The 144,179-nt window shown below is 38.4% G+C and overlaps 1 protein-coding gene across 1 annotated transcript; it reads right to left on the bottom strand.

The window, feature by feature from the left end:
* Positions 1–34,911: 34,911 nt before the first annotated feature.
* Positions 34,912–139,820, bottom strand: LNPEP (leucyl and cystinyl aminopeptidase). The gene is made up of 18 exons (XM_007197483.2): positions 139,708–139,820; positions 97,773–98,613; positions 93,181–93,319; positions 91,718–91,849; positions 81,928–82,048; positions 81,085–81,239; positions 79,319–79,432; positions 77,574–77,708; positions 65,953–66,084; positions 63,558–63,718; positions 63,234–63,322; positions 54,698–54,881; positions 53,082–53,235; positions 47,794–47,978; positions 46,131–46,292; positions 44,210–44,350; positions 43,462–43,543; positions 34,912–42,843 (listed from the first exon to the last, which is right to left on the bottom strand). The coding sequence occupies exons 1-18, from the start codon at positions 139,724–139,726 to the stop codon at positions 42,712–42,714; spliced, it is 3,078 nt and encodes a 1,025-aa protein (XP_007197545.1). The 5' UTR covers positions 139,727–139,820; the 3' UTR covers positions 34,912–42,711.
* Positions 139,821–144,179: the final 4,359 nt, after the last annotated feature.

The following is a 144,179-nucleotide window of genomic DNA, read 5'->3' as shown; positions in this document are numbered from 1 at the left end:
TACATGTAGCTGTCCAGTATTCCCAGCACCACTTATTGAAGAGACTGTCTTTTCTCCATTGTATATCTTTGCCTCCTTTGTCATAGATTAGTTGACCATAGGTGCGTGGGTTTATCTCTGGGCTTTCTATCTTGTTCCATTGATCTCTATTTCTGTTTTTGTGCCAGTACCATATCGTCTTGATAACTGTAGCTTTGTAGTATAGTCTGAAGTCAGGGAGTCTGATTCCTCCAGCTCTGCTTTTTTCCCTCAAGACTGCTTTGGCTATTCGGAGTCTTTTGTGTTTCCATACAAATTTTAAGATTTTTTGTTCTAGTTCTGTAAAAAATCCCATTGGTAATTTGCTAGGGATTGCATTGAATCTGTAGATGGTTTTGGGTAGTATAGTCATTTTCACAATATTGATTCTTCCAATCCAAGAACATGGTATATCTCTCCATCTGTTGGTATCATCTTTAATTTCTTTTGTCAGTGTCTTATAGTTTTCTGCATGCAGGTCTTTTGTCTCCCTAGGTAGGTTTATTCCTAGGTGTTTTATTCTTTTTGTTGCAATGGTAAATGGGAGTGTTTCCTTAATTTCTCTTTCAGATTTTTCATCATTAGTGTATAGGAATGCAAGAGATTTCTGTGCATTAATTTTGTATCCTGCAACTTTACCAAATTCATTGATTAGTTCTAGTAGTTTTCTGGTGACATCTTTAGGATTCTCTATGTATAGTATCATGTCATCTGCAAACAGTGACAGTTTTACTTCTTCTTTTCCAATTTGTATTCCTTTTATTTCTTTTTCTTCTCTGATTGCCATGGCTAGGACTTCCAAAACTATGCTGAATAATAGTGGTGAGAGTGGACATACTTGTCTTGTTCCTGATCTTGGAGGAAATGCTTCCAGTTTTTCACCATTGAGAATGATGTTTGCTGTGAGTTGGTCGTATATGGCCTTTATTATGTTGTGGTAGGTTCCCTCTATGCCCACTTTCTGGAGACTTTTTTATCATAAATGGGTGTTGAATTTTGTCAAAAGTTTTTCTGCATCTATTGAGATGATCATATGGTTATTCTTCTTCAATTTGTTAATATGGTGTATCACATTGATTGATTTGAATATATTGAAGAATCCTTGCATCAATCCCACTTGATCAATCCCACTTGATCATGGTGTATGATCCTTTTAATGTGTTGCTGGATTCTGTTTGCTAGTATTTTGTTGAGGATTTTTGCATCTATATTCATCAGTGATATTGGTCTGTAATTTTCTTTTTTTGTAGTATCTTTGTCTGGTTTTGGTATCAGGGTGATGGTGGCCTCATAGAATGAGTTTGGGAGGGTTCCTTCCTCTGCAATTTTTTGGAAGAGTTTGAGAAGGATGGGTGTTAGCTCATCTCTAAATGTTTGATAGAATTCACCTGTGAAGCCATCTGGTCCTGGACTTTTGTTTGTTGGAAGATTTTTAATCACAGTTTCAATTTCATTACTTGTGATTGATCTGTTCATATTTTCTATTTCTTCCTGGTTCAGTCTTGGAAGGTTATACCTTTCTAAGAATTTGTCTGTTTCTTCCAGGTTATCCATTTTATTGGCATAGAGTTGTTTGTAGTAGTCTCAGGATGCTTTGTATTTCTGCGGTGTCTGTTATAACTTCTCCTTTTTCATTTTTAATTTTACTGATTTGAGTCCTCTCCCTCTTTCTCTTGAGTCTGGCTAATGGTTTATCAATTTCGTTTATCTTCTCAAAGAACCAGCTTTTAGTTTTATTGATCTTTGCTATTGTTTTCTTTGTTTCTATTTCATTTATTTCTGCTCTGATCTTTATGATTTCTTTCCTTCTGCTAACTTTGGGTTTTCTTTGTTCTTCTTTCTCTAATTGCTTTAGGTGTAAGGTTAGGTTGTTTATTTGAGATGTTTCTTGTTTCTTGAGGTAGGATTGTATTGCTATAATCTTCCCTCTTAGAACTGCTTTTGCTGTATCCCATAGGTTTTTGGGTTGTCGTGTTTTCATTGTCATTTTTTCTAGATATTTTTTGATTTCCTCTTTGATTTCTTCAGTGATCTCTTGGTTATTTAGTAACATATTGTTTAGCCTCCATGTGTTTGTGTTTTTTACGTTTGTTTCCCTGTTGTTCATTTCTAATCTCATAACGCTGTGGTCAGAAAAGATGCTTGATATAATTTCAATTTTCTTAAATTTACTGAGGCTTGATTTGTGACCCAAGATGTGATCTATCCTGGAGAATGTTCTGTACGCACTTGAGAAGAAAGTGTAATCTGCTGTTTTGGGATGGAATGTCCTATAAATATCAATTAAATCTATATGGTCTATTGTGTCATTTAAAACTTCTGTTTCCTTATTTATTTTCATTTTGGATGATCTGTGCATTGGTGTAAGTGAGGTGTTAAAGTCCCCCACTGTTATTGTGTTACTGTCGGTTTCCTCTTTTAGAGCTGTTAGCAGTTGCCTTATGTATTGAGGTGCTCCTATGTTGGGTGCATATATATTTATAATTGTTATATCTTTTTCTTGGATTGATCCCTTGATCATTATGTAGTGTCCTTCCTTGTCTCTTGTAACATTCTTTGTTTTAAAGTCTATTTTATTTGATATGAGTATTGCTACACCAGGTTTCTTTTGATTTCCATTTGCATGGAATATCTTTTTCCATCCCCTCACTTTCAGTCTGTATGTGTCCCTAGGTCTGAAATCAGTCTCTTGTAGACTGCATATATATGGGTCTTGTTTTTGTATCCATTCAACAAGCCTGTGTCTTTTGGTTGGAGCATTTAATGCATTCACGTTTAAGGTAATTATCGATATGTATATTCCTATGACCATTTTCTTAATTGTTTTGGGTTTGTTTTTGTAGGTCCTTTTCTTCTCTTGTGTTTCCTACCTAGAGAAGTTCCTTTAGCATTTGTTGTAGCGCTGGTTTGGTGGTGCTGAATTCTCTTAGCTTTTGCTTGTCTGTAAAGCTTTTGACTTCTCCATTGAATCTGAATGAGATCCTTACCGGGTAGAGTAATCTTGGTTGTAGCTTCTTCCCTTTTGTCACTTTAAGTATACCATGCCACTCCCTTCTGGCTTGTAGAGTTTCTGCTGAGTAATCAGCTGTTAACCTTATGGGAGTTCCCTTGTATGTTATTTGTCATTTTTCCCTTGTTGCTTTCAATAATTTTTCTTTGTCTTTAATTTTTGCCAATTTGATTATTTTGTGTCTCAGCGTGTTTCTCCTTGGGTTTATCCTGTATGGGACTCTCTGCACTTCCTGGACTTGGGTGGCTGTTTCGTTTCCCATGTTAGGGAAGTTTTCAACTCTAATCTCTTCAAATATTTTCTCGGGTCCTTTCTCTCTCTCTTCTCCTTCTGGGACCCCTATAATGCGAATGTTATTGCGTTTAATGTTGTCCCAGAGGTCTCTTAGGCTGTCTTCATTTCTTTTCATTCTTTTTCCTTTATTCTGTTCCACAGCAGTGAATTCCACCATTCTGTCTTCGAGGTCACTTATCCGTTCTTCTGCTTCAGTTATTCTGCTATTGATTCCTTCTAGTGTAGTTTTCATTTCAGTTATTGTATTGTTCATCTCTGTTTGTTTGTTCTTTAATTCTTCTAGGTCTTTGTTAAACATTTCTTGCATCTTCTTGATCTTTGCCTCCGTTCTTTTTTCCAAGTCCTGGATCATCTTCACTATCATTATTCTGAATCCTTTTTCTGGAAGGTTGCCTACCTCCACTTCATTTAGTTGTTTTTCTGGGGTTTTATCTTGTTCCTTCATCTGGTACATAGCCCTCTGCCTTTTCATCTTGTCTGTCTTTCTATGAATGTGGTTTTTGTTCCACAGCCTGAAGGACTGTAGTTCTTCTTGCTTCTGCTGTCTGCCCTCTGGTGGATGAGGCTATCTAAGAGTCTTGTGCAAGTTTCCTGATGCGAGAGACTGGTGGTAGGTAGAGCTGGCTGTTGCTCTGGTGGGCAGAGCTCAGTAAAACCTTAATCTACTTGACTGCTGATGGGTGGGGCTGGGTTCCCTCCCTGTTGGTTGTTTGGCCTGAGGCAACCCAACACTGCAACCTACCCTGGGCTCTTTGGTGGGGCTAATGGCGGACTCTGGGAGGGCTCATGCCAAGGAGTGCTTCCCAGAACTTCTGCTGCCAGTGTCCTTGTCCTCACGGTGAGACACAGCCCCTCCCCGCCTCTGCAGGAAATCCTCCAACAGTAGCAGGTAGGTCTGGTTCAGTCTCCCCTGGGGTCACTGCTCCTTCCCCTGGGTCCTGATGCACACACTACTTTGTGTGTGCCCTCCAAGAGTGGAGTCTCTGTTTCCCCCAGTCCTGTCAGAGTCCTGCAATCAAATCCCGCTAACCTTCAAAGTCTGATTCTCTAGGAATTCCTCCTCCTGTTGCCGGACCCCCAGGTTGGGAAGCCTGACGTGGGGCTCAGAACCTTCTCTCCAGTGGGTGGACTTCTGTGGTATAAGTGTTCTCCCGTTTGTGAGTCACCCACCCAGCAGTTATGGGATTTGATTTTATTGTGATTGCACCCCTCCTACCATCTCATTGTGGCTTCTCCATTGTCTTTGGATGTGGGGTATCTTTTTTGGTGAGTTCTAGTGTCTTCCTGTCGATAATTGTTCAGCAGTTAGTTGTGATTCTGGTGTTCTCACAAGAGGGAAGGAGAGCATGTCCTTCTACTCTGCCATCTTGGTTCTAGATAGTACATTTTGTAAAATGAGGACATTAGAGGTGTGTGTGCATGTGTATTTGGTGTGTGTGTGTGTGTGTCTGTGTTTTAAGCCAGAAGAGCTGACAAGACTAACCACATGCTTCACAGGAAGGAACAAAATAACTGAACTGTTAGGTTCTCTGAATGGGGCATGTGAACTAAACTGGCAATAGACAGATTAACAGGAGAAAAGGCATACAAATTTTGTTGATTTTTTTTTTTTTTAAACCTGCACAGAGTCCTTTACAAAAAAGAAATGAAAACTACAAAGAATCAGACTCAGTTACATATATACCATTGTATCAAAGGACTATACATTGTGGAGGAGGGACTAGACAAAGGAAAGGGAATTTGGGGCTTCTAGGCCAATAAATTGTGGGAAAGTGACTAGGAAACACATAGGGGGAACTAACGAAATGTGAAAGGTTTTTTAGTAAGGTTTATCTATACACACTCCTGTGCTCGCTCTATGTCACCAGTGATAAGGGCCACTCTCATCCTGGTACAGGGGGTGGGTGGAATTTATGCTCTGCTTTTAGGCAGAAAGGGGGAGAGCAGAGAACTCTTCTTGCATCTCTTGTTTCTAAATTGCCTTCACCTCAAAATAATCAATATGCCAAATTGGCACATTTTGGGGTGGTATATCCTGATCCCTTTCAACAGCCCAGAAACTTCCAAAACGTTTGCACTGGATAGATCACACACATACACACAAAATCCCTGAGAATTTGCAATAATAAAGTGGCCCTCATTCAGGTTTACATAACAAACTCATATTATCACTGAGAATTAATTTTAGAGTGGCCTCTGGCAAATGCCTTGAAGAAGAATTCACTAATCCTTTCTGGGAATGAACTTTCAGCTGATCCTTCCTTCCCAAGCACATATGGAACATTCACAGAAATTGAATACACACTCAGCTCTAGATAAAACTCGACACATGTCAGAGAACTGATATCACACAGATTACATTCTCTGACCAACATGCAATTAAATGAGAAATTAGTAACAAAATAACTAAAAATATCCCATACTTTTAGAAATTAAAAAAAACACATACTTCAAATAAGTCATGGATCACAGAAGAAATCATAATGTAAATCAGAACATATTACTAAACAGTAACAAGAAATTTTATATCAACACTCAGGGGATACACAGCCCCTTGTTTAAATTTCATCAATTATGTCAAATCAACAGATTGAGGGTGTGTGTTTTTTTTCTGACAGTTTGATTCTTTTGCTTGAAACATAGTTACCATTCTTTTTAGGGACATTTCATCAAAAATTGATCACTTTTCAGTGACTACTTTGTATTCAGAGTCAATTATTGTTTCCTGGAAAAAATTTAAATGTATTATAAGACTTTCATAGAGCAGCAACCACCAGTTAGTTTAGAGGACAGAACCATGAATATGAGAGCAAAAGGTATAATATCTTAGTTTTGTGGTTATTTTCGATGGTCAGACCATAATCTGACTCCCGCTTGGATCCTGACACTCTGTCCCATTTCTGACTGGAAACCCCTAGAATTGTGCTTCTGTGTTGTCTCTTTGCGCAATGCCTCAGTTTCCCAGCTTCCTCCTCGAATGTGCCCCTGCAGAATTATCCTCCGCCCCTGCCACCCCAAGAGTATGCAGTGTCAAGCCACAACCTAGTTCCATCCTCTCCCTTCTCTATTTGCTATTCTTGGAAACAATCTGTAATGCCCTGATGGAGGGAATCCACAATATGGTTTCTATGCTGCATGAACATCCACAGAGGGAAAGCACTGGGCATCTCCATTACCTCTTTTACTGGCTGTGAAGTGATGCTCTTGTATTTCATGGTTCTCCCGACTAAGGACTGTTCCAAAGTGCCTAGAACACATCCTACACGTCTTTGATATTTCTGTAGCCATATGCTTTATATTCCTTTCTTCTAGATTTTCCCAGTGTAGCCTGTGTGTCTCCATGGTTGACCTGTCATGTGTAGACTGAGAAAAAGTAAATACTTAACACAGGAATTATAAGAGCTATTTGAGAGATCTGCTGGTTTTCATTTGGCTTCTCACTAAATGCTCCCATTCATGGGCACAGCGAATTCTCATTCTATGGTTCTCAAAACATGGCAAAGTCCATTAATTTTTCTGACACAGATGGAAAACTGCTGTAGATTAATAAAGCAATGAACCATGAGAACCACAGTGCTGAAAAAAGTATTTTTTAAAAAGCACTAGGTTTTGTTTTATAAAATCAGAAGAATAAGATCCCAGTTCTTTTTCTGACATTTACTTTTGCAGGCCTTGGGCAAATCATTCAACCTAATTGGGTCTTTGATCCCTCAGTTGTAAAATGGGGGAGGAGGAAGGAGGGAAGTATATTAGTCTACCTCTAAGGTCACAGTGAAAGTAAAAAATTCTAGGGTTGTGAGAATTCTATCCTTACATAAGCACTTTGGAATAATAATTACAATAATAGTGGCTGCCCTGGGTATAACGCTTGTGTCCAGGGAATTCTGCTGAGTGTCCTTCACAGCAGCCCAGCAAGATGGGCCCTTTAGAGCCAAGAAGACTGAGACACACATCTTTAACCACTGCATCCCACCTGTGGCCTATGGCCATGAATTTTAACTTTTAGTTTTCTGTTAATATATCTCCATAAGAGAATTAAAAAACAAAACCAACAAACAAAAAGCATGTGTATTTTAGGAAAAGGGGGAGGTTCCCGACTTTCACTCGCTGTACCTTATTGTGATCTTGGAGCTTCTCCCTCAGGACTTCTTGGCCACATTTTTCACAGTGAACTTTTCCAAGATGCTTCTGTTGAAAGTGATACTTCAGAGCCGTGCAGCTGACAAAATCACTCCCGCAGCACTCACAGTTGTAGGATTTAAGACCCCACATCCTTTTCCAATGAAATATTGGGCTTAGATTCTGTTGATGACAAAAAAAAAAAAAAAAAAGATAAGCCCTTTGAAGAAAATCCAGTCCCTCACAGTTAACTAGAATAAAGATAATATTATTTCTAGTGTGCTAATTTGTGCTCTATCACATGAATGTTTTCCAAGAAATTTATTCCTCACTGAAATCAAATATGATATCATGAAAATATCCACTTAAATCAGCTGCTTGTAACTTGAGTTTATAAACATGAAGGAGGCTGTAAAACCAATACAAACAAATGCAAAATTGTGTGTGTGTAGGTATGTATGTACATTTTTCTAAAAAGAGTTTCAAATGAATCTGTGACCTAAGAGATGTTAACTGCTGATTTAGGTATTATCTTTACTCAGGGACTCTCTGAGGGGCATTGTTTCTTCAATTTTTACCACCCAATGAATTCCCATATTTGGGAAAATTATCATGAGTGATGATTTCTACATATCTTTCAAATTAACTCTCTGTTTTTGTTTTTGTTTTTTTTAAGTAAAGTAGTTTTAAAAAAAGGCAGAAGTTTGTACCAAGAGACGCAGTCTGGAAGATGTTGGCGATTCTACTCTTTGGCTGGCTGCTTCTGAAACTGTTTATTTCCTGTTGCTAAGAACTCTACTTGCATTTGCACTCACTTGTCTGAAGCTTAGAGCTCCTTCCTCAGAGGTAAGCATTATGGGATTTGTAGTTACCAGGTTCTTAGCAAGTGGTTAGATCAACTTTTTCTAAGTGTACTCACAGATTATTTTGCATCTGCTACTGTAGCAAATTACCACAAACTTGAATGGCTTAAACATATAAAATTACTGTCTTATAGTTCCATAGGTCAGAAGTCTGACATGGGTCACACCAGGCTAAAATCAGTGTTGACCAGGCTGCATTCCTTTCTGGAGGCTCTGGTTAAGATCCACTTCCTGCTTTTTCCAGCTTCTAGAGTTTACCCACATTCCTTGGCTGGTGGCCCCCTTCCTCCATCTTCAAAGCCAGCAAAAGCCAGTGGGATCCTGCTCACAACCAACCATTCTGATCTCCTCTTCTCTCTCCCTCCTCCACCCTTAAGGACCCTTGTGACTCCATTGGGCTCAACTAGATAATCCAGGATAATCTCCCCATTTTAAGGTCAGCTATTAACAACCTTAATGCTATCTGAAAACTTAATTCCCCTTTGCCATGTAACATAACAAATTCAAATCCTCCAGAGATTAAGATGTGGACATCTTTGGGGGACCATTTTTTACCTACCACATTGTAGTTCTAAACTTCAGTCAGAAGTAGAAATGAATCCAAAATGTATCTGTATAAGATGGAAGAAAAGCAAACTGTTTTCACTCCTTACAAAAACTTCCTTGCTTAATTGGTTTTGGAGCCTTTGTCAAACAAATTTAGAGCTGCTGGATGATCAGCTACTGAGCACATGCACTTTTCACTGAGGGGTGGTACAGTACTCCAACTATAGGTCCTGTCACATTAGCAAGATATGAAAGCAATTTAGTGGGTCGTGACCAGCACTTTAAAATATCAAATGGAATAAAACTAGAGAATATTGAACATAGTGAAGGTAAATAATGATTTGCAAAACATTTTTGCAGCTAAACATATACATATATGTACTGGGTTGCAAAGTAAAATGCATTTAAAAAAAAACTCAATTACACTAACTAGTTTATTTCATATCTTCTCTAAAACAAATGAAAGATTTTATTTTCCTTTTATCTGCATCCTCCATTTCCATTCCCCTCCTTCTCCTCCATAGGCAACCATTATAACGTGTTTAATGTATTACCTTTTTTATTATATGTATGTTCTTACAAAATCTACGTTACTTTGGGTGCTTGTTTTTTATAATTTATATAAAATTAAACAAATTAAAAAGACACTATCTATACTCTGGTTCATTCCTTTTAACTGCTACAGAATAATCTGTGGTGGTATCTACTACATTTACTCTATGTCTTTCTCTGGGTACAAGTCAAAAACATTTGAAAGCCACTGGTCTAGTGTGTACATCCAGGATTCATTGGAGAACTCTTGAAACAGCACGGGTAGTTTTCTTCATCCAAAGCGCATGTCTAAACTGTCTGCTGAATTTTCCTCTTCCTAGCCATTAAGATCGTGGATGTCACTGTTCTCAACCTTGCATTCATCTACAAGTTTTTGTATAAACATGTTTTGAATTCTTGGATAGCTGAGGGTGAAATTGCTGAGTCCTATGATAGCTCTATGTTTAACTCTTTGAGGAACAACTAAACTGTTCTCCATATTTTACATTCCCATCAGCCAATATATGAGGGTTCCAATTTCTCCACATCCTCACCAACACTCATTATTTTCCATTTTTTAAATTACAACCATGACGTGGTATCTAATTGAGTTGTTTTTAAATTAATTAATTAATTAATTAATTAATGGCTGTGCTGGGTCTTCATTTCTCTGCAAGGGCTTTCTCTGGTTGTGGCAAGTGGGGGCCACTCTTCATCGCGGTGCACGGGCCTCTCACTATCGCGGCCTCTCTTGTTGCGGAGCACAGGCTCCAGATGCGCAAGCTCAGTAATTGTGGCTCACGGGCCCAGCTGCTCCGCGGCATGTGGGATCTTCCCAGACCAGGGCTCGAACCCATGTCCCCTGCATTGGCAGGCAGATTCTCAACCACTGCACCACCAGGGAAGCCCTCTAATTGAGTTTTGATTTGCATTTCCTAATGACTAATGTTGTTGAATATCTTTTCATGTACTTATTGACTATTTGTATATCTTCTTTGGAGAAATGTCTCTTTGGATGCTTTGCTCGTTTTTAAACTGGATTATTTGTCTTTTTATTGTTGAATTGTATGCATTCTTTATATATTCTGGATATCAAACTCTTATTAGATATATAACTTGAAAAATTTTTGTGCCATTCTGCAGTGTGTCGCTTCATTTCTTGAGAGTGCCCTTTGATGCAGAAAAGTTTTTAATTCTGATGAACTCAAATTTATCTATTTTTCTTATGTTGCTTGTACTTGTGGTGTCAAATGGTAAAAAACCATTGCCTAATCCAAGTGAAACCATGGGTAACCAGTCAAATCTATTTCACCTGCCTTCACTAATCAAGGTTCTCTACAAAAGTCTTGCATGTCCTCCGAGCAGCATGTAGCCTAAACAATAAGATGTTTGCCCCAGTTATTTTCCAGGGACTTGGAATCAGACGTGTCTAGTTGGAGCTGAGCTGGTTAAGAATGAACAGGACCATCTGTGCTCAGTGACCTTTTGATGAGCCTCAGATCCTGTTAAACACCTCCACGTTTGAACCGTGCCGAGGCCTGTAGCCTAATTACACCTGCGCAGAACTACAGTTACCGCATCTTTTTCCAATCACCCTTCTACAAGCTGTGCATGCCCCGGCGCCTCAGACCACGCCTCAGACTGCCTTTATCCCATAAATACCACAGCTTCTTGCCTTTAGGGAGCGTGATTTTGAGGTTTGTTCTTCAGTCCTCTTACTTGGCTGCCTTGCGAATAAATCCTCCCTTCGCTGCAAACTTTGGCGTCTCAGAGTTTTGCCTTGCTGTGTGTTGAATAGAACAAAATAGAACCTGGTTCAGTAACAAATTTGGTGAGCCAGCCAGAAGGTTAAGCCCAGACAGATATTTCGTCTGTGGTTTCTTGGCCCCTTGCGGGTATTGAGAGTTCTGAGACACATCCAAGCAGCTACTTGGTCTGTTTGTTCCACGAACCGTCCCCCTGATTTCCCCAGCGAGGTGCCACCTACCTTCAGAGTTAAGTTCTGTTTTGCAGCAAAGAAACGGTTTTCGGGTTTTGGGTTTGGAAGACGTCTTTTGGGTGAGTAACCTTGTTAAAGAAACACACCTGAACACACCTGATAACATAAGAGTATTTGTCTTTCTCTGACTTATTTCACTAAGCATAATACTCTGTAGGCTCATCTTGTTGGAAATGCCTGAATTGTCTGGCAGTCCTGTCCAGCTGGTGGGTTGGAGGCCCACCTTGCTGGATTTTGACAGACAGTATAAAAGTTTACAGCTGCTGAGGCACTTCATCCATATCCAGGTTAAACGCCCGGGGCTCTGATTTTCTTTCTTTCTTTGCCTATGTCTGATTGTCTAAAGTGTTAAGAATTGACTATTGGGGATTGAGCTTCTTGGTGACCCTTAGAAAGATTTTATTGCTGCAACCATCTAGAAATAAAGCCCTTTCAAAATGAGAAATGCTAATTCAATTTCCCCTTGCAGCCTTCTAGGCAATACGTTATCCAAAATTGGGCGACTTTAAGTTTGAATCCATGGAAAAGAAAAAGATGGTACTTTTTTGTAACCCTGCATAGCCAAAACATCCTTTAGACTCAGAGAAAAATGGACTGAAAATGGGTCTTTCAATTACAGTACAACTTTGCCCTAGATTTATTTTGTAAACAGGAAGAAAAAGGGGAGGAAATACCCTATGTACAGTCTTTTATCAGAAGAAACCTGTGCAAAGAAGATGGAAAGTTATGGCCCAACAGAATGGGAAGGTGAAGAAACTTGTTCTCCTTGATTTTAACGAAAGGAGATAATGGCACTGCTGCACTTTCATTGCCACCGCCTGACCCCTCCCACCACCCCTTGCCCCTTCTTTGACGGTTGAGAGATAGGAATGCTATCTCCCTCTACCAGGAGGGAGTTCGCTCGGGCTTTGTTTTTCAGATTCCACATATAAGTGATAACATAGAGTATTTGTCTTTCTCTGACTTATTTCACTAAGCATAATACTCTGTAGGTTCATCTCGTTGGAAATGGCAGAATTTCCATTCCTTTTTATGGCTGAGTAATATTCCATCGTATGTATATACATCACATCTTTATCCATTCATCTTAAGTTGCTTCCGTATCTTGGCTATTGCTGACTTGAACATTGGGGTTGCGTGCATCTTCTCGAAGTAGTGTTTTGGATTTTGGGACATATACCCAGGAGTGGAATTGCTGGGTCATATGGTAGTTCTGTTTTTAGTTTTTTGAGGAACCTCCATACCGTTTTCCACAGTGGCTGCACCAATTATAATCCTGCCAATGGTATACAAGGGTTTACTTCTCTCCACATTTGTTATTTGTAGACTTTCTGATGCTGGCTCTTCTGACAGGTGTGAGGTGATATGTCATTGTGGTTTTGATTTGCATTTCTCTGATTAATGATGAATATTTCTTGTGCCTGTTGGCCATCTGTATGTCTTTTTTGGAAAAATGTCTATTCAGGTCTTCTGCCCATTTTTTAATCAGGTTCTTTTTTTTTTGATACTGAGTTGTATGAGCTGTTGGGATATTTTAGAAATTAACTTCTTATCAGTCATATCATTTGCAAATATTGTCTACCATTCAGTAGGTTGGCCTTTAATTTTGTTGATGGTTTCCTTTGCTGTGCAAAAGCTTTTAAATTTAATTGGGTTTCTTTTGTGTAGTTTTCCTTTAATTTCTTTGCCTTAGGAGACAGATCCAAAAAAATATTGCTGTGATTTATGTCAAAGAGTGTTCTGCCTATGTCCTTTTCTAGGAGTTTTATGGTTTCAGGTAAGTGCCTCCATTTTTGAATCTGCAGAGTCCTGTAGCTTAGGTAGGCCTGCTTGGAACAACCATTACCACACATTTTTCCAATCACCTTTCCTCACACTCCCTGTGCTTCAGACAGCCCTGCTGCTTTATTCTTTTTTAAAAAACTATTTATTTTTTATTGAGGTATAGTTGATTTACAATGTTTTATTCTTTGTCCCATAAATACCCCAGGCCCTTGCCTTCAGGGAGGTGGCTCTGAGACTAGTTCTCCAGTTTCCTTGCTTGGCTGCCTTGTGAATAAACCCTCTTTGCTGCAAACCTTGGTTCTCATGCACTTTGGGCAAAATGAACCTGGTTAAGTAACACGAGGTCATGAATATTTACACCTGTGTTTATTCTGAGTTTAATAGTTGTAGCCCTTACATTTAGGCCTTAAATATATATATATTTTTTCCTTCTGCATTTATTTATTTATTTGTTTATTTATTTATTTTATTTTTGGCTGCATTGGGTCTTTGTTGCTGTGCATGGGCTTTCTCCAATTGCTGTGATCGGGGGCTACTCTTCGTTGTGGTTCGCGGGCTTCTCATTGCAGTGGCTTCTCTTGTTGCAGAGCACAGGCTCTAGGTGCATGGGCTTCAGTAGTTGCAGTACGTGGGCTCAGCAGTTGCAGCACGCGGGCCCTACAGCACACGGGCTTCAGTAGTTGTGGCTCGTGGGCTCTAGATCGCAGGCTCAGTTCCTGTGGTGCACAAGCTTAGCTGCTCTGTGGCATATGGGATCTTCCCAGACTAGGGCTCGAACCCATGTCCGCTGCATTGGCAGGTGGATTCTTAACCACTGCGCTACCAGGGAAGTCCTGTCACTGATTTTAGAAGTGACTCCAGAGCCGGTTTACAAGTCTGAGTCTCATTACTTTACAATGACTTATCGTCATGGACCCAAAATTACATTACCCAGCAAGTATTACCTGCTTGCAAGTGATTTACTTTTTGTTATCTCTGAGGATATTCGAAAAAAAAAATAAAACCAGCTACACCACTTACTAAATGCGTCCTGCATGCCGGTTACTGGGATAAGCACTTCACACACATGGCTCTGAGGCCATAACTACCTTTCTCAAGATCACACAGCCAATTACTAGACAAGCTGACATTGGAAACCAGGTTTTCCCTTCCCAGCTTTGCTCTGTGGCCTCCAGATACAGTCTCAGTTCAGAAATTTCCAACAGAGGTGCTCCAGATTATTTAAAACATGTAACAACTGCCATGCCCATGCCTAGACCAATTGGAAAGGGCACTGGTAGTAAATGACAGGTAAGGGGGTCCATGTGCCTTCCGGCTGAAATCAGCTCTGAGTGTAAGCTCAGGGGTACAAGAGGTACAGCCTCAACTGAGATGACAGGGGATGCTACCCTACACCAGACGTGGAACCAAAAGCTGTACCAGAAATTTTATGCCCCACCATTTTGTAGAACAATGCCTTCAAAGTGTTACTACGAGGACATTACACAAACCTTGACACTGTCAAAACTATGCTCAATTAAACTAATAGAGGTTGTTCCATTTCAAAACATTAGGCCTTAAATATATTTTGATAATTTTTATATATGGTGTGAGTCAGTGGTCAAAATTCATTCTTTTACATATGGTATCCAGTTGTTCCAGTACAATGTGCTGAATAGAGACTATCTTTAACCCGTTGAATTGTCTTGGCATCCTTGTCAAATCAACTGACCGTAAATGTATGGGTTTATTTCTAGACTCAATTTTATTCTTGATCTATATGTCTGTCCTTATGCCTGTACCACGTTGTCTTGACTACTATATCTTTGTAGTAGGCTTTGAAATTGTACATGTTTGCTCTCCAAATTTGTTCTTTCAAGATTGTTTTTGACTATTCTGGGTTCCTTGAGCTTCTGTGGAATTTTAGGATCAGCTTATCAATTTCAATAAAGAAGCCAGCTGGGATTCTGATAGAACTTGTGTTCAATCTCTAGATCAATTTGGGGAGTATTGACATCTTAATATTGTTCTAATCTTAATTTCCTTCAGCAATGTTTTATAGTTTTCAGTGTACAAATCTTGAACTTTTTTGGTTAAATTTATTTTGAAGTATTTTAAGCTTTTGATGCTATTGTATATGGAATTGATGTAATTTCATCTTTGGATTGTTCATTGTGTTTAGAAACAACTGACTTCTGTAAATCTTCAACCTTTTAAATTCATTTACTAGCTCTAATTTTTTTTTGATATTTTGTATGTCATCTGAAAATAGAGATAGTTTGACTTCTAATCTGGATGCTTTTCATTATTTTTTATTAATCATTGACTTGTTTAATCTTGTTAAGTAGCCCTGGGTACACCTTCAAGTACAACATTGCATAGCAGTAGTGAGAGTAGACATCTTTGTTTTCCTGATCTTAGGAGAAAATCTTTTAAGTGTGATATTTATCAGTTTCATAGAAACCCTTTAGCAGGTTTAGGAAGTTCTCCTATAGTCTCAGTTTGTTCTGTGTTGTTATCATGAAAGCGTGTTGGTTTTTGTCAAGGTTTTGTCAAGTGTTTTTTCCACCATCTGATAAGATCATCATGTTTTTATTTTTTTCTGTGATATGTTATTAATATGGGTTAAATTAATTGCAGAATGTTAAACCAACCTTGGAATCCTGGAATAAATCCCACTCGGTCATGATTATAATCCTTCATGTATGTTGTTAGATTCAGTTTGCTAATATTTAGTTCAAGATTTTTGCATCTCTATTTATAAAGGATATTGGATTGTAGTTTTCTTTTCTTGTGATAGCTTCTGCCTCTACTATTTTGCTTCTGCCTCTACTATTTTGCTAGGGCCAGAAATTATATCAACAGTAGGTAAGGGGATAAGAGTGATACACAAGAATTAAAGGAACTAAGCAACCCCATACACTTGAGCCACTTAGAAGCCGTGATCCACCTGTTTCTCTCCATCCAATCACCAGTCAATGGCTGGCCTGCATGAAGCAAAGGAGACGCTCCGCTGCCCCCAGGGATGCTTCTTCTCTCTTAAGAAGAGGGTCTGTGCAAGTAGACTGTTAGTATGTATGGAGCATCAGTGAGCTCAGTATTCTAAATCATGAAGCACCTGTTTCAAAAACAGCACCTTGAACAAACACCTGTGGAGACTGAAGCTGCAAAAATCATAAAGGGAAAGTTTGTCAGACTGCATTCTCACAGAAGTCTAGTGCCCAGTATCTCCAAATACCCACCCCACTTACTAGTGTTGCCTGAATGCACGTCCTATGTTTTTCTGCCTGTTTGCAGAACTGGCCTGGTAAGGAATGAAAGGACATTTCCATGGAACAGCTATAGGCCCAGGAGGCTGAGAGGCAGTTCTCTTATGTACACTCAGGTGATGTCACTTGGAACCACATTCCATGACAAACCAAGAGTCAGTACTACAGGCTCATGGGCTCACTTGGGACAGCCATCTGCAACCATTTCCCAGTCAGTGACACAAAGGAACACTTTTGAGGACCAGCACTCTTCTTGCCTCCCCCACGAGGGCCCTTGTCTCACAGATACCAGGGAAGATTCCTTGCCTGCAGAAACCTGGCAGCACTTTTCCACCTCTGGGATGAGGTGGCCTCCACCCATGCTAATGCCCTGCCTCATCCTTGGGAGATTCTGGTTGCCCTGGGAAAGCACCACCTTCCAGAACTCCTGGAGTGAGTCCTGCTCAGGACAGCTCAACTTCTTTCTTGGTCGTCAGATTTCTGGGCTGCCTAAATCGGACCACAGCTCTGCCTGGCCACTTTACAGGATGGTATGGGATATCCTTTAGAGCTAGATAACCCTCCATTTCAAAATACAGAGGTGTAAATACTTCGATTTTGGGCCACTCTACCTGAAACTAGTTTTCTTCGGTGTCCTCTGCCAAGGAGCACACTTCCCGGGATTCCTTCAATTTCATCCAAAATTTCCCTAGTCTCTGTGTAAATCTGGGTCTCATCTCATGAGAGTTGTATGGACTCTAAGCCATCTCGGGACAAACACATCTACCCAGCTGTTCCTGGTCATGCCTGGTGAGCACTGGGCAAGGACAGAAGCCACCAGAGTTCTCCCACTGGCCAGCTGAAGCTGCATCCCAAGCACATTCTAAAAGGCTACTGCAGACTGCTTCTAACTTAAGGTGAGAGCCTTCGAGAGGTCAAAGATCAGAACTCCTACTCTGAATTATTGAGGCTAGAGGGTAGTAATTAGAATAACTGAGGCGAGTGCCTGTCATCTAGAAGCCAAGCAGGCCGGGCCTTTCCTGTGTAGCAGATTTAATTAATCATACTGTGGGACTTCATCTATGGGTTCTCAACTATAGGGAGCTACAGACCCTCCCTGTTCTATTGAACTTACATGTAAGTCAAGACTCCTTGCTTTATAAGTCTATCTTGAAACACTCTCCTTATTCTTGCTTAGCTACACTGAGAAACTCCAACAAGAAAGCACCCTTACAACTCACGCTGAGGTGAGCCAAGCTCATTTATTGCTATTTAGAATTTAGGGGAAACCTGGCGTGAAACTGAAACAGGCAATTAATTTCCCACCTCTAGTCGTTCGCTTGGAACACCCCTAGGAATGAATACCTGTGTGGTTACTCAGCACAGATCAAAGGAGTCTTTGGTTCCCATCATGTGACACAAAGCATTAAATGTGGGCACTTAAGCAGCATCTGGAGAGAGGCCTCCACTTCTCACGTTGCACTGCACACGCAGATGAGCAGCGGAAGAATTCTGGCTGGGGAATGAGTGTCCCCCAGCCCCGCCCCCCTCAGGACGGCTGCCGTTACACTAGTACTGCAGTCACGTCCAGCCTCATAGCTGAAAACCTCCCACTGCGACACTCTTTGCTTCTGTTCCTCATGAACCCAAATGCCCTCAACTATTTACCAGCCACCCCACAGGCAGTGTTTATAAGACCCAGGTGGCATCCTCCCAGCTGGAGCCAGCTGCTCACGTTACACAGCCAAGCCTCATGTACCCACCTAACATGGCGGGCTGGGGCATAATAGATGATTACAAATATTTATTGAAATGATCGATGAGAAACGTTTTAAAAGTATGCCCTGTCTTCCTCTCTCTACTGGTGCGATTTGTGGCTACTTTCTCTCACGCAAAGTCAGGATGTACTCAAATATTATAAGCCAATTTTCATATTAGCCTAGAAAAAACTAGGAAGAAATCAGCTTCCTGTCCAAAGAAGTAGCTAAAGTTTCCTTTTAGGAGAGCAACGTGTTCGTTTTAAATTGTTGATCAGCTGCTGGGAGGAAGGGGTGAGACTCCCAGGAGTATGTCCAAATAGCACAAGGCCACAGACCAGCCCTTTAAGTCATGGTGCCAGCTGCTGATGACAGACCATTAGTCTCCTTGAGTGCTTGATGCACTTGGCCGTGTGCATTGGGTGTAGATGCTGAGGCCCAGTGCCAGAGAGGAGAGACATTTCAAGTTCAAGGGGATGTCTAGGAGCAAGAGTGAGCAGTCATCAAGGCCTGTGTGTATATGCACCCATGTGTGCATATGTGCTTTGGATGAGTACGATAAGTGAAAAGCTCCCCCCAGAAATGACAAGGTAAGGGAGGGGCTCTGAAGGGAGATAGCAAGTGAGGATGAAGCTGTCTGTTGTGGCGTGTGAGACTAACTTCCCCCTCAGACTCTCTCCTATGGAATCTTGGAAAAGCTGCATTGCTCAGGAATGCTTTGGCTGCAGTGAGTTCTGTGGGAAGTCATCCTGAAGATGTGCTGAGCTCTGAGTCCAGGTTTGCTCAAGGCAGAAAGAGACTACAGGCATGGATGCAGGGAAGAAAAGGGACAACTGACATCCAGATTATATCCCCCTAAACAAAGACCAAATGTGTGAAACAGAGGATTTTCAAACTTTCTTTTAATATTGTCTCTTTTTCCCGTGACTGTACACTTCTCGAAGATTCTATCCTTCTGGCAACGCGAGGAGGTCTGTCGAAATGTAGGAAAGGGGAGCAGCCTGCACCCACGGTCTAGGAGCCTATGGCACCCACCCCCACCCTGAGACAGAAGACCCACCCCAGGCTGACCTCACCCTACTTCAAGAAAATGGTTCATTTTCACCTTCTACCTGTAGTTGGCAAAGCTAATACTTATGTTCCCTCCATCCAGGTCATCAACCATTTCAGTACTTGGCCTCTCGCTGTGGTTAGCCGTCCCTCCATTCTCCCTGGTATCTCCTTTGGCGGTGAGAGAAGTTGCTCTGACCCCCTCTCCCCAACGTTGGTATCTTCCCCCTGAGAGAGACTGCTGCCATACAACAACGTCATTGAAACGTACAAAAATGGGCTATTCCTTTGAGATGGCAATGTTTGGATTGTTCACAGCATCAAGTTGAAAAGTTAGAATACTAGGACAGCTTAATTTAGCTTCACATCATAATAATGAAAAGCTTCCTTTCAATAGTGAATTCTAATATGCTTGTCTCCAAGGAGACAGTATCCTGCAGGCAATTGTACATTTTGCCTTAGAGGTGACACAAACTGTTTCTAATATAAACACATAAACAAACTTAGCATATAATGTTACATTACGGGGGTCTTAGCTAAGGCATAACCTCTGGTGCCATTACTTTGTCTGTAAAAAGGAGTTAGATTAGGTCATATGGAAGGTTCCTTCAAGTACTAACAGATCCTAAAAGATTTGGCCCATTTCTCTTTCATGCCATAAATTGTACGCAATGTTTTCTAGTTAAAATTGAGACTTGGGCGTGCTTGTTTCCTTTGCATATTTAAGACAAATAAATTGAGAGAAAAGGCAGAAAGGAATGTTAATTGAGCACCTGTGAAGCACCAGGTCTATTTTTCCATATACCTGTGCCTCGTGTTATTACTGCAAACTAGATACTATTACCCTCATTGCAGATTAGTCAACAGTCAGGATTTTATTGCATACTTATTTATAATTGACCACATTCAGTGACTGTGAATGATATTTAAGTTGTGAAACCTATATAACTTTCATGCTTTTTTTTTTATTGAAGTGTGGTTGATTTACAATGTTATATTTATGTTTTTAAGATTCCACATACAAGTGATAACATTCAGTATTTTTCTTTCTCTGACTTATTTCACTAAGCATAATACTCTTCAGGTCCATCAACATTACTGCAGATGGCAGAACTTCATTCTTTTTCATGGCTGAGTAATACTGCATTATATATATATATGCCACATCTTTGTCTTTTTCCTGCTGATGGACACTTCCATATCTTAGCCATTGTAAATAATGTTGCAATGAACATTGGGATGCATGTATCTTTTCAAATTAGTGTTTTTCACTAATACTGCAGTGGAATTGCTGAATTATATGATACTTCTATTTTTAACTTTTTGAGGAACCTCCATACTATTTCCCATAATGGCTGTACCAATTTACATTCCCACCAACCATGTAGGAAGTTTCCCTTAAAAAAAATTTTTTTTTTACAGTACATACTTTGATATATATGTACATATTTGTGTAAGAGAATGTCTTTATTCTTAGAAGAGGCATGCTGAAGTCTTTAAGAATAAAATGGTGGTTTTTTTTTTTTTGAAGTATAGTTTATTTACAATGTTGTATTAGTTTCAGGTGTACAGCAAAGTGATTGTTATATGTACATATATATCTATTTTTTTTCAGATTCTTTTCCCTTATAGGTTACTACAAAATATTGAGTATAGATACCTGTGCTATACAGTAGGTCCTTGTTGGTTATCTATTTATTTATTGGCCATACCACGCAGCATACAGGATCTTAGCTCCCCAACCAGGGATCGAGCCCAGGCCATTGGCAGTGAGAGCACGGAGTCCTAACCACTGGACTGCCAGGGAATTCCCAGTTACCTATTTTATGTATAGCAGTGTGTGTATATTAATCCAAAACTCCTAATTTATCCCTCCCCCACCCCACCTTTCCCCTTTAGTAACCATGTTTGTTTTCTATGTCTGTGGGTCTGTTTATTTCTGTTTTGTATATAAGTTCATGTGTATCTTTTTTTAAGATTCCACATATAAGCGATATCTGATATTTGTCTGGCTTACTTCACTTAGTATGATAATCTCTAGGCCCATCCATGTTGCTGCAAATGGCATTATTTCATTCTTTTTTATGGCTGATTAATATTCTATTGTATACGTGTACTGCATCTTCTTTATCCATTCCTCTGTTGATGGACATTTAGGTTGCTTCCATGTCTTGGCTATTGTAAATAGTGCTACAATGAACATTGCGGTGCATGTATCTTTTCGAATGATGATTTTCTCCAGCTATATGCCCAGGAGTGGAATTATTGGATCATGTGGTACTTCTATTTTTAGTTTTTTAAGGAACCTCCATATTGTTCTCCATAGTGGCTGTACCAATTTACATTCCCACCAACAGTGTAGGAGGGTTCCCTTTTCTCCACACCTTCTCCAGCATTTATTATTTGTAGACTTTTTGACTATGGCCATTCTGACTTGTGTGAGGTGATACATCATTGTAGTTTTGATGGGCATTTCTCTAATAATTAGTACTGTTGAGCATCTTTTCATACGACTTTTGGCCATCTGTATGTCTTTTTTGGAGAAATGTCTATCTAGGTCTTCTGCCCATTTTTTTTTTTAAATTAATTAATTAATTAATTTATTTATTTTTGGCTGTGTTGGTGGGTCTTTGTTTCTGTGCGAGGGCTTTCTCTAGTTGCGGCAAGCGGGGGCCTCTCTTCATCACGGTGTGCGGGCCTCTCACTGTCGTGGCCTCTCCCGTTGCGGAGCACGAGCTCCAGACGCGCAAGCTCAGTAGTTGTGGCTCACGGGCTTAGTTGCTCCGCGGTATGTGGGAATCCTCCCAGACCAGGGCCTGAACCCGTGTCCTCTGCATTGGCAGGCAGATTCTTAACCACTGCGCCACCAGGGAAGCCCTTCTGCCCATTTTTTGATTGGGTTGTTTGTTTTTTCGTTTTCAGCTGTATGAGCTGCTTGTATATTTCGGAGATTAATCCCTTGTTAGTTGCATCATTTGCACATATTTTCTCCCATTTTGTAGGTTGTCTTTTTATTTTGTTTATGGTTTCCTTTGTTGTGCAAAAGATTTTAAGTTTAATTAGGTCCACTTGTTTATTTTTGATACTGAGTTATATGAGCTATCCATAAATTCTTTTTTTTTTAATTTTAGAATTATATATAATATATATATATAAAATATATTATGTATCTATAATATTAATATTATATATAATTATATTAGATTTTTGGTTTGCGGTTACTGAGGGGTTTTATTTTATTTTTTTCTTTTCCTTTAATTTTTATTTATTTTAATTTTTTTGGCTGCATTGGGTCTTCATTGCTGTGTGGGGGCTTTCGCTAGCTGTGAGAACGGGGGCTACTCTGCGGTGCACAGGCTTCTCATTGCAGTGGCTACTCTTGTTGCGGAGCATGGGCTCTAGGTGCATGGGCTTCAGTAGTTGTGGCACATGGGCTCAGTAGTTGTGGCACACGGGTTTAGTTGCTCTGCAGCATGTGGGATCTTCCCAGACCAGGGATCAAACCCGTGTCCCCTACATTGGCAGGCGGATTTTTAACCACAGCACCACCAGGGAAGTCCCTACTGTGGGGTTTTGATTTAGCTGTCTATATATATACAAGATTGTTTTAAGTTGCTGGTCTCTTAATTTCCAATGCATTTCCAGTATCCTGCATTTATACTCTCCTCTTCTCGTGATTGCTGGTTTTGATATTATCTTCATGTGTGGATCATTTCCCTACCTTTACTGTGTGTTTGCCTTTACTGGTGAGCTTTTCCATTCATAATTTTCTCGTTTCTAGTTGTGGCCTTTTCTCTTCTGCCTAGAGAAGTTCCTTTAGCTTTTGTTGTAAAGCCGGTATGGTGTTGCTGAATTCTGTTAGCTTTTGCTTGTCTGTAAAGCTTTTGATTTCTCCATAAAATCTGAATGAGAGTGACTTCCCTGGTGGCGCTGTGGTTAAGAATCTGCCTGCCAATGCAGGGGACACTGGTTCGAGACCTGTTCCAGGAAGATCGCACATGCCGTGGAGCAACTAAGACCATGTGCCACAACTACTGAGCCTCTGCTCTAGAGCCCACGAGCCACAACTACTGAGCCTGTGTGCCACAACTACTGAAGCCTGTGCACCTAGAGCCTTGCTCTGCAACAAGAGAAGCCACTGCTATGAGAAGCCTGTGCACTGCAATGAAGAGTAACCCCTGCTCACCGCAACTAGAGAAAGCCCGTGTGCAACAATGAAGACCCAGCACAAAAAAAAAAAGAAAAAAAAAATCTGAATGAGAGCCTTGCTGGGTAGAGAATTCTTGACTGTAGGCTCTTCCCTTTCATCATTTTAAATATATTGTGCCACTCCCTTCTGGCCTGCAGAGTTTCTGCTGAAAAATCAGCTCATAACATTATGGAGGAATTCCCTTGTATGTTATTTGTTGCTTTTACCTTGTTGCTTTTAATATTTTCTCTTTGTCTTTAATTTTTGACAATTTGATTAATATGTGTCTTGGTGTGTTCCTCCTTGTGTTTATCCTGTATGGAACTCTCTGGGCTTCCTGGACTTGAGTGTTTCCTTTCCCATGTTAGGGAAGTTTTTGGCTATTATCTCTTCAAATATTTTCTCAGGCCCTTTCTTTCTCTCTTTTCCTTCTGGGACCCCTATAATGTGAATGTTGGTGCTTTTAATGTCCTAGAGGTTTCTTAAGACTGTCCTCATTTCTTTTCATTCTACTTTCTTTATTCTCTTCCACAGCTGTGTTTGCCACCAATCTGTCTTCCAGCTCACTTATCTGTTTTTCTGCCTCATTTATTCTGCTATTGACTCCTTCTAGTGTATTTTTCATTTAGTTATTGTATTGTTCATCTCAGTTTGTTTGTTCTTTAAAGCTTCTAGATCTTTATTAAACATTTCTTGTATTCTCTTGGTCTGTGCCTCCATTCTTTTTGAGATCTTGGATCTTCTTTCCTATCATTACTCTGAATTCTTTTTCAGGTAAGTTGCCTATCTCCACTTCACTTAGTTGTTGTTCTGGGGTTCTATCTTGTTCCTTTATCTGGAACATGTTTCTCTGCCATTTCATTTTGTCTAACTTTCTGTGTTGTGGTCTCCATTCCCCAGGCTGTAGGATTGTAATTCTTCTTGGTTCTGGTGTCTGCCTCCTGGTGGGCGAGGTTGGTCCAGGGGCTTGTGCAGGCTTCCTGGTGGGAGCTACTGGCACCTGCCCACTGGTGGGTGGAGCTGGGTCTTTTCCTTCTGGTGGGCAGGGCTGTGTCAAGGGGTATGTTTATACGTGGCTGTTGGCTCAGGATGACTTTAGGCAGCCTGTTTGCCCTGGGTAGGGCTGTGTTCCCACCCTGTTTGTTTTTTGCCTGAAGCATCCCAGCACTGGAGCCTGAAGGCTGTTGGTTGGGGCCAGGTCTCATTGCCAAAATGGTGACCTCTGGGACAGCTCATGCCAATCAATATTCCCTGGGGGGTCTGCCACCAGTGTCCTTTCCCCCACAGCGAGCCACAGCTGACTCCCACCTCCCCAGGAGATGCTCTAAGACCCACAGGAAAGTCTGGCCCAGGCTCCTATGGAGTCACTGCTTTGGTCTGGGTCCCAGTGTACATGAAACCTTGTGTGCGCCCTCCAAGAGTAGAGTCTCTGTTTCTCCCATTCCTGTGGATCCCCTGCACTCAAGCCCCACTGGCCTCCAAAGCCAAATGCTCTGAGGGCTCCTCCTCCCAATGCCAGACCCCCAGGCTGGGTAGTCTGATATGGGGCTCAGAACTGTCACTCCTCTGGGAGAACCTCTGTGATGTAATTATTTTCCAGTTTGTGGGTCACCCACTTGGTGGGTATGGGATTTGATTATATCATGAAAGTGCCCCTGCTACTGTCTTGTTGTGACTTTTTCTTTGCCTTTGGATATAGACTATCTTTTTTGGTAGGTTTGGGTCTTTTTTCAGTGGTTGTTCAGCAGTTAGTTGTGATTTTGGTGTTTTCATGAGAGGAGGTGAGCTCAAGTCCTTCTACTCCACCATCTTGTCTGGATGATTTCTTTTCAGTAAAGCCAGAACACCAGTACCTAGAAATGACCAACATCCCCGATTTTCCTTCTCCTTTCCTTCTGCTCTGCCTCTTCTGGCTGAGGCCATGCTCCAGTGGGAAAGACCCGGTCTACATCGATCTTTGTGTGGGGCCCCATCTGGACTCCGTCACCACTGAGTCAGCAGAGTTTCCAGCTGCAGCTCAGCCTCCCTCATTAATCTTTTCTATTTTTTTTTTTTTGTCTCTGTTTTATTTATTTCCTCTCTCATCTTTACTTCCTTCCTTTTGCTGACTTTGGGCTTTGTTTGTTCTTTTGAAGATTAGGTTGATTGAGATTTTTCTTGTTTTCTTGAGGTAGGCCTGCATTGCTATAAACTTCCCTCTTTATAACTACTTTTGCTGCATCCCATAAATTTTTGGAAAGTTATGGTTTTCATTTTCATTTGTCTAGAGGTATTTTCTGCTTTCCTCTTTGATTCCTTCATTGACCCACTGGGTTTCTTTTTTTTTTTTTTTTTTTTTAGTAGTGTGTTGTTTATTCTCCTAGTGTTTGTGTTTTTCCCATTTTTCTTTCTGTAATTGATTTCTAGTTTTATATCAGCATGCTTTTTCTAATATATAGTACCTCTTGAACAAAAATATATTTGCAAATTTAATGCTTAAATTTATAAAAAAGAGGATTAGACTAAAATTACTTTCCTAACTTCCTAACTGGCAAGTTAAATAACCTTATTCAATTAAAAAAAAACCTCATTTCCATCTGTAACTGACGATTTTAACATCCATATAAGTCAGAAAGCAGCTGGCAGTTTTAACAATAACAGGTGATATTTACTATGTCACTGTGATATTCATAGGTACTGTGCTAAGTACTTTATAGGTATTTTATTTAATGCTAACAAGCCTGAAAAGTAGATAGTGTGCCTGTTTTATTAATGGAGAAAATAGAGGCTAATTAAGTAACAAGTGGGAAATGATTGAACCAAGAATCAGTTCCAGTCCTGATTGATGCCAGTCTATGTTCCATAGCCTTTCAAGTGGTTTAAATTTCTAGAAATCATTACCTTTTGTTATTATTGTAATAATAGTAATATACAAATTTTTTTTTATTCAAATAATTTTGTTCAAATTAAAAATTTCGAAGGCCTGGGAGGCAAAGAAAATGAAGATAAAAACAACCACTAAACCCAGAAGCCAGCCAATGTGCAATCTTGCACAAAACATCCGAAGATCAGCTACATTCACGTAGAAGAGCAACAGCATCAAAAAACGTAGAACAGAAAGGCTTCCAGTTTCCCATACTTGGCTTGTATACAAATGGCATTGGAACAAGCAACATGTTGACACCACTCAGTAGCCTTTCCTAAGCTGATCTGGGCACTCTTGCCTCCTGGTGTTACCTGCTCATCAATGGTTCTACTTTGACAGCACCACCAACTTTGATAACTCTATTATTATGTTATTAATTATGTTTTCCCTTTAGAAAAATGAGTAGGAAACAAGAATGAAGGTTGTTATACATGTAAGCAAAAGTCCTGATTATAATTCACCTCAGCCAACAACAGAAATCACTGGGGTCCCCAAAGTACATTTATGTCAACTGGTCTTTGGCTGTACGATTGGATGTCCATCCATGATGAAAAATAATAAAAGTGAAGAATAAACATAAAGCTTTGGAAACGGATCACCAGTTGTCGGGTCTAGAGTGTGGGCTGTAATGTGTGTTTTTGTTCTCTGGTAATGACACCCCTGTATACTGTGTGAGTCAAATATTCACTTCGCACACAGGTTTCAGTAAGTGCTGGATGCGTTTGTGTGTGTTGTGGGAGCGTGTGTGGTAAGAATTGAAGAAGTAAAGCATAAAAGAAAATACGCCAAATCCAACTCTTCTGTGCCATTAATTCTAAAAAGTCTGAAAAATAGAACATGTAGACCAAAAAGTATTGCCTGCATTTCAGGAAACAACGAACTATGTCTACCGTCAAGCCATCGGCCACCGCAGCTGCCCCTGCTGGTGCACCCTGAGGGGAATTCAAACTGGAGAAAAACAGGATACTGGCCCTAGGTATTTTAAGATGCATATCAAAGAAATAATTTCAATAAGCCCAGAATCCTCCATCTTTCCATTCATAGAAAGGCACTAAAGTCATTAACTTGAAGATGTCTTTGTGGGTCTGTGTGTGTGATTAGCAGTAATCTTTTGATGTTTGACTACATTTTTTTTTTTCCAGCAAAAACTCCTATATATCCTGGCCCCTCCCTTACCTCTGAGGGAATAGTCCCTCGGAGCTATCTGAGAGGCTGCATTGCCAGGCTCCATTCCTCAGTAATGTCCTTGAATAAAATATAGTTCTAAAATTTTAGGTTGTGTGTTCTTGGTTTTTTTTTGTTTTTTCAGTCGACAGTTTTGGCAACCAGCAAAGGGATCTAGAGCAGACTTCTCTCCCTCACCTGAACTGTACAAGGAACTGGAGCTTTGGTATCAGCAGAAGCCCCCTTGTTCCTGTCTGCCCCTCCTCGCAAAGTCCAGATGAGTTTGGGTGAGTCTCTCCTAGGTCTCAGATATCCGTTTATTAGCTGATGATCCTAAGTTTTACTTGGTGGTGTTAAACTCCTCTCTGGAGGAGAAGGTTTTCTTTGAAGCTTACTTGCAAGATGTACCTGGGTTATCCTCAGTTGAAAGACACTGGGAAGATTTTATTATGTACATATAGAACTTATGCTTCCAGTACTTAACTGGTAGTTAAAGAAAATCTTGCCCTAAAGCTGGCCAAACTGGGGTTCTTTTGACATTACAAAATTAATTTTTTGTGTGTGTGCGCAGCTAGAGAAAATCCGGCTTGATAAAACATGTTTTCAGAATTCTGTCCTTAAAGGAACAAAAGCCCTTCTAGGAGGAACTTACATTTCTCTCCCTGTGTGTTTGAGATGTAAATATTCTACCTGATCTTAGGCATCTCCCCCCCAAACCCCGCACTCTATTTTGAAAGCTTGGTCTCTGTCATCCAGAAGGTACACATGCGGTGTACATTTGGCAGCCAGTTGAATAGACTGGCATGTTGAGTAGTCTTTTTGTCTATCTGTGCCAACTCTCAGGGAAATTTGTCATAAGGGGTCCCAGCCCATAAAGGGCCTTTGTCATCTTAACCTCTGCTGTGTCTGCCTATACAGTGATGGCCCCTTACATTCTTAGACTGTTTTGGGGAGTAACCTTTGTAGATACTGTGAAGGCTACATGCTTAGCACTCCCTTGTGGGGACACTTCTTGCATCTTATTGGTTTGAGTTGCTATTAAGATACTACTTGTCAAAAAAAAAAAAAAAAAAAAAAAGATACTACTTGTCAATGCCCAGATGATGGACCATTTAAACTGGAGAAGCTTTTAATTTGGTAAATATTTAGAGAGCTCTCATTTTAAACAGCTGTTTTATTGATACCTATGGGGAAAAAAAAAAAAATTAGAAGGTTTTAAATATATATAAAATGGCTAACCTAGAAACTCCCTGGGTTTAAAATAAACAAACAAAAGTCTGGGAAACCTTACTTGTGGTCTAGTCTTCCCCTCAATGGGTCTTAGATGCTAATATAACATTAGATTGTTAATTAGGTTGATTAACAGGGAAGTAAGAAGCTGACGGAAAGTCTACAGACTTCTTGCCAACAAAGTGGACATTTTAAAGGGACTTGTTCCAAAAGGATGAAAAAATCTTCAAGTGGTTATTAAGAAATGGGGTAAATAAAACAGATGTTAATAGGATTAAAACAAAGGTTTGATACAATACTACCTAATGTTGGGGACCAATAGGGGGTCCCTTTGTCCCATTTAACGTTGAAGGGCCCCAAACAAGTCTGCTGTATTTACCCCAGTTTAAAAAATACATATATATTCAAAAGGCTGGAAAAAAAAATTACACTGAGATACCTGACCAGTAATTGCTTGTGGCAACTAATCAAGTTAAAAGATTAACGAAAGGGCCTGAGTCCCTTGGCTCAACTCACTGGGGACCCCAAAGCCTTTATAGAAAAATAGATAAAATGGCTGGAGGATAAAAAGGAAAGCTTCTGGGACTCCTTATAAGACCAAGGCTTGTTGATAGGGTCCTACTGGAAACTAAAGTTAAAGGTATAAAAGTGGATAGAGTTTGAGTGAAAGTTTATAAAAATTGGTATACTTAAATGGACTTTATGTAACATGGTTACATCTTTTTTGCCTAATTATATTGTGGGATAGACATTATGTCTCACTGGGGAATGCTTCCCCTGACTGGTACTTTAAGATGGGGCATATAAATCTGCCCATCAGGCCATATTAATTAAACATACTAAAGGAAACCAATAGGGTTACCTAAGCCCACAAAATATTAAATGAAAACTGGGGGCTAATATTCAGGGGTTTATAAAAACAATAATAGGTTTTTTTTTTTTTTTTTTCCTCTGGGTTTAACTTCTACCCTCAGAAAGAGGGTCTTCGTTGAATGCCTGTGCAAACTTTTGAAGCCCTAATAAACTGAACCCTAAAGTTCTAGAACATAGAACTTTTGATTTTCAGTGTAGTTGGAAATATTCTTATTGATTAAAAAAAAAAAAAACTAAAGAAAATGTAGTTGGGCAAATCAATCTTTTAATATCATCTGTGTGGCAAACCAGTTCTTAGGAGAATTAAAAGCAACTGTCTTGCAAATCTCTACAAATCAGAAGTTTCAGTCCACAATGACCTGAGACTGACTGAGCCTAATTAGCTCAATCAGGTAGAATCTGAAACCAAAGGGAAAAAAGGGGGAGGGGGAGGAGGTCTTTTTAAACTCAAATCTCTGAAAAGTCTCCCTCACCAAAATCAAATTCACAGCTTCCTTAAGGATTTATCATAGACAAACACAAATCTTAAGTCTTTTCCACAAAGAGTAAAGCCTTAGTCATCTGAGCAAATAAACTTATTTCAATTGTTATAAACTAGTAAGTTTATATTGTAATACCTGATTCATAACCAAGGTTTTAAAGTAAAGCTCTGAGATCTCTAGCTATGTCTGTTTATGTCTGTGCAAATTATACATACGTCTCTACCTCCAGATAGTATTATCAAAATAAAATTATAAAAGAGATCTATTTAATTGACTTAAAAGTGCTTGCAAATTAAATATTTCTAAGTATAAAGAAAATTGGCCAGAAAGAATTTCAGGTTCATGTGATCTAGGAAATATTAATATCTGGTATTAAAGCTAGCTTAAGCTTGTTTGTTTAATCAACAGACATGCCTTATTTTTATTGTACCTAGGTTTTCTGAAGGTCAATAAATTATTTCTGTTGCAGAGTTTGTCAGCAAGAATTAACTTGGTATATTATTTTCATAAGTTATAAAATATAAAGGGACATTTTAGGAATAATGTTTTGAGTATGTCTATCTAAAATAGTTTCTCCAGATTTTTGGTAACTTGAAACTTTAGAGTTTTGCTAAGTTAAATGGTGGAATTCACTGAATATCCAGATTCTGTCAAATAAGATAAAATTCTGGAACATTAATTGCTAAACAGGTCTAAGTTTACCTACATTTGTCTTTATAAGAGGAAAACTAACGATATTTGGTTCTGTTAGACACACGTCTTATACCACATTGACGTAATACTATATGTGAAAGCGTATGTTTCTAGAGGTTATAGAATATGTTCATAAGTTTGCCAATCAAGAAATACTGGTGTGTTCGTAATTGCTTCTTAGTTTTCACTAGAAACTGTTTTTCAGAGTTGAGAATTCTAATTAAAATATGTAAGTAAAGCTACTAGAAATAAGGGAAATATTTTAGTATGCAAGGACAGTAGGATGTGTGTTTTCAGCAAAAGAAGGTATGAGGAATGGAAATGCATTGTGTTAAGGGGAAAGAAAGTGATTTTTGTCCTAAAGCTGATTAATTCTAAATGTGAAAGAAAAAAATAAGGGATAAACAAATATAGGTTCAGAAAGTTGTGGCGGGCTTGTGGGAAGGGAGGACTGAGAACAGTTTTGTGCATGATCAGGCTGAGATTGGATTAAATTTAATTAGGTAAATGAAGTTAGTTATTGAAGGTGAGCTGGTGCAGTATTGGAGTTTTATTTTCTGTTAAGAGGAAGAAGTTTTCTTGAAATGTTGAGCTACTTTTTTTTTTTTTTTTTAATTAATACTGACACATATTCTTTTTCTTTTTTAATAGCTACTTTTTAATTAATTAATTTATTTATTTATTTTTGGCTGTGTTGGGTCTCTTAGTTTTTGTGTGAGGGCTTTCTCTAGTTGCGGCAAGTGGGGGCCACTCTTCATCGCGGTGCCCGGGCCTTTCACTATCGCGGCCCCTCCCGTTGCGGGGCACAGGCTCCAGATGCACAGGCTCAGTAGTTGTGGCTCACGGGCCCAGTTGCTCCGCGGCATGTGGGATCTTCCCAGACCAGGGCTCGAACCCGTGTCCCCTGCATTGGCAGGCGGATTCTCAACCACTGCGCCACCAGGGAAGCCCTGTTGAGCTACTTTTGATACTAGATACGAGTTTGTCTTCTAAATGATCTGTATTTACCTTAAAAATCTTTCATCACTTTGGTTGAATAAGTATGGTTTCACAGTGACCTATGATCCTATTTGATAGAGTGTTTTAAAACTTCTTGATGTCTCTGACACACTTTCCTAAGTCAAATTCTAACCAAAGTTCTTCTGACCTGTAGCTAGCTTTGGGAGGCTTCAAAGGGCCCCTGAAATATCCCAAAGAGAGATACTAAATAGATTTATTTGGTATATTACATGGGAAACATGGTCAAATAAGTGGTGGTACAATTTTCTTATACTGTATGGGTAGATGTCATTAATATAGATGTTCCAAAATCTAAAAACCTGGTATGTCCTGGTATGTTATCAGTCATAATTCTAGTTATCTTAAAATGCTGGATGTCACAGAAATATCCAAGTTTCTTGTCAGCTGCATTGTAATCAGATTTTTAACCATGCCATTTTAAGTCTTTGGTCATTTATAGACAATCATTATTTTACTCAGATGCTTTTATAAAATGAAGATCTTCAAGAAGACTCATAAGAAGGACTTTTTGACAAACAAGTTTCTGATGACTTTTAGATCATACCACTAAAATGGGTAAGAAATTACAAAACTCTAATGGAAAACCTGGCTTCCTCCAGATCAACAGGAATTAATTATATGGGACTGAATGAACAATAAATGACTTATAATTTTGACTTTTCTGAAATACTGGCTTTTAATCTTTGTTTTCCAGAAAGCCTTTCCTCTTGTGCTAACTATGACCTACAACAAGTTGATAGATGTTTTTAATCTTCATTTACAAAAGGTATACTTTATTTTTTTCTCTCTACTTGATCCCTCCAGAATTTGCCTTCTCCATCTGGCTCCCTTGTAGACTTGATGGCTTATTGTGACCAAATTACATCTAGTTATACTAATCATCATTTTAATCTGTTCTCTTGTTTCTCAAATTATTTATGCCTTGCCTCTACCTGCTGTACTATGATTTTATTAATGATACTAGCTGAATTACTTATATCTTATATCCTGTCTACTTGATATCATAGTTGTCTCTTGCACTATCCAACGTGTAACCAGCCTCTGACAAAACTAATGATGGCTGAACGTCTTGAGGCCGTTGATCATATGTAACTCTACACAGAATAACTGTAATACTGAACTGTAGGAATGGGGAGAAGCAACAAGGGAAAACATTTCCTGGATCGTATTTCCTAGTGCTGTGGGAAAATTTGGCATGAAATGCCTCCCAAACCTTGGTTGAATTTATGACCACAAGGAGTTGCTGTGGACAAAAAAGTTGTCTGCCAGGACTTCCCTGGTGGTCCAGTGGTTAAGACTCCATGCTTCCAATGCAGGGGACGTGGGTTTGATCCCTGGTCGGGGAACTAAGATCCCACATGCTGTGCAGCCAAAAGATTTAAAACAAACAAACAAAAAAAGTTGCCTGCCATTTCAGTAATCAATGAATTTGGCCCACTGTCAAGCCCTCAGCCACTGCAGCTGCCCCCAGTGGTGTACTCTGAGGGTAATTCGGAATGGAGAACAGGATACTGGGCCTAGGTAAGATACATATCAAAGGAATAACTTCAATGAGCCCAGACTCTTGCCTCTTCTCATAAATAGAAAGGCACTAAAATCATTAACTTGATGTCTTTTTTTTTTTTTTTTTTTTTTTGGTGATTAGCAGTAATCTTTTGATATTGAACTACATTTTTTCAGCAAAAACTCCTGTATATCCTGGCCCCTCCCTTACCTCTTTGGAACAGCTTGTCAGTGCTGAGAGGTTGCCTTCCCGGACTATAGTCCTCAGTAATGTCTTCAAATAAAACAATTCTCAACTTACAGGTTGTGCACTTTTGTCAGTTAACATCCAAAAAGTCCACTGGAATCAGAATGTTTTTTCTACATTTATAATGGGTTTTAGTTCAATTTTTACTGTACATTATCTGTAAACAAAGTTATCAGAATTGAACTATCAGCTTTTGATCAAAATGTTTAATTCCTAAGAACCTTTCCCCAATATATTATTAATGGTAATATTTTAAAAGGGTATTGCTTCAAGGTGTTTTTGTATGCCCAGAAATAGTGTCTCTCTTACCTAAAACCCTATGTATTTGCCCTACAATGCCCAACTTTAAGTGCTAACAATTAATACATAAGAATACTGGTTCTAGTTCCCACATCTGAGAGCCTAAGACGTTCTCAATTCTCCCCCATGACCACTCATGCACATCAAACAAGGACGCTCTTATTTTAGACCTGACCAGAACTGTTAACTCTGGTAGTGCCCCTCAAAGAAAGCTGTGTACTCATACTCCACTTATGTGTGAATCAAGGCAAGGGGAATTCCCCGCTAGCACCCAATGTCTTTCACCTTCAAAATAAGAGTTCCTTGTTTTCACTGGCATAACAAGTTACATATCTCATACTGATTTAGGTACTGCACTGTTACTGTGTCACATGGCTACTCAAGTGATCTGCGTATTTACAAGAACCACTTCATTCTAAAAAATAATTGCCCTGTGTGGAGTACATGTAGCTGAGTGAGTCTCACGCATCCATGAAAACTTTTTTTTTTTTAATGTGATGATCCATTTATTTATTTATTTACTTATTCATTTTTTTATTTATGGCTGTGTTGGGTCTTCGTTTCTGTGCGAGGGCTTTCTCTAGTTACGGTAAGTGGGGGCCACTCTTCATCGCGGTGCGCCGGCCTCTCACTATCGCGGCCTCTCTTGTTGCGGAGCACAGGCTCCAGACACGCAGGCTCAGTAGTTGTGGCTCACGGGCCCAGTTGCTCCGCGGCATGTGGGATCTTCCCAGACCAGGGCTCGAACCCGTGTCCCCTGCATTGGCAGGCGGATTCTCAACCACTGCGCCACCAGGGAAGCCCCATGAAAACTTTTAATAGAAATGTCTGGAGACATTTTTGGTAGTCAGAGTGCGAGTAGGGGAGTTGCTATTTGCATTAGAGACCAGGGATGCTGTTAATAATCATACAATGCCCAGGACAGCCCAACATGGCGATAATGAGTTTGAGAACCCTTGAGTTACATGCAGTAAGGATACTGGAGCACTGGTGAGGTAGGAGGCAAGCTATGAAAGAAAGACAATGAATATGGTCGCTGTCCTGGTAGGGCTACGATGATAAACCACTTTATATGTAATTTTTTTAACCAAATAGTCTACACAATATTTATATTTAAATACTTTTATTTTCATTTCACAAAAAAAGCAACAGTGTTTGCAGGTACACATGCCTTTCAGTCAGTGCTGGTCATATGCAAAACAAGTTATCAGAAGTATAAAGAAAAATAAGCCTTTCCCTTCACCAGTGACAAAACACAATTTGCATATATAATATTATATATACATACTATTTTCAAAATCTTTCACAAAAGACAAGATTATGATACAAATTTAGAATTCTACCCACAAGCTCAGATTCAAGGAATTGGAGATCTCTATAAGAAGTGTTTAAATACAAAAATGTGATACCTTTTACAAGTTTTGAAGTAATTACTTTTCAAAGCATTGATAGACTATTCTTCATAGCAATATGGAACATTTGGCTTTAATCAAGATAGCTGTAAGATTGTTTGTCTTGATGTGAGTTTGTTGATTAATGCAAATATTCCAATTATGCTGTAATTCTCATTTTATACACATGAGTGTATTACTGTACTGATGCTTTATACAGTTCAAGTTCTGGAGCATTTCATTCAGCTAAGCCCTGACCTTTACTTCCTTTGAAGTATTTCAGATTAAGAACTGTTGAGAAATACCGCTAAAGAAAGATGACCATGACTAACTCCAAAAAGGTGCCCCCTTTTCTTTATGATCAAAGAAGTTAAATGTGGCATGAACAAACTTTTATTTTTCCTACAGCAGCAGGTATAAGTAACAGCAAAGTATAAGCAAATTTTTCATCACTGGAACCTGAGAGTTTGATATGGTAAATAACATCTCTTTGCAAACTTTCTAGGAGTCCTATCAATCACTCAGTGTTTCTAAAAATAACAATATGGTAAATCTTCAGCATTATATTCATTATAAATTGCAGGACAAACAAATAGTGCTCGGAAGCTTGGAGGGAGGGAGAGAGGGATGGATGGATTTTACACATGCATTTTCTTTGATACAGACAAATGTGAAGTCATAACATTTACCATGTGGTGGATGAAGAGTCAATGTGAAATAATGACTCAAGAATGCTGAAAGCTAACAGGTCTGGATGTATGAAATGCATGCAAAACCATAAGATAACATCTAACAGTGCAAGCACTGAAGACAAAAAGGAAGAATGAACAGGAATGGTTCAGCTAGTGAAGAAGTGAGGAGAGACAGATGCAGCCACGCAGAAAAGCTCTGGGTAGGAAAGGGCCAACTCGCCCTACCATGTGTAAGGTGCTGAAGACAGACAGGGTTTGCCACCCAAATTCTTCTTGGATTAGTTTTCGGGGCCCATGTTGTCATTTACTAGAATGATGGCAATAACTCAAAAGATTCATTCCAGAAACCAAAATAATTTCTACTGAGTACACAAGAATATGCTACTGATGAAACTGCAACAAACTGAGTCAGAATCCAGGCCTCAGAAAGAAGCTACTCTCAAGGGTCTTCAAGTGAGTTCTAGGCAGCATGTCAACTGGCTTACCACTAAGAGATGAATCAGCAAAAATATTTAAACAAACAAACACACTTGAAGTACTGTCTTTTTGACTTTTTGGAATTTCCAAAGTACATGTCCCTTCTCATCATTTCATTCAGTTTGAATCAACCTAAGAAATGCTGGATCTGATTAGCTTTCACAACTCAACCATATCCAAGTGTCTTCTCGCATCTTATCTGCTGCATGCCTATTGCCATTAGCTACGCCACCACAACGCTACACCTTTAGGTCAGATGGCAGGGATCTGGTGGGACATTTTTAGTTAGATACATTCAGAGCCCTGCAAGGGACTAAGTATTAAAGGAAAATAATGGGGGAAGAAAAGAAGCAAATCATATACGTGCATGTATATATTTACATCTTTAAAGGCATATATCCGAGGGACTAAAACAAAACCACAAAACAATAACTAACTATACTAGCTCCAGCTGAAGGAGCAAATATGTGGGAAAGGAAGAAGTAACTAACTTAATCTATGAAACTCAATTTTCATTAGTCCCTACATAGCCATGTAAAGGACTAAATACAAAATAAAATAACAAATGAAAACATTCATATGTATTAAGAACATTCCCCTGCCAAAAATATAAATCTCTATGAAACAAGTAAGCAAACGATGCACAACTCTTCTACTTGCTGTTACCCACACAGGCAACGAGGGGAAGGGGAGAAGGGGAGGCTGTCATACACTTCTCCTCAATTTGCATCTGGTACCTCGACATCTACCCAAAGGACTAGGTATAAAATCAATAACATGGAAACATTTATACACATTTTTTTAAAGTTCATACCCTGTCCTTTCCCACTGACTACTACTCAACCCAATAATTCCTCCCTCTTAAAAAAAAAAACCAAGAAAAACCAAAAAGAACCCCAAACTGTTAAACTATTGCCCATGTCGGCAGTGAGGGAAGGGAGTAGAGGAGATTTATCATACATCTGGACCTCCATGTTTCATTATGTACCTATAGATCCCAGCAAAGGACTGGGTACTAAGTGAAATAACACATAAAATGTAGCAAACATTTGTATATATTAAAAAAGTGTGTACTTTCACACACACACACACTCAGACCTCTCCCATCCCTGCCTCTCCAAAAACAGAAGCCAAACATCTATTCTTCTACCATTGCCCACCAGGCAATGAGGGAAGGGGAGCAGGGAGATTTTTCCATAGAATCAATCTCAACTTTCATTAAGTTCCTAAATAGTTATGCAAAAACCTGGATTCCAAATGAAACACCAAAAGAGGCAGCAACATTTATATACATTTAAAAATTTACATATCTTGCCCAACAAGCTCATTCCCCATTAAAAACCTCAAAACAAAGAACAGAAAACCAAATCCTCAAGTATTCATACTACTGCAGGTATACACAGGCTATAGGGGAAGGGGGAAAAGATTTATTACATCTCTGGATCTGGGCCTCTGCATTACATTTGATATTTACAAGTCCAAACAAAACACTAGGTTTGAAGTGAAAGAACAAAAAAACGCAGCAAACATTTATGTACACTAAAAAAAAAAAAAAGCAAACCCAGAAATCCCCCACTACCTTGCCAAAAAAAAAGAAACACAAAACTCCAAACAACTATGCTACTAGTCATTGCCTAGACAGGCAACAAGGGAAGGGGAGGAGATTTTTTTCATAGAATGAACCTTAATTTTCATCATGTGCCTAAGTATCCATGGAAAGGTTTAGGTACAAAATGAAGTAACAGAAAAAAGGAGCAAAAACCATTTATATACATTTTAAAAAGTACATATCCCTACGCTCCCAGGAGAGGGAGTGATAGAGGTAGAAATAATAATCTAGACTACTCTAAAACTATTGCCCACAGAGGCAACAAGGAAAGGGGAAGAGGGGAGATTTTCATACATCCGGACCTCCACGTCTCGTTAGGTACCTGCACGTCCAAGCAAGGGACAGGTACAAAATGGAATAACACAGTATGTAACTAGCACTGTATATATACAATTTTCAAAAGTATTTATCTTGCCCTTAGTCCCTTCCCGCCCCCCAAAACTTCAAAAAGCCCAAACTACTTTAAAATTATTGCCTACACAGATAAAAAGGGAAAGGGAGAAGACTGCTATAGATCCAGAACTCTGTGGTTCATTAGCAACCTACGGGTCCAAGTGAAGGACTGGGTACCCAATGAAATACTATAATAAGGAAGTAAAAACATGAATCTATATTTAAAAAGTATTTACCCCAATACCCACAAAAGAGCCTCTGAAACTAATCAACTACTAGCCACTGCCCACGTGAGCAACAAGGGAAGGGGACAAGAGGAGACTGTCAAACATGTGGACCTCCACGTCTCATTAGGTACTTTCATGTCCTGTGAGAAGGACGTAGTACGAAATGAATTAGTTATAATACAAAGTAGTAGATTTATTTATATACATTAAGTACATACCCCACTCTCTCCCACCCCACAAAACAAAAACTACTATTCTATCTATGGCCCAAGGAGGCAATAAGGAAAAGGGAAAAGAGATTTGTCATACTCTGAACCTCAGTTTTCATTAAGTATATACGCATTCATGCAAAGGAACACATATAAAAATGAAATATTAAAAAGTAGCATAGGGCTTCCCCGGTGGCACAGTGGTTAAGGATCTGCCTGCTGATGCCGGGGACACGGGTTCGAGCCCTGGTCCGGGAAGATCCCACATGCCGCGGAGCAGCTAAGCCCGTGCGCCACAACTCCTGAGCCTGTGCTGTAGAGCCTGTGAGCCACAACTACTGAGCCCACGTGCCACAACTACTGAGCCTGTGTGCTGCAACTACTGAAGCCCGCGCGCCTAGAGCCTGTGCTCAGCAACAAGAGAAGCCACCGCAATGAGAAGCCCGCGCACTGCAATGAAGAGTAGCCCCCGCTCGCCGCAGCTAGAGAAAGCCCGCGTGCAGCAATGAAGACCCAACGCAGCCAAAAATAAATAAATAAAATAAATTAAAAAAAAATAAAAATAAAAAGTAGCATAACATTTACGTACACTTGAAAGAAGAATATACAACCCTCCCCTCTCCCTGCCCTCAAGAACAGATTAGATCAAAACAACGGAAACTACAACTACTCTGTTAGTATGTCCACACAGGCAATAAGAGGGGAAAATGGGACATTTGTCATAGTTTTGGACCTTCACAGTTCATTAGATATCTACTTATCCATGAGAAGGATGAAGGAAATACAAGATCAAACAACACCCACAAAATAGCAGCAAACTCATTTGTACACATTTTAAAAAGAACATACTCTGCTCTTCTCCCACTATTACCATCTCCTTCCAAAAAGGGAAATCAGGTAACTACTCTGTAGCTGTTGTCCATACAGGAAAAATAGGACAGGTAGAAGAGATTTTCACAGGACAATATTTTACTTTCCAACAGGACAAACTATATTAAAATGAAAGAATATAAAAACATTTCAAAACACATACATACATTTAAAAAGTATATACCCCCAAAGAGCCACTCAAAGAAATCAATCAACTATTCTATAAGCTATTGCCCATGCAGGCCATAAGGGAAAGGGAGAAGAGGAGGTTTATCATACTTTTGGACTTCCACTTTTCATTTGGTACTTACTTGCCAATGTGGAGAATGAAGCACAAAATCAAAGAAAGTAAAACCCAGCAAAAAAAAAAAAAAAATATATATATATATATATATATATATATATATATTGACATAAGCTTTTTAAAGTACAAATGGGGGTGTGAGGGCAGAAGGAGGAAGAAAGCTCTTTAAAAAGAGAGTTAATTCCAATTAAAAAAAAAATAAAGGCAAAAGGGAGAAGAAGAGCTACATCATACCTACGAAATTCAGGTCTTGTTTTGCAAACTCAGCCCAGGAACTGCTGTTCCTGCTGATGACACATCTCCTGAGATGCATACACCTTCCCTGCAGCCCCATGAAATACATGGGGACTATGTGAACGTTCAGCAATCTGACTGCAGATTATTCCAGGTGCTTTAGATGGAGTAGACTCTTTTAAAATCCAACTCAATTAACAGGCTATCCGTAATCCAACGAACTCATCACTTAACTTTCATTTCTTTCTTTCCAATATTCAGAAAGGATTCTGTTCTGTACCCAGTAAGACTGATGCGGCTCAATATCCTCTATATACCCAGAACTCTTCTGACAGCTCTCTGTTCCTACAGTGGCTAAAGGACAGTAAAATGAAAACACGAAAGGCAAAGGACATTAGCGTTAAGTAGAACCAGTGATAGTAAGAAAGTTCATGAACACCCAAACAATGGCAAACAACACAATTTCACTTAAAGAGATTTATATAAAACAAGATGGAGGAAGGCACAAACTTATGGTGGCAGCTGACACTACTTCAGTTTAATTACGTCTAATCACTTGGTATTAACAAGTGATTAGATAGAAACAAACTGGACTCCTTAGATTTCTACTTTCACAGCCTTTCAGATCTCCAAAGCATACATTTTTTTCTTCTACAGTAAGAAGGCACATCATACGAGTAACCTAGTAACCTAGATTACTAGTATGATGTGCCTTTTTATTAACTCAAGTAGACCGTCTCTCTGCAATGAATATAACACTTGTCAAACAGTACTTAATTGTGTCATGGATCTATGTGCTCATGTAAAATAGAATCCTATCCTGCTGTGCTTCAATCTATTTGAGTTCTCAGAAATACAGTGGTAAGATAAAATTCTGGGGGAAAAAAACTTCAAAAGCTCCAATAATACTTATTATGCTACATGTTCTACCTATTATTTAACCTTATATTCCTTACTTAGAGTTAGTTTTTGGAAGCCCCATACAGATGGGATATCATAACATTAAGAAGTATGGAATTCCATGGGAAAATCTTAGGTGAAAAATGGGTAAATATCCTCTTTATATATGTAGATGTTTTCAAGCAAAATATAAAGTACAAGAATTATTACGAAGAAAGCTTTTCTCCTAAGAATCAAAGAAACACAACAATCTAGGTATAAGTCTGCATAGCTCAAAAAATTCAAGTACAGTATTCCTCCTTTAGAAGGAGTAAGATTGCCATACAGTTTTGGATACTTTCCTCTCTCTCTTTCTTCTTCCCTTCTTTCTTTCTTTCCATGGCCATTCCTTATAATCTGTTAGTTTGGCCATTACAAAAGAAAACTTTGATTTTTCAACTAAAGAAAAGTACTGTTTCTGACAGTAGAAAAAATTCAAAGCCCACCATATTAAACCTAAATCAAGTTAATCCTACCCACATTCTCTTTATTCCTTTAAGGTACTGTGGTGAACTTTAAATAAAAATGTTCAATTTCTCAAAGGCCCTATTTTAAAATATGCTTCTAATATGCAACTCTATCATATAAAATGAAAATCCACCCAACGGGTATGATTCAGAGAAAGTGTCTATGATCTATTATGCCAAAAAGCAACTTAAACAAACTGTATTCTTAGTAATAAAGTCATGATAAGAGACACCAGTATTAAAAAAATGCTTGCCATAAATGTAGAAATACTTATTTATAACATAAGGTGTATCTATGGCAGGGAGTGATAAAGGTGTACAGAGGTTTGGAGAACACTGGAATTCATAAGTAAAATAATTATAATTAACGTTAACTCGGTTTGAAATATTTTCCTGAAAGATGAAAAAGGAAGTGTTAAATATTTGGAAAATTTAATCTTTTGGCCTTGTTATTTAGCTTTACAATACAACAAAAAATTAAAAATTCTATAGCACCTGGCTATTCTTCAGAAAAAAATATAATAGTTATAAACTTCTTCCAGAAAATAAAGGATTATTCAAAACTGCCAGTCAAAGTAGATCTGCACACTTGAGGTCAGTTCTCTATGGTTGCATGCTTCGTCAACTTCATTACCATACGTTTTGAAGCTAACTTTGAACCACATTCAAATAACATCGTTCAACAAGAAGCAACAAGTGGCTAATAAACCAGCAGCCTGCAAAGATGGTGGCTCCCATGGTAGCTCTTTCCTTATTTCACGGTGTCAGCACTTTCCAGATACTGAGAGATAGAACAGAATTCCAAAACAGATATTTTTTCTCCATTTGAATATCTTCAGAGTAGAAAATTACCCATTGTTTTTGTAGATGGTTGGCATGTAGGTGAATATAATTTGGTAATAACTACACACTGCCCAAGGACATTTTAGAAAAGACAGATGAAAAATACAGACGGGCCCTGAGCAAACTAGAACTCCTAAGAGTGCACACAACTCAGCAGCGATCCTGGTTTCACCTTGGCTTTTGCAAAAGCAGCAGAGCCCAAGTTAACAAGCTGTCTGAATGGGTGACCGAATGAGGTGCAGGTATGCATGCTACAGCCAAAACGTCAGAGTTTCAAGGTTCTTTTCCACCCACTGGATGTTCAGCTGAATGACTTCCAAAGCCTCCTGGACACAGCGAAGTCGAAAGGTTGCCTCTGACTGATTTTCAAAGAAAGCCTGGACCTGTAAGTTGCACACAGAAGTATTTCAAAAGAAGAAAAGGATGGTATTTTCTCAGGTAACTCTGAATAGCCTTTTCAAATAAGCTTTAAGTTAGTGATGGCCGTGCTGATGTCTTAGGAGAAGTAGAGACGAGAAAGATTATATTTTAATATTTGAGGTATTTACATCGAGTTCCTGATCAAGTATGGTGAAATCTGAAGTAATTTTAAAAATGAATTCCCCTTACTCCCACAAGGATGAATTTTTCAATTCTCAAGTACGAAAAAAAAAAAAAAAAGGCCAAGTAACAGTAAATAAGGTAGAGTCGAAAGTTAAGCCTGGTGCCCAATTTTACCCTTGGAATGGAATTCTTCAAAAACAATTTAATCACCACTTAAAAAGAAAGTTGGCATATGTTGATTTTAATTCAAAAAAATCATTTGTATTAGGGAGACAAAGGAATATTGTTGAGAACGGAATCAGAATTTTTCCTCATTGCTGTATGAATCATTAGCATTGATGAAGGCAGACAGAGAGAAGGGACAGGATTTGGCATGAGAAGCCACCATCTGACTTAAACTGAGCAGCCTGAGGGCAAAGGGATACCCAACCTCCCCAGAAGCATTTTATACAACCAACCTCAGATAAATGTGCCTTTGTTGAAAACAGGTGAGTTGATCCAGCAACAATACTTTGTATGGTATAGGACCCCAGATGGAACCTGAAGCAACACAAACATAAGGGTGAAAAGCAAAAAAATGAGTCAGCTGCTGGTAAGCAAAGTTCCTGAGTGCACAGGAAACGCTTAGTGTAAGCTATACATGCCCAAGGCAGAGAGGAGTCCTGCTCCTGGGAACGGCAGCTCGCTACGTCAGGAGTCATCCCATACACACCTCTGCCAGTGGGAGGACAGAGTGGCAGAGGGAGTTCCAGAGAAATTCTTAGCCCATTTTCTCCTCAAAAATCACATCATACACCCAGAAGGTGTCATTATTGATTTAAAAGAAAAAATGAGCTACATGTGCTATTGAGCTGGGTGTGAGTGCCTAGCCAATCCCCTGGTAGCGAGGAGGTATTTTCAGCACATGTAACTGAACAGCTATTCTGAAATAGTCCGTGGCCAGGCCAAGCTGAGTGAGCCGGCGTGGAGCAGGGCTGGGCTTGATTAGCACTTCAGTGGGTCTTCCATGGAGCACCGTTACGTGACTCGTGCCATGGAATTACGGAATTATGTTTACGGATTTCCGGGCATTCAGTTAAACTAGAACTGAAGCATTTTTCCTCTCACAGCAACACGTAACTCTTGTGAACCAGTACAACCCTGGGAAATGTATTCAAATGCAGAGACTGCGAACACTAAAAATTAGGGATTCTTCGAGAAACTTACTTCTGTACAAGCTTACTCCAGTTCTCTTTGACAAAATCCCACGCCAGTAAGTGTCCAGGAAAATGCCGGCCCACTGTTCTAATGATAAACGACAGCTTTTGTGTTCGGATGGTATCTCCATTGAGGCTACTTTTCATTAACCTGAAGAGCAAAGCAGATTTAGCTTCCAAAATTATTCATGATGAAGTGATGACTGAATTTAAATTAATACTGGTCTCCTAATTAAAGCTCTGTGGCAATTCAAGGGATATAAGTTTGGGGTTAGTCTAAGATTCATTAATAGAGTGAAAACTTGTCATTTTTTTTTAAATGAAGGAAAAACTCACCAATGAGATAAGCAGTTTAATGTACTGTCACATAGTAATAAATAGTTCTTGATGTAATAAGGACATTTAGGAAATAAATTCTAGTAGAATTTATTATAATTCTGAAGACTAGTATTTTTTTCTGTTAAAAAACTATTTGATTTGAATAGGGAGGTATCTTATTACTCTTAAAAAACTGGGCTGTCATATGAAAATGAAGACACATTTCAGAATACACTCAACAAATTTACTGATACTTCATGTGTACTAGATAATGTTCTAAATTATTGAATAACAATGCTTGAAATAGGTCATTACTACCCATCCACATTTTACAGTTTAAGAAGCTGAGGTTACATAATTGCCCCAGTTACACAGCTAATAAATATTAAAGCTGGGCATTTGAACGTAAGCATTTACTACGTGATAATATCTGCTTATAGTTAGAAAACACATACCCCTAAAAGAATGCAGCAGTATTTTTAATAGGGGAAAAAACCCAAATGCTCATCGAGATGTGATGGATTAAATAAACTATGATAGAGCCATGTTATGGAATAATACATAGCTATAAAAAAATGAAGTAGGCTTTATGGTAGATCTCAAAGACTGATCATTCACTAAAGAGAACATCACAAAACACTGGGTATAGTATAAACCTATAAATACTCAGACCAGGACTGACACTGTTAACAGAGGAGAGGATAAGAACAGAAGTAAAGGATCAAACAAGAGATACTTTCACGTTTTACACCATTTTCTTAGGTACTGTTTAAATACTTTATTGTGGAAATTTATTAGTGTATTAATAGTCTAAAACAAAATTATTACTAATTTAAAAACAAAACCTTTTCTCTATGTGCTTGGGTCAGAGGCTGGCTACTACTTTAAAGAAAATGACCATTTACAGTGTATCCTTTGGAAAGTGGATCTGGGCAGGTGCTGAAGACATCTCTGGGACACTATTATGATTTATATGAGCAAAATTATACAAGAGAAGCAACGAGACCCAGGTGCCTCCCTCCACCCCTTCCTGGCACTGACTTTCTTTCGAGATACTTCCTATTTCTCTAGGCTACTCAGAGCTCCTCTCCCCTGCCACTGACTGTTCTTCCTGTCGGGAGGCCCTACTCACTGCCCTTCTTTCCCCATGTGAGGCTTCCATTTTCAGGTCTTCATCAGCTGAGTCATTAAAAAGGAAAAGTCTGACAAACTCGCATGAAGGTGTAACCTATAAGCTTTTACATGGTACCTTTTTCTGAAGTGTCTGCATTTTCAAAGTGACAGCTGCGACAGAACAATGCCTTGACCAAAAAGAACGAAGCGCTAACTGTGGAATTAAAGACAACATGCCAAGGGGATGAAGACGTTTTTAGGGAGAAAGCAGGGCTGTGGCTCTTGGCACCTCCAGCCTCTCTGGGCAAAGCACTGTCTCCTGTGGGCGCAGGTCCGATCCCTGAGACGGAGCCCTGTACACGCAGGCTCCTCACCATATAGTGTGCACGTCAGGTCCGGCCTGGGAGCAAAGGGAGGAAAAGTGGGATTCCCCACCCGAGGAGCGTTGTGCTTTTATGCTTTTGGTTTCTATAGATCATATTCCTTTGGTGGTTTCATACCAGTAAAGTTTCCGTGCATCCTCTGAGCTGGCAAGAGCTTCAAGTATTTTATTCTTCTCTGCTTCAGAGCCTATAGAGACATATTTGCTGAAGAGGAATGACCAGCCTTTCTCAGTTTTCGCTCCAACCTTGAACACAGTCGTCATGACATCAGCGGGTAGGCTGTAAGAGAGGTGGTCAAATATGAGAAGAACAAGAAAAAAAAACCCTGAATACAAAGGCAAGGAATTGACTAGTGGTAGTGTTCTGGGGTACAGAGCAGGTAATAATAAGAGTCTTTACTGTACAATTAATTGTCAAGAAAATGATTAATTCAGTGGCTGCTACTTTCCTAGTGGTGTGACTAAAAGAATATCAATTCAATTTAATACAATAATTATTCACTGTGTACCCACAAAGAACCAGGCAAGCAACTGGCTGGACACTGTGGAGGGGAAGAAGAATGAGACACGGTCTCTGCCCTCAGGAACTCACAGGCTATCACCAAGTACAGAACAGTAAATGTATACATCATAATACAGTGTGGTAAGTCCCACGGTCGAAATAGAGCAGCAAGTGTAGCAGGAGGGGTGAGAAGAGGGGTAGAAGCACAGTTTGCTGCCTTATTAAGATCTCAGAGCTGAAGAGGGCTTCAACGGGTTACCCAAATACCCCATCCGATGCTTGAATCTTTTCCCATAATGCCCAGTAAGGAACCTGGAGAGAACCAATCATCATCAAAAACATTTCTACTAACTGCTAACTCCACCTGCTGTGTTTTATTCCTAAATAAAAAAGAGACTTGTTTGACACCTCACACCCATTAGGACAGCTGCTATCAAAAGCCCAGAGAATAAGTGTCGGTGAGGATGTGGAGAAACTGGAACCCTTGTGCACTGTTGGTAGGAATGTAAAATAGTGCAGCCCCTATGGAACACATTATGGGGGTTCTTATAAAATTAAAAATGAAACTACCATATGATCCAGCAATACCACTTCTAGGTATATACAATATATGAAAGAACTGAAGCAGGGTCTCAAAGAGATATTTGTACACCTATGTTCATAGCAGCATTATTCACAAGAGCCAGAAGGTGGAAGCAACCCAAATGTCTATCAATGGATGAATGGATGAACAAAATGTGGTACATACATACAATGGATTATTCAGCCTTAAAAAGAAAGGAAATTCTGACATATGCTATAACATGGGTGAATCTTAAGGACATTATGTTAAGTGAAATAAACCAGTCACAAAAAGACACATACTGTATGATTTCACTTATATGAGGTATTCAGAGCAGTAAAACTCCTAAAACAGAAGGTAGAATGGTGGCTGTCAAGGGCCAGAGTTGGGGGAAAATGGGGAACTGCTGTTTGGGTAAAGAGTTTCAGTTTTGCAAGATGAAAGAATTCTGGAGATCTGTTGCACAACAGTGTGAATATACTTACACTACTGAACCGTACACTTAAAAATTGTTAAGATACTAAACTTTATGTTATACGTACTTTACCACACACACACAAAAAAAACAGTTGTGCTTGAGAATCAGGTACGTAGAGTTCACCTACGTCAACACTGTTGTATAACATTTATGACCCAGGACGTAGAGGTCCTGGTTTCAGTATACGATGTAGGGCACAGAAGAGAAAGCGAGGTCATTTGAGTGGACGCGCACATCACCTCTGAGTTCCATTGGATGCCACCCAGTCGTTAAACAGCTTCATGGCGGCGGTGCTGCAGTTCTCCAGGCGGTGGGTGCAAGCGAAGTCTAGCAAGGCTGAGCGCAGCTCCCGAACAGATGGGCTGCCCTCATCCGTCCACGTCTGCTGCTGGATTTGGCTTTGAAGCAATTTAAATACCTTGTTCTAGAGAGACAGAATGGATTGTAACAGAGTGATCATAATTAGGACAACCAGAAAAATCAGGACAACTAGGTCTCTTTTTTCCCCAACACTAACCCAAAGAGGAAAAAAAGGGGGACACAGGCATTACTCACTAAATATCAACTGACATACGAAGTCCACATACAGCTGGGATAGAACCCTTCAATAACTAAGGCCATAAATAAGGTTGCTATAGCCAAGGTGGACTTAATGACATAAGACAGAGAGAATTAATGACTTCTGTGCAGTAGGGAACCTTTCTTCTGTGTATACTCAGCTAGAAGTTATTTTCCTGCCAAAAAGTATCACCTATCACCACTGCTGGAAGGAAGCTGGAACTTCCTGACCTCGTGACTTTAGAATCCATAAATCCATTCAGCAGTGAGAGAAAAATATACTTCTTTTATGATGGGTAGATGCTTAAATGTTTCTGAATCCAGTGTTAAAGGAATATTTAAAATATCATCTAGTTTGATGCTATAACAAATTAATCTAATCAAATTAGCAAGAAAATGAGGCCTGCAGGGAAGAATAGTTGTTTATAGTTATTTTTCTCCTTCCCCAACTTTTTATTTAAAAAAGTTTTAAACCTACAGGAAAGCTACAGGAATAGTAAAATTAATACCCATATGTTAGATTCACTGTTTTTTATTTAACACTCTTACATTTGTGTATAGCAACACATACACACATATTTTTCTGGTTTTAGCTCAACTATATGAAAGTGAGTTATAGATATCATGATATTTCATTTATTAATACTTAAGCATGCAATTCCCCTATGTAACCATAATACTTTATCACACTTAAGAAAATTAACAGTTATTCAATAGAATCATCTACTATTAAGTCCATTGTTATAATTACTTCTGAATGAGATGTCATTCTTAAATATATACTTATGGTATTAAGAAACCAACAGATATCTTATTTCTTTTTCATCTCTTCTCAGAACAAAAGTGTGGAAGCTGTTCATAGTATATGGAACTATTTTCATATTCCAAGCTGTGGTGCAGGGGGGAGGAGTGAGGACACAGGGGATTTAAAAAAATCACCATATAAAATATGCATTTATGAATGTCACTAAAAGGAACAAAAATTCTAATATAAAAATGCTGATAGGTATTTTTTTAGAAAACCTTCATGGCTACAAATAAGGAGACTCAAAACGAAAACAATTTAGAGGCACCCCGGCCCACAGGGTTCTCGGCACAGGAGGGTCTCCTCCCACTGGTACTCTAACACCATCACTGCCACGTCTCATCTCAAGTAGTCAAGTGCCACAGATGACCACATACAACGCCTCTTAACCCCCCCCAAATTAGTTCAGGCTCCTCACAGAGCATAATATTCTTCTAGAGTGCCTCTGTCAATAGTTAAAATGAATCCTAGTTGGAGAGTTTTAAACTGCTGAGGCCATTTTCTCACCAGACCTTCTCTGAATAAGTCTCTTGTGGATCTGACTATGAGAATGGAAAAAAGAATCTGTACAAGAAGATGGACTCAAAGTTTGTGATAACATGTCAACTCCCTTTTGTTTGTTTGCTTCAAAAGCAATGAAATAGAGAACAGACACCTTGTGGAACGTGTGAATAACAAAGCTTGCCAGTCATTGGGAAGATGTGAAGTGGAAAAATACTTGCCATGCTGACTGATAGTGCAAGGAACATAAAAGCAATGCAGGAGATCCTGCTGGATACACATGACTGCACTGGCACATGTTGTCTTCCACTGTCCTGACTTTCTCAATGGCTTCATGATAGCATTATGATGCAGAAAAGAAATTTAAAAGCTACTCATAACTGTCAAAAAGAAACAAAGGAAGAATGAGAGAGAGAGAGAAAAAAGTTCCATACTTACAATACCATTAAAAAAAATTCAGTGGAGAAAAATGGCAATGATCCTTAAGAGTTTACTAAAACAAAGAAGCCAGTGGGGAAAAGTAGAACTTTAAAGTATTGGCAGTATGGGAAACCTGACACTTGAAGACGCTAAAGCTAATTCCTGAGCAGTTACTCCATTGGAATTATGGGGTATAACTTTACTACTTATACCCTGTACCAAAGAGTCAAGAGGAAGTCCCCAAACAGTTGATTTTAAATATATTTCAGGGGAATTCCCTGGTGGTCCAGTGGTTAGGACTTGGCGCTTTCACTGCCACGGCCCTGGTTCAATTCCTGGTCGGGGAACTAATGTCCTGCAAGCTGGATCATTTTTATCATTTGAAAAAAATATTTCAAATGATAACATAAAAGAGTAAAAGATTTTATTTAAAAAAAGAATAATTCTGTTTTTAGAAAATTTGGATTATAAAATCTTTTTGTAAGTAATTCAAGTTATATTTTTAATATTAATAAATCACAGCAAGTGCTTCAAATTATCTTTCCTTTTTAGAAATAAAATTAAACCTGTTTTTCCATGGTTCTGCATTAATTTTTTGAAATTTAACCTCATTAAACAATAGAATTCAATCCTCTGATTTCATAAAGTGAAGATGGTAGGGAGAGGGAATAAATTGATGAGTTATACAAGCTATGTACATGCAATAATATGCAACAACAATAACACAAAATGGTTTTAAAAATAAAACACAGGGCAAGATGCTGGCTCTTATGTTATATATTACATTTTGATTTACTGCTTTAATTTTACACTGATGTTCCCAGGGAGTTCTTTCTTGGGTCAACTGAGCTTCTTAAAAGTGAAGTGTCAGCTTTTATTGCAAAAGGTTTATCCCACCAAGCCCTCATATGTAAAAGAATGACAGAGTTATAAGTGATGAAACAGGAATATGGCTGAGATCAGATTTTAGCATCAGATGTGCACAATTTGAAACAACTCAAATGTGCTTCCAGACCCTACCCACCACACACCACAGCAGACATCACAAAATGTGATATATGGGTAATATATGTTATGTGGGTCTGTGCAGCCTAAATAACACAGTGACCAATAAATGTACACAATGCTCTGGTGACACTGACTTAAAAAATTAATTAGACATCAGTCTTAATTACAAATACTATTTGAAGATTGGATCTAAGGTCTCAGAAAGGTCTGCCATTCTAATCTCATCTATGGTGTGTCAGATTTCACATTTTGAGAATTTTAATGCTACTAGAATGCCCTAAGATTAGAATAAGAATTTTAAAGAGACAGTTTCTCCCTCTTGAATTAAAGCTAACATGACTTTTAACTAACAATCAAGTGCATGAAGACCTCCAGCAGTAAGGGTCTTACAAACACATACTAAGCCTCCTGCCCTTGCCCTCTAACCACTAATCCCATGGACTGGGGTTATGTATATTCTGCTATGTTCTGAATAAACACATACCTGCCCAGTAAACTGGAAACCATCATTTGGGATGAAGATGCAGAGTTAGCTGAGCGTCACAGTAGGAAAATATTCAAAAGATCTAACTCCTTGAACTGAGTTCAGCATCTGTGTTCTCAGCACAGGGACAGCCTCAGTATCAAGTGCTTCCTGACACCAGGCCCTCAATAGACTTAATGGAGAGAGGCAGGCAGAAGAGTGGCTTCTGCCATCATGAACTTTAACAAGGCTTCAAACTATTTTGATGTAAAATATCAGTTTAAAAAAGGGGAAAAAAAGATAGCAAGAAACGGCTTTGATTTTTCCAATAAAAGGGTATCCTCTGAAAGATGACATTGCTAAAACACAAATGAAAATACAGCCATATAACACAAAGAGCAGGGTCTGGAGTGAAAGTAATCTGGGTTTGAATCTCAGCTTTATCATTTACTAGGTAAGTGACTCTGGGGAAGTTATTTAGTTTCTCATCTATGTAATGGGGGTAGAAATATCTATTTGGCATTGTGTGAGGATTAAATGAGGTAATCTGCATTAAGCACTAAGCAGGGTGTGCAGAATATAATAAGCACTGAAATGTACTTGTTTCTGGTATGTTTCACTCACTTATTCATTCAACATTTATTGAGTGTCACTATGGGCCAGGTCATATTGCAGGTGCTGGTTTTTATTAAGGCTGGTAGTTGAAAGCCTTATGAAATAGAAGAATGATAAAAATCTTAGTAATTAGAAGATGCCTCAGAAATCATCTAACTGAAGCATCTCACTTACGGGTAGGGATGGGGGGTGGCTCCTTTGGGGTCAGATCAGAAACTTGTAGGAAAGGTGCTTTTCAAACTCCATATGGCCCCCTGTCCTGCACTCCCTCCCCGCACTGAGAATCACACACGTGATGAGAGAAGTCATCACAGGGGTTGTGCGGCGTAACAGAAAGAGCAGCAGAAAAGAGGATTAAAAAAAAAAAAAAAAAAAAAAGCAATCCAACACCTTCTTTTTAACAGTGAGGACACCAAAATCCTAAAAGACTTAATCTAATTCCTGGCCCATCACCTTCTTCTTTTTCCTGAAAGCTGCCTTTTGCCTGGTCCTTGGAAAACCCTGCTTTAGTTTATAAAGCAAACCTTGTTGTCAGAATGTGATTCAGAGAATTAGATAAGACAAAGAATTCATCACTCCTTCCCAAACTTTTAAAGACACTGTCAACAATTTAATACTGAAAGTGTCTAAAATAACAACTGTTAAGATGAGGCAATTGGTTTTAAAAAGGTGAAACAGTCTCCAACACCAAGGCTCCTTTAGTGCTTTGCAGAGAAACTTATGTTCACCAGCATCACCATCCATAAGACAGTTATCAGTGAGGACTCCTAAAACAGAATATTCTCAGCACAAACATAACTGTCATTTTATAATGACCAGAGGAAATTAATGGGGAGCACTACTTTGCAAAAGGGCCTATTTCAAGAATTTATTATATAAAAATAAACCAAGATTTGAATAGAGACGTTTTCTTTTCATGTGGCCCCATTTTGTCAGAAGTCTACATTTTGATATTCAGACAAGATCATGTCATGCTAACCCTTTATCAACTCCTCAAGGTAAGAAATGACATTTTGATTCAAAGTAAAGATTTCACAACTAAGTGAAGAAAATGGAATTCAACTGGTTGCTTTTTCAGTCTATTAGTGCTGAACAGAACATGCATAACACCAGCAAAGGCAAGCAACAAAGAGAACTTGGCAAAAAGGCAGATTTACCACCAGTCTTGAGGCCAGATCCATGTGCCCCAGTTCTTCAAGGTTATAGATGAGTTCCGTCTGGAACAGGGCTTCCGTGATGGGTGCAGTAGAGGTCTCATTTCTAAGATAATCAATCAAATCAAAAGCTCTCTGAAGAGGCACCTTGCCTAGGCTAAAGGGTAAAAGAACAAAAAAGTAAATATGCCAAGACAGGCAGATGAACTGTATGTATGCTGAGAGACAAATGGCTAGATGCGGGGGAGGGGGGGATCCTGAAGACCTAAATTTTAAGCTTTGGGTGGTATTCTGTAGAGTTAGACTAAATATTATTATCTTTGATTAGTTCGTGTGTGTGACTCAAGGTTAAAGACACATCGCAGGAGAAATAATAGCTCAGTTTTTGTTATATAAGTCACCTGTAAATTGCTACTGATTCAGGAAAAGTATTATAATATTTTAGGTGAGAAAAGATGAAGAGTGCTAATTTTATTTATGTATTAATTTTATTTATCAGGTGAGAGCAGGTGGCAGAAAGAGGATTTGAATCAGGAAGAACTTTTTTATTTGTTATTTGTATGGGAATTTGTCAAACTTGTTAATAAGGCAAGGTCTGCTGTGAATTTATGGTGAGCACATTTAAAAAGTTAACCACTTTATAGAAATCACAACAATGATGGCTGAGATGATGTAAGGTCACTTCATAAAATATGAACCAGAATAGGACGGTCAAGAGCAGTCAGAAGGAACACATTTGAATATTCCTTGTGTGTCTGACCCATTAACAACCTAAACCAGTAATCTTGCTCTTCAGAGGATATTCATACACGGGGTCACGGCCATTCTTGGCTTTGGGACTGTGTGGCTTGCGGGATGGCTGGGGAGGTAAGTGGTGCTCCAGCTCTCAGAGATGTCCCTCAAACTAGTGAGGGAGCACCAAGCTTTACGCTGAAACCACCTGCTGCTCGACAAGAATCCTCTCATGAAATAAAGCAAATGCGGAACTTCTACATCAATTTATTCAGCAGACATGTGTCCTGCTTGTTGGTATCTACAGTCTTGAAATATTATTTAAATCTTATTACACAACTGTTCAATATGTTTGTAGCTGATGTTTCTAGATAGACTATAAAGCCCCTGAAGGCAAGGAATATGTCTTATATCTTCCCAATCCTCCAAAATGAATTATACCTAACAGGCAATACATGCTAGTTCTTATTTTTTTTTTTTTTTTAAAGATTTTTTTTTATTGATTGATTGATTGATTGATTGATTGCTATGTTGGGTCTTCGTTTCTGTGCTAGGGCTTTCTCTAGTTGTGGCAAGCGGGGGCCACTCTTCATTGCGGTGCGCGGGCCTCTCACTGTCGCAGCCTCTCTTGTTGCGGAGCACAGGCTCCAGACGCGCAGGCTCAGTAGTTATGGCTCACGGGCCTAGTTGCTCCGCGGCATGTGGGATCTTCCCAGACCAGGGCTCGAACCCATGTCCCCTGCATTAGCAGGCAGATTCTCAACCACTGCGCCACCAGGGAAGCCCCCATGCTAGTTCTTTTGAATTGCTTTTCTATAATGTCCTTTTCCTCGAGAATACTTATTTAAAAACAAAACAAAATAAGACCCAAGACAAGCATACTCTACCCTGCAAGTTCAAAGATGTTGTTGATGAGGTTGGCTCGATCTTTGTCACTCAGGACATAAGGATTTATTTTCAACTGTTTGATCAGTGCTTCCCAGTTGTTGTCTGCATAATGTACAATATAATAGCCAGTCATGTCTGTATTGACCTTGATCCACTTCACTTCTTCTGTGAGATTGATGACAACTAATACAGACCAAAAAATGAGAGAGAGAGAAGGTAATAGGGAAAGAAAAATATTAAATAGATACTTTGTTTTGTTTCAAAGTTAATACGGTATTATTATGTAATATTCCACTAAGAAACTAAATGTCTGCCTCCCAGGGCAGTTATTTTCGTGTTAACAAAGATCACCACTCATTCACTTAACAATTATTTATTTAATGGTAAACAAGGTAGACATGTGCCTTCTCTTATAGATCTTACAATCTAATGTAACCAGGTGAGTAGAATATCATATAAATGTTGTCTATGGAAAAAGAAAACATGGCATTCTGTAGAAGCACAGAGTAGAAATGCTTCATCCCCTAGGGAAGGTTAGGAGAAATTTCTTGGAAGAAATGACATCAGTTGAGACTTCCGGATATATAGGTGTTGTTAGCCAAGTAAGAGGGACTCTGAGTGTTCAAGGCCCAGAGAGAAAGTGTACACGGAGTCCATACACTGAACCGGCTCCCAAGTTCACTGTGGCTAGAGGAGAGAGGCCGGGAGACGGGCAGTGTGTGCAGGGTGAGGCACAGGGGAAGACAGTGAGAGAACTATAGAAAATGTGTTCCATCTCAGCCTTTGTCTTTGTTTATGTTAGCAAAGGAAGCACAAACAAAGCCATTTAAAAAGTCACATAATTCAAAGACAGCAAAATAAACATTAGGGAAGGACTAAGGTCTCATTAAGCACAAATAAGAAATTACTGATTAAAATAATAGAAAATTGATAATGCATTTTTTTGGCCCCTACCATTAAATATAAATGCTGAGAGAATTGTTAGAAATTTATATGGAATGATTTCAATTAACGTACAATTAACAAGAAGCTAAAAATATGTGACTATAAAAAATATTACTACAAAAGCTGGACTACAAAATATATATAGGAATTTTAAAAACCTTTAAAATTACCAATCAAGAAATGTCCTTCAAAGTTGGCAGTGAGCACATGAATTTAAAACAATAGTTAAGGGTATGCTTCTAAGCATCTTAAGGTTTAATATTTATTAGACTATAAACCCCATGAGCTTTAGTTTGTGCACTGCTAATCCCTTAGCACTAGAACAATATTCCTAGCAAGTACTCAAAAAATACTCAGTGAATTAACGAATGAACAAAACGATTACGCCATGGTAAGTTGTTTCAAACAAATCTAAATAAAGTTTGTAGATGTTTATGATGTAAGTTTTCTTCCCCATTTTAAAGTAGAGAATACAATTTTTTAAATTGTAAGAGAAAGAGTAGAGATAAGAAAAGTAATCTAAACTCAGATGATAAAAGCATTACGGGGCATATTTCCTGCCAAGATTTTTCCTACAAACATTTTAACTGAATTAATATTTAATACACTGGATCTATATACATTTATTTTATACTGCCTTTTCACCTATCAGATTTCACCTCCTGCCATTTTCCCACTGTCTTCATATACAGTATTCAAGTATCTTCAGAATATTTTATTTCGAGACCTACCACAGCTTAACCAATCTCCTATTTGGAAATATTTAGGCTGTTTTAAAATATTCACCATCATAATAATTATATATAAAGGTTTTTACACATAAAATGCTTTGGAAACACATTTAAACCCTTTAGTACCTGAAGTCTTAGGGTTGATCAACTTCAAAAGCATGAATTATTTAAATTTATCAGATTTTCTTAATGCCTTAGTTACTCTAATTCTACTGAAACTGTAAAAGATTTTTAAGATGGAAAGACTTACTGATCATGTCTTACCATGACATATCAGATAATCAGTCTTTTTCATTAAAAAGAACTCCATACTAATTTGTTTTATTGCTGCTATAGCAACAGATGGGAAAGATTAATTACATTAATAGGGTTTATTCCTTTTCTAGAGCAGAATGCCGTTCTAAGGATTATTTGTGATGGCAACAGTAGCTGCTCCAAGTTGGAGATATTTTTAACAAACCTATGACTAATGAAATTAACTTTATCATTAGCTAACGCAAAAATATCAACACTCTCCGGGTCACCAAACACAATTTCCTACAGAGCTTTTATGAAGAAAGGACCTTGGGAAGAAGAACTAAAGAGCTTCAAATCTCCCTTTCCCAACAAAGGAGGCAAGGAATGATAAGTATGGCAATTTTCCCATTGGATAGATACAGGGAAATATTGAAATACAGAGCATCTTCGCTGATAAGCAACTTGCCATGTTGTAAACCTAGCCAAGTCCAGATGGTAGAGAGGAGGAACACAGCTGGGAGTGTGCTTGAAATTATTACTGTCATTTCGATGACAGAATATAAAGCAGTGCAGCGACAGCATAGAGAGGAAATTTATCATTTAAAGAATCAACATATTAGTCTCTTTCAGGTCTTCTGAGTGATCCAGAATGGAGGACCTTAAAACCACAGGTATCAAAAAATAATAGCTTTGCACACAAGGGAGGTAACTACATCCTGCAGCTCAAATGTGGATGAGGCTATCCTCATATGTTTTTAATTTATTATAATCATTAACAGATTAACAGTTCAATTTTCACAGTCCACTGAGTAGTAAAACAAGAGTGAGCAACTCCAATGTTAAACGGCAGAAGCCCAGATTAAGTAATCTAATAGTGATTTTAAAAAAACATTTGCCAATGAGCTATGAAAATCAACTACTGTTTTATAAAGAAACATTAAAGCACAGAAACAAAAAATATGTTTTCACTATAAAGCTGCAAAATTTCCTGTGTAGCTTGCTCCAGAGGGCTAGCATGATACATGCAGTTGAGCTGCATGCATCCCCTTCGGTTCAAAAGCATTCCTTTCTCCAGTACTCCTTTCTTCCCCTTTATTTTATTAGGGGGAAAAGGCAAGAGCAGAGAATGGCACATGATAAATATCCAATCCTAACTACATGCCCTTCCTCCTTCCTCTTTTTTTCAACTGCCTTTCATTTCAATGCCATGTCCTTTAGTTTCAGAGAAATATTTCTGGCACAGTGATATCCTTTTAGAAACATGAATGTTCCAAGTTAGAGTTAATATAAAAATTTCCTATAGTGAAAGAGATTAGGTTTGAATAAAATGTGGAAGAGAGAGAGAGGAAAGAGGAGGGGGGAAAGGAAGGAAGAGAAGGGAGAGGGAGACATTTTAGTGTAATTTCCTCAATAGGTAGTTTAGAAAAATGGTCCCATTCAGCACTTCTTATGCAAAAAAACTATTAACCATTCAAAATCCATGTACATGGGGAAAAGTGACAAAAGTATTGACCACATATAACTTGTATATTTGATTGAACTAATGGACTAACCCAGCAACCCTGACATTAGAACGCACGAAACTATACTATAGATTTAACAAACCACCAAGATAACACATTGTACTAAAGTCATATGGCATAAAATAAGCCTCTGTAGTCACTGTCTGTGCTATATTTCTTTTGAGAAAAGAAAAAATTAAAATTCAATTAAACCAAAATTGGTTCTCACAGGAGCATCAGGAACCAAGAAGACCCAACTGTCCTCAAACACTTTTTGTGAGGACAGACATTTTCAGTGTGGACTTTCAAAACCTGAACTGCCAGGAATTAAAACTGCAGCAGCAAGGTAAATAACACAGTTGAGAAGAGGAATTAGCAGACACTGCTTTCAGCACATATTGGCTCAGTTCCACCTCTAGATTAAACCAATCATATTATAGTGCATTTCATATATTCCCCTTTACTAAGAATATTTTCAAATGAAGAGAAACAGAAGGTATCATTTCATCAAGGTTGGAATGCTCTTTTCCTAGAACTTTTTACAGTGAGATTTGAAATTGAGTCACGTTGTTATAGACTAAATTTATTCAATAAATTTTTGTGTGCCTATAGGGTGCTAAGGTTGCAAAAGTGATTTGTGTAACCAAGATCTCCACCCTCAATGGGGGATACATCTAATGTGGGATAAATATAAACAAAACAGTACTTATAGTATATAAAAAGTAGAGAATATCATTAAAACACAAAAGTAGGGCATCTAACCTGTCTTGGGGTGAGGGAGGGCTCCTTAGAGCAAGCAATGGATGAGTTGAGATCTGAAGAGTGCATAGGAGTAAAACCAAGGAATCAGGAGGCAGGAGTGTTATTCCAGAAGAGAAAACAGCATATGTAAAGGCCCAGAGACAAGAGGCAGTGCGGCATGTTTGAGTTGCTGAAACAATTTTTGTGCAGTGGAAGCAGAGAGTGCCAGGTAAGGACTTAGAAGGAAACGGCAATAGCAGGAAAATATGAGCAAGACTTTGGGGTGTGAATCTCAGAAAAAGTTTAAGAAATTGGCATATGAACTGAGCTAAAAAGTAGAGGGCTAATAAAAGCAGATTTCTTATTGTCCAATTATTTCTAATACCACCAAAAATTTATATACTATTGGGAGGTTTGCAAGATTTCCTTATTGGTCCCTTTTAAAAATAGGGAGATGGGTAAAGCAATCTACAGATAGAATGCAATCCCTATCAAATTACCAATGACATTTTTTACAGAACTAGAACAAAAAATCTTAAAATTTGTATGGAGACACAAAAGACCCCAAATAGCCAAAGCAACCTTGAGGGAAAAAAACGGAGCTGGAGGAATCAGACTCCCTGACTTCAGACTACACTACAAAGCTACAGTAATCAAGACAATATGGTACTGGCATAAAAACAGAAATATAGATCAATGGAACAGGATAGAAAGCTCAGAGATAAACCCACGCACATATGGTCAACTAATCTATGACAAAGGAGGCAAGGATATACAATGGAGAAAAGACAGTCTCTTCAATAAGTGGTGCTGGGAAAACTGGACAGCTATATGTAAAAAAATGAAATTAGAACACTCCCTAACACCATACACAAAAATAAACTCAAAATGGATTAAAGACCTAAATGTAAGACCGGACACTATAAAATTCTTAGAGGAAAACACAGGAAGAACACTCTTTGACATAAATCACAGCAAGATTTTTTTGACCCACCTCTTAGAGTAATGGAAATAAAAACAAAAATAAACAAATGGGACCCAAGGAAACTTAAAAACTTTTGCAAAGCAAAGGAAACTATAAATAAGATGAAAAGACAAGCGGGAGAAAATATTTGCAAACGAATCAACAGACAAAGGATTAATCTCCAAAATATATAAACAGCACATGCAGCTCAATATTAAAAAAACAAACAACCCAATCAAAAAATGGGCAGAGGGGCTTCCCTGGTGGCGCAGTGGTTGAGAATCTGCCTGCCAATGCAGGGAACACGGGTTCGAGCCCTGGTCTGGGAAGATCCCACATGCTGCGGAGCAACTAGACCCGTGAGCCACAAGTACTGAGCCTGCGCGTCTGGAGCCTGTGCTCCGCAACAAGAGAGGCCGCGATAATGAGAGGCCCGCGCGTCGCAATGAAGAGTGGCCCCCACTTGCTGCAACTAGAGAAAGCCCTCGCATGAAACGAAGACCCAACACAGCCAAAAATAAATTAAAAAAAAAAAAATCCTTCCCTCTACTTTAAAAAAAAAAAAAAAAAAAAAAAGCAGAAAGGGGCTTCCCTGGTGGCGCAGTGGTTAAGAATCCACCTGCCAATGCAGGGGACACGGGTTCAAGCCCTGGTCCGGGAAGCTCCCACATTCTGTGGAGCAACTAGGCCCATGCGCCACAACTACTGAGCCTGCGCTCTAGAGCCCGTGAGCCACATCTACTGAGCCCAAGTGCCACAACTACTGAAGCCCACAAGCCTAGAGCCCATGCTCTGCAGCAAGAGAAGCCACCGCAATGAGAAGCCCGCGCACCGCAACGAAGAGTAGCCCCTGCTCACCACATCTAGAGGAAGCCCATGAGCAGCAACAAAGACCCAACACAGCCAAAAATAAATAAAAATAAATTAAAAAAAAAATGGGCAGAAGATCTAAACAGACATTTCTCCAAAGAAGATAGACAGATGGCCAAGAAGCACATGAAAAGCTGCTCAACATCACTAATTATTAGAGAAATGCAAATCAAAAGTACAGTGAGGTATCACCTCACACTGGTTAGAATGGGCATCATCAGAAAATCTACAAACAACAAATGCTGGAGACGGTGTGGAGAAAAGGGAACTCTCTTGCACCGTTGGCAGGAATGTAAACTGATATAGCCACTATGGAGAACAGTATGGAGGTTCCTTAAAAAACTAAAAATAGAACTACCATACGACCCAGCAATCCCACTACTGGGCATATACCCTGAGAAAACAATAATTCAAAAAGAGTCATGTACCACAATGTTCACTGCAGCTCTATTTACAATAGCCAGGACATGGAAGCAACCTAAGTGTCCATAGACAGATGAATGGATAAAGAAGATATGGCATATATATATACAATGGAATATTAGTCAGCCATAAAAAGGAACGAAACTGGGTCATTTGTAGAGACGTGGATGGACCTAGAGACTGTCATACAGAGTGAAGTAAGTCAGAAAGAGAAAAACAAATATCGTATATTAACGCATATATGTGGAACCTAGAAAAACGGTACAGATGAACCGGTTTGCAGGGCAGAAATAGAGACACAGAGGCAGAGAACAAATGTATGGACACCAAGGGGGGAAAGCCGTGGGGAGGTGGGGTGGTGGGATGAATTGGGAGATTGGGATTGACATGTATACACTAATATGTATAAAATAGATAACTAATAAGAACCTGCTGTATAAAAATAAAATAAAATAAAATAAATAGGGAGATGGGATTATTTGTTCTCTCTTAGGTCAGAGACTATCCTTCCAGGGCCCACTTAAAGTATGAAGTTTTGTTTTTATCAGGAAGGCAGCACTTCCTTGTACCTCCAGCTATGCTGTATTAATCAAAGGTATGATGACATCATCAATTGTACTTAGTGTTTTAAATAATGAAATTGTTGTTGTAACACTCCAGTTAGACTGAAATGCAACTGGTATGCTCATATATTTCAACTGGCCTTATAAGTTGTTACCACACAACAGAAGGGCAACTTGGAAATATGTATTAAACCACAAAAGGTAACACAGTCTTCATTTTTGAGATGCATTCCTATGAAATAGTGCATATAATGAGAAAGCATTTAAGAACTCAAATTTTATTGAGGCATTTTTTTTATAGATACAAATGGTAAATCAAGTGTCCAACAGTAAGAAAGATTAAGTCAATTAGTGCATACGTTAAGTTCAAAAAAAAGGTAAGATATAAAAATCACATGTACACAATATCAACCAAGTAAAAAAAATATTTTAAGAAAATGACTAGAAAGAAATAATCATGAGAGTAGTTACAATAGGGTAGTAAGATTTGTTCTCCATCTTCTGGATTTTATGTAATGTGGATATGTTATGCTTAAAAATTATTTTTTTCAGTAGTAACATTAATAATGATAACTAACACTTACATAGCACATAACATGTGCCAGGCATTATTCTAGGTGCTTCATATAAATGAGCTCAATTAATCCTCACATAACACTATAACGCAAGTATAATTACTCTCTCCATTCTATAGCTCAGGGAAAGAGGCTCAGAGAGGTCACATAACTCACCTAAAATCATATGACTGAACCAGGCAATGTGGCTCCTAAGTCAGACTGTTACTAAGCTACACTCCTTTCTCAAAGATATAGGATTGAACAACAGATCCAAATTCAAACAAGAAATTTTCCCTTTCCATGAATCTAAAGTATCACTAATGGTTCCTGCAGAACCCAAGAGCCTCATGTTTTCAGGATGTAAATTAAGAGGATACGTGGTGTAGCATTCAGTGGTATTTAACAGATGGTTAGAAACTACACTTCAATTTCTTTTTATAGACTCCTTGTGGGTCAGCATATACAATCTTTACATTTTATTATCCTCCCACAATCATAATTTCTTGCTCTATTTTCTCATTATCAAAAAATGTATACTATGTCTACAGGACATTTTGTAATAATTATTTACTACAAATCTGTCTCATGAATCAACCTTTGTCATGCATAAGAATCATCTAGGGTGCTTATTAAAATGCAGTCGCCTCAGCCCACCCCTAGAGGGTAGACAGCAGAGTATACTTTAAGAAACTGATCTACTACTTCTAACAAAATATTTATCTAGGATACAAAAACACAGCATTCACTATTTTCTACCACAACTGCTAGCATATTCAGTGCAATTTTTTATACCTTATTTCACATGACTAAGAAAGACCAGTTTTATGCATGATACATAGACTCAATCTCACCTTAGTCACATTTTGTATAGGTGTCTCATAGAACCAGCTCAGAGAGCTGTGTACATTGGAAAGTGTAATCTCCTTTCTGCTGCTTGGTTAGATTTTTAGAAAATATGCTGTTTCTAATTTCATTTCAGAAAAGTGTTAAATATAGCCAAACCTGATTTCTTGTCCAGTAATGATACTGATCGATACTTTGAATAATTTCCTTCATCAGTGACATAGGATAGTGGAATATGCCACAGAGAGCTGTAAAAAGAAAATACTGGAAGATTATCACTCTCTCCAATATTTCAGTCAGTTACACATAATTTGTTGGGTGTTTTTTTTTTTTTTTTTTGGCAGGAAGGTGACATTTTTCAAGCTATTCCCAGAAAGGGATAATCTTGTTAGGTTTCTTAAGAACTTATGATTACAAAACATTTAAAAATACTTTAACCTGAGGGTGCAAAAGAGATAGCGGGGAGAGAGCGTGGGCACTCACCTTGCATCTGAAGGCTGAATTTCAGGCTTCGTATTTAAAGAAAATCTTTCTTGTTGCACCAGAAGTTCCTTTCCTTTTCTTTGAACAGTCACTAAAGGAAATCCTTTCTGCAGGGTCCAGGTTTTCATCATTTTCCTTACGTCTAGGGTTTTGTTTGAGACCTATAGAAAAAAAAAAAATTATTTTTGCTTTAACAGTCTAAAAATTTTATAGTACCTTTCCCTCTTTCCCTACCACATTCTATGGAGACTACATTTAATGGTAATACAAAAAAGAAGCACAAATGCTGAGTTGAATTTACATTTTTACTCTAGGTAATTGAGCAACTGCTAAAAGGAAAGTAACCTGGAATACAGCTAAGTGATAACTAAAGAGGGTGAGAGAGGAACTACGTTGAAAAAGCAGCGCATATGCTATCAACCAACTGGGTGTTCATTAAAACCCCTAAGAAGATATAAGCACTCCTTCAGGTCACAATACTAACATTTAGAAGGTATGGATAATGATATACACTCTAGAATCAGAAGCACTGCTACTCACTCCTGTGAATCAGCTAGGTCCAGATTTCTCGGTCCAGATTTCTCTTTATTCCCCAGACCCTCTGCTTTCACAAATGTTAAAGTTCATCTTTTAAAGAGCTCATCCTGTGGGAGTGCCTGGGAGCAGGGGCCGCAGCAGCAGAGGAGTGAAATATAAACAGGTCGGCTGCCTGGACTTTAGGTCTCTCTAGAGAACAGCAGTGAATGTCTTTCATGGTCACATACCCCTTTTTCCTATAAAATACATGCATTTATCTACAAAATCTAGAATCCACTCTCAGAGGTTCACAGACCCTCCAAAGCTCACTGTCCCTAAGACATCTGGTGTCAACGATTAAGAAGCAACTTTTGAACTATCTCTTTGAAGCAGGTGAGCTAAATTTACGATTCAAATTATTTTTCTAGATGACCTATGGATCTGCAAGCAACTCAAATCATCAAGTAGTTAAAATGTTTTGTCATATCACGCCACTATGGCAGGCCTGACACCTCAGTCGACATACGCCTATTTATTTAGAGCCGAAAAGGATGGAGAAAATCTTCCCAAATGCGTTGTGATATTAACCTTATGTTTCTCATGGCTCTGACCTGTTTATTTCTGGACAAGAGGTTGGGAAGAAAACAAGCTTGCCCCAAAGCAAGGCACGTTTGGGTCTCTGAAACAGAACTGAAAGGAAGAGTCCGGTGCATAATTTGATGTGACTGCTGAAAAACCTGAGGATAATGTTAAGGGGTTACGTCTGGATGGGAAAACACTGTGATGCAAAAGTTGAAGTCAGTGAGGAAGGCAGAAATATATTCTAAACGTCAGGAGATGATACAATGAGTATAAAGCAAATAATGTGGCTTTCATTTGAAATGCTACTACCTGGTAAGAGGAAAAACAATGATTTAGAAGCAACTCTTAGGTAATAAGGACTGATCCTTCTTCTCAAAAAGAACTCAAGAGAGTAGGGAAGATATATCTTCTGGGAAAAGGGTTAACAATTAGAAGATACCAAATTTCAGATAAGGCAAGGGAGCAGAGACAGCACATGGAAAAGATCCAGAGCAGGGGTTCTTAACCCAGGATCCATAAAACTTTGAATCTGTGTGTGATATTTTGCATATCTGTGGTTTTTTGGGGGCATATGTCCAGAACTGTCATCAAATTTTCAAATATGTCTGTGATCTTCCAAAACATTAAAAACCATTGATCTAGATCAGGGTAACAAATTCAAACGCTTATAAGGGCTATGCCGTCAGCATATGTGCACGATGCAGGCTGGGTTCACACACTGTTAGGAAGCATAACTTGTAACTGATTACACTGCTTGCTAGAATTCTAGGCACAACAAAATCCAAGCAGCAAAATGATCCAAGGGCAGTATGAAGCCATGGCAGCCAGACTGTGATACATCATCTAATTTAGAGGAACACGGCCACAAAAGATGGGAGGGTTCATAGGGCAGAGTACAGAGCAAAACACCATGAACGTAAGGTAGAAAGACTGCAAAAACATAAGGAAAGGAAAAGAGATTTTTGAAAAAAAAATCAAATAATGAAAACATAATAATATACACTAATTCAGAAAAGAGAACTTTCTTACAAAGTAGGCATGGAGATTAAGATATAGACTAAAGATGCTTACACAAGGCCTCATGCAATTTTTTCAACAATTAAGACCAGGACTTCCATTTCATGACTTTTAATTCTGTGCTCTTATTCATAAATATTTATATACTAAGCTCCATTCCCCTCTCTCTTAAATAACTATCCTTGGTACCACAGCTTATTTACATACTTGATAAAAACATAAATAGAAGAACTCCTCTCTTCTTGGTTTAAGAGCTAAATAAAATATCCAGGTCACTTACCTCATTAAAACTATCCCACAGATCATCACTGTGAATGGATGCATAGCTATGATTATGCAGGTAAAGGACAATAGCATGTTGAAATACATCTTCACTAAGGTAAGTTTTCAGCATCAACAACAGAGAAGCTCCCTATTCAAAAAAAAAAAAGCAAAAAAGGGAAGAAAATAATAGAATACAATAGATTTATAGAGATAAGAATCTAAGATTCAAAATATAATCACTGTAAGCAAATACTTTCATAACCCAGTGATAATACACTGTTATTTAGTCTCATATAACCAGTTGTGTACTATGTTGAAATTGTCTTAAAAATTATTTTAAGAGGTTTGAAAAAGAATTAATGGAGTAAATTCCTATTTGCACTAATTCTTCTATGAGCCATTTTGTGTGGTCTCTCAGTTACTCACTATTTCAGTGTTAGTGTTAAAAAGTTAAGTGTTTTGGGTTTCCCTGGTGGCGCAGTGGTTAAGAACCCACCTGCCAATGCAGGGGACATGGGTTCGAGCCCTGGTCCGGGAAGATCCCACATGCTGTGGAGCAACTAAGCCTGCGAGCCACGACTACTGAGCCTGCGTGGCACACCTACCGAAGCCCGTGTGCCTAGAGCCCGTGCTCCGCAATGAGAAGCCACCACAATGAGAAGCCCGCGCACTGAAATGAAGAGTAGCCCCCGCTCACCGCAACTAGAGAAAGCCCACGCGCAGCAATGAAGACCCAATGAAGCCAAAGATAAATAAAATAAATTAATTAATTTAAAAAAAAAGTTAAGTGTTTTTATATACATATATGTTTTTAAATTGGGGTATAGTTGCTTTACAATGTTGTATTAGTTTCTGCTGTACAATGAAGTGAATCAGCTGTATGTATACATATATCCCCTCCCTCTTGGACCTCCCTCCCACCCCTCCCCATCCCACCCATCTAGGTCACCACAGAGCACCGAGATGAATGGATAAAGAAGATGTGGTACATATATAAAATGGAATATTACTCAGCCTTAAAAAGGAACGAAATTGGGTCATTTGTAGAGACATGAATGGACCTAGAGACTGCCATACAGAGTGAAGTAAGTCAGAAAGAGAAAAATAAATATTGTATATTAACGCATATATATGGACTCTGGAAAAATGGTACAGATGAACCTATCTGTAGGACAAGTATAAATATATTTTTAATTTAAAACATGCCAAATTTTCTGTGGCATTCCCCACCCCTATCTCCAATGCTTAAAGCACACTGCTGTAGACAATAAAGTAGCTGAACTCTCAAAGGTCTCTTTGCTAGGGAGTACACTAATTTCAAATTTTAGTATGTCATGCTGCTGAAGTTGTTTTCAAGACCTCTCTTCTTCCTGCAGACTCACTTCAAATATGTTTGGAATATATGAATGTACATATAGGGTAGAAAGCATACACTAAAAATTCAGAGTCAGACATGCAACTGTTAAGGACACACTATACTCACTGATGCACGTCATATTCTCCAGTCTTAAAATAACCGCCTCCTCTGTGAAGCCTTCCTTGATTTGAGACACAAATCGTATTTCTCCATATTCAAAAGCAATTTATACCACACTTCCAGCATCTGCTATAGATATATTTTTATTTCCTCTTCTAGACTGTAAGTTAATTTAGGGAAAAACTGAAAAGCTCAATTCCTATGACTAAAATAATGCCTGGTACATAGGAGGCACTCAAATACTTTTTGAATGAATTTCACTTCTGATAAAAATGTAGCAATGTTAAGTCATCAAGATTATCAGATACACATAACTGAACTTAATACCTACTACTTAATACCTATTACTCTCTTATTTCTGTATCACACTTCAGTGCTACTATAAATTTAGATGCTCATTCTTTTTTTTTTTGTTTTTTGTTTTAAATCTTTATTGGAGTATAACTGCTTTACAATGTTGTGTTAGTTTCTGCTATATAACAAAGTGAACCAGCTATACGTATACATATATCCCCATATCCCCTCCCTTTTGTGTCTCCCTCCCACCCTCCCTATCCCACCCCTCTAGGTGGTCACACAGCACCAAGCTGATCTCCCTGTGCTAAGCAGCTGCTTCCCACTAGCTATCTATTTTACATTTGGTAGTGTATATATGTCAATGCTACTCTCTCACTTCGTCCCAGCTTACCCTTCCCGCTCCGCGTGTCCTCAAGTTCATTCTCTACGTCTGCGTCTTTATTCCTGTCCTGTCCCAGGTTCCTCAGAACCATTTTTTTTCTCTAAGATTCCATATATATGTGTTAGCATACGGTATTTGTTTTTCTCTTTCTGACTTACTTCACTCTGTATGACAGACTCTAGGTCAATCCACCTCACTACAAATAACTCAATTTCGTTTCTTTTTATGGCTGAGTAATATTCCATTGTATATAGGTGCCACATCTTCTTTATCCATTCATCTGTTGATGGACACTTAGTTTGCTTCCATATCCTGGCTACTGTAAATAGCACTGCAATGAACATTGTGGTACATGACTCCTTTTGAATTACGGTTTTCTCAGGGTATATGCCCAGTAGTGGGATTGCTGGGTCATATGGTAGTTCTATTTTTATTTTTTTAAGGAACCTCCATATTGTTCTCCATAGTGTCTGTATCAATTTACATTCCCACCAACAGTGAAAGAGGGTTCCCTTTTCTCCACACCCTCTCCAGCATATACTGTTTGTAGATTTTTGGATGATGGCCATTCTGACCGGTGTGAGGTGATACCTCATTGTAGTTTTGATTTGCATTTCTCTAATGATTAGTGATGTTGAGCATCCTTTCATGTGTTTGTTGGCAATCTGTATATCTTCTTTGGAGAAATGTCTATTTAGGTCTTCTGCCCATTTTTGGATTGGGTTGTTTTTTTTTTTTCATATTGAGCTGCATGAGCTGCTTGTATAATTTGGAGATTAATCCTTTGTCAGTTGCTTCATTTGCAAATATTTTCTCCCATTCTGAGGGTTGTCTTTTCATCTTGTTTATGGTTTCCTTTGCTGTGCAAAAGCTTTTAAGTTTCATTAGGTCCCATTTGTTTATTTTTATTTCCATTTCTCTAGGAGGTGTGTCAAAAAGGATCTTGAAGTGATTTATGTCATAGAGTGTTCTGCCTATGTTTTCCTCTACGAGTTTTATAGTGTCTGGCCTTACATTTAGGTCTTTAATCCAGTTTGAGTTTATTTTTTATAGGTGTTAGGCAGTGTTCTAATTTCATTCTTTTACATGTAGCTGTCTAGTTTTCCCAGCACCACTTATTGAAGAGGCTGTCTTTTCTCCATTGTATATTCTTGACTCCTTTATCAAAGATAAGGTGACCATATGTGTGTGTGTTTAACTCTGGGTTTTCTATACTGTTCCACTGATCTGTATTTCTATTTTTGTGCCAGTACCATACTGTCTTGATTACTGTAGCTTTGTAGTATAGTCTGAAGTCAGAGAGCCTGATTCTTCCAGCTCCGTTTTTCTTTCTCAAGATTGCTTTGGCTATTTGGGGTCTTCTGTTTCCATACAAATTGTGAAACTGTTTGCTCTAGTTCTGTGAAAAATGCCATTGGTAGTTTGATAGGCATTGCACTGAATCTGTAGATTGCTTTGGGTAGTAGAGTCATTTTCACAATGTTGATTCTTCCAATCCAAGAACATGGTATATCTCTCCATCTGTTTGTATCATCTTTAACTTCTTTCATCAGTGTCTTATAGTTTTCTGCATACAGGTCTTTTGTCTCCTTAGGTAGGTTTATTCCTAGGTATTTTATTTTTTGGTTGCAATGGTAAATGGGAGTGTTTCCTTAATTTCTCTTTCAGATACTTCATCATTAGTGTATAGGAATGCAAGAGATTTCTGTGCATTAATTTTGTATCCTGCAACTTTACCAGATTCATTGATTAGCTCTAGTAGTTTTCTGGTAGCATCTTTAGGATTCTCTATGTATAGTATCATGTCATCTGCAAACAGTGACAGCTTTACTTCTTCTTTTCTGATTTGGATTCCTTTTCTTTCTTTGTCTTCTCTGACTGCTGTGGCTAAAACTTGCAAAACTATGTTGAATAATAATGGTGAGAGTGGGCAACCTTGTCTTGTTCCTGATCTTAGTGGAAATGGTTTCAGTTTTTCACCACTGAGAACAATGTTGGCTGTGGGTCTGTCATATATGGCCTTTATTATGTTGTGGTAAGTTCCCTCTATGCCTACTTCTAGAAGGTTTTTATCATAAATGTGTGTTCAATATTGTCAAAAGCTTTTTCTGCATCTATTGAGATGATCATATGGTTTCTCCTTCAGTTTGTTAATATGGTTTATCACATTGATTGATTTGCATATACTGAAGAATCCTTGCATTCCTGGGATAAACCCTACCTGATCATGGTGTATGATCCTTTTAATGTGCTGTGGGATTCTGTTTGCTAGTATTTTGTTGAGGATTTTTGCATCTATGTTCGTCAGTGATATTGGCCTGTAGTTTTCTTTGTGACATCTTTGTCTGGTTTTGGTATCAGGGTGATGGTGGCCTCGTAGAATGAGTTTGGGAGTGTTCCTCTGCTCTATTTTGGAAGAGTTTGAGAAGGATAGGTGTTAACTCTTCTCTAAATGTTTGATAGAATTCACCTGTGAAGCCATCTGGTCCTGGCCTTTCATTTGTTGGAAGATTTTAAATCACAGTTTCAATTTCAGTGCTTGTGATTGGTCTGTTAATATTTTCTATTTCTTCCTGGTTCAGTCTCGGAAGGTTGTGCTTTTCTAAGAATTTGTCCATTTCTTTCAGGTTGTCCATTTTATTGGCATAGAGTTGCTTGTAGTAAATTCTCATGATCCTTTGTATTTCTGCAGTGTCAGCTGTTACTTCTCCTTTTCCATTTCTAATTCTGTTGATTTCAGTCTTCTCCCTTTTTTTCTTGATGAGCCTGGCTAATGGTTTATCAATTTTGTTTATCTTCTCAGAGAACCAGCTTTTAGTTTTATTGATCTTTGCAATTGTTTCCTTCACTTCTTTTTCATGTATTTCTGATCTGATCTTTATGATTTCTTTCCTTCTGCTAACTTTGGGTTTTCTTTGTTCTTCTTTCTCTAATTGCTTTAGGTGTAAGGTTAGGTTGTTTATTTGAGATGTTTCTTGTTTCTTGAGGTAGGATTGTATTGCTATAGTCTTCCCTCTTAGAACTGCTTTTGCTGTATCCCATAGGTTTTGGGTTGTCGTGTTTTCATTGTCATTTGTTTCTGGGTATTTTTTGATTTCCTCTTTGATTTCTTCAGTGATCTCTTGGTTATTAAGTAGTATATTGTTTAGCCTCCATGTGTTTATATTTTTTACAGAGTTTTTCCTGTAATTGATATGTAGTCTCACAGCATTGTGGTCGGAAAAGATACTTGATACGATTTCAATTTTCTTAAATTTACCAAGACTTGATTTGTGACCCAAGATATGAACTATCCTGGAGAATGTTCCATGAGCACTTGAGAAGAAAGTGTATTCTGTTGTTTTTGGATGGAATGCCCTTAAATATCAATTAAGTCCATCTTGTTTAATGTATCATTTAAATCTTGTGTTTCCTTATTTATTTTCATTTTGGATGATCTGTCCATTGGTGAAACTGGGATATTAAAGCACCCTACTATGATTGTGTTACTGTCGATTTCCCCTTTTATGGCTGTTAGCATTTGCCTTATGTATTGAGGTGCTCCTATGCTGGGTGCATAAGTATTTACAATTGTTATATCTTATTCTTGGATTGATCCCTTGATCACTATGTAGTGTCCTTCTTTTTCTCTTGTAATAGTCTTTAAAGTCTGTTTTGTCTGATATGAGAATGGCTACTCCAGCTTTCTTTTGATTTCCATTTGCATGGAATATCTTTTTCCATCCCCTCACTTTCAGTCTGTATGTGTCCCTGGGTCTGAAGTGGGTCTCTTGTAGACAGCATATATACGGGTCTTGTTTTTGTATCCATTCAGCCAGTCTATGTCTTTTGGTGGGAGCATTTAATCCATTTACATTAAAGGTAATTATCGATATGTATGTTCCTATTACCATTTTCTTAATTGTTTTGGGTTTGTTTTTGTAGGTCTTTTCCTTCTGTTGTGTTTCCAGCCTAGAGAAGTTCCTTTAGCATTTGTTGTAAAGCTGGTTTGGTGGTGCTGAATTTTCTTAACTTTTGCTTGTCTGTAAAGGTTTTAATTTCTCCGTCGAATCTGAATGAGATCCTTGCTGGGTAATCTTGGTTGCAGGTTTTTCCCTTTCATCACTTTAAATATGTCCTGCCACTCCCTTCTGGCTTGCAGAGTTTCTGCTGAAAGATCAGCTATTAACCTTATGGGCATTCCCTTGTATGTAATTTGTTGCTTTTCCCTTGCTGCTTTTAATATTTTTTCTTTGTATTTAGTTTTGGATAGATTGAGTAATATGTTTCTTGGCGTGTTTCTCCTTGGATTTATCTTGTATGGGACTCTCTGCCCTTCCTGGACTTGATTGACTATTTCCTTTCCCATGTTAGGGAAGTTTTCAACTATAATCTCTTCAAATATTTTCTCAGACTCTTTCTTTTTCTGTTCTTCTTCCAGGACCCCTATAAGTCGAACGTTAGTGCATTTAATGTTGTCCCAGAGGTCTCTGAGACTGTCCTCAATTCTTTTCATTCTTTTTTCTTTATTCTGCTCTGCAGTAGTTATTTCCCCTATTTTATCTTCCAGGTCACTTATCTGTTATTCTGCCTCAATTATTCTGCTCTTGATTCCTTCTAGAGAATTTTAAATTTTATTTATTGTGTTGCTCATCATCGTTTGTTTTCTCTTTTGTTCTTCTAGGTCCTTGCTAAACATTTCTTGTATTTTCTCCATTCTATTTCCAAGATTTTGGCTCATCTTTAACTATCATTACTCTGAATTCTTTTTCAGGTAGACTACCTATTTCCTCTTCATTTGTTTGGTCTGGTGGGTTTTTACCTTGCTCCTTCATCTGCTGCATATTTCTCTGTGTTCTCATTTTGTTTAACTTACTGTGTTTGGGGTCTCGTTTTTGCAGGCTGCAGGTTTGTAGTTCCTGTTGTTTTTAGTGTCTGCCGCCAGTTGGTGAGGTTGTTTCAGTGGCTTGTGTAAGCTTCCTGGTGGTGGGGACTGGTGCCTGTGTTCTGGTGGGTGAGGCTGGATCTTGTCTTTCTGGTGGGCAGGACCACGTCCGGTGGTGTGTTTTGGGGTGTCTGTGAACTTAGTATGATTTTAGGCAGCCTTTCTGTTAATGGGTGGGGTTGTGTTCCTATCTTGCTAGTTGTTTGGCATGGGGTGTCCAGCACCGGAGTCCGCTGACAGTTGGGTGGAGTTGGGTCTTAGCGTTGAGACAGAGATCTCTGGGAGAACTCTCGCCTATTGATATTACATGGGGCTGGGAGGTCTCTGGTGGTCCAATGTCCTGAACTCCCTTGTCCCACCTCAGAGACTCAGGCCTGACACCACGCCAGAGCACCAAGATCCTGTCAGCCACACGGCATGTGAGGACACAGCAAGAAGACAGCTGTCTACAATCCAGGAAGAGAGCTCTCACTAAGAACCAAATTGGCCAGCACCTTGATTTTGGACTTTCACCGTCCAGAACTCCAAACACTGGAACTCCACACTCCAGAGGCCCTCCTCTGGATGTGCTGTCTCTCCCTTTCTGGGCATGTCCTCTAAATGCTCATTCTTGTTCCCAATAGATCCCCTTCTCTCCTGCATCATTAACTTTCCCTCTCTACTGTAACATTCCATTAGCAAAAACTATGTATCAGTCCTCATTTTAAACAAATAAGATGCCCTTCCTTTCCTTAACACTGTGCCTCTTCCAATTATCACCCTGTTTCTTGTTCCTCCTTTGAAGTAAACTCCTTAAAAGAGTTGTCTGCATTTGCCACCTCCATTTACTCTGTTTCCATTTTCTCTTGAGCCATCTTCCAACCATCACTCCACTGAAAGTGGTTTTATCAAGGTCACTGGTGAATCTCATGGTGTCAAACCAATGTCAATTCTCAGGCTCACCTTTATCAACCTACTAGTAGCATTTGATATGACTGATCACCCACTCCGCCTTGAAAGTCTTTCTGCACTTGGCCTTGGCACACCACTCTTGATTCCTCCCCTATTCACTAGCCATCCCTTTCTGTCTCTTCTGTAGGATCCTCCTTATTTTCTCAAGGACTAAATTTTGGTGCCCCTGGCATTTAATCTTCAGACTTCTTTTCTTCTCTAAATTTACCTCCTAGATGATCTTCTCAACCCCAGGGGTTTTAAATGACCTGCAAATTTATATATCTAACCAGACTTCCCCTCAATTCCAGACTCATATCCAACTACACGCCTATTATCTCCACTTATGCACCTCAGACTTACTCAAAAATTGAACTTTTTTTCCTTCTTGCCCCAAATCTACTCTTCCAATAATCTTCTCATTTCAGCAAATAACAACTCCATTTTTCCAACTGTTCAGGCAAAAATCTTAAAGTCGTCCTTGACTCCTCTCTTAATTCCACATCTAATCCATTAGCAAATTCTACTGGATTAACGTTTACCATATATTCCAAAACCAACCATTGCTCATCACTTTCAGTACTATCACCCTTGTCCATGCCACCAATATCTTGCCACTGGTCTATTACAACAACCTCCTAACTAGTCATCTTGATTCCATATGATGTTGAAGGCTGATTAAAAAAAAAAATCATACTATGGTACTTCCCTCATCAAATGGCTTTTCATCCCACTTTGCAAAAAATCAAGGTCCTTACTATGTCTAATAAGATGATCTACAATGATCTGGCCCCTTATAATCCTTCTCACTTCATCTACTACTTTCCCCTGTGTTTATTCCACTCCAGACACGTTGGCTCCTTGCTGGTGCTTGAACCTGCCAACCAATCTTCATCTCAAGCTGTGTGGGTCCCCAAGACAAGTCCCAGGTATGATGACGTGTTAGGAAGACTCACAGGACTCAGTAGTCATATTCACCACTATGATTTATTACTGTGAAAGGACATGAAGCTAAATCAGCTAAGGGAAAAAGTTCATGGGGTGAACAAGTACAAGCTTCCAGGAGTCCTCTGCAGTGGAGTCAGACAGGATGCACTTAATTCTCCCAGGAACGAGTTGTGACAACATGTATGAAATGTTGTCTATCAGGGAAGTTCATCAGAGACTCAGTACCCGGGATTTTTATTGGGGGCTAGTCATGGAAGTGTCCTCTGCCTAGCAAGTACCAAAACTCCAGACTCCAAGAAGGAAAACAGATGTTTAGCATAAACCACATTGTCTGTACAAACAGTGTGGGCACAGTGAGTCATTCTTATCAGGGCATGGTGGAAACTCTCCCCAAATCCAAGTTGCCAGATACCAGCCAAGAGCCAGCCTTACAATTATGCCTTTCTAAGGATAGCAGTCTCAGGCCTACTACGTTAACTCATTTCTGCACACAAGCCCTATGCACTGGTTATTTCCTCTGCCTGGAACATTTTTCCCCCAGAAGTCCACATGCCTTGTTCCCTCACATCCTCCAGATGGTATTCAAATATCACCTTATCAGTGGTCTTCCCCAGCCATCTTATATAAAACAGCATTTCCTTTGTCATTCTCATTTCCCTTACCATGCTTTATTTTCATATTAGCACTAATCACCAAACAAAATATCTATTTATTTATTCATTTGTATTGTGTCTGTACCTATCTCTGACCCCTGAAATAGAAGCTTCATGGTACAAGTGACATAGGCCGCCTATTTCCTGATGTATCCCCCAGCACCTAGGACAATGTTAGGTACATGGTTGGTACCTGTACGATTTGCTAAATGACTGAATTCTCACAAGGCAACTCGCATCAGAATTAGGCTTGCAGATCATGAAGATCAAATAGAACATGTCTGTCAAACACATTTCCCTAGTGACACTTACTACTTCTTACACACAATAATGGTAAATTATCCAGTGTCCTATTTTCCTCTGTTATGTGGGATATTTGCCAGATTCCCAATTCTGAAATAAGTAGTTCCCATGCTGACAGGGATAAGGTATGCTGTGGAGACAACATGCTCAGAAGACACTGAATTCTGGGTTTGGAAGGTGGGGGTCAGAGGAAGAAAGAGCTCTGTAGCAAAAGATCCTGAAATAACTGTTCTGTATAAGAAAAGAATTGCAAGTTGTAAAATTTTCTTTATTGGCAGGTCCTGTATGGGCTTTAAAAATCACAACACATAGCAGTAGCTCTAATTGGATTACATTTAATATAGCTAATTGAACTCTTGATTTCCTTATTTATTAACAGTACTGCCATTCTCCCTGCCAGTCAGGCTTGAACCTGGAACACATTTCTGCCTCCTTCTTTACCCGCTTTTCCCTGTCGCTAAGTCCTTCAAGTACTTCCCTACACTTAGGGTTTTTTCACACCCATCATTTCCCTTCTACTCTCACTACCACTCCTAATTTTAAACTTTTACCATTTCATGCTTGTACTTCAGCAGCAATTTCCTGATTTTAGGTCTCTCTCCACTTAAATCTACTTTATAAACTGAAACAAATTAATTTTCCTAAATAGTCACTTGATCAAGCCATTCCTCTACTGAAAAATCTTTTAAAGCTTCCCACTGATTACAGAAAAAGTCCAGATTCCTGATGGCATTCAGGACCTTCTACAACTGAGCCCCAACCTACCTTTCTCATCTTTCCCCTACTCTACATGTGGCTTCCACTGCAAACATTTGCTACCTAAACAAAATTTCCCTGCCCATTAGTATTCCTGACTTTTTCTTTGCAGACCTCATCATCCCACTCTTGCCCTATTGTTCCCATTCCTCTTTACCTATATTCTTCCTATTATTTAATTCATCTCAATTTCCATTTTCCTCCAAAAAATTTCTCTCCATAATCCCAGGCAAAAATACTCTGTACCATTCAATTAGCACGTACTATCTCTTACTGCTTCACAAGTACTTACCACCTAAACCTTGAGTTTCTTGATGACATGAACTCATATGTTCTGTATATCTTCCTCTCTGTCCAGGACAAGAATTCAATTTATTGATCTTAATCTGATAGCCAGACTAAGGAGGTCAACAAGCTGTAACATTCAGCCCTCCCTCCCTACACAAATGTGAGTGGCACTGATATCCCTATCCTGTTCTCTTACGATGATCCTAATCAGGTTTCTATGTTTCTGTTTTTGCTTCACCCCAAACCTGGAGTCTATGTTTCTAATTCTACAACAAAATCTTCAATTCTTAAAAATCTCCTTTTGCTTACTTGTTTTGGCAATTCTGACTTTGGAACACACCTCAATCCTGAATAACACAGCCAAGGGCTTAGAACCTTCCCTGGACGTATTCTACCTGCAAATCTGGACAGTGATCCAACTTCAAAAAATACATTATTATAAGATCTGGTTAACTACCCAGAATACTAGTTAGAGAACTTAAAACAAGAGACAGAGAAAGAAAGAAAAACCCATATAAAGTTAAGACCAAGATTTAAATAGAAGCAAACATCTTAAAGTTTAACAGGATACCTGAAAATTTCACCTATTTAATCTTTAAAATAATCTAAATCAAGCAGCTTGCTCACATATGAAATTAATTTGTAACCTACTCCAGGTACTTTTTGTGCATAGCAATACCTTAAAATAGGAAAGAGAATCAAACATTTCTTCAATCTGTTCTGAAGACTGAACAGATAATGATGATATTGGATGAGATGAATTCAAGGAATCTTTCTTCAGGGTTTTAAATCGAGCATCTAAGAAATCTTCATACTAGCAAAAAATGAAACAGATTAAGAAACCATGAACAGTATTAAAGACAGAGGCAAGTATAGTAATTATTTATATGAATTAGACTAATTACTGTTTAAGGTCATTATAAAAAATTAACTAGCTTCACTAAACTTCAGAAATAAGCTTTTGAAAATGTAGGAAGAATGTGACATTTATGCATATTCCTTACATTTGAAAGTAGAATTATAACCTCCTGGCCCCATGAAAAACAGGGTTTCCTAAACAACAGTATAAGCTGAGAATTTATTACGAAAGCAACCAAATGCTAAATCCAGATATTCAAAATGAATATTTAAAAATGGCTAGTGTATATCTGTAAAATAAAATCTGAAATAAAAAAAATAGGAACTGTTCCTTAAGCTGATTTCTCATACATAATCCAGCTTTTCTGTTAAGATAATATACATTTCCCTTAACTAAGGTTCATTCGAAGTAAAATATAACTCTTAAACAGCAAGAAGTCTGAGAGCTCAGTAGATGAGCTCCTCTAGAATGTATATTAGAAGTTTTTAAACATTCTGGGCACCACCAAGTGGTGAAACTGCATATCTCTTTGCTTAATTAAGTAGCATACACAGATATAGAATACCTTGCTTATTAATATTCTAGCTTAAAATGAGTTCATTTTACCACCTGAAATTTTTGAACAGGCCCGACATAAAAATTTCAAATTGAAAGCTCTAACAGTATTCTTTTTTTAAAAAAAATTTTATTGGACTATAGTTGATTTACAATGCTGTATTAGTTTCAGGTATATAGTAAAGTGAATCAGTTACACATATACATATAGCCACTCTTTTTTAAAAAAATTCTTTTCCCACATAGGCCATTACAGAGAGTATTCCTTTTTTGAAGCAATCTTGGATCATATATTCGGGAAGTTTAATAGAAAGTCACAGAACTTTAGAGTTGAAAGGGATCTTCATACTTTTCCACCTAGTGCTTGAATTATTTGGCAATATCTGTCATATATGACCTAGTGTGTCCAAATATCTCTAATGATAAGAAACATCTCCAGAGAGTTTAAGAACATAGTAACAATATTATCATGCTCCCTGGAACAGAATGGTGTTCCATGTCTTTGAAAAGGGCACAATATATGGTTTGTACCTAAAAAGGAGCAAATTATTTGTCTGTATCAACTTATGTATCACTGTCGTAAGAATGATCACAGTGATAACAGAGTGACAGCATTGCTACAAAATGTCTTAATTTTTTTCTCTTTATACATAGGATAAAAAGTTTTGTTTTGCAAAAAAAGGCTTTTCAACTCTATCTAAATTCCTTCAAGCAGAAGGGCCACATCTATTAAAATAAAATGTAGCAAAGCAATTTAAAATGTTCATCTTAATGACAAAGTGTAAAATAATTTCACAAAATTTCAGCTTTCTGAAATACATCAGTAAATAAAAGCACAATTTTCACTGTCAAATCTCAAGAGGTATAGAGATCAATAACAAGGGTCAATTTTATCGTATCTTTCTAGAAACATTTTCATTACTCCAAATGAATGGAAAATACATGTTGAATATGATTTGGCTATTTTTCCCCCTGGCATTCATAGTAGGCCTAACAAATAGTGTACTTACACTGGAGAGCTCTCCGAATATTTTTTCCAAAGAGAAATACTCCATGAAAGTAGCAAAACCTTCATTTAGCCATACATCGTTCCACCACTGCATTGTTACCAGATTACCAAACCACTGTGGGAAAAAACAAACTACTAACCAACTTTACACTCTCAAGAATTTTCTAATAATTGAATTGTCAGATTAATCACCTATAACCAGATTACAATTACTGAAAAATATACTTTATTATAGTTAAAACAAACTATATTCAAATTGAAGACTTGCAAATAAATTATATTTGTAATATAAATTTACTTTAAAAGTAAAATTGCATAAATTGTATAAATTCACTTTAAAAGTAAAATAAAAAATGTAACATTTTACCTTAAATGAAACAGGTAAGAAAGACAATTAGCATATTTATCAATTTAACACATGTTATATACTAGGTAAACAAAAACGAGTCACCTCATTAAAAGTAAGATTTCCTAGATAATGAAATTCTACTTTCTAATGTCAAGTTAGTAATATTATTTTCCATTGTATTTACAATCATCATGACAACTAAAAAATAAATTTCTATGTGAGGGATGTTCCTATAGTCAGAGAGCCTGGACTGCAGGTTTCTCCTCAGTCACCCAAGTTGAGGGCAGTATTTACATGATTCAAAACAGAATTCAAATAACATTCCGTAAGAAATTTAGCATGCATACAAATAAATGAAATCAGAAAGATCTTTAAATGGCTTCTTCCATGAGGTGGTAAGAAGAAGGATAAAAACGATACGAGACTCCCTTAAAAAAAATGCATCTCAAAATCCCTGAAATAAAGAGTGGTAAATAAAGAGTGAAATAAAGGGTGTGCAATTTAGTCAGTGTGGCCAAGGGCTTGTCTCAAACCATCAGCAAAATGACAGGGTTACTAGGTACTGAAACAAAACAGCTTTGAGAATTACAAAAGCATATTTTTCAAAGATATTATCTTAAAACCTGTTTCAGAGGAAGATGACTTGCAAGTCCTAAAGAAGAAGTAAATGAGAAACACTCCCCCAGGGGTGATGGCCGGACCCAGAAATAACAGACCTAGAGCAGATCCCCCGAAAAACAACTTGTCTACATGCCTAAAACTGTAACAGTAAATAAGCATACGCTTCATATGCCAGCATGTCATGAAGCCCTCACGAGGGCTGTAGGGTGGGCTACAGACTGTGTCTGAGGTAGGGTGTCAACTGCCAGAGCATGTCCCACTCTTCCTCCACATCCTCCCACCATCACAACACCCCCATACCATACCCTACCCTCATAAACACCTCATCGAGGGCACAAGAGAGACAAGGTGTTGGGGAAGAAAGAGGGAGGTTCATGTACTCATATAATTTTCTTTCTTTTTCTCTACGTCATACAGAGTACCTTCCCTCTCCCAAATTAACTAAGAACCCAGTTTTAGCAGGAGACAAAACAATAAATCTAGCCCTGACAACTACAGTCCAAGAGGCATAAGAAGAAGAGCACAACTCAGGGAAAAGGTTTCTTCCCCACCAAGTTATGAAAAGTAAGAGAGATAATGGATGTGAAAATGCTTTATAAACTGTAAAACCCTATATAAAACATTAAATAGCATTTTTATCTGAAAATTAAGTTTGTTTAAAAAGCATCATATTATTATGAAAGAAGACAATACTATAATAAAAAGCTGAATTATTATTAGCATCTAAATGTATTCTAAAACTCTAGGATATGAAACAGACCACAGGTGTGAGATATAACAGCCTTGGTTGCTGATACCTGATGGGCCAGCTCATGAGCGATGACTTTAGTAACCAGTTTTTTATCCACCACTGAAGAAGTATTATTATCATACAGAAGTGTCTCTTCTCGGAAGGTGAGCAAACCCCAATTTTCCATTGCTCCTGCTTCAAAGTCAGGAATAGCCACCAAATCTGGACATAACAAGAAAGAAGTGATCAACTTTACCCCATCTAAGGCACTCCCTAATTAAATCAAAATATTTTACCCATTGGTCTACCACTGAATCAGAAGGCAGTGAATTCATTTATACTCCTAAGGAAAGGAAACTTCCTAGCCCTGTATGCTCCTCACCTACCTGTCAGCTGAGGAAGACCTGATCAACCCCCTGTAGAGTCACTGTTGCTCTGTCCCTGAGCAAGAGAAGATACCTAATTCCTTAACAGTGAGGAAGTTCCCAGAGCAAGGAGGACAAAATGCAGGGCCAACGTTCTTCTAGCTAAAACCAGCTCCATGTTGAACAGCACTGAAATGTTCTTGCTTTCCTGAGCTCTCATTACTCCTATTATTATTTGAATTAGGAATTTCTTAGGAAATTAGAATTAGTCAAACTCCAGACTAAGCCCTAAGCAAATCCCCACTTACACAGCACCTCTGAAATAGTCCCATAAACTTCTAAGTGTTTTAAGCTCCACTTTCAGATACATCCATGGAATCTAAATAATCTTTAACAAATAGAAACAATTTTGAAGGCAAACAATTAACAGTGTTTCTTGGTTTTCCTTTAAAATAACTTCGGCAAAAGTTCTTCCTAAAAAAAATTTGCAACATAAATCTAGGTTATAATGATAATGAAAATCAGAGGCACTGTTTGATTCTTACCCAATTTCTTTAGTGGGTATTGAATTTCAAAGTAGTTTTGATAAAACTCAAGAAGCTTCACAGTTGTTTCCAAGGCATGGTGAACTTGACCAATCTTTTCTGGGACAGCATATATAGAAACCTAAAAGGTAACAGGTATGATGTAAAGACAGGTACAATTAAAATGGCATGATATTCAGGTGAACACTGTCAAGATTAGCATACCTGAGAACTACATAGAGGTATACGAGATTTTTCAGGACAGCAACTCTCGCTTATAGTTCTTTTAACCCCTATAGGATTTAGCAAGTCATTTCCATACATACAACAATGTTAAAAAAAAAAAAGCAATCAGTAAGTTTTAAGTTAACATGATATCCAAAATAAACTATTTTATATCATATAGCAATTTATAAGCATCTGCCTGTTTAATTTTATGATACTCTTCTCTTCCTCTCCATTACCTACAGTGGCCCTTCCTTGTCTATGAGCTATCAAACTGTGAATTATTTGAAGGCCAAAACTAAGTTTTCATCTTTTTAGCACCTATCACAGTGCCTGGCATTGAGCAGGCATTCAATACAGAGAAGTCACAGCTTACAAGGGAGTTAGTTCTAACATAAACATCTAAGACAGAAATGTTGAAATTACCCTGGGAAAACCTATTAGAGACCAACACATTCTCTTTCAGTAAGTGTGGCACAGACAGTTTTTCTTCCAGCCTCGGAACTGCTTCCTTTTTTTTTTTTTGCAGTTGTTGGCTTGTTTTTAAGGACCATGTTGTATCAAAAATAACCATACCCAGCAGAGTGAAACACTCAGTGAGTGGCACACGGTAACTAAAACCAAGTAAGCGGATACTGGGATTCATGCCCACACTGCCCACTCACTTCAGGGCACATGCTCCAGGGAAGACGTAGTTGCCCACATTACTTAAATTGTTATTCTTTCTGTCTTTTTCTGATTAAGTGCATAGGTTAAACACATATGATGTAACTAACTATACGTGTCTTATCAGTAAGTATCAAAGGCAAAATTTAAGCAATTACATTAAAAGCAACAGGTTTTGAAAAGCAATATTTATTGTTTTTCTATTGACTGAAAGAAAAAATCCCTCTGTACTCAATTTGGGAAAGTAGGATATGGACAAGACACAGCAGAAGATAAAAACCTCAAAATAAAGATCCCAACAGGTGGGAAATGGAGACCTACTGAATAATTCATCATTTGAAAAAATACATTGGTGAATTCTAACCCCAAATTATTTTTGGTCTTTCATTAAAGCCCTGAAAAACAGTCAACAATTTCTCAGAGGTCATAATTTCAATTTTAATTGTCTTTATGTGGGGCCTTAGTCTACAGAACATATGCGTTAATCACAAAAACATGGAGGTAACATGGCATTAAAAATTAAATATAAAGAAAAAATTTTAAGTAAACAAACAACAAAATTAAAGGTGCAAGCTCTGTAGTTAGACTGCCAGGTTCAAATCTCTGCTAGTTGTGTGAACTTAGTTAACCTCAATCTCCTTATCTATAAAATGGTGATAAAAGTAGCTCCCTATCCTCACAGGGTTGCTGTCAGGATTAAATGAACTAATATGTATAGAACTTAGAATAGTGCCTGACACAAAATAAGTGTTCAATAAATAGTAGTTATTATCATTATTACAAATAGAATCCCATCAGAAATGGGGTAAAATATGTATGAGCAGAGCATTTGTGGCAACAGTGACAGGAAGAATGAAGTGTTAGGAGTTCAGTTAGCCCATTTAAAATATGTTACTTTCTAAAGTAACTATGGAAGAAATTTCATATCACGTCATGTGGCCAAGTGTACTTCACGAGCCCAGCACTCGAACATCTGCAGCCCTTGGTACAGGACTGTGACCACAGCTTACTGAATTCAGTCACCACCTGCCAAAGGACCATGCACACTTCCTGCATCATTCCCCCTGTGAAAGTGTTAGCACACAAGCACACACAACAAAGTCTGACATATTCTTCTTAAATCTAACTACCATTGTATATGACTGTACCAAGATCACTTGGAATTTGAGACCAGTCTTTATTATTTCTGCCTGTTCTTTCCACACATACATATTTTATGTTCCAGTCAATGTAACCATCTAGAAGATGCTGTCCTAATAGAAACACCACCCATATACTCCAGGTTCCTCCTCAAACATCCTTCTCCCAAACACACCACTCGGCCACTCCCATCACTATGTGCGAAAGCATCTTTCATTAGATGGAAAGTAAAGGGAGAAAAAAGAAGTTCACATGGAACTGAAATCTGACCAAAGGATCCACTGAGTCCCATTTCTGGAATACAATGACTAGGAAAAAGGGTAGTTTGGCATTTTCTCTTGCCTTCTACTTCTCTTCCTTTAAAAAATGTGCTGTAACGTGCTGATAATGATTCATGCTCATTATCATATTAATTATCATGTTTTAAGAGCAACAGAAGCAGTAAGAAATAAACAAAGAAAGCAATCTAGTTCAACAAAGAAGTTTGACCAGCACCCTGCACTTGGTAAGAGCGCTCTAAACACTGTTAAGTGCAAGTCAACTGGTGCTCAGGCCTTAGGGCTTACAACTTAAAACTTTTCCTACAACATCTCTTGCTAAGACCTGAGAAATTTATAAAAGACACAAAAAAGTCTCCTAGTCAGCTCTCATAGAAAAGAGTTAAGACTGAGGAATAGCAGGTTTGTTAGGTTTAACTTACTCTGCTCCTTAATTTAATAAGAAGCCAAAACTAGATAAAAGCAAAACCAGAACCAAACCTCATCCCCCCAAAAAGAACAACAATACATCCTGCAAGATTTACAAAGATAGAAAATATTGGAATCTTCCAATACTAAGTTTCCTGAAAAACACCAGCTTTCCTAAACAGACAGCTGAACATACAAAAAGCATACATTCCTTAAAAACAAAAAAAACAAAAAAAACTCACCAGAATGAAGTCTATCCAGAATAACTGATTACATGGGACTTGAGACTTCAGGAGAATGATATAAATTACGTATAATGTCCCTAGCTGGTGGAAGGATACTTAAGGAAATGTTGTTTGTGGAAATTTGGAGCTAAGTCATGTTCCTGACTAAATAAGAATAAATTAAAATTATAACTTCACATGGATAATAGTGTTGAAGGTTCTGTTTGGATGTTAAACAGACATGATGTCCACATCTGACTAACCACCAATGGATTCTGATTCTACAAATTAGACCTGTCTATGGTAAAAACAAAATCAGGCAATGGCAACAACAAAATAAAAACCTCAAGACAAACTGATAAAGTGTATTTCAAAACTAGCCTAGAATTTTCTAGGTAATTCTCGCATTCCTGAAGGCAGAGAGAGGTTTAAGGAACACTGAAGAATGGACAGAAATGATAAAACAAATGTTCCCTCTTTCTTTAGGTCTTTGACAACATAGTAATCTTTATCACTGAACAGGCCACGTTTAATAATCCAGTCAACTTTGACATTTTCAGTTGTTTACTATGACTGATATTAACAAGTAAAGCCCTACTGCCTTATTCCTGAATCTTGTGAAATAGGCCTAATGTCAAATATTACAAAATAGAACATATCCTAGAGATTACAACATTTTAGTAGAACAAAAATCCTTTATTAGACTCTAAGTCTGAATTTCTGATCACCATACCTACAGAAATTACGTCACTTGGTGTAAGAAGCAGTATATTGTGGTAGACAGTAAATTCTGACTATCATTTACTGGCTAAGTAATCTAGGTCAATTACTTAACCTCTCTGGTACACTGTTTCTTCATCAGCAATATGAGGCCAATGCCTTCCCCTCATTTGGTTTATAAAATAAAAAGATGTTTATACATGAGAGCTCAAGACAACTGCCTGCACAGAGTATAACTCCACACATGCTAAAGTCTTCCCCATTTCCTAATAAAAAGAGAAAGTTAATAAAACAGTTGTTTATTTGTAATTTTTTCAAAACACATTTACTACTGGGTAGCACTAAAAATGATAAAGGTTATTTATATTTATATTTATATATACAAGGGAGTTTACATACATACAAGGGAGTTTCTCTGCGTGTGTATTACTATCTGCCAGGTACCGAAGATTTTACAGGAATTTAAAAAACTTAATCCTTGAGAGAGCAGGCTAATATAGACAATATAGTATTAGAGTTGTGGAAGGTGAGGTTTAGAGAATTACAGAGCAGTCTGCCCAAGGGCACATAGGTAGAAAGCTGTATAGGAGAGATCTAAACCGAGGTAGATGCCAGAGTCCACGTTTAACCATGTTGCTTCCTAATACATGTAAATAAAAAGCAAAAAAAGCCACCTGAAACTCCTCTCTCTCTTTCAATCTCTCTCTCTTCCAGTTGATCCTTGAACAATGACGGGGTTAGGGGCAACAACCCTCGGAGCAGTTGAAAATCTGAGTATAACTTATAGTCAGTCTTCTGCATCTAAGGATTCAAACTATGGATCGTGTAGTACCGCAGTATTTACTATTGAAAAAAATCTGCAATAAGTGGACTTGTGCAGTTCAAACCCGTGTTCTTCAAGGGTCAACTGTTGTGGACAAAAAAAAAAAAAAATATATATATATATATATATATATATATGTCATATATATGTTGTATATATATATATATTATATATGAGGTATATATCTGGGCAGTGAATAATTCAGCCTGACTAGATGAAAGAATTCCATTGGAGCAATTGGAAATATAACCGAATTTATGAGGGCCTTGAATATCACAGAATGATGAGTTTGAATGTAATCCTACAGGCAGTAAGAAGCCAGCATAGCTGTTGAAAGAAAGAATGAGAGCGGGATGGAGGGAGGGACAGAGGGAGAAAGAAAGAAAGAGAGAGGGAGGGAGGGGGAGAGAAAGAGAGAGAGGGAAAAGAAAAAGCCAAGACTACATACATTTTGAGATACAATAAAAAGTGCTGGGGATTTTATATCAAAGAGTGTGATAAGAACTACAACAGAGATGTAACTAAAGTGGTATGAAATATCAGAGAGGGAATGATTAATCTCAGCTGGGGAAAGAATGAAAAGCTTCAAGGAGAGGGTGGTACTCAGCTGGCGCTTGAAGAAGCAACCTGACTTAGAATTGAAACTTTTAGGTTTTATCAAGGCTGCAACATCTGCATCAAGGGCTAAATTTGCGGTGCAAAACTTGAAGAGAGATTAATTGAATTTTTTTCAGGATTAAACCAGTCTTAATATCCTTTCGAAAGGATTCCGAAAAACTCTTTGGTTTAGACTTGCCAAAAACTCTTTTAAACCCAAAGGTGAGTAAATGATATTGAGCACTTATTCAATGTAGTCCACATTACCCTTGAACATGAACAGGTCTCCACCCTTTGAGCATAAAGTCATATGGCAGCGTTATTGCTGATGAAGAGCCAGATAATCCTCACCTCACCCCTTCTCTCTAAGAGTTAATGGAGCAGACATGATAATCTTCTCACAGAAGGAGTATGCCCCTCTTAATTAGCAAATAATAAGATCCAAATACACTGTGATTAAAATAAAGTTCTTTGGTCTGGAAAGGAAGCCCAAATCCAAGTGAATGTGTTCAAAGGGTAGAAAACATACCCTGGTGGGGATCAAAAATATGACCAAAAAAATTAAAGAATTCCATCATATTTCTATCATGAAAAATAATCATTTTTAGCTTTAAAAGACCCTTTTCTCCTATGTTGTTAGTATGTGAAGATATTAGCTTTTTAAGGTCTTTACAGTGAAATTAAGGCATAAAATCCAATCAAACAATCATTTACAGACAGATTCAAATGACGAAGAAAAGCAGAGGAGCCTAATTAGAACAAAGGGTCAATTTTGACAAATTACAGACATACCAGACATTTAAACAATCTTCTCTCTTTAAGATGAAGAAAATTCAATCAGGACTTGCTTTTTCAAAAGGTGCATTCAAATGACTTTTACAACTTGGAGTTTTTCTTCTAACTAAATTTTTATGCTATCTTCTAAGTCTGCACAATGTTCTAGATTTGCTGCTGTCCAATAAAATTTTCTGCATTGATGGAAATATTCAATATCTTTGATATCCAATAAGGTAGCCACTAGCCACAAGAATGCTAGAAATGTGGCTACTGAGACTAAAGAAGTGAATTTTAAATTTGATGAATTTTTGCAGCTTTAATGATATAATTAACATATAATATTATGTAAGTTTAAGGTATACAACATGTTCATTAGATACACTTATATATTGTGAAATGATTACCACAGTAGCACGAGTTAACACTTCCATCACTTCACATAACTACCATTTCTTTTGCATGGTGAGAACATTTAAGCAACTGTCTTTGCAACTTTCAAATATATAATACAGTGTTAACTATAATCACCATGCTGTACATTAGCTCCCCAGAACTTATTTATAACTGGAAGTTTGGACCCTTTGACCAACATCTCCCCATCTCCCCCAACCCTCAGGCCCTGGCAACCATGAGTCCACTGTTTCCATGAGTTCAGTTTTAGATTCCACACATAAGTGAGGTCATATATCTTTGTCTTTGTCTGTCTGACTTATTTCACTTAGCATAATGCCCTCAAGGTCCATATATGTTGTCCCAAATGGCAAGATTTCCTTCTTTCTTTCTCATGGCTGAATAACACTCCATTGTGTGTGTGTGTGTGTGTGTGTGTATGTATGTGTGTGTATGTGTGTATGTGTGTGTATATATATATATATATATATATATATATATATATATACATACACATACATACACACACACACATCTTCTTTATCCATTCATCTGCAGACACTTAGGTTGTTATTATTATGAATAATAATATTATTATTGTTAGTAATGCTGCAACAAACATGGAAGTGCAGATCTCTTTAAGATCCTGATTTGATATATATCCTGTGGATATATACCCAGAAGTGGGATTGCTGGATCATATGATGGTACTATTTTTAATTTTTTGAGGAACCCTCATATTGTTTTAAACAGTGGCTACACCAATTTACATTCCCACTAATAGTGCACAAAGGTTCCCTTTTCTCCACATTCTCACCAACACTTGTTACTTGTTATCTGCCTTTTTGATGGCAGTCATTCTAACAGGTGTGAGGTGGTATCTCACTGAGATTTTGATTTGCATTTTCCTTCTCATTAGTGATATTGAGCACCTTTTGATGTATCTGTTGGTCATCTGCATGTTTTCTTTGGAAAAATGTCTATTCAGTTCCTCTGCCCTTTTTTAACCAGATTGTTTGGTTTTTTGCCACTGAGTTGTATGAGTTCCTTATATATTTTGAATATTAATCTCTTATCAGATATTCGATATGTTCTTCCATTCCACAGGTTACCTTTTAATTTTGTTGACTGTTTCTTTTGCAGTGCAGAAATTTTTAGTTTGAGTTTCTCCTACTTGTTGATTTTGGCTTTTGTTGCATGTGCTTTGGTGTCATATACAAAAAATTGTTGCCAAGACCCATGTCAAAGAGCTTTTTCTCTATGTTTTCTTCTAGGAGTTTTATACTTTCAGATCTTACATTTAAGTCTTTAATCCATTTCCAGTTAATTTTTGTGAGTGGTGAAAGATAAGGGTCCAATTTCATTCTTCTGCATGTGATGATCCAGTTTTCCCAGCACCATTTATTGAAGAGACTACCCTTTCCCCACTGAGTATTCTTGGCTCCCTTGTCATATATTAGTTGACCATTTTTGCAGGAGTTTATTTTTGGGGTCTTGATTCTTTTCCATTGGTCTGTGTCTATTTTTATGCCAGTACCACACTCTTTGATTACTATGCATATGATTTTGATTACTTTATCTCTGTAGTGTAGTTTGAGATCAAGGAAGTGTGATACCTCCAACTTTGTTCTTTTTTCTCAAGATTGCTCTAGCTATTCGAGGTCTCTGTGGTTCCATATAAATTTTAGGATTATTTTTTTCTATTTCTGTGAAAAATGCCATTGGAATTCTGTTGCATTGAATCTATAGATTTTTTTTTTTTTAACGTTTGGTAGAATTCACCAGAGAAACTGATCTGATCCTGGGCTTTTCTTTGTTGGGATGTTTTTGATTATTAATTCAGTCTCTCTTTATATTACTGATCTGTTCAGATTTTTTTACGTCTTCATGATTTAGTCTTGGTAGATTGTATGTTCCTAGGAGTTTATACATTTCTTCTAGGTTATCCAATTTCTTGGCCTATAGTTATTCACAGTAGGCTCTTATGATCCTTTGTATTTCTGTGGTATCAGCTGTAATGTCTCCTTTCATTTCTGATTTTGAGTCTTCTTTTTTTACTAGTTAGTCTAGCTAAAGGTTTGTCAATTTCATTTACCTTTCTAAAAATCCAGCTCTTCATTTTGTTGATCTTTTCTACTCTCTTTCTGGTATCTATTTCATTTATCTGCTCTGATCTTTGCTTATTTCCCTCCTTCTGCTAACTTTGGGCTCAGTTTGTTATTCTTTTTCTAGTTCCTTGAGGTGTAAAGTTAGGTTGTTTATTTGAGAGCTTTCTTTTTTCTTAATGTAGGCATTTATCACTCTAAAGTTCCCTCCCAGAACTGCTTTTGATACATCCCATAGAATGCATATACCACTACATTATACTATTAGAACATTCTGAATTTTACTATATAAATACCTTTTCCAGTGTGATGTACATTTTCATGTTTTCATGTTACTAACTAGGGTCCTTTCAATTCAGCTGGAAGCACTCCTTTCAGCATTTCTTGTAAGGCAGGTCTAGGGGTAAGGGGCTCTCTCAGCTTTTTTTCTTGTATGGAAAAGTCTTTCTCACTCTTTCATTTCTGAAGGATAACTTTGCTGGGTAGAGTATTTTTGGTTGGCAGTTTTTTCCTTTCAGCACTCTGAATATATCATTTGATTCTCTCTTGTGTTCTAAGGCTTCTTCTCAGAAATCCACTGATAGATTTATGGTAGTTCCCTTATAAGTTATAAGCTTCTTTTCTTTTGCTGCTTTTAAGATTCTCTTTGACTTCTGACCATTTTATTATAACGTGTCTTGGAGAAGACCTCTTTAAGCTGAGTGTGTTTGGTAACCTATGAGCTTCATGAACTTGGATATCCAAATTTCTCCCCAGATTTGCTAAGTTCTCAGCAATTACTTTTTTAAGTAAGCTTTCTGCCCCCTGCTCCCTATGTTCTCCTTCTGAAACTCCAATAATTCACAAATTGTTTCTTCTGGTGGTGTCCCACAAATCATGTAGGCTTTCTTCACTTCTTTTTCATCCTTTTTTCCTTTGTTCTTCCCTGACCAGATAATATAAAATTTCCTGTCTTCTAACTCGCAAATTCTTTTTCTTGCTTGATCCACTCTGCTGCTGATGGTCTGTATTGCATTTTTCATTTCATTCACTGTATTTTTCAGACCCAGAATTTCTGTTTGGTTCTTTTTTTTTTTTTTTTTTTAATGATTTCTATGTCTCCGTTAAACATCTCATTTTGTTCATGTACTGTTTCTTGATTTAATTAAATTGCCTTTCTGTGTTTTCATATTATACAGCACAGTTCTAGAGGCTTCCTTATACATATATTGTCTCTCTGAAATTCTCTTATAAAAGTAAAATTTAAAGGAACTTAAAAATTGTTGATTTTTTAGGTATTCAAATAATAACAGTAAATAACAACTAAGTAAAAAGTAACACTGCTGGTATAAAACGTCAGAGTTGTGAACCAAAAGCTTGTTTTCCTTCATAAAGCAGTTACCAGATATCATGAAAGGATTCCTCTCAACCTCCTGTGAATACAGGTTTTCAGGACGATTACCACAACAACATACATACCAGGGTTCCATTTATGTCCTGACTCAGATTCTTCAACTCCCCCACAATGAAAGCAACCAGGTAAGTGCTCATCTTCACACTCTCAGAGAATTCATCCTGAACAAGTCCATCTTCCATAATGACTGATGACTTCTACAAGCAATGGGGAAAATGACAGTTCTGTAACTATGAGAATAAATGACAGTGACATATAAACTGGGAAACTGAAGATTCAAATAGGAAATAAGTAGTGAAGATGCTGGCATATTTTAATCTCTCAGCACAAGTTTCCAAACAACATGGCCCTCAGTCTCAGTCTGTTCTACCATCCTTCATCGTGAGGACATACTGAGTACGGTAAAAATCCTTAAGAAGTTCCTAGTCTCAAACAATGGCTTTAAATAAATGTAAGTTAGAAACAGTAAGTAGCAGTGGCTCTGTTTCTCCCCTTTAAAACACCATCAAAACCAAAAATCCTTTCTTATGACCTAGGAGTACTCCATTCTACTGCTACAAATACATTCACACAAGAAGGAGCTACAGCTGGTTAATCCCTCCAAATGATCTGAAATGGCTTCGTAAAGGACCGTGTTGATGACCACAAGAAGGCTTAGTGGGATTAAAGGTGATAAGTCACTAGAAAAGTCTGCAGCAGACACAAGATGAGGGAAGGCGGGCAACCTTGCAGGATTTTCCAACCATGAATTTAAAATATGTTTCGGGTTACTAGGCAAGTAAGCATTTGACCTCTCTTAGAGAAAGATTAAGGTGAAGAGTACGGCCAGGAGTAGAGCTGCTGAAGTGACGTCCTTGTCGAAGGACAGACCATGTCCTCTCTTTGACTCAAGGGCTGACTCATAGTCTGTTAGATGCGGCTGCTCCTCCCCCCGAGTCACATGGCTTCTGAGAGGTTCCTATCGGCTGCACACAGCTCTCAGGTGTAACAAAAGGACACCCCCCAAGTTCTGTTTAGCATAAAAACAATTCTGCCTGATTTCACCCCCACTACTTCCACGCAGACAGAGCTCACAGCCAAGAAAGACGTCCATGTTCTTGTTGTTCAACCTCCATGTTACAATCTCGATTTCTCAGTAACCAGTAAAACACCAAGGTCAATCATGATTCAACACTACCAAATATCACTGTTTAGAATAGCAAATGTACCATGTCTTTGAAAATATCACTGTGCTCTTTAGTAGCAGTTCACACTATTAATATTTGCAGAACTTTAGTACAATAGCACAGACTTCACATTTCCTGCCCATACCTTCCACATCCAGTCTTTCTCTTTCCTCAAGTGCTTCTCAGGCTGACTTCCCAATTGATTCCAATACATACTTTACTTTTATTTAAGCATTTTAAGAAAGAATAAGAATGCATATGATTTTAATCATTCTCAACAGTATGGCAAAGAAGAATTCAAGTATTCAAAACAAAGAAAGAGACCCACTCAAAGATTTTACATTCAAGGAATAGAACAGTACCTTAGGCATATTTGATAAAGCAGTGTATTGCTCATCTCTTATGATCCTGATGATAAATATGGCTTTAAATGCTGGCTCATCAAAACAAGGAAAAGCAGATCTTGCTGCCAAGGGTTCAAACTGAGTTGCTGCAAAGTACCTAAAACAAATGCAAATCCATCCAATAGTTATTGAGTACCTACTATTCAAGGCACCTTGCCAAGTTCTAGGGATACTAAGATAAGTATCATACAAGCCCAGACATTAAAGGATTCTCAATCAACTGGGAGAGGCAGAGGTTATACAGTAGAAAGTTATCAGGCTGCGAATCATGTCCTAATAGTGCGAACAAAGCAGTGGAAACAAAGGGTAGGAAACAAATTCTGCCTAGCGGTAGAGACACTGTAAGGAAACTGGTGAAAAAATATGAAGAGGGCCATTAAAAATGAGGAATATTTGAAAAGGTAGAGAAAGGAAGACAGTGCAGCCTAGAAAGAGTAGGAAGCACACGGAAGGACTGAGCAGTGCATATTCAGGGACTGGGGGTGGGTGTCCAATGTGGCTGGAGATGAAGCCATAAAGATAGGCTACAGCTGGTCACTGAGGTCTTAAAAAGGTTTCTGATGAAAGATCACTATAAAAGATTGTCATCCATTGCCATTATTCTCTGTACAGACTATGGCTTCATAACACTAAACCTCAAACTCACAACCTGCACTTTCATGAGGACTGAAAAGACTAGGTGTCCTATAGTATGCTGGTGTTCTTTACTCTCTTCAGAAACAAATCAAAAATTTTCCTCCTCTCCTACAGCAACAACACTTGAGAATTTAACTATAAGTCCTCAATTAAAGGTTGGGAGAAAAGCATAAAAAGAGGAGAAATGCAGATTTTTAGTTAAGCAGAGGAATAAAATAGATCTGCATTTGGGAAATCATACAAACATGGTCATAAGGAATCAGGACAAGTGTGGCCCTGGTGTGCACATATCAGCTACCAGTCAATATGGTACATAGATAACCACCACTGTGGACATGATTGCCTCGCCTGCTTAGGACTTAGTCTACCTAGTGGGGTGGGATAGGGAGGGTGGGAGGCAGACGCAAGAGGGAGGGGATATGGGGATGTATGTATGTGTATAGCTGATTCACTTTATTATACAGCAGCAACTAACACAACAATGTAAAGCAATTATACTCCAATAAAGATGTTAAAAAAAAAAAAAAGGCAAGTAGAAAAGAGTGTAAGATTTAGAGGCAGAAGACCCAAACTCTGCAACTTACCAGCCATATGACTTCAGCAAATCAGTGATCTACATCTCATTTCCTTATTTGTTAAACTAGGATCAAGGTAGGATCCCCTACCAAACATTTAGGGTTTTTGCTAGAATTGAATAAGACTATTCATAGTAACAACCACTTGTATGCCATAAATTCCTACACAGATGTCTATTATAAATGCTGGATAGTCATAACTCTTCCTTCACGCTTAGAATTACTGTGCTTCTGTCCTAGTAAGGATGTGCCCAAATAACTGTTTGTTAGGGTAAACTGCAAGAACGACAGCAATCAACATACGTGAAACAATTTAAAAATATGTTTCGAACATTCCACTTCTTCACCCAACTCCCAAATTCTTACCCAGTTAACTGAAGATTTTGGAAGAGGGCCACAAGGGACCAAGGGATAAAGTTTGATGACATCCATACTATTCATATGAGAGTCTACTTGGACCATCATTTTGGATAAAAACTGGATTATAATGTTCTAAGACAAATAAGATCTTAAATTATCGTTAAAAGAGATGCAATAAGAACTATCTTACATAGAAGTCCCTTTGAAAAGGCTGCTGCTTGATGATACTTACAATCTATTCTATCTAAGCTGAATACCTCAAAGCTTGTTCTTTCATTAGTGACTGCATTTGCCTTCAGAAATACTAGTTGCAGTTTGAGCACCACCTCCAGGAGCACTGAAGACAGTTATGAATTAGCTGAGGGTCAGTAAGAGAATTCTAAGCACTGGTGATAACAATGGGTAAAGAGGTGAAAACTAAGGAGGCAGTGCACCACAGTGGTTAAGAATGTGGTCTTTGTAGTTAAAATGACTTTGGGTTTGAGTTCCCCTCTGCTACTTGCTAGCCATAAGATGCTGAATGAATTACTTCATGTGCCTCTGCTTCCTCATCTGTAAAGTGAATAAAATATAATTTCCACCTCTTAGTGAGTTTGACAAGATAAAAGACTAAACATATAAAATGCTTGCAACAGTTTCTAGCACTTCAGTTCTCAAGTAAAGATGGGCTGCCATTACCACTGGAACTCAGGAAAGTGCACATGAAGTTCATTAAGGCAGGTGAGGGCTGTGAGAGGGAAAAAAAAAAAAAAAGGCCCAGATCTTGAAAGGAATTCAATTAAATCTTGTTAAAAATGAGGAACTGCTGAAGGATCGTAAACCAAAGACTAACATGGTCAGGTCTGTACTTCTAGAAATAGTCTGGCAGCAGTGTGGAGGAGGGGGAAAGCTGTATAATAAGATTAGAGGTCAGGGGTCCAGTTAAGAAGATGACTCAAGAGTTCGAGAAAAAGACACTGAGAGATTGAAGGACAAAGAAATAAAACACATCTCCACCCTAAATTCCTTTGCTAGTTTTTTAGTATCAGTTTGTTATCTAGAACCTTAAATCTATGGTCAACAACTTCTAGATTTAACTGCAAGGTTACTGACCATGTCCACTTCTTAGATGACACAGGTAAAGTTCCTTTACCACAAGCAGTGTCAGTACGTTTGACATTTACACATACTTTGATTTTCCAATCAATAGGAAATATATCCCTTAATTACTTTATCTACTTGTTTTGAATTAGTTTTCAGACCTCTTGAAAGGTATAAATAATCTTCTAAGCTTCTATCTTGCATCAAGATATACAATCATGTGGGGCGTCCATTTTATGGAACCAGGTAGGTTAACGGACTTATATTTTTTGTAATAGCAGAGTTTCACAAATTTTAAAGTACTATTTAAAAAAAAAATACTCTATTTCGTAATTTTAAGAATGTCTTCCCATAGTATGAGTGTGTTTCGTGTTTGGTAATTGCAATCATTGTTGCTTTTGTTGTGGTCATCCATGTACAATGCTTGGTGTCAGTTTATTTATCTCCTGTAAAAATAAAATACAGTGTGTGTGTGTGGGAAAAAAAAAAAAAAAAAAGAATGTCTTCCATTTTTCTAGCATTTTCCACAACTCAATCCAGCCCACAGCAAAGGGTCAACAAGTGACCATGTCCAAAACCACCCCACCCTGCCACACAACATTGATTCTTCCCATTATACACAAGCAGGCCCAAGAGAATCCAAGGGCAATAATCTGACTGGAAGAGATGACTACGGTATTTGTCTTAAAGGTCTGATTGCATACTAAGAACACTGTTTTTATGTATATCCTGTAATTCCTAGAGATGATGGAGATTATAGAAGGAGAAGTAAAGCCGAGAAGCCCCAAGCTACCCCTGCAATTATAAATTTGCTTTTCATGTCAGATCTCATGGCAAGAGCCAGCATGCCATTTACTTTAAAAGTATTACATTAAGGGGAAAGAGAAAAATTACTTATCTGAATAGGACTATAGATCTTGCTTTGTCTCTTTCTCCAGTTAAGAAGGATCAAAAAACTTAAGACAGATTTAAAATATTCATTTCTATTTTTCTCAATATACCAACATACATTAGCCAAATGGCCATCAATGGTAATTCACATACTGGTTTGCAAAGGAACATGAGAGAATGCTCCAATGCACTAAGCAGATCTGACAAGGACTTTGTACACGTAAGAAAAGTGACATTACTGCTACTTAAGAATAGTCTGTATGCAACTGTGCACTGCATCTTTCCAGAAATTCAAACTACATCTATGAATACTAAGATTAAAGAACAAAATATATGGTTTAAATGGGGAGCTGAATAATTTTATGTTTTAAGTCACTTTTTAAAAATTAATCTCTCCAAGATTTCTTTTTTTTTTTTTACTTTTCCATCAGAAATCCAAAATAGAATGGCATTAAAAAAAAAACCCAGCAAAGATTAAGGATACTAAAAATTACATATGTAAGTATACAACACTTCTTCATGCTTTCTTTCTCTATCTCAGTAAGCACCTCCTAAAAGCTCCACACAATAGGAAACTAAGACTGAAAGAATAACCCGTATTCTTCTATATTTGGTTCACATGGAGACCTTGAAGGTGATAGAAAACTAGATTCATCTTATAAGATATGAAAAGCTCAAGATAACTTAAGTGTTTGTGATAGAGAATGTAACTGATATAATCCTTGTCCATTTCCTTCCATCAGCATGCCCCCAGCCCCACCGTGACATATCATATATATGATTGATATATATATATATATATATATATATATATATATATATACTCAAGGCTTTGACTAAGAGAGAAAGAGTATACTCTTCCAAATCACCATTCTACTATTTTGCACCTAACCTCTTAAATTAAAAAAAAAAAAATTGCAGTTAATGTCTCTAGTGTGGGCAAAGGGATCCATGTTGCAGAAGTCATCAGAGAGCAAAGAAGCAGAATCATTTAAGAGGGCTACATACTTTTTCTCATTACTTTCATCTGTGTAGGAGATGCCATAAAACCCATAGTAAGAACGAGATATATTTGCCGAATACTCTATCTTCAAGGTATAATTGTGCCCTTCAAGAAGGGCCTCGGGGGCAACAATGGCGATTTGTTCATGAAATGGATATTCCAGGACATCAACTTGTTTTTCTTGGCTTGAAACTGCTGACATAAAGGTCACTCTTGAAATATTATGGCCTGTGCTGTGAAGAACTATGTTCCATGTGGCCTGAAGAGCCTGAAATGAAATCGTCACAGAGCCCCTGAATGTCATCGAGGTTAGGTTTGGGTGTAGGTTAAGTTCATAGCGTACTGGCATAATGGCAGTGGGAAGCCTGATTTGTGCCCATGGAAACAACTTCCCATTAGTTGCAATTGGTTGAATTAATCCCATTGATTGGTTTTTTTTATGGCAGCCTTCTTTGGTAAAGGTACATCTGGGCAGTAGATAAATCACCATGATTACAGAAACAGCAACCACAATGACAAAAGCACAGACCACCATGGTCCTCGCAGAGGGTACTGAACAAGTCCCATCTGAGCTCTGCCTGTAGCCAGCTGCACTGTTTCGAAGGCCCGAGCTCCTGTTCATGAAGGACATGCCCAGCAGCTTTGCGGACGACTCATAATCCTCTTCGTCCTCATCAATCTCATGCTCACCAAGACCCCGCACCAACAGTCGCGAACCCCGGGGCTCATATTCCACCTCATCAGGCTCTAGAGGATGTAAACAAGGTTCTTTGGCTAAATCCACCACATCTGGTTCTTCCTCAAACATGCTGTTTTCAATCATATTCCTGGGGAGCGGAAGCCGATCTAAAAAAACCAAAACATAAGGACCAGGCACAGAGTTAGAAAAAAAAAAAAAAGCTTGTAACACCATGTTTAATCTAAGAGTTTTTTTTTAAGCACTAAGACTTATTTCCATCTCAGAGCTGCTGAATTAAATAAGATGTTTATAATATTCTTGTATCATCCATTAAAAACTCAAGCATAGATAAGAGCGTATCACAGTCTTAAAATAAGAAAGCTAAACAAACAGGCTAGTATCCAAAAAGGCAGCTGAGATTAAATACTGATTTCCTTAATACACTCCTGCCCAACAACCTGGGCCCTTGTCCTGAGCTTTAGAGGGCCCTGCTTTTGCCCGCCTCTAGCTGTGCATGTCCCCAACAGGGTGAGGCGTCAGTAAGATCAAAGAATGCCCATCCATAGTCCATGTCCCTCTTCTGCAGTCTAGGTACCAGAATCCCCAGAATTCCTGCCTAAAAGGCTCAAACCTGCTTCTATGGCCTTGGTGGGTCTCCTCTCTGAGTCCCATTCTCCCTAGGGAGGACCACAGCTGGAATGCCCATTCATAGTTTGAATGATGGTTAAGCAACAGGCTGGATTACTTTTTCCCCCTTGGAAGAGGGATGTTTCTGTTCCACAGCAAACTGCAAGGGGCAAATTATATAGAAAATTTCCATAATCAAGAAATAATTTTTAGGACTTCCCCGGTGGCGCAGTGGTTAAGAATCCACCTGCCAATGCAGGGGACATGGGTTCGAGCCCTGGTCTGGGAAGATCCCACATGCCGCGGAGCGACTAAGCCCATGTGCCACAACTACTGAGCCTGCACTCTAGAGCCCGTGAGCCACAACTTCTGAGTCCATGTGCCACAACTACTGCAGCCCGCGCATCTAGAGCCCGTGCTCCGCAACAGGAGAAGCCACAGCAACGAGAAGCCCGGGCACCACAACAAAGAGTAGCCCCCGCTCGCCGCAACAAGAGAAAGCCTACGCTCAGCAACAAAAGACCCAACGTAGCCAAAAATAAATAAATAAATTTATAAAACAAAAAAGAAAAGAAATAATTTTTAAAAAGACAAAAGAACTATATAAATCAGATAAAACTACAATCCAACCTGTCTTTTCATGCTTCCAGAGCATTTAGAAGTACAAGAGATTCCCCTCTGTAACAACCACATAATACACCATAAGTGTAAGTGTATCCTGGGGTGGGGTAGTGGTAGGAACTTTTAAAACCACACAAAAAAGCTGCACTCTCCAACTTGCCAAGAATCACACACACAAAAAAAAGACTCCAAAAGTAGAGGAGTAAATAATAGCATACAGATCAATAATTCCTAGGGTTAGATTGAAAGCTTGATAAATGAAACCCCCATTAACCTTTCCCTACAAGGTACTTTATACATATCATTTCTAATCCTCACAATAATTCTATAAAATGGCAAGTATTATACAATTTCAGACACAAGAAAACAAACAAGCCAAAAACAGAAATAAGAGTTAATTTACCTTCACAAAGTCACAGTTATTTAGTCACAAAACTGATACTAGAGCTCAGGTCTAAAACTCTGATCCCAAATTTTAGATTCTTTCCATTATTATACTGCATCTCCCTACTCAACTAGCTCAAAGGATGAGAGCTTGTACCTATTTCTTTTGTATTTGGCAATGAAGTTGCTTAGAGTATTATTTCACCATCAGCAAGGCAAAACTTACATAAAATTCCTTAGTATCTAGCTTGACATAAATGCCATGTGTTTAGTGCTACGCAATAAGTACTAACTAAAGAGTGGCAACTCATAATACATGAAACCAAGTACCAATAAACATCAGGATAAAATTTAGTGTCTTACTCCTCCAAGTGTGGTCTGCGAACCAGAGCATCTACATCACACAGCAACTATTTAGAAGAGCAGACTCTCAAGTCCCTTCCCTTAATCTGAATTTTAACAAATCCTCAGGAGATTTATGTGCACATAAGTTTGAGAAGCACTGGTCTAAGCCTTCTCCATGGTCAGATCCCGGGCAGCATTGGACTTTGCATCCTTGCGTGTGCTCTGGCCATCCCAACTGCTCGCTCATCTGAGACAAGACAGGCTGCTCTTCTACGCTATGCTCCACTTCTGTTTTCCTGTCTGTTCCCTTGCCGGCAGTGTCATCATTTCTCCCACCCCAGTCCACCTGGTGAACACTTGTTATCCCATAACTCATCTTAACTTGCTACAGTGTAAATTTAAAAAGTTATTTTCTTTTTGTTTCTTCCTTTCTCTTTATTACCTTTCAAAAATACATTTTCTTTTCACTTCATCTCACTCCTTTTAGCTTTGGGGAGCATGCAGACTCCAATGAGGTTGCCTTTTCCTACCTCCTCTCCATCCCCAAATTTATAAAAGCTATGCTGCTTTAAAAGTTTTCTTTGAATAAAACTTTTAATCACTTTCCAGGTGTGTGGGTTCAGCAATCTGCCGTCTACCCATCTCCTGTGACTTGTCTAGAAATGCAAGAAGGGTGACAGTTATAACATTCTGCTTTGGGAATTTAATCTCCTAAACTTCCTATAGTGCCCCAACTTCTTGTGACATAATTTTGTTTTGTTTTGATAGTTAATTGTGTTTGAGACTCATTCATTTCATTAACAGAGCAAATACTGCTGTAATTGAACTCAAAAAATTTTTTTAATTATTAATGAACTCTCAGTGGTTAGAAATTTTCTGTGGTAGTTTTAAGTACCTGGTACAGTAATGCAGATTAGTTGCTTAATTTGCTTTTTCACTTTAAAATGTCTAAAAGGCCTTTCTGACTTTTTTACCTCATATGGGAAGATTATGTTCTCTTAGGTATTTGTCCATGTGTTGTGTTCTTTATCAGACCTGATGCCTGATATAGACAACTATAGGATCTGAGCAGTACGGTTTTATTTAATAAATTTCTAAACTAACTGTAGGTATAATCTCAGCTTAATATTTACAGCATTCCCATACCTGAATTCCACCCCCTTAGAACTTTGCTTTTCTGTCTTTGATTTCTCAGCCATGCCCTGTTTAAAGCCAAGGGGTATTCTGCAGTCTGACCATTTTAGCATCTCCTGTCTGCACTTCATTAACTTCCAAATCTTTTGACCAGGGCTTAGTCAGATGCCAGGCAACACCCAGATAACTTAATTTAATTATTTATCACCCAATCAGGTTAATACCTATGTAGAATTTTAATCTTTCGTAAATGGAACACATCAACCCATCTGCTGTATTTTTACTGCATATTAGAAGCAAACTTTTGTATGTGTGTACAATCATATCAAGTTAAATACATCAAACCAAGGGAAAACACTTTTATTACAGGTAGCCCATGAAGACTGTACTTCAAGTCTATTTAAGAAATCTTGCTTTGGATTCCTAAGTGAGTACACTTTGATCTCAGCATTAAAATTTTAATGTAACACACGACTACCCCTTGTTCTAAAGGGATTTATTTGTATTGAAAGAAGGGAGCCTAAAGAAACAGGAAATTTTCTAAAACCTCTTAAATCCACATATACAAGCTAACTATAAGCCCAAAACAAAGAACGTCCTAGTTGAAATATTTCGGTTTTAAATAACATAGGCCCATGTGGTTATAATCTAAGAAAACTGAAGATATTTCTTTTCATCAGATACCGTGAACGGGTGCTCCTCGATGTTGTCTGTGGACCAGTGCCAATCCACAAACTGTTTGTTACCCGTCTGTGACAGGATACACACAGAAAATTGGTATTTAAAAACTTTTATAGCTAATTGATGGTAATGTTATGTCTATCGAATTTAGTAATTTTAGAAATGGAGCTTATATTTTACATGTCTTTTTTCATTTCAGTTTTCCAATGATTCATTTTTTTATGCTACAAAATTTCTGCAACAAAGAAACAAGGAACCTTGATTCTTCAGCTCAGATAACATGAGAAGCAATGGGCTGGATTGTCACTATTACGGCAATCCAGGTGGATATAAAGTTAACAACTATTACGGTAGCAGTGGAAGTGAAAAGGAGGGAATGAGTACAAGTTATGTTAAAGAGTGAGAACACACAGGAACTGATGCTCTGTTGGGCTGGACAGGCCTGTAGGATGGAGACAGAGGGAAGTCTATTCAATTCCCTATGACATTCTGGCTTGGATAACTGGAAGAAGGAATGCCACTAACTGAGATGAGAATACAGGTTTCATATCCTCCCTCTTGGTTTTGTGTGTGTGGGTGGTGGTGGGGGACTGAGAATGGAGTTGTGAGATGGCATCTGGTATGGGACATGACATATTTATCTGTCAGAGAGCCAGATGGAGATGTTTGATTAATAGCATACTTTAGAGTTAAAAGCCTAACTTTAGACAGAGGTTCAAATTCTGGCTCTTCCACTGACTGCTTGATCTCAAACTGGTTAACAAACATCCCTTAGCTTCAATTTCCTCACCTATACGTATGGAAAGCAATACTATTTTGTAGGACTGTTATAAGGATTATGTTTTGTGGGCCTGGACTCAAAAGAGGCATCTGGGTGGAAAATTCTGATTTCAGAATCAGCTGCGTATACGTGATAATTAAAATCATGCAGATAGATGAGACTACTGAAAGGGAAGTAAGAGTCAGAGAACATCACCATTGAAGAGGGGCAGCAAAGGAGAAGAAGAATGTACCAGAGGCAGGAAAATCAGGACAGTAGAAAGCAAAGGAAGAGTTTCATGAAGAAGGAAGTGGTTGGTGTTAAACGTCTTAGAAAGGTCAAGTACAGGGGACTTCCCTTGTGGTCCAGTGGGGTTAAGACTCCACGCTTCCAGTGCAGGGGGCACGGGTTCGATCTCTGGTTGGGGAACTAAAGTCTTGCATGCCATGGGGTGTGGCCCAAAAGAAAAAAAAAAGAAAGAAAGAAAGGTCAAGTACAATGAAGCTGAGAGAGGCCACTAGATTTGGCAACCAGAGAATCAGTGACTTTTATGAGGCACTTTCAGTGGAGCAGTGGGAACGGAAGCCTGACTTCGGTGGCCCAAAGAAAGGATGGGAAGTTAACCAGGCAAGGTAAGTGCTACAGACAATTGTTCCAAGGTATACAACTGTGTACCAAGAGAAAACATAGGGTCAAACTAAAAGAAAATAGGCATCGAGAAGGGTTAAATCCTTTTGTTTTTGTTTGTGTCTAAGATGGAAATAAGGTGTATTTTTGTGAGGAAGGAAAAGCAAAGAACAACAAAATGTGAAGGTGGAGCAGACAAGAGGCAACGCTGGAGGAATATTCCAGAGGGCTAGGAAGACATCAAGAACTCCAGTAGAGCGACTGACTTCGATGGGAGCTGGGCACTCTCTTCCTCCAGGCCTGGAGGACAGGGGGTGGAGTATAGGGAAGAGGTGTGGATACACAGGAGCATGCCAAGCTGAGGGTGTGAACAGCAGACAGCCTCCATGTTCTCTGTGACAGAGGTGGCAAGGCCATCTGCCCAGAGCCAAGGCAGTTGTGGAGGAGGCATAGGAGGCTTGAGGAGAAAAATAAAAAACAGATGCTATGGGAGAGGACCAGGCAGGGGTGACCCAGGGACAAAGCATGCCTGGAAGTTCAGTAAGCCCACCGGAATTTGTCATACCTCCAGTCTTTAAAGTCTTACCAGCCCAGGTCTAAAAGAAGAGAAAGCATATTATATGTAGTATTTTACCATAATTAAAAATTAAAAAAAATGAAAATTTAAAAAGAGAGAGAAAGCAGATGGTTAATCCAGGGTTAAACATGTAGGTAGGACGTGATGAGAAGCTAAAGGGAAAATGCACAGAGGGTGGTGGCAAGAGAGTAAGTGCTTAAATGAGGGGTTCAGTTTAGAAAAGGGGACAAAAAGTAAAGCTATGGCAAACAACATAGTGAACGATTCGAATAAAAAGAGCAAACTTCCCACAGACATTAGTCCCTTTAAACTGCTATCACATTTTCTGAGAAAATGAAATGAAATGGGATGTATTTTCAAATCAACAAACCAAAACAACTTTAAAGAATAAGCCTAATCTAAATAAGGCTTCTTGGGCAGATACAAGAATTGGTATATTCAATTAGGTATACTATAGCAACTTGCTATATTCAAACTAGGCCCTAACAATAAATGATTACTCTTCTTCTGAGGCCGTTAAGACATATTTGAATAGAACTAAAAGCTCTATGTGTGAGACAGCATTTATATCTTCTAGACCATTTCCAAATGGAAACTTCACTAAATTTCTGAAGGGATGGCTAATTATCAAATAAAGTAACTATTTCTCTAATGAGCAATCCTTTTCCATCAAAAAGAGGCTTTATTTTAAAGAAGTTTAAGCTGAAAAAGAAAAGAAAAAGACTAGAATTTATAACAAAAAATTGATTTTTCTATACAAGTCTTATCTGGCAAAACATTACCCAACCCCCAGACCACAATCAAAGAAAACCTCTTCCTATTAACCACAATGCCCACTTTAATAAGTTACAAGTTTAGATATATAATTTTCTCACCAGAATCTGAAGGGCAGTCATTAACACTGAATAACTTTGGAAGAAGTTTTAAGTACTGTAGTTCCTTTCTCTGACACATCCTGTTTGCTTACACCTCAAAATATAAGCAGGGTCATAAAATACAAAAACAGAAAGTCCTGCATACATTCTTACTTTTGCCACTAGTAACAGTGCGTTTTCACAAACCTCTTTTAATTTTCCAGTTGACAGGCCCAAGGTCATAGCCCAGGATGTAGGATCCAAGTAAGGTCCCTCTCTCTTCCATTCCCCTCACCCCCCTTGTCTCCCTTGTGAAGAGAGAAGAGAAGTGAATGGACAATTGGGGGTGGGAGGTGGGAAGATCAGAGAGAAATGATTCAGTTCATGAGCACCATAAGCTCCATATACCTATTTGGTTCTAAGAGAGACTAAGATTTATTTTTCCCTTTCAAGCTACCCTAAAGTTCACTTCAGTACATATAAAAATGCTGTGGGAGACTTCCACTTCCAATATGACAGAGTAATTGGTACCAGACTTTCCCTCCTCTCATAAACAACTATTAAACTGGACGAAATGATCCAACTATTTTCAGGTACCCACCAACAGACAGAGCAAGAATGTGACCTCTGAGGGAAGGAAAGTGTGAGCCCACATTTGCTTGGTTCTCTGCCTTGGGACATATTCTTAACTGTAGTACAGTGAGCTAGAGTCCAAGCAGAGCAGGGCTGGGAGGCAGAGACAGGGCACTGCAGAGGAGGGAGCTGTACAGAGGGGGGATCACAGAAGTTTGTATAAGGGTTTCCTGAGAGTCCTTAACCAATGCAGTACACATAATTACGTAAGGCTTACAAAAGAGTGGCTGTATTAAGGTTAATATGGAATAGAAATACGAGAGGTCAAGCAGCTTAAGGGAAACACTGGCAGTCTGACCCAGTCCGAACAAAGAGAACTCATTAACACTCTGAGCATGAGACACTAGAAAGGCTTCACTTTAGGAGTAAAGACACACCCAGAGTAAGGCCTACTCTAGATCCACACTAACAAAGTCTAAAACCAAGCCCTAATAAAAATCCACAGTAGAAACAGAATATGGATGATGAGTTTTGCTGGGTTAAAGGAGCCTGAGAAAAAACCTTGAGCTTTCCACAGATCTACCATAGCAAAATATAAAGCCAAGCCTACACAAGATGATCAGCCAGGAACTAAACTGCCCACTAAAACAAAAATCAACACTCTACAGAGCAATTTTTTAAAAATACAGTATCTAAAGTAGGTAAAGACTTTAGAGCAGCTATTATAAACATGTCTCAAAAAGTAAAGGAAAATGTGTTTATAAACAACAACAGAGAAGAATACATGAACAGATGGGAATCTCAGCAGAAAAATCAAAACTAGAAAAAAGAACCAAATGGGAGAAAAAAATGGAACTTCTAGGACTGAAAGGTTCAATAACTAAGATGAACAAGTCATTGAATAGACTTAATACTGGATTGGACATAGCAGAAGAAAGAGTCTATGAACTTGACAGATCACTATCAATCACCAATTTGAGGAATAAAGAGAAAAAAAAGAGTCGAAGAAAAATGAACACAGCATCAGAGATTTGTGGGACAATATCAGATGGTTTAACACATATGTAATAGGAGCCCCAGAAGAAGACCATGAGAATAAAGTAGAAAAAATATCTGAAGAAACAATAGTTAAAATTTTATTGTTGGATGAAAACACTATTTACCAGATCCCAAACTTAAAAGCTGATCAAACTCCAAGACAATAAATACAAAGAAAATCATATCTAGCTTCATCATGGCTAAACTATTGAAAATTAAAGATAAAGAGAAAATCTTTAACGGAGCCCAAAAACAATATGTTACATACAGGAGAAAAAATAATTCAAAGAATGCTAACTTCTCATCACAACAATGGAGACCAGAAGATGATAGAACAACATTTTTAAGCGGCTAGAAGAAAAAAAATTGTCCATTCAGAATACTATATCTAGTGAAAAATCCTTCAAAAACAAGCTAAACGTACTTTCAAATAAAATGAAAGCTGACAAAGTTCTTCTCAAGCAGATGTGCACTACAAGAAATTATAAAAAAGGTTCTTCAAGCTGGAGGGAAATGATACCATATGGAAACTCAGATCTTCAGGAAGGAAAGAAGGACACCAAAAAATGATGAATAAGTTTTTAAAAAATAAAAGTTTATATTTTTTATTCTTCTTAAAGTTTCTTTAAAAGACTATGTTTAAAAACTATCTGCAGCTTCACAATCTCTGGAGGCGGGAGAGCACCGCTCCTGCTTTGAAAGTGGGGCTCCACTCTGCAGCAGGCCATGGGGTGTTGGTGGCAGCTCCTGCTGGGGCTGTGGGCAGTCCCACCCACGTGGGCTGGGCGCGAGCTGCTCAACATCTGCATGAACGCCAAGCCCCACAAGCCAGAGACCAGCCCGGAAAAAAACAAACAAACAAAAAAAACTATCTGCATAAAACAAGAATAACATGTGAGCAGTTTTGAACATATATAGAAATAAAAGGTATGATAACAAGAGCATGAAAAATGGAGAGGGTGAATAAGAATTATATTAAATTATATTTGTGAATTGAGAAGGAGAAATGGACGTGTCAACTGAGGAGTAGGAGCTGTGAAGCAGGAAGTGAGAAAGGTCAGGTGTAAAATGTGAAGTGGTACAATTCTGACTATAAACAGACTTTAAAAAGTTAAGGTTGCGTATTATTAGCCCTAGAATAATCAATGAAAAAGTAATTTAATACATGCATAGGTACAAAACCAATAGTGTAAATAAAAGGAAATATTAAAAAAATACTCAATTAACCCAAAAAGAAGGCATTAGAAGAGAAAGAAACAAAAACAAAAGGGACAAATGAAAACAATGGTAAAATGGTAGACTTAAACCCAACCACATAAATAATTTCATGAACTGTAAGTGGATTAAACATTCCAACTAAAGGGCAGAGACTGTCATATTGTATTAACAAAAAAAAAGCAAGATTCAACTATACGCTGTCTATAAGAGACAAATTTAAAATTTAAAGACACAAATAGGTTAACAAAGCAGAATGAAATTTTACAATGATAAAAGGAGAAATTCATCAGGATAAGACACCATTCTTAAATATGTATGTACCCAATAATAAAGCTTCAAAATTCATAAGCAGAAAATGGCAAAACTCAAGAGAGAAACAGAAACATCCACAACCATAACTGAAGATTTTATCACCTTTCTCTTCATAATTGATAGTAGACAACAAAAAAGTACAAGTAGGCAACAAAAAAGTACAGCCATAGACTATATGAAAGATACTATCAACCAATTTAAATGCCTAGCTGACATTTAAAGAACATTACGCCAAACAACTACAGAATACATATGGATCATTCACCAAGATGGACCATATGCTGGGCCATAAATCTCAATAAAAAAGACTGAAACAATCTTTTTAGAGACTATGTTCTCTGACCACAATGGAAACAATTAAAAACCAATAATAGTTAATCTAGACAATCTCTAGGTATTTGGAAAATAGAAAATATACTTCTAAATAATCCATGAGTCAAAAATAAACCACAAGGAATTTAGAAAATATTTGAAACAAATAATAAAAACACAAGATATCAAAACTTGAGAGACATTTTACTGCTTTAAATACCTGTATTAGAAAAAGGTTTAAGACGTTCAAGATGGCAGAGGAGTAAAATGTGGAGATCACCTTCCTGCCCAAAAATACATCAGAAATACATCTACATGTGGAGCAACTCCTACAGAACACCTACTGAACGCTGGCAGAAGACCTCAGACTTCCCAAAAGGCAAGAAACTGCCCATGTACCTGGGTAGGGCAAAAGAAAAAAGCAACAACAGAGACAAAAGAATACGGATGGGACCTGCACCTTGGGGAGGGAGCTGTGAAGGAGGAAAAGTTTCCACACACTAGGAAGCCCCTTCACTGGTGGAGACGGGGGGAGGCAGAGGGGGGAAGCTTCGGAGCCATGGAGGACAGCGCAGCAATAGGGGTGCAGAGGGCAAAGTAGAGAGATTCCCGCACAGAGGATCGGTGCCGACCAGCAGTCAACAGCCCGAGAGGCTTGTCTGCTCACCTGCCGGGATGGGTGGGGGCTGGGAGCTGAGGCTCCGGCTTCAGAGGTCAGATCCCAGGGAGAGGACTGGGGTTGGCTGCATGAACACAGCCTGAAGGGGGCTAGTGCGCCACAGCTAGCTGGGAGGGAGTCCAGGAAAAAGTCTGGAACTGCCTGAGAGGCAAGAGACAGTTGTTTCAGGGTGCGTGAGGAGAGGGGACACAGAGCACCGCCTAAACGAGCTCCAGGGACGGGCACGAGCTGCGGCTATCAGCACAGACACCAGAGACGGGCATGAAACGCTAAGGCTGCTGCTGCAGCCACCAAGAAGCCTGTGTGTAAGCACAGGTCACTATCCACACCTCCACTCCCGGGAGCCTGTGCAGCCCGCCACTGGCAGGGTCCTGTGATCCAGGGACAACTTCCCCAGGAGAACACATGGTGCGCCTCAGGCTGCTGCAACGTTATGCTGGCCTCTGCTGCCGCAGGCTCACACCACATTCAGTACCCCTCCCTCCTCCCGGCCTGAGTGAGCCAGAGCCCCCTAATCAGCTGCCCCTTTAACCCCATCCTGTCTGGGCAGGAACAGACACCCTCCGGTGACCTACACGCAGAGACGGGGCCAATCCAAAGCTGAACCCCAGGAGCTGTGTGAACAAAGAAAAGAAAGGGAAATTTCTCCCAGCAGCCTCAGGAGCAGCGGATTAAATCTTCACAATCAACTTGATGTACCCTGCATCTGTGGAATACCTGAATAGAAAATGAATCATCCCAAAATCGAGGCGGTGGACTTTGGGAGCAACTGTAGACTTGGGGTTTGCTGTATGCGACTGACTAGTTTCTGGTTTTATGTTTATCTTAGTTTAGTATTTCGAGTTTATTATCATTGGTAGATTTGTTTATTGATTTGGTTGCTCTCTTCCTTTATTTTATTTTACTTTATTTTTCTACATATAGATATATATTTTTTTCCTTTTTCTCTTATTGTGAGTGTCTATGTGTATGCTTCTTTGTGTGATTTTGTCTGTATAGCTTTCCTTTTACCATTTGTCCTAGGGTTCTGTCTGTCCGTCTTTTTTTTTTTTTTTTAGGATAGTTTTTACTGCTTGTTATCATTGGTGGATTTGTTTTTTGGTTTGGTTGCTCTCTTCTTTCTTTTTTCTATTTTTTTTATTACTTTCTAATTTTTTAATTTTTAGTAATATTTTAAATTTCTTAACTTTAATAACTATTTCTGTTTATTTCCTTCCTTCCTTCCTTCCTCCCTCCCACCCTTCCTTTTCTTCTGAGCCTTGTGGCTGACAGGGCCTTTGTGCTCTGGCGGGGTGTCAGGGCTGTGCCTTTGAGGTGGGAGAGCCAAGTTCAGGACATTGGCCCACCAGAGACCTCCTGGCTCTACATAATATCAAACGGCAGAAGCTCTCACAGAGATCTCCATCTCAATTCTAAGACAAAGCTCCACTCAACAACCAGCAAGTTACAGTGCTGAACACCCTATGCCAAACAACTAGCAAGACAGGAACACAACCCCACCCATTAGCAGAGAGGCTGCCTAAAATCATAATAAGGTCACAGACACCCCAAAACACACCACCAGTTGCAGTCCTACCCACCAGAAAGACAAGATCTAGGCTCATGCACCAGAACACAGGCACTAGTCCCCTCCACCAGGAAGCCTACACAAGCCATGGAACCAACCTTAGCCACTGGGGGCAGACACCAAAAACAATGGGAACTATGAACCTGCAGTCTGCGAAAAGGAGACCCCAAACACAGTAACTTAAGCAAAATGAGAAGGCAAAGAAACACAGCAGATGAAGGAGGAAGGTAAAAACTCACAAAACTAAACAAATGAAGAAGAAATAGGCAGTCAAGAAAAAGAATTAAGAGTAATGACAGTAAAGATGATCCAAAATCTTGGAAATAGAATGGAGAAAATACAAGAAACATTTAAGAAGGACCTAGAAGAACTAAAGAGCAAACAAACGATGATGAACAACACAATAAATTAAATAAAAAATTCTCTACAAGGAATCAATAGCAGAATAACTGAGATAAAAGAACGGATAAGTGACCTGGAAGAGAAAAGAGTGGAAATGACTACTGCAGAGCAGAATAAAGAAAAAAGAATGAAAAGAATTGAGGACAGTCTTAGAGACCTCTGGAACAACATTAAACGCACCAACATTCGAATTATAGGGGTCCCAGAAGAAGAAGAGAAAAAGAAAGGGACTGAGAAAATATTTGAAGAGATTATAGTGGAAAACTTTCCTAATATGGGAAAGGAAATAGTCAATCAAGTCCAGGAAGCACAGAGAGCCCCATACAGGATAAATCCAAGGAGAAACATGCCAAGACACGTATTAATCAAACTGTCAAAAATTAAACACAAAGAAGAAATATTAAAAGCAGCAAGGGAAAAACAACAAATAACATACAATCCCCATAAGGTTAACAGCTGGTCTTTCAGCAGAAACTGCAAGCCAGAAGGGAGTGGCAAGACATATTTAAAGTGATGAAAGGGAAAAACCTACAACCAAGATTACTCTACCCAGCAAGGAACTCATTCAGATTCAAAGGAGAAATTAAAACCTTTACAGACAAGCAAAAGCTAAGAGAATTCAGCACCGCCAAAACCAGCTTTACAACAAATGCTAAAGGAACTTCTCTAGGCAGGAAACACAAGACAAGGAAAAGACCTACAATAAGAAACTCAAAACAATTAAGAAAATGGTAATAGGAACATACATATCGATAATTACCTTTAATGTAAATGGATTAAATGCTCCCACCAAAAGACATAGACTGGATGAATGAATACAAAAACAAGACCCATGTATATGCTGTCTACTACAAGAGACCCACTGCAGACCTAGGGACACATACAGACTGAAAGTGAGGGGATGGAAAAAGATATTCCATGCAAATGGAAATCAAAAGAAAGCTGGAGTAGCAATTCTCATATCAGACATAACAGACTTTAAAATAAAGACTATTACAAGAGACAAAGAAGGACACTACATAATGATCAAGGGATCAATCCAAGAATAAGATATAACAATTTTAAATACTTATGCACCCAGCATAGGAGCACCTCAATACATAAGGCAAATGCTAACAGCCATAAAAGGGGAAATCAACAGTAACACAATCATAGTAGGGGGCTTTAATACCCCAGTTTCACCAATGGACAGATCATCCAAAATGAAAATAAATAAGGAAACACAAGATTTAAATGATACATTAAACAAGATGGAATTAATTGATATTTAAGGGCATTCCATCCAAAAACAACAGAATACACTTTCTTCTCAAGTGCTCATGGAACATTCTCCAGGATAGTTCATATCTTGGGTCACAAATCAAGTCTTGATAAATTTAAGAAAATTGAAATCATATCAAGTATCTTTTCTGACCACAATGCTGTGAGACTAGATATCAATTACAGGAAATAATCTGTAAAAAATATAAACACATGGAGGCTAAACAATATACTACTTAAATAGCCAAGAAATCACTGAAGAAATCAAAGAGGAAATCAAAAAATCCCTAGAAACAAAGGACAATGAAAACACGACAATCCAAAACCTATGGGATGCAGCAAAAGCAGCTCTAAGAGGGAAGTTTATAGCAATACAATCCTACCTCAAGGAAAAACAAACATCTCAAATAAACAACCTAACCTTACACCTAAAGCAATTAGAGAAAGAAAAACAAAAAAACCCCAAAGTTAGCAGAAGGAAAGAAATCATAAAGATCAGAGCAGAAATAAATGAAAAAGAAATGAAGGAAATGATAGCAAAGATCAATAAAACTAAAAGCTGGTTCTTTGAGAAGATAAACAAAATTGATAAACCATTAGCCAGACTCATCAAGTAAAAGGGGACAAGACTCAAATCAATAGAATTAGAAATCAAAAAGAAGTAACAACTGACACGGCAGAAATACAAAGGATCATGAGAGATTACTACAAGCAAGTATATCCCAATAAAATGGACAACCTGGAAGAAATGGACAAATTCTTAGAAAAGCACAACCTTCAGAGACTGAACCAGGAAGAAATAGAAAATATAAACAGATGAATCACAAGCACTGAAATTGAGACTGTGATTTACAATCTCCCAACAAACAAAAGCCCAGGACCAGATGGCTTCACAGGCGAATTCTATCAAACATTTAGAGAAGAGCTAACTCCCATCCTTCTCAAACTCTTCCAAAATAGAGCTGAGGGAGGAACACTCCCAAACTCATTCTACAAGGTCACCATCACTCTGATGCCAAAACCAGACAAAGATGTCACAAAGAAAGAAAACTACAGGCCAATATCAGTGATGAACATAGATGCAAAAATCCTCAACAAAATACTAGCAAAAAGAATCCAACACCATATTAAAAGGATCACACACCATGATCAAGTGGGGTTTATCCCAGGAATGCAAGGATTCTTCAATATACACAAATCAATCAATGTGATACACCATATTAACAAATTGAAGAATAAAAACCATATGATCATCTAAATAGATGCAGAAAAAGCTTTCGACAAAATTCAACACCCATTTATGATAAAAACCCTCCAGAAAGTAGGCATAGAGGGAACTTACCTCAACATAATAAAGACCATATATGACAAACCCACAGCCAACATCATCCTCAACGGTGAAAAACTGAAACCATTTCCACTAGGATCAGGAACAAGACAAGGTTGCCCACTCTCACCATTATTATTCAACATTGTTTTGGAAGTTTTAGCCACAGCAATCGGAGAAGAAAAAGAAATAAAGGGAATCCAAATCAGAAAAGAAGAAGTAAAGCTGTCACTGTTTCCAGATGACATGATACTATACATAGAGAATCCTAAAGATGCTACCAGAAAACTACTAGAGCTAATCAATGAATTTGGTAAAGTAGCAGGATATAAAATTAATGCACAGAAATCTCTTGCATTCCTATACACTAATGATGAAAAATCTGAAAGAGAAATTAAGGAAACACTCCCATTTACCATTGCAACAAAAAGAATAAAATACCTAGGAATAAACCCACCTAAGGAGACAAAAGACCTGTATGCAGAAACCTATAAGACACTGATGAAAGAAATTAAAGATGATACAAACAGATGGAGAGATATACCATGTTCTTGGATTGGAAGAATCAACACTGTGAAAATGACTATAATACCCAAAGCAAACTACAGATTCAGTGCAATCCCTATCAAACTACCAATGGTATTTTTCACAGAGCTAGAACAAAAAATTTCACAATTCGTTTGGAAACACAAAGACCCAGAAAAGCCAAAGCAATCTTGAGAAAGAAAAACGGAGCTAGAGGAATCACGCTCCCGGACTTCAGACTATACCACATAGCTACAGTAATCAAGACAGTATGTTACTGGCACCAAAACAGAAATATAGATCAATGGAACAGGATAGAAAGCTCAGAGGTAAACCCACGCACATATGGTCACCTTATCTTTGATAAAGGAGGCACAAATATACAATGGAGAAATGACAGCCTCTTCAATAAGTGGTGCTGGGAAAACTGTACAGCTACATGTAAAAGAATGAAATTAGAACACTCCCTAACACAATACACAAAAATAAACTCAAAATGGATTAAAGACCTAAATGTAAGGCCAGGCACTATAAAACTCTTAGAGCAAAATATAGGCAGAATACTCTATGACATAAATCACAGCAAGATCCTTTTTGACCCACCTCCTAGAGAAATGGAAGTAAAAACAAAAATAAACAAATGGGACCTAATGAAACTTAAAAAATTTTGCACAGCAAGGGAAACCATAAACAAGACGAAAAGACAACCCTCAGAATGGCAGAAAATATTTGCAAATGAAGCAACTGACAAAGGATTAATCTCCAAAATATACAAGCAGCACATGCAGCTCAATATCAGAAAAACAAACAACCCAATTCAAAAATGGTCAGAAGACCTAAATAGACATTTCTCCAAAGAAGATATACAGATTGCTAACAAACACATGAAAGGATGTTCAACATCACTAATCATTAGAGAAATGCAAATCAAAACTACAATGAGAAAAACAAAAAACAAAAAACAAAAAAAAACTACAATGAGGTATCACCTCACACCGGTTGGAATGGCCACCATCCAAAAATCTACAAACAATAAATGCTGGAGAAGGTGTGAAGAAAAGGGAATCCTCTTGCACTGTTGGTGGGAATCTAAATTGATACAGCCACTATGGAGAACAGTATGGAGGTTCCTTAAAAAACTAAAAATAGAACTACCATACGACCCAGCAATCCCACTACTGGGCATATACCCTGAGAAAACTATAATTCAGAAAGAGTCATGTACCACAATGTTCACTGCAGCTCGACTTACAATAGCCAGGACATGGAAGCAACCTAAGTGTCCATCGACAGATGAATGGATAAAGAAGATGTGGCACCTATATACAATGGAATATTACTCAGCCATAAAAAGAAACGAAATTGAGTTATTTGCAGTGAGGTGGATGGACCTAGAGTCTGTCATACAGAGTGAAGTAAATCAGGAAGAGAAAAACAAATACTGTATGCTAACACATATATATGGAACCTAAAAAAAAAAATATATATATATATATATATATATATATATATATATATATATATATATATATATATATATATATATATATATATATATATGGTTCTGAAGAACCTAGGGGCAGGAGAAGAATAAAGACACAGATGTAGAGAATGGACTTGAGGACACAGGGAGGGGGAAGGGAAAGCTGGGATGAAGTGAGAGAGTGGCATGGACATATATACACTGCCAAATATAAAATAGATAGGTAGTGGGAAGCAGCCGCGTAGCACAGGGAGATCAGCTTGGTGCTTTGTGACCACCTAGAGGGGTGGGATAGGGAGGGTGGGAGGGAGGCGCAAGAGGGAGGGGCTATTGGGATATATGTATATGTATAGTTGATTCACTTTGTTATACAGCAGAAACTAACACACCATTGTAAAGCAATTATACTCCAATAAAGACGTTAAAAAAAAAAAAAAGGAAAAGAAAAAGGTTTAAAATCAATGATCTAAGTTTCCACCCTAAGAAGCTAGTAAAGAATAGCAAATTAAACGTAAGTAAGAAGGAGAAATAATAAAGGGCAGAAATCAATGAAATAGAAAACAGAGAAACAATAGAAAATTAAACAAAACATGCTGGTGGAGGGCAAGAAACCAGTGTTATTGGCTCTAAATCATATTTTCCCAGAAACTGGCCTAAAAATCCACATATATCAAGTCCTGGTGGATCTCCAAGACGAAATTCTACTACTCCTCAAAAGTCTAGTTGCATTACAGAGACAGATCAGAACTAGCTCCTAAGCTACAGGCAGAGAGCCCAACAGTCTTACATCTCTGTCCCTCTTTCAAGAAGACCTGGAAAACACAAAACCATTTAGCCAGTGATAATGCTATAGCTATACCCAAATTTAGAAAAAACATATGTTCTACCCTTCCTGTTAAATAAAAAACTAGGGAATTTTTTTTCTTTGAGGCGGGGGCACAGTGGTAAATCCTAGTATTTAAAATGGATTAGAGAGGTACTATTTAAAGGAAACCTCTTATGATCTCTTCAAAAGTAAAATATTCTTAAGCAAAAAACTATACTTAACTATTTCTGTATTTAGATTTTTGTACATTTTTTCTTAAAAAGGGAAATCCCTTTTTAAGTTTCCATTTAAAATTTTAACTGAGTACTTCTCAATGGGAAAATGCAAAAGAAAAAAAAACTGGCCTCATTTTTAAGCATTTAATTTAAAGTGCTCACTTCATTTAGGGTAATCACAACTCTGGGTCTCATTATGCAGAAATATAACCATCCTGCAGTAGTTCAGGTTACAGTTATATGAAAGGAATCTTCATAGCTAGCACCTTTGTTCTGAATCTCAGTGACCCAATGGCCAAACTTATATATAAACTAAGTCAGTCCTTGGCTCTAAGCGATGCTTCCTCAAATCCTGAAAGGACACACAGCCACCATGCACAGTGCCTGCTCTGCCTCTGACCCATATGTGAGACCATCACATGTTGCAAACATCTCAGTTTCTCTCAAACACGCATGGCTGGTGTGGCCACTTCATCTTCGTACCCGTATCCCAACCTCTCCACTCTCCTTAGCCCAAAGGCCTCTCTTTTCTCCCTCTTTAATACACTAGTCCAATGTAATCTTTTCAAATCCCTAGTTTCTTTCAGCTTTTTAAAATCAATTCAACAAATGTCCTACTCTGACCTCTTCCACTACCCTCCCTAAAATAGTACACTATTTTAAAATAGTATAAAAACGAAGATGCCTAACTGTTCTCTTAGGATGAAAAGGTTAGAAGGACTGCAATAACAAAATGCTTAAATGAGCCCTGAAAAAATTAACCCAGTGAGACTTCCACAGATGATATTCTTTGCCCCCTCAACGGTGACTCCATGGACAATCTAGGAAAAGCAGCTTGATTTATAGTAAACCTGACATTATCTGGTCATCTCTCTAAAGTAATCCTGCCAACTTGGAAGATTATCCAGTGCAGGCTTGCTTCTTGGTAGCCATTGTCCATAACGTTTTATTTATTATTAGACTGTGTAGTGTTGATTATGCTGGCTGCCCTGCCAATGTTCTACAGAGACTACAGCGAGAGATCAGAACAATCACTCCCCGGTGATGAGTCACTGCAGCCTCTCCACACTACACACCACTGGCAGCCTCTCAAACCTGGAAAATGGAAGTTGTGCACACTACACGCTTACATAGCCTCCCACATTTAGGATGAAATACTAAGTTCCAAAACCTGTTCCATATACTTTCTAAAATACATTTTAATCCTGGTAAATTTTTGCTTAGCAAAGAATTACAGGTTGAGGAAGAGAAGGTTTAGAAAATTTTCAAGGCCTCGTTTATCCTATAGAGAGGAGAATTTCTGCGTAAGTGAACTATAATTTTAAATTTTGCTTCACACTTAGGTAATTGCTCCAGGGAGGGGCTCTTACCTCATTCATCTTTGTATGCCTGGTACCTAGCAGGGAAGAAGGCTGCAATAAATGTTGAAATCAAAGCAGCAGTACCCAACACATTAAAATGAAGTATTAAAGAAAATTACATCCATGTCCGTTCATAAACTCTTTGAGAGCTAAACCCAGGTTTACTGAAGCTTGGCATAAGACAGGATTAATATGCTAGCTATGAGGTTAAGGAAGTCCTTCTCTAACACCTGTTATGAGGCTAGGTTTAGTAGTACTTCAGTGATTATGAGCTCTGAGTCACTGCACTTCATTTTTACCGGACATTGATTTTACAGACTACATTTCCTCTTCACTCCTCAAAGCCAGCATATAATTTAAATCAATTATGGTTTAGGAGGCATAAAGTATAGTGAAGAGAAGCTGGGGGTTCTAGCTCTGGCTCCACCACTTATTGGAACCTCACTTTCCTCCTTGTTAAAATGCGAATAACAACTTCCCTGTCTGCTTTATCCTAAGGGTCAAATAAGGTAAGTGGGTCATAACACTATGCAAATTATTTAGTGCTACGTTAATAGTTTATTGCTAACATATTACATAATTAGGGTAGGAATTTCAAAATCATAAGCAAATAAATGTATCTTCTACTTTTCAGCCAAGCACACTAGTATTTCTCTTTAAGAGCCATCAGTATAATTTCCCCCCTCACATCTTTTATTATAAAATATGATGCGTAAATGTCACTCCTGGCACATATCAGTAAATAAATTCATAAAAGAAGAAGAGTCTGGAAACCTCATTTTGTCTTCTATACCATAAATATCAAATGACAGCATAGGCAACAACTCTGACCTCTTGATGTCTTTTAGGCTCAGCAACAGCAATGTCCATAGAGGACGTCAGCCAGTGTGGAACAGGATAACTTCAGATAATTGTATCTGATTCTCAGAGATTTTAATACACAGGTTTTACATTTTAAGTCATCTGACTCCTAAGACATTTGTCAAATGGTTGCCTTGATTGTAAAGACACTACAACTCTTCCCAAAAATATCCCTAGGGATTAAGTGTATCTAAAGGCCACACTCATTTGCTATAATTGCACTTACACAATAAAACTCAGATATCCAATGACAGCGACAATTTGTAAGAAGGCAATTTAAACTTACATAATGCCCAACATTTTCTGGCTGAAATAACCTAAAAGGCAGCATTACACAGACACTGATTTTACTTTACCAAACTAAAACATTCAGTCCATAAATTTTCTACCACTTTCAAATTCTACACTGCATTATATTTACTGAGTCTAATCACAGCTGCTATTTTTCTGTGCAGTTTTGTGGTCCTATGAGCAAAAATCAACATTTCATTGCTACAGGGAAGGAGTAAAGAAGATGAACTACTTGCTAGTTTAATGTTGCAGCTATGAAGTACATTATTTTAAATATCAAGGAGAACATTTAAAATGAAAAGGAGGTGTTTTGCCAGAGAATGCCAAAGACCAAGGAGAGTACCAAACAGAAACAAGAGCCATAGCACATAAAGAATCCCACCGTGAAATGCTTCAGATATACAATTTAATGTAAAGGATCAACAAGAGGAACAAATAAACACCTGAAGTTTAATACAAACCTTAACTGTAAAACAAGATTTAAAAAATGAGGAAGGAGTCATTTCCTTCAGTAAAGGAAGGACATTTTCTACCTCAACAAACAAGGTATATGTTATTGTAACCTATGCCCACTTAATAAAACTCCAAATTAAGCAACGTTCCCCATTCCCTCTGTGCAACATTTTCTGATGCCAAGTGCCCACTGAATATCTCCAACTAAAGGGCTACTCTCTAGAAGGTTCAAGCACTTATTCTCCCACCAAAGCAGACACCAAGAATTAGTGTCTGCTCGCAAGTCAGTTTATGCTAGTTAACATTATAATTACAGTTATGCAATAATTAAGTATTGCATTAAATGAAAAAAATACAAAAAGAAAATTGTTCCTATGAAAACTGAGCTATGCACCAGAAAGACCCTACAAAGGCGAGTCCCCAAAATTAACACTGCTGCCAAATTAAGTATTAGCCAAGAAAAACAAAAAAGATTGGGCGAGAGGGTGTCCTAGAAAAATGTTTATCCCAGGCTCCAAAGTGTTTAAGTTCTCAAACCACTTGAAAAAAAAAAAAAAAAAGGACCTGGAAATGACAGATGTATCGCGGGTAGCACATACGTATGGAAGAAGATGGAAGTAGAACTCTAATCAGTGGACCCACATGCAAAATAAAAGCTTTAGCTGATAAGATGTTATTAGCAACTAAGTTTACACATTTTGACTTGAAATGCTAAAGGAATGTAGTTTTCTTTATGGTTTCCATTTTTAACAAGGTTTTAAAAATTATTCATTATGTTTGAGATCATGTTAAAGGGAAGTTGATATAAGTCTAAGGCTCACACCTAGGAGTTCATCCTGACAGTCAAGAGCACATATCTGTTTCCCCAAACACAAACTATAATGTATGCATTTACTTGTGAACGTCTAAAGAACAATTTTACTGTAACACTTAAGAACCTAGCTCTGCAATGTTATACTCATTAGTGAGTTTAAACCAGGTAATTTTAAAAATCATGTCTCATCAATACACGTCAAAAGCCTAAAATACGTTCTTTGAACAAGTAACTCCACAAGAGGAATTTCTCCTAAGAGTAACTGCACAGACACATATGTATACGAGTGTTTACAGTAGTTTTGTTTACATAGCAAGAAAAAGGAAAAAACCTATATGTGTAACATTAGGGGATAGGTGTATTCACACCCAATAAAGTATTATTCATACATAAAAATTATTTACATCTATTTTACTCCATTGAACACCTTTGAAAAGGTGTTCAAAATATAGTATTAAGAGGCAGGTTATAGAATTTTAAATGAACATTCATCTTGCTGGATACACTGTAAATAAAAATGTTAGTGGTTATTTCTGAAAGGTGGAGTTATAGGTATGTTGGGTGTTTTTATTATTTATATTTTCTACTTTTTATACATAGAAAACAGGAAACGCCTTCCAACATGTACAGATCATGTTTTAATCTGTCAATTTAATTTATTAAATTAATGAAAAATTGTCAACACTGTTGAGGTGTCTTAGAAATGGCCCTAGATAGTGAAATCGACAAACCTGGATACCAGGATAGAATTTGCTATTAATCTCTCATGGGACCTCCTATTAGAAATCGGAGTCTGTATCTCCAACCCTTAAATCTGTACTGGCCTTGTAACTTGCTTTAAGCAATGGAATGCAGCAGAAGCAACACTGTAAAATTTCCAATCCCAGGTTTTAAGAGACCTTGTAGCTTTCACTATTTCTCTTTTGCTGACCTGGGAGCCCCATTAGAAGCAATTTGAGCTAGCCTCCTTGTGGGTGAGGAACCACATGGAAAAACCAGCCCAGCCAACAGACAGTGCTAACTGCCAGATATGGGAGTGAATCTTCCAGCTCCAAATTAAGCTCCAGATGATGGCTGCTACAAGTAACCTCAGGCAAGAGCGGTGGAAGAAACATCCAGCTGAGCCCAGCACAAATTGCTGACATACAACATCATGAGCAAATAAATGGTTGCTGTTTTAAGCCATTAAGTTCTGTGATCTATTACGCAGCAAAAGATGACGAATTTACCCAGCATCCACATAGTATACTATTCATGTTTTGGATGTACTATTCTTATAGACTAATTTATCCTCCTAAAACAAAATTAAGATTATACTGTACATACTAGTTCTATGATTCTCTGGCATCTTTGAAATGGAACATATGCAGGGCCTCATGGTTATTTTAGATTTCAACTCAGACACATAAGGAGAGAATGGAACACTGGGTATTCAGAACACTTCACATGCTTTATACAAAAATCCTGTGTGCAGCTGTGGTCTTTTCTTCCAAAGCCCAAGGGCCTTGATGTACCTGACTTCATAGTTTCTCACTCCCTCATCAGTGGATGTGAGGCTGCTCTGCCTGGTGTCCCAGAACAGGACCAGGTTAGACACTGAAAAAAGTAAAACCAAGTTCACAATCACCACCCACCATTCTAACACCACCACCAATAATGATGATGATAAAACTCAACATTCACTGAGGGGTTTAGCACATGCTAGCAATGGGCTGAACACAGCGGAGTAGTTAAGAATGTCTCTGGATCCAGACTGCTCTGCCATTTCCTGTGTAACCTTGAGCAAGTTACTTCATCTTTCCAAGCTCAGTTTGCTTATTTGTAAAATGGAGATAATAACAGTATCTATCTCACTGAGTTGTGAGAATTAAATGAGATACGTGTAAAACATTTAGAACAGAGCCTAGCACACAGTAAGTGCTCAATAATTATTAGTTTTCTGTATTATGTAATCAACATTTTACATGTGTCATCTCATTTAATTTAATCCCCACAACATTCTATGGATGAAGAAGTGTCAGGGAGGTGAAGAACTTGCTAGGAAGTGGCACTGAGTTCCAAACTCACATTTTTCTGAACTGCAGTAGCTAAACCCTTCAGCACCATGTGACATAACTTAAAGTAGCCGAGGAGTGTCAAACCAGACTCCTTGTGCCAGGGACATGTTGCATGTCTTCACAGCCTCTGGAGTTGGGCAAGGGTGATCACAGAGCCACCTCTAGATCAGAGCTGAAGAGCTGAGGTTGAGGATGGCCTCAGAGATTAACACAACAATGTGTCAGACAATGGCACTGTGGTTCCAGTTCTCTGAGCCAGCACTTAGTAGGTACTCAAAGAGTGCTGTTTGATTTTGTCCAACTGCATTCACTGTATCACTATTCCATTATGGGCAGTAAGTTGAACTCCCTCCCTCCCCCTGCCCATTATGATTATGAAATTATCCAAATATAAAACAATGCGTGCTCATTTTACTGAAACTTTATTGTTTGCTGTTTCAGAAAAACAGAAGCTTTTTTAGAGATCCTCTAAGCCTACTATGTTTTACAGATAAAACAATGAACTTTTGTCTAAAGTCATTTAGCTGATTAGCAAAAATGACTGGAACCAAGGAGATTTCTTTTTTTAATTTTTAAACTTTAACTTTTCTACAGGAAGGTGGAAGTGAAACAATAAGTGATCTTAACCCACAGAACTGTTCAGCTAAGTTTAGTTCTACCCAAATTTCAGCTGGGTGATTTTGAAAACAACCACTTTCTCAGACTTAACGGAAATGGTTAAGCAACCTCAGAGAAGTCATGTGTTCTTGCACTGTGGGAGACATTTTTTTTTTTTTAATGAGTCCTTTCTAGGTAATACAACATCTTAACATTGTCCAAGCACTCATCAACTAAAATAACAAGTCTACAAGATGCTACAAGTTATTACGCTAATCTAGATATCCTTCTTTCCTTTAAAAAGAACAAAGAGAATAATTTTTAAATCAGTTTTTACAATTTACAATAAAATGAATTCTCAAGACTTTAAGACCAAACCAGAAGAATAAAAGTCATTGAAAGGAAGAGACAAGCTGACAGTTCAAGACTGAGCAGCATGGTTTCATCCTGATCTCAGACAAAACAGAGATCGATATGTATTGAAAAATTATATTTTTGGAGAAATTTCTCATGTCATCCTTGTAGTTGATTTTTTGAGAAAATGTATCTGTGTGTGTCTCCTTTTTTCCCTGTAGTACTAGTTGAATCCTGGTACAGTAAAACACGATCATTGAGATGAGAGAATCTGTATAATTACTAATATAGGCGTTTTCTGGCTAAGTGATGAAACTTTACTAATTTTTAAAATTTGTTTTTTGATGCAAATATTTCTAACACATTTTACTACTTTCCCATCTTCTTACAAAGACTAGACGTAACATACGGTCATCATTGGGAAAAAATAACTGCACTGAAGCTTGTTGGGACATAGAACTCAGTGTGCTGGATGATAAGAGTACCAATATAGGAAATGATACCCCTGTACCTCATAATTTGGCCAATTTGCTTAAAAATGCATTTCAATTAACAACAAAGTTTACAACAAATCATACTGCATAGGATTTTTTTTAAAGTTATAGTTTAGATTTATTCATTGAACCAAGTTTCGCTGCAGCTGTTAACTCCAGCTATTTTTCAGGGGATTAGAAGCTCAACTGAAGGTCAATTTTAATTATGATTCTCATAGCAGACAGTAAACATTTCCTAAAGATAAACAGAAATCATTCAATTTGAAGAACAGAGAGAGAATGATTGAGAAAAAATAAGCAGTGCCTCAAATACCGTTAGGAAATATCAAAAGAACTAAAAACACATATGTAATTGGAGTCCCAGAATTACAGGAAAAAAATAAAATACTTGGGCAAAAATATTATCCAAAGAAACAATGGCCCAAAACTTTGTAAATATGGTGAAAGACACAAATTTACAGATTCATGAAGTTCAATGAACATCAAAAAAGACTAAGTCCAAAGAAAACCAAGCCAAGACACAGTTGAATTCCTAAGAATCAAAAGTAAAGGAAAACTTGAAACCAGCTAGGAAAAAAAAAAGTGACATATTACATATAGGATAACAACAATTCAAATACCATGGATTTCTTAACAAAAAACTATGGAGACCAGAAAATGATAGTCTTTAGTGTTTTTATATATGTGGAACTATTATATATGTTTGTACAATACATATGATACATATGTTACATATAGTACACAATATATTTATATCTTTGCATAAACTAGTATCCAGAACACATAAAGAACTCTTACAACTCAAAATAGCGGGCAGAAGATTTGAACAGCCACTTCACAAAAGAAAATGAACTAATGGCCAAAAAAACACATGAAAACATGCTTAACATCAGTAGTCATCAGGGAAATGCCAATTAAAACCAAAGAGATACCATTACACACCCATTTGGATTGGTTAAAATTAAAAAGACTAATCATACCAAATTTTGGCAGGGATGTGAAGAATATGCATTATCATACACTGCTGATGGAAATGTGAAGTGGTAAAACCAGTATGGAAAACAGTTGGCAGTTTCTTAAAAAGCTGAAACATACAGCTACTAGATGATCCAACCAATCATATCCTAGGTATTTACCCAAGAGAAACAAAAACAAATGTCTACACAAAGACTTGTACTTGAATGATCACAGGAGATTTATAATAATCCAAAACTGGAAACAAATGTCCATTAAGAGGTGAATGGATAAACAAATTATGATTTATCCATATAATGGAATACTATTCAGCAATTAAAAAAAGCAAAAAAAGGGGGGGGGAACTACTGATATTATTTAGATGAGTCTCAAAATAAAATAATTATGCTGAGTGAAAGAAGTCAGGCCAAAAACAATAGTATATGATTCCATTTATGTAAAATCTATATAATTCCATTTACGTAAAATTCTAGAAAATGTAAGCTAATCTATAGTGAGAGAAAACAGATCAGTGGTTGCCTAGGAATGGGGAAAGAGGGAGGGATTTTATTTTCTTTGACTTTAAAAAATGTAACACCAAGAATCAGGAATATACAACATTTCGGTACTCTGATTTTAATTATACAAAGACCAATCTGAGAGGCTTATTCATTTGAACAATTACTGCACATTCACATGCCACACTCCAGGCCTTTGTTCCACAATTAATTTTTGTCCACTAACCTAAAGGAACCATAAAAGGTCTTCTGTTCAAAAATATTCCTGACACTATAAACACGAACACAGTGAAGGGCTAATTCTCTATAATGTTAGTAAGTATACAAATATTTCAAGGTACTTTAAATAGATGGGTTAGGATGGGTGGGTATATCATCTACTTTTACGGAAGTTTTACAGAACTTTTAAGTTCAGTTGGCCTAACATACATGCACATGCCAGGATGTCCATGTCTGCATTTCATCACAGTTCACCATATGTCTTATTTGGTGGGTAGAGAAAGAGAAGACAGTTTTTTCCCCTAGTTTTATTGAGAAATAATTGACATACATCACTGTGTAAATTTAAGGTATCAGTATGATGGTTTGATTTACACATATTGTGAAATGATTACCACAATAGGTTTATTTAACATCCATCACCTCATATAGATATAATAAAAAAAAAAAAATTTCTGCTCATGATGAGAACTCTTAGGATCTACTCTCTTAACAACTTTCCTGTATATCACAAAGCAGTCTTAACTACAGTCATCATGTTGCACATTATATCCCTAGTACTTACTTACCTTATAACTGTAAGTTTGTACCTTTTGTTCACTTTCCTCCAACTTCCCCTCCCCCTCCCCTGCACCTCTGGTAACCACAAATCTGATTTCTTTTCCTATGAGTTTGATGTGTGTTTGTGTGTGGTTTGTTTTTTTTCTTTCTTAGATTCCATATATAAGTGAGATCATACAGTATATGTCTTTCCCTGACTTATTTCACTTAGCCTCTAGGTCCATTCATGTTGTTGCAAATTGTAGGATTTCCTCTTTTTATGGCTGAATAATATTCCACTGCGTGTGTGTGCATGTGTATATATACACACATATACATACATATATACATATACGTACATACACACACACACACCCCACAACTTCTTTATCCATTCATCCACAGATGAACATTTAGGTTGTTTCCATGTCTTGGCTACAGAAAATAATGCTGCTATGAACATGGTGGGTACAGATATTTTTTGAAGGGGAAGATAGTTTAAGTAGATCAATCCTAGTCATTCATGGCCCCAAAGAACCCAGAGAAAAAAAGAGAGTTGATTCTAGTTCTCTTAAAGGTCTAAATCATTCTATGGTGGGACAGGCATGGGACAAAGGATTTTCTATCATTCTGGACTCAGTAGATCAGGACAAGTAGAAAAAAATAATTAAACTTAACCTTGTAGGACTTTAATTCATCAAAATTAAGATAAGTCTAAGAAATCACCAAAGGACTGAGAAGTTAAATGATATTTCCATATTATGTGTATGCTGGAGGGAGAGGGTTTTGGGAAAGAGGGGCAGCTTGTTGAAAACCCAAGTGCCCATCAACAGACAACTGGTTTAAGAAGATGTGGTGGATATATATATATGGGTATATATATTACTCAGTCATAAAAAAGAATGAAATATTGCCACCTGCAGCAACATGAATGGATCTAAAGAAAATCATACTTAGTGAAGTAAGTCAGACAGACAAAGGCAAGTATTATATAATATCACTTACATGTGGAATCTAAAAAATAATACTAATGAATCTATTTACAAAACAGAAACAGGCTCACAGACATAGGAAACAAGTTTATGGTCACCAAAACGGAAAAGGGGGGAGGGGGAGAGGGATAAATTAGGAGTATGAGATTAACAGATACACACTACTATACATAAAATAGGTTAATTACAAGGATTTACTGTATAGCACCGGGAACTATATTCAGTATCTTGTAATAACCTATAATGGAAAATAATCTGAAATATATATATATAAAACAAACTGAATCACTTTGCTGCACACCTGAAACTAACACAATATTGTAAATCAACTATACTTCAATAAATGGATAGATCTGATAGGAACTAATAAATGTAAAATGATTGAGCCAAATGGAACATCATGGCTTGGCAACCACCAAAAAATAACAATAAAGTTGTTTTTCTTTTTTAATAATAAAAAAGAAGAAAACCCTTCAGGTATAAACAGAAAATAGATAAAATCAGTTATTATTTTTTAAAGCTAATTAAAAATTTTTAAATAATTCTGTGTCCTCCCTAGTTTAGAACCATCCAGGGATGAAATAAATGACAGTAGAATACTCAAATAACAAAGGCATCTGATGTGTGGTTTGTCAGATATGCCTGGCTAGAACATTTCCTTTTCCTGTGACCTAGATCTGTCTTAAGAAACTTGCTGCCCAATTCCAACAGCCCCACTTTCTACCTGCTGTGGATTCCTAAGGTATTCTACCCCAGTCTCTATAAAAGACAGGTTTAACGTTTAGAGTAACAGTTCTCAAGATGTGGTATGGGTACCCCTGGGAATTTCTGATACTCTTTCAGCTGGTCTTCAAGGTCAAAACTATTTTCATATTCAGATGTTATTTGCTGTTTTCATGCCCATTCTCTCATGAGTGTACAGTGGAGTTTTCCATAGGCTACATGACGCTTTATATAACAGACTGAACACAGAAGCAAATGTGAAAATCCAGTTGCCTTCTGTGACGCCAGACATTAAAACAAATTGCAACAATGTAAAATAATGTCTCTCACTAATATTTTTGTTTTGGAAATAGTTATTTTATTAAAAACGTTATTTATGTTAACATGTAAAAGGCTTTTTATTGTTATTATGAAATATGTTAATAAACATTTAAAAAAATCTCTCAGTGTTCTAAGTATCCAGATACGGTAAGTATCTAGAGACATAACCCACACAAACAAAAGCTCTTAGGGGTCCACAATAATTTTTAAGAGTATATAAAAGGGGTCCTGAGACGAAAAAGTTTGAGAAGCGTAACTGTGCCTTCAAAGATAAAGAAAAAAATTCCCAAACTCGCCAGACATCTTGATTCAAGCATGGACGTCTCAGTATATTGTTAGAAAATGTATACAGAGTAAACACATAAAGTAAGGAAAGTAAATATAGAAGGTCTGAATCACTCTATAGTAGGGCTGGAAGGGACAAAGGATTTTGGATCATCCTGGATTCCTGGATCCAGAAAAAACTACTTGAATTTAACCATATATGCTCCTTTGAGCATCCTCAGGCAGGAATGTGGACTTCAATAATTTGTCCCTATGAAAAAACACAACCTTCTTTACCTTGAGGTAAACAAAATTGTCCAAAACGAAGGCTGCCTGTTATGGACTGAATTGTTCCTCCCCCGCCCCCAGCTTCATATATTGAAGCACTAATCCCCAGTGTGACTGTTTTGGGAGACAGGGCCTTTAAGGAGGTGATTAAGGTGAAATGAGGTCGTAAGAGCAGGCTGACAGAACTGGTGTTCTGATCAGAGGAAGAGACACCAGTGCTCTCTATACACACAGAAGAAAGGCCATGTGAGGACACAGCAAGAAGGCAGTCATCTGCAAGCCAGGAAGGACTTTCACCAGAAACCAACCATGCCGGCATCTTAATCTTGAACTCCTAACCCTCACACTGTAGGAAAACTTTTGTTAAGCTACCCAGTCTGTGGTACCATGCCTATACTCTGTTTCCATATAAGCACTCCATAAATATACTGAGTAAGAGGGGGAAGAGGAGACTTTTTAAGTGGGAAGGAGATGTTGAATAAATGTCTTTACAGTTCACACACCATTATTTATGTTACATGGCCACTAAGCAGATGTTTTAAGTGTTGTTCTTCTCAAAATGTCACCTATTTTTTTACCTTTGATTAATATCAGGACAGAAACATCCACATTTTTTCCTACTGGTTACTGTCAGGTCTAAAATTCATGCTTTCATATTTCAGTTCATACTATAACTAACTCATACCATTAGTTATTCTATTTTGTCAAGAGAGCCCTGCCTGTCAATGGCTTTACCTGCTTGACAGCCATGACACAGCTTCACCTCCTTTACTCTTTCCCTAAGGCCACCTGAATGCTTATGCATAACCAATTCATGCCTCTTACCAATTCTTGGATATTAGGAAATTCCCTTCTAAAAGTCAAATCTAATTGGCTTGGTAATTGTTTTTGTGGCTCTCTGATGAAGGGCAAAATAGCCCAATGGCAGGTCAGCCAGAAGGCCCTACAGCACTGCAGGAAAAGAAATTGATTTAACTGCACCACTTTGGTCTCAAATGCACAGCAGCTCTCTAGCTATGAAAAAGGCAGAGAAGATGAAAGGACAAGGGAGGAAAATGTTGGGTCATTCTTTAATTTTGATTTTGAAAATGCTTCAGAGTAAGAGACACCCTCTCTCTAAGCATCATCTTCCCTCCCCTCAAACACGGGGACCACATCTTATTTAGCACTATCTTCCCGGTACAAAGCACAGGGTCTGAAACACAGCAAGTGCTCAAAATGCATTTCAATGGAAAGGGAAGCTGAATGAACATTGATAAGAATATTCAAAAAAAGTGCCTTGAAATTACTCTATTTGTTATAGAGATATTTATAGAAAAAGGAAGAGCACTGAAATTCAACTTTACTTGCAAAAATTAAAAGAAAAAACCTCCGAATTAAAAGAACACAAACAAAACAAAATTGCTATTTAAATGTTTTAGTTGTTTGATGTAATATTAGTCTTAGATAACATTTACTGAATATCCAATATGTATGAAACATTATATTAGGTGCCAACTCTAGTAGCAGCCAAATACAAGAGAACTGTGTTTTTAATCTGTTAAATGTAATTGACAGTTCCTGGCTGAACAAGTATGTATGTTCTTTACACAGAATTCAAAATGTGGTTTTAACCAGAGAAAATGAATCCTAAACTAGTGGTACCTCTGCTTTCATAACATACTTTATGCTTCTTTGAGCATCCCTGGGAATAAATGTGGACTCCAGTAACTTATTCCTGCGGAAAAACACTATCTTCTTAACCCTGAGGTATCCCAGGGGCAATTATAGCCCAGGATGAGGAATACTTCTCCTTGTTCCCATGCAATCCATCCATATAGCCACCAAACACTTGAAGGATTATTCCTTACATCCTTTACCTTGATGTTTCATCAAAATCACTACCTTAGATGTTTCAGAAGTTCAAAATGTTATCTTTGTGAGGAAAACAAACAAAAACCAGACCCAGAGCCTCCTGGCAGTGTTGAAGTAAGGAGGTAAACTGCCATAATTCATAATAGATTCTTAGAGCCAAAAGCTGCTGCCAAGTTACATTTATTCAGCAAAAATAATAATAAAATAAGGGTGTCACTGTCACTAGCAGAAATACAAATTCACTAGTAAAACTAGCTTCTTAGTAAGCTTCCTGTGAGGAAACATAACAAAATAGGTATGAATTTAAATACACACTATATTATAGACATGTTTGTTTGCATTCCTGACGCCTATGATATTTGTAGGCCTTGTTGCCAGTAAATGAAGTACGTTTATTCTATATCCTCATGTTAACACTACCCCTTTTGGTCTTTAATTCCTCACTATTTCAACCCCACCTAACAGACAAAATATATATAATACCTAAGACTGAAATAAGTTCTACTTGTACGAATAATGAGGTGGTGCATATTACATTTGCTTGAAGGAACAGGAAGAACACACCTAAGCCAGAATTAAATTGGGTGTAGAAATGAGTAGTTCCTCTAGTTAGGCAACACTTCCCTGAAAGTGTTACAAATGCATAATAATTGTTAATAAATATGAAATGGAAAGAATCCTCCCTTATACTAGCCTCAAGCCTTTAGTAAACAAGATACAAGACATACCATATGTTCACCATTTCAAAATCTCACCATGGCTGGAATATGCCAAACCATCATGTATCTTAAACTTCAGTGAATATCAGAAAAATTTTTGAGTTTCTGTGCATATTTTAGTTTTTTAACTAAAGATATTAAAACATCTCGGTAATATCCTTAAATAAGAATTACAGAGCTAGTGAGTGAGGAGCTAGGATTTGAATGCAGCAGTCTGACCTGCTCTTCACTATTGCGCTACACTATGCAGTAGTCTTATGAAATGAGGTAGATTCATGGACAGATCTCCAAAATGAAGAAATAAAAGTACTGATTGACATATATACACTAATATGTATAAAATAGATAATGAATAAGAACCTGCTGTATAAAAAATAAAATTAAATTAAAAAAAGAAAAGAAATAAAAGTACAAAACCAAATGTACCCAAGGAAAATGGTGTGGGATGGGACCTGTCCTTCTCAAAGTCTGATAGTCTTTGAAGAGAGTGTACTGATTTGTGCATCCGTATACCTTTAAAAAAAAATTAATTCTACTGGAGTGTAAGCTCCTCAAGGGCAGAGACCATTCTGCATTTCATACTGTACTCCAGCTTTAAGAATAAAGCTTGGACTAAGTTAGCATACAGTGAAGGTATTTATTTGAGGGTGTATCTTTTTAAAAACTATTATCTTTTAAAAAAGAGTTAAGTGGGGATGTGTCAAAGACAAATTAAAAAAAAATCTGTTAATTGAGGTAGTCTAAAATGCTATGCAAGAAAATTTGTATTAAAATATTCACAGTATGCTTCTTCTCTGACCCCCACTCCTGACTCCCCAATGCAGAAGAATGCAGCAAGGAGACACGGAAAACTAATTTTGGTTTGTTATATTTTTAATCTTGGTGATAAAAATAAGAGGTGAAGAAAAATTCTTAGCATGATGTAAACAGGACGAAATTCAAAATGAAAAAAAGGGGAACATAACAACAACAAAAAAGAGAAGAAAATAATTAAGTAGATTTGAACCCCAGCACTACCTGGTTTCAGTGAAAAACAATTAAACCCAAAGCACTCATCTTCTTCAAAATTTTTTGTACTATATATTTCTGCATTTATTTTCTCTGGTTGTTATCCACAGTGGAATTAATATAGAACCAAGAGAAAATATAAAATTTACGATAATGTACAAGTTTCTAACAATAACCATTTAATTCTACTGAATAGCACTCAAAAACAGTGTCAATTCCACAGAGGAAATAATCTAGTTAAACAATTCTGGCTAGAAGACACCAAAAAGCATCAAGTTAACAGTGCAACATAATAGTCCATGGACTAAAAATAGACCAGTTCAGAATACTGAGAGCATTTAGTTCCTTTATCCTTATATTTATTATTATGACAATGATCAGAATTCACATAAAGATATGCCATTTTAGTCACTTAAAAGTTAGCCAATATCCTTGTGGGGAAAATAAAATTATTTTAGCTTAATTTTCAATTTTCTTTTCCTTTTCTAGGCTAATTATTTTATGCTAATGTTTATATTTATATCAAATATGTCCTCCAGCCAAACTTATAATCTTTATCTTACAAAATATTTCTAAAAATCTTTCCTCATAACATAGGTCCCACAGTCCTTGACAATCCTCAGGGCACCTCTTAAAAAGATTTAGCTATAAAAAGTAATTGAAAATGTCATTGATGACTAAATATTTATGCTCATTAATCTCTCGGGCAAAGCTACATACCTTTGTAAAATCTAACGCTAAAAAGTTTATCTTTAATTCCATCAACTACCTGGATATTGTTTCAAAAAAATCTTAACTGCATAATTCCTTAGTTAACATGAAAAATGGCATTCAGCATAATAAATTATGAGTTTTATTATGAGTGTCTATTATGAGTGATTTAACAGAGAGTTCATATCACTGCATGAGACCTGCAGAAGAAGTTTATAAGAACTCTTCAATATACAGAATGCTTATGAGTTAGATAATACCTCAGTTGGTGAATAAATTTGCTAGACTTGATCTCAGATGGATTTGAACAAATAATTATTTTACTGATAATTCTGAAATACTTCTCCATCAGATTGATAAAACACAAAGTAAATGATAGTACCAAATCTACAGCAAAAACTTTGCCATCAATATACAACTTACTGAGAGTCAGTTTGATTATCATAAACCTATTTTTTTTTAAAATAGTGATTATTCATAAGTCTGGGATTGTAACCACATTTTTTCTACCAATAGTTATTGTCACTTGATTATTTGCCAAGAAGGGCTTCTATGTATGAATTCTTCAAGTCTTTATCTCAATAGCATTTCCCAAATTGGCAATTAATTACAACAGAACTATGTACCCAACTGCAATGAACTACTGCACTCTAGGCTAGCCACACTTTAGTGAATGTGCGTTTATTTCTATCCAACTCGGCACACTATGATTTTTATCTAATCTCCAAGTCACACTAGACCCTCCTTCCTACATTGAATTATTTTCCTGTGTGCTTCCTCCAAATGGAAAATTACTAAGCGTCTCGGTAGCTTGTATGGATGCAGATGGAAGTGAGGCTGCTGTTTTAAACAGCAATGCATTTCTTATTCCCACAAACACCCAACACTCTACCCTCAGTTTGAGCTGTTTTCTTAATCTAGGTGTCCAATCTAGATACTGAAAGGACAATGTCAGTGCCCCAAAAGGTTTAGGTACTAAGCGTTTAAAGAGTGGAGAAACTACTGCTAAAAGTATAAGGGGAAACCAGCCCAAACTTACAGGCATGATCTTAATGTATCTAGGACACGCTAGTTCCTCCCATCAAGCCCCAAGGGCCTTACTTAACCATTGAGGCCCTTTTGACAATTATGGGACAAGAAGAAACTAGACAAATATTATACTACTTCTGTCTTCAAATCACACTACTAATACCAACTTAAAGAAAGATCTTTTAAACATTTAGCTCTCCTTAATCACTCCCACTAAACTCCATTTTTCCTCTAAACAGAATTCTGGAATGGTGTAATGTTGTTGAGGTGATGAATATTCTAACAACTGTTTTAAATCTTATAAAATAACAATTTCAGCTGTGACCCAAAGCCTCCTTACCCGCCAGAAAGTTCCTCTATGGCACCAAATGACACCTGAGGCAGTTGTCTGGGAAACACTACCACACAGTCCTGGTCATCATTTGCTATGAGATCCAGGAAGGAAAGGAGCACATCCAACCCACAGAGGTACCAGTTCTCTCAATGCACTTCCCATTCTCCTGTTCTCCCAGCTTATGAAGCTCTCCCTGTAGAACATCAGAAAACCTCCTTAAACACCCTTCCTCCCAGATCTCTGGCTTGGCCTCCCCCAATAGCACCAGAGGTCTGGAGAAGACTCTGGACCATCCAATCCCCAAATCTACAGAAGTCCAAACAATTGGCTGGAGTTTTGTTTTGGTGACTTCATTCTTTAACTAAGTGGGAGGAATTCCCAGGAGGACCTTCATTAAGGAAAAGAGTTTCAAAGGGTCTTCTACATTTGAACTTGATTCTCCACTGCTTTTTCAAACTCCCTTGGAAGCCTAAATTTTCTTTATTTTTTTTAAATTAATTTATTTATTTATTTTTGGCTGTGCTGGGTCTTCGTTTCTTTTTTTTTTTTTTTAAGTTATACAATTTTTATTTATTTATTTATTTATTTATGGCTGTGTTGGGTCTTCGTTTCTGTGCGAGGGCTTTCTCTAGTTGCGGCAAGTGGGGGCCACTCTTCATCGGTGCGCGGGCCTTTCATTATTGCGGCCTCTCTTGTTGCGGAGCACAGACTCCAGACGCGCAGGCTCAGTAGTTGTGGCTCACGGGCGTAGTTGCTCCGCGGCATGTGGGATCTTCCCAGACCAGGGCTCGAACCCTTGTGCCCTGCATTGGCAGACAGATTCTCAACCACTGCGCCACGAGGGAAGCCCCTGGGTCTTCGTTTCTGTGCGAGGGCTTTCTCCAGTTGCGGTGAGCGGGGGCCACTCTTCATCGCGGTGCACGGGCCTCTCACTGTCGCGGCCTCTCCCGTTGCGGAGCACAGGCTCCAGACGCGCAGGCTCAGCAATTGTGGCTCACGGGCCGAGTCGCTCCGTGGCATGTGGGATCTTCCCAGACCAGGGCTCGAACCCGTGTCCCCTGCATTGGCAAGCATTCTCAACCACTGCGCCACCAAGGAAGCCCTCTTATAACCAATCTTTATGGTTCTATCTCTTTCAAACTGAGTTCTCAAGAATCATCTACAGATAAATGATAATCACTGGTTTTAACTGTTTCTAAAATATGCTGTCTATTTATCTTGTCTCAAGATACTTTTGTGGGGAAGTTGTTATGTAAAGTGAAGAACTTTTCCACCTCTGCTTTCCAGTTAAAAACTGGATTGGTTTCTAGTTACAGCCTCAACCTTATACTATTAAATGATGTTAACATTCGAATCCAGTACACTCCTATTTCCCTTAACTGAAATAAATACTTAAGACAGAAGGATAAAAGCAGAATTTAACTTATATCCCATCATATAGAGAAACTATTATCTTCCATTTTTAACGTTTTTTTCTCAATATGGTAAGTTATCACAGAACAAAAGAAAACTGTATATGAACAGAATGTGGTAAGCTCACATTTTTGATAGTTGCTAAAAAAAAAATTAAAACAAATGCATACCTATAGGATAAATGTTATTTGTAAGATTAAAAAGGTGAAATCACAATTTTATACTGCCTTACAATCCATGAATATCTAATTAGTTGTCCAGACTTCCCATTTTGGAAGTTGGGAAATACTTGCATTTGAATGCCAATCTGATAACAACAAAAAAAAATAGTTTTATAAGACAGGAAAGTGCCCCTTGTTTGATTATGCACAAGGCTGTAGTACTAAAGTGATTATTGGGGGCTTTGGGGAAAAAAAACTGTTTAAATTATGTTTTCAGTGCTGGAGCTTCCAAATATCATCCTTTTCCACCCTCTGAAGATTTACTTTGGGCCATACCACAAACTAGAAAGCATTTAAAAATACACACACACATATACACACAAATATATACATACGGAATTTGCTTATCTAGTAAACTTCTCAAAAGCTTCCTTCTGGTGAATACTTCTAGTATGCTCAAAATGAAGTGCAGATTCCTAGACCCAACCTCAGACCTCCTCAATCAGATTCTGAGGGTGAGCTCTGTATTTCCATTCCTTAACATAAATTTAAATTACTCTAAAATACCCCAACCCTGCATGCAAATGAGAACAAATAAAACTAGGTGGTCATCAAATAATTACTTGCCCTAATCTAGTACATCTATCAAAAGACCTCTAGAGTTGCTATCTATTTTTTGTTTGGTTTTTGGTAATATATCAATCACTGCTCCCTAACAGTTTCACTTCTACCTGCCTAACAGAACATAATAGTTACTACCAAACCAATCTTGAGTACTAGTCCAGCATATTTCTCTCCCCATAAAAAAGGCACCAAAGATCCAAAGCCAGACTGGATATCTAGTCTTCAGCATAATAGTCAGGAGTCCCCATCAAGGGCAAGACCAAAAACATCTCCTGAGCCAAACAGAAATTCTTGGCAATAAGGTACCTCCTTGTAAGCCCTTTCTGGAGATGTGCATCTTAAATGGATTACAGCAGTGTGTTACCTCGACAGGTTAACATAGGATGGTCATCAAATAAATCCATTATCAGCAGGCAGAGAGCAGGGTCCAAGAAAAATGAGTCATACCTGAAGCAACTTTTGACAGAAAACACGGAAAGTAGAAAAAGCCTTACTGGAACAGATGAGTACTGAAAACCAAATTAGCAAAACAAACTAAATTTGCCTCCTTTACAAATTTACCCTTTTTCAGGCAGTGAAATCACTGACAAGATTTTAACTGAAAGATACGTGGGTCCCAAATTACTGAAACTTTTTTATTAAGCTCTCACACCTCTCTCCATATACAGGCATACATGAGAAAATGTAAGTGGTGACAATTTTATTAAAAGAGAATAAATGTGTAACAAAAGCCCACACCAAACTTGATAAATCCTGCAATAATAAATTCTATGGGTAATGGAATACTCTGCACCAGAACACCCAGACTTATGGGAGAATTAGATGTACCTATCCTTTGTACTCAAAAGGATTAAGTACAAAGATAAACATACTTTACACTATACCCTGTCCTGTTTGAAGACACCAGAAAATTCTACAGTTATTCTTCAAAAGTTCTGAAATAAATAATGAGTCCACCTTAAACCTGAAAAGCACCTCAAATTGCTAGGACCTAATTTCTTGTTGACTTTAGATGTTGTAGTTTCTATTCTCCTTGTTAAAGGACGCTAGATAAGGAGTGATTAATACATTAACTAAAATGATGCATTGCTAAACTGTCTCCAGCACAGAGTCTGAAAAATCTGGAAGACAGACAGGAAAGGATTAGAAATCCAATTTCCTACATGAAAGTTGAAGCATTGCTTCTTTTTTGTTCTCCTCTCTGGGGCTTTTCCACTGCCCTCCCAAATGTGACAATTTGCAAATATTCACATCTAGAGGAGCATATTCTAAAACTATTCTAAGATGGGAGAAAAGGCCCCAATTTTAAGACTTGAGAATGTACTTTAATTCTGTAGGCACAGGTTCACCAAATCAGCTAGCAATAATCTTGACCAACTGGGTGACTCAGCCTTGTGAGGTTTTTTTTTTTTTTTTAATTTAGAGGAAACTTCTCGTTTAAAATCCTACAAACATGGAATCTCCAAGCTTTCTACCTAGAACAAAGAAAAAGCCTTGGAATACTCACTGGAAGGGATTTAAGGATTTGTATTAAACATATTCTATACCAAAATACTAGATCGTCTCTAAGCTTCCTTTCAGCTCAAATCTTCCTTATTTTTCTTAGTAACTTTACCAGACTATTCTTAGAGCCTTAGTAATTACAAATAGAACCTGAATGAGAAAGAAAATTCAGAATTAAAGTTGTCATCATTAAGCCTAATTAAACAGTACAGACAGGAAGATGGCAGTAGAATAAAGCATCCTGAATTAGGGACAGGGAGAATATAATGAGTAGTTCGCAGTCCCATGAATGAAACACCGCATACAACAAAGTCTGGCTAGGGTTTAGGACATACTGGACAACGTCTCTGTCTCCTGGGTGGCAACGGACCCACCCAAACAGGGATAGATTTTGTCTTCTATTAATGCGACAAACTACTGATATCTACCTTAAGTAACCAACCACCCGCAGGAAAACACATGTCAACTAGAAAGTGAACCCTCTCATTTTAGTGTGAATTCTCCCTTACTGGCAGTTTTCCTACTTTCTATCCCAAAAGGGAATCCATTTACTCAACGCCGCAAACTGTAAGACATCTCACCCCTACACTGTGACTCTGGCACTTCTGGTCCAAACAAAAGCCATCGTTTTAAGTAGGGTGGGATTTGTTCGCTCCATTCAGTAAAGGGCTGTGGCTGTTAGCAGAACATCCTGCAGGCTCCTGCTTTGACTCTTGCCTCGAGTCACACCGTGCTATCACCGTGACGGACCCTTGATATTTAATGAGTCTTCGACTGAAAAACTGACATTCTCGGGAGCCAGGGAAACGAGGCTTGAACGCCCTGCGGAGTGCGTCCGCAACAGACGGGAGGGTGGCAATGCCGGCAGGAACCTCCTCGGCACCCAGCAGGGGTGATCAAGCCTTTCCGCAAGTTTCTCTTCCTTCCACTAAATTAACCTGCCAAGCCCCCACCCCGTCCTATTAGGAGAAGTCACACCAGCAACTCGCTGAAGGACGGGGGGTACAGCTCCCAGCGCGCCACAGAAGTTGGGTTTGGTCGCGGTTTAACCCTTCCTGCCCCAGAGCCATGGCCGACACCCCCTTCACCCGGGGCAAACCCAGGCTGCCAACTTTCCCGCTGCCCCCTCCTCTGCGCACAGCAGCCCAAACTTTGCTGTTCGCCCACCTGGGCGCGCAGCGGAGCGTGGGGTCCGGCCGCACCCGACACCGCCCCCACCCGGGGCAGGCGGCGGCGCTGACCTTCACGCCAGCCCCCGGCCAGCGACCGCTGCCGCCCGCCCCCTCCCCCGAGCCTCGAACTGCCTCCCCCGGTCCCCTTCCACCGCCCCCAAACGCTCGCGGGAAAACCGCGGCGGGGGCGACTGCAGCTCGACCTCGCGTGTCACGACTGCCCACGACCCTCTGGGCCCCAGAGAGCACCGGTACCGGCCCTGGCTCCTCTGGCCGCCCACTCACCATCCGTGAAGGGCTCCATTTTCCCCCCGCCGCGGCTCCTTTCGGCCGGAGAGCCCAAGCTTCCTACTCCAAGAGCTGAAGCGGCCCTGCCGACTGAGCATGCCCAGCGCGGCGCCGAGGGCTGTCGGGGAGGTGCCGCGAGGGGCGGCGCCGCTCCGCCCGCTCTGAGATCCGCCGCTCCGGGTTTTCGCGACAACTGCAGAAAGAGCGAGGGAAACTAGAGGAAAAAGCACCACACAGGCCCTGGCGGACTCCTGGGAGAGGAGCTGGAGGAGCGGGTTAGATCTGGGGGCGGGTCCATGGGCGTGGCCGGAGCAAGCCCCGCCCCTGGCAGAAAGGCCGGCGGCTCTGTCTCGTCCAGGGCTCAGAACAGCGGTCAGTCATCAAGCAAATGTGATGCCCTGTTGCGTCCGGCCGGGCCGGGCCGTAGACGCCAGGAGCCCGGCACCGCGCCGGTAAAACACGGTCATTGCCCCGTGGAGCAGACATTCCAGAGACAGACAATAAACTAACACAAGACACACGAGGCTGAAATAAATGCCCCGTTGAGCTTTAAATTAGGGTGATGTGATGGAGAACGAGTGGGTCGCTAATTCGGATGGCTTGGTGAGGAGAAGCCTGGCTGGGAGATGCCACTGTAGCCGAGATCTGAAGGCAGAGTCGGAGGCTGCGGGCGAAGGTCGCTCCCCTGACAGCGAAGCTTCGCTTTCCCTGGGGAGTCCGTCTCCAGGAGCTCACTCCGCCAAGGCTCGAGGGAGCAGACACTGTGGGTCGTCTCTGTAGGGCTGCGCGCTCACAGCACAGTGGTCCCAAGCGCTCGGTGGCCTGGAGACAGAAGGGAGGCAAGGACCCCAGCGGAGCAGAGGGCACCCGGGGTCCTGTCCTCGGGCTAGCGGTTCGGGGCGCGGCCTCTACGTGCAGGCGGATCACAAAACCCGGCACTGGATCCGCCGGGGCCGCGGGCGCCGCAGGATGTGGGCAGAAGGCAGCCCAGCAGAGCCTTGAATCAACACCTGCGGCTCCCCGGGGTGCCGCCGCTGCGGCCCGCGGCCAGGCCAGGCAGAGCTAGGCCGGAGAAGCGGAAACTCTCTTGGTCGCCCCAGCCGCACAGCACTCGCGCTCTAGCCTCCAGCCCCCAGGCCTCAGCCCCCAGCCCCCATTGTTTCCAGTGGCAAACCCGGGCAGGCACAGCGAACCTTCGGGATGAAATAACCAGGGGCCCCGTGAGCCCCGGGAGGCTCGTCGGGGCCCGGCTTCTTCATCCCTTGCTCAGCGTGCGCATCGCCGCCACGCTGCGGAGTTCGCAGCCCTCCCAGAGTGCTGCCACCGCCAGCTGTCCCTCTTCCCTCCTCCCCTAGCGCAGCCTTGGCCCCAGCAGCAACTTGGCTCCCGCGATGCCTCACTGCGCCTGCCAACTATCACACGCTCCTCCGAGGCTGTCAACGGCAGGGCGTCGGTTGCAAACAAGCTGCAGGCGAGCGCAAACTGCCCGGGCAAACAGGGATGCCCGCGGTGTTGTTTGACCCGCGTGGGAATTAGAAATTAGGTTTCAAAGAAGTAAAATCGAAGTGCAATATTGTATTTTGCAATGTTGTATTTTTAAGTGTCGATTGTATTAAATCACCCACTTCCGCTTTAAAACCTCCCGTGGATACCAATCACTTAGAATAAAAGCGAAACTCTTAACTCTGGGACCTCCTCTCCTGCACGTGCTCACGATACTTTGTCTACAGAGGCCTTCTGGCTGTTAGTCACATCCAAGTTACATCCAATCATTCCTGTTGCATGTTCCTCGTGCAAGAACTGTTCTTTCTACCTGGTACCTTACCTGCCAGTTCCTTCTTGTCTTTAAGGTCTCAACTCAAATGTCATCTCTGCAGAGAGCTCTTCCCTGACCACACAATCGAAAATAGGTCCAAACATGGTCTACTCTAAAAAGACTGAGCCCTGCTTTAATACCTTCACAACAGTCATCGCTGTCTAAAACAATGTTTTTGTTTGTTCTTTCATTATTATCAATCTCCCTCTCAAGAATGCAAGCTCCACGAAGTCCGGGTCATTACCTTCATAAAGGGCTGTATCTTAATCCCTAGATAAGTATGCAATAAATAATTTGTGAATGGATGCAATGGTATTTTGAGTTCTAGTTCACGTGCAATGTTGAAAACCCTTCCAGAGAACATTTCTATATTGAGTGGTGTGTTTGTGATCAGTACAGAGAAGGTGTCTATATCATATGATACCTCAAAGCTGCTCTCTTCCCATTGTGTTAAAGATAACCAGAGCCTTTAGGCTGCCTCCTCAATGCCCCCCTCCCAGCTTCAGAACCAAAAATAGGAAGTGAACCACAGGGGCTGGTACATAAGTGTTCAAATATTATATAGTATATGCAGTGCTGGATTTTGTTAAAAGGACCCCACACATTGTATTGCTTAGATAAGAGGCTCTTACCTATATTTTAGGTCATGTCGTGTTCCTTTGGAGTTATTTTTGCAATCAAAGCACTTAGTATCAGAGATATTTAAAACTCCACAGCTTGTTAAATCCCCTCATCTCACCTCACCTCACCTCACCTGTAAGCTAGAGTCTATCATGCTTTTAAGTGTGAAACACGTTACCTTGTGTTTGGTCTTAAATACTTCAGTTCTACAGAGACTTGTAAAAAGGCTTCACCATTGCACTAGCAAATATAGGTGGATCATCATGTCTTTTGAGATTTCTATGGCATAGAGACAAATAACTTCTTTATCCTCCCTTTGCCCACCTCTTGCCTCCCATCCTTCCTGCTCCTACACACACACACACACACACACACACACACACACACACACACACACACACACAAATACATTAAGGACCATTTAAAGGCTTATGGGTTGGCACTGGAGGTAAAAAGAGGAAAGAAAATCAAAATGTTTCAGAATCCTACCTACCCTCAAAAGAATGAAAGTGAATTTTGTTTTGTTTGATTCTGGGTTTTTATTTTTTGGATACCATTTTACATTTCACTTCATAAAGCCTTTTTGAGGGAACACAATTTCACGAATTCACTACTGAAACCCATTATGTTTCAGTCTTTAACCTCCTCCTACCCTCCCACACAGAACTTAGTCAGTATCTCATTACTTCCTTTTTAGTTAAGGGCATAATACTTTAAATTATTATGAAATAACTATTTACTATCAGAGGAGATAGTGTGACATTATCTACTATATTCATTTACTATTTTCAGAATCTTTGATGTCTACCATTTAACATTTGCAAACCAAAAATTTGGAGGGCTAATTATAATATATAATAAATAGCATGAAAGGAAAATATGAGCTCCTTGAATAACAAACAGCATTTATTTATAAAGAAGCAACAAACGTGCTGATCAGTGAAAACAGGAACTTTTTTTTTCATCAAAATAAAGCACTTCCTATACCATGGATCAGCTAACCCAGACCTCATTTAACAGAGGAGGGAACGGAAGTCTAAGAGGTTAGAGGATTTACGCACAGTCCAGTGGCAGACAAACTAGAACTCAGGTGGTCTGTGTTCTAAACCAGAGCTCTGGAGTTTCCTGTTTCTTCCCTATTCCCACGGGGAAATTAAGGTCAATGACAATAATCCATGGGAGGGGTATGAAATAGAGAAATACAGCTAACTTCAGGCTACTGGACTGCTATTTCATCGTTCAGTTGATATTCCAATATAATTTACTGAGTTTCGTGTCACACTTAGGTGTAGCATTATTAAATATGCTTCCTAATTATTTTGAAATAAATAATTAAAAATACACTGGTTCAGTGTACACGTTTGAAAATGATATTTGTTCAACACTCTTGAATAAGTGGTGGATGCAGCTTGCTGCCAGGACACAGATGACCACCGTGAGGTTTCCATCCACTTCAAGGACTGGAGAGGTCAGTATCTCATTACTCCTGTAATATTTGCAGCACACATGCTCTGCATCAATTATGATGCTTGAAATTGTATCTAATTAAGAAATGTTTAGAGCACAGAGGAAAGCAGAATAATTCTCCAACAGAGTTCTGGTATAGCTTAGACTTTAGCAAAAAGATTCAGCCAAATGAAGTGAAAGGTTATCAGGAAGGGGCAGTTATATACTAGCTCAGATGCTTTGGACTACAAAACCAAAATGCTGAATTAAACTAGTTGGAACAATTTGCAAATTTACCATCTCACATAACAAGTGCAGAGGTAAGGCCGTCCCCAGTCGGAGCTCCCCAACCTCATAAAAATCCAGCTTCTCACTCTGTGTACGCTCTGAGCAGTTTTCTGAAAGTCTGAGGACCGTGTAGTCAACAAGGTGGCTGTGTCAGGGAAGAAGAAAGAACCTTTTCTTTGATGTCTCTTTCTTAAGAGCAAGGAAACTTTTCTCAGAAACACCCTACTAGAACTCTTCTTAGGTTTCACTGGCCAAAACTGTAAGCCAGTCTATGGAAATGAAAATGCAGTTCCTGCGA

The sequence above is a fragment of the Balaenoptera acutorostrata genome, chromosome 2, assembly GCF_949987535.1.
Source record: "Balaenoptera acutorostrata chromosome 2, mBalAcu1.1, whole genome shotgun sequence".
Classification (NCBI taxonomy): Eukaryota; Metazoa; Chordata; class Mammalia; order Artiodactyla; family Balaenopteridae; genus Balaenoptera; species Balaenoptera acutorostrata.
Note: the sequence above shows the minus strand (reverse complement) of the source record. Positions and strands in the feature narration are given on the sequence as shown.

Bases quoted from the DNA above. Each gene is read 5' to 3' on its own strand.
- LNPEP (XM_007197483.2), bottom strand. The intron at 91,850-93,180 runs GTACTGTTCTAT...CATTGCTTGTAG, and splicing joins CTTTATCAAATATGCCTAAG to AAGTCATCAGTCATTATGGA. The intron at 66,085-77,573 runs GTATTGCTATGC...TTTTTTGAATAG, and splicing joins ATTCTCTTTCCTATTTTAAG to GGAGCTTCTCTGTTGTTGAT.